At 49.1% G+C, this 144,179-nt stretch overlaps 2 protein-coding genes across 3 annotated transcripts; both read right to left on the reverse strand.

The window, feature by feature from the left end:
- Window positions 1-55,253: 55,253 nt before the first annotated feature.
- Window positions 55,254-71,140, reverse strand: LOC137436642 (apolipoprotein L4-like). 2 transcript variants are annotated; one of them, XM_068130603.2, is made up of 3 exons: window positions 70,946-71,140; window positions 57,226-57,319; window positions 55,254-56,893 (listed from the first exon to the last, which is right to left on the reverse strand). In XM_068130603.2, the coding sequence occupies exon 3, from the start codon at window positions 56,869-56,871 to the stop codon at window positions 55,897-55,899; it is 975 nt and encodes a 324-aa protein (XP_067986704.2). In that variant the 5' UTR covers window positions 56,872-56,893; window positions 57,226-57,319; window positions 70,946-71,140; the 3' UTR covers window positions 55,254-55,896. The 2 variants fall into 2 exon arrangements, with proteins under 2 accessions (XP_067986704.2, XP_067986706.2); XM_068130605.2 differs by lacking the exon at window positions 70,946-71,140 and adding an exon at window positions 70,668-70,868.
- Window positions 71,141-94,853: 23,713 nt separating this feature from the next.
- On the reverse strand, window positions 94,854-108,765 carry LOC137436643 (apolipoprotein L2-like). Its single transcript, XM_078786630.1, has 3 exons — window positions 108,566-108,765; window positions 98,824-101,074; window positions 94,854-96,051 (listed from the first exon to the last, which is right to left on the reverse strand). The coding sequence occupies exon 2, from the start codon at window positions 101,061-101,063 to the stop codon at window positions 100,044-100,046; it is 1,020 nt and encodes a 339-aa protein (XP_078642756.1). The 5' UTR covers window positions 101,064-101,074; window positions 108,566-108,765; the 3' UTR covers window positions 94,854-96,051; window positions 98,824-100,043.
- Between the last annotated feature and the right edge of the window lie 35,414 nt (window positions 108,766-144,179).

Here is a 144,179-nt window from a genome sequence, read left to right on the forward strand (position 1 = left end):
GAATTCATCTTATTACATGGTGGCAGCAAAAGGCGAACCTACGAACCCGATTGGAACCCCATCTATGGATTCTTAGCCAAGCTCATAATGGCGGAAGCACCCATCATGCCTCGCATGGATTGGACCAGCGCCAACCTCGGTGAAGCCTTCGAGCTATTCAGAAAGCGTACCCAGCTGTACTTTTCTGTGAAGGATGTAGCAGGTGACAAACAAGTCGACCACATTCTCCTGCTATCAGGTGAGGAAGGCCTGCGATGCTACAGTTCATGGGGCCTTGAGAACGCCGATGGCACAATGCCTAACGCCGTGACACCAGCGATTGTTTGGCAGCGTTTTGAAGCTGAGCTGAAATCCCAGGCAAATTACCGGGTGGCTCGTTTCTGCTTACAGCGATTTAAGCAGGACGACGATGAAACTATGGACAATTTCATCTCCAGATGTCGCCACCAAGCGAGCAAATGCAAGTTCAAGACACCCGAAGCGGACGAGCGCATAATAGAACAGCTCATTGCAGGGACACGGTATCAGGAGCTACAGAAAGAGCTCCTCGTGAAGGATGACTCACGCTGGACCAAGCCCTGGAAATAAGTCTGGCGCATGAGGCCTCTGTCACTCACATGCAGCAGTTTACCCAGACCCAACAGGCAACCAATTTTGTCTACACCATTGGGTACCACCCAAAAGAGTGCCGTTTCTGTGGAAGACAGCATCCACCCCAACCCGACACCGATGCCCAGCATGGGGCTCAACCTGTGAGATATGCGGAAAGCAAAAACCACTGGAAGGCCGTCTGTCTCGAGAGCGAGGCAAGAACAAGGCCGGCAGACAACCCGCCCAGACACCAGAGGGCACAAATCCTTCGCCCGCAAGCCCATCCACACCCTGGGGAGAGATGAAGACCCCGACGGGGACTGCGACACGTTGAGTTTCACCACCATCAAAATCCACAGCCAGACCATGGATTCCTGGCGAGAGATTTTCACTACCTGACCGAGCTGGTGTTCACTCCCTGAGAGTCAAGGTCGATACTGGGGCAGAGGGCAATACCTTTCCCCTTCTGATATACAGACTAATGTATCCCCAAAATGTCGACTCCTCTGGGCTGTGGCTACATGGCCATATTCAGGAGAAACCCCAGACAATACTAACGGCCTACAATGGCTCACAAATTCGGCAATTTGGCCCCCTTGCGGTCCCCTGCAAGAAAAGGAATACCCAGTGGGTCGATGCAGAATTCTTCATAGTCAAGGCCGTTGGCCCCACAATCCCCGGCCTGCCCAACTGTAGGGACCTTGAACTCCTCACCCTGCACTGCTCGGTGAAGGAGAACTGCACGGGTGACAAGCCAGTTAACACATTGGGCGACCTGCTGAGCATGTATCCGGACCAATTTGACAACTTTGGAAGCTTCCCAGGCCAGTATCGCATCGTGGTAGACCCCAATGTGCACCCTGTAACACATGCACCACGTCGATGCCCCATCCAGATGATAGACGAAGTAAGGTCAGAACTGGACATAATGCTGAGACAGGGCATCATACGGAAGGTCGACGAGGCTACAGACTGGGTCAGTAGCCTCACCTACATGCGGAAAGCAAACTGCAAACTTAGGTTCTGCCTGGACCCGAAGGACTTGAACCGTGCCATCAATAGGTGCCACCACCGTACTCCCACGCTTGAAGAGCTGACACACAAGTTTGCAGGCTCAATGGTTTTCTCCAAGCTGGATGCCAAAAATGGGTACTGGTCAATCAAGCTCGATCCTCCCTCCCAGTTGCTCACGACCTTCAACTCGCCATATGGCCGTTACTGCTTCCGGCGAATGCCGTTTGGACTGGTGATGTCCCAGGACGTCTTCCAAGCCAAGATGGACTAACGTCTTGAGCAATGCCCAGGTGTCATCGGCATTGCTGATGATGTTGCCATTTATGGCAAAACGGAGCAAGAACATGACCGAAACCTTCACCACCTCTTGAAAACAGCTGCCAGATTCGGCCTGCAGTTAAACAGCGACAAGTGCAGCATCAAAAAGCCACAGATTCATTTTGTTGGTCTCATCTTTGACCAACAAGGTGCCCACCCAGACCCAGGAAAAGTGGACGCAATCCAGAGCTTACCGGACCCGAAAAACCTCTGTGAACTTCGCAAGGCACTTGGTATCATTACGTACATGGGCCCCTTTATACCAAAGCTGTCTGACCTAACAGCCCCCCTTCGGGAACTGGTGAAATCAGAGCAACTAGAATGGACAGCCAGCCACAGCCAGGCTTTCCAAAAGGTCAAGGACACCATCTGCCAGGAGACCTGCCTAACCTACTTTGACCCACACAAATCCACAATACTACAGGTCGATGTCTCCACAAAAGGCCTTGGGGCTTGCCTGATGCAAGATAAGCCCATCGCCTTCGCGTCAAAGAGCCTTTCCGAGGGGGAGCAACGGTATGCCAACATTGAGCGTGAGATGCTGGCCGTCGTGTTCGGGTGCGAACGCTTCCACACTTACCTATACGGTCGGGCCTTCGTTGTCGAGAATGACCACAAGCCCCTGGAAATGAACAGCTTGAAAAACCTCACTGCTGCCCCACCCCGACTGCAACGGATGCTACTGCGGCTTCAGGGGTATGACACACGCATCAAGTACAAGGCTGGCAAAGACATGCTCCTAGCCGATGGACTGTCTCGCTTGCTGGCACCAACGCAAGCACCAACTATCCAGCTTGACGTGAAAGTGGAGCACCTCAAATTCAGCCACCAGAAGACGCAACGAGTGCAGCAAGCCACAGATGCGGATGCCCTCCTAACCACGCTCAGGAGAGTCATCATGACTGGATGGCCGGAAAGGCGCCAGGATCTGCCCAGTGAACTGAGGCCATACTGGAATTATCGCGATGAGCTGAGTGTTGAAGATGGTGTCATGTGGAAGGGGGGCCGGCTCCTTATCCCTGCCAGTTTACAACATGAAACCCTCAGGAAGCTACATGAGGGCCACCTCGGTATCCTCAAAACCCAGCTCAGGGCACGCAATTGCGTGTTCTGGCCCAAGGTGAACGAGGACATTGAAAACTGGATTGGCTCCTGCCACATCTGCCAGACCCATCAGCGTCGGCAATCCCAGGAACCAATGATCCCACACGAGATCCCGACCAGGCCATGGCAAACACTGGCAGACTTATTTCACCTGAATGGACATGACTACCTCCTGCTCGCGGATGTGTACTCCAGGTTTCCCATTGTTCGAAAACTTCCAACAGGGGCAAGGAGTAACGACGTAATTGGTATTCTGCGGCTGGTATTTTCAGAGCAGGGCATTCCAGAGACTCTCATGAGCGACAATGGAGGCCATTTTAGCAGCCGCGTTTAAAAAAAATTTTGCTGAGGACTGGAGCTTCAACCTACGTATGTCAAGCCCACACTACCCGCAATCAAACGGCTTCATAGAACGCCAAGTGCAAACCATAAAGAACACACTACACAAAACAAAGCTCTCTGGTGCTGACCCACACATGGCCCTCCTCATTTTGAGGACCACGCCCATCGACAGCCACCGGGTGGGTGGGTGGGGGTGGGGAGTGGACAGGCGGGTGAGTGAGTGGGTGGGGGTGGGGAGCGGGTGGGTGTGGGGTGCGGACAGGCGGGTGTGGGGAGCGGGTGGGCGGGGAGGGTGTGGGTGTGGGGAGCGGGCGGGCGGGTGGGGGTGGGTGTGGGGAGCGGGCGGGCAGGTGCGGGGAGCGGGTGGGTGTAGGGAGCGGATAGGCGGGTGTGGGGAGCGGGTGGGTGTAGGGTGGGGAGCGGGTGGGTGTAGGGTGGGGAGCGGGTGGGTGTGAGGAGTGGACAGGCGGGTGGGTGGGTGGGGAGCGGGTGGGTGTGGGGTGCGGACAGGCGGGCGTGGGGTGCGGACAGGCAGGCGTGTGGTGCGGACAGGCGGGTGTGGGGAGCGGGTGGGTGTAGGGTGGGGAGCGGGTGGGTGTGGGGAGTGGACAGGCGGGTGGGTGGGTGGGGAGCGGGTGGGTGTGGGGTGCGGACAGGCGGGTGTGGGGTGTGGACAGGCGGGTGTGGGGTGCGGACAGGCGGGTGTGGGGTGCGGACAGGCGGGTGTGGGTTGCGGACAGGCGGGTGTGGGGAGCGGGTGGGTGGGGCCCGGGCGGGTGGGTGGGTGGGGCACGGGTGGGTGTTGGGATCCGACAGGCGGGTGCGGGGAGTGGGTGGGTGAGTGGGTGTGGGGAGCGGGTGGATGTAGGGAGTGGGTGGGTGGGGGGAGCGGGTGGGTGGGGGGAGCGGGTGGGTGTGGGGAGCGGGCGGGTGGGTGGGGGTGGGGAGTGGGTGGGGGTTGGGAGCGGGTGGGTGGGTGGGCGGGTGAAGGGAGCGGGTGGGTGTAGGGAGCGGACAGGCGGTGTGGGGAGTGGGTGGGTGTGGGGTGCGGACAGGTGGGTGCAGGGAGTTGGTGGGTGAGTGGGTGTGGGGAGAGGTGGGTGTAGGGAGCGGGCAGGTGTGGGGAGCGGGTGGGTGGGGTGGGGAGCGGGTGGGTGGGTGGGGGTGGGGAGTGGGTGGGTGTTGGGAGCGGGCGGGTGTGTGGGGGTGGGGAGCGGGTGGGTGGGGGAGGGACGCGGGTGGGTGTGGGGATCCGACAGGCGGGTGCGGGGAGTTGGTGGATGAGTGGGTGTGGGGAGCGGGTGGGTGTAGGGAGCGGGCGGGTGTGGGGAGCGGGTGGGTGGGGGTGGGGAGTGGGCGGGTGGGTGGGGTGGGGAGCGGGTGGGTGGGTGGGGGTGGGGTGTGGGTGGGTGTTGGGAGCGGGCGGGTGTGTGGGGGTGGGGAGCGGGTGGGTGGGGGAGGGACGCGGGTGGGTGTGGGGATCCGACAGGCGGGTGCGGGGAGTTGGTGGGTGAGTGGGTGTGGGGAGCGGGTGGGTGTAGGGAGCGGGCGGGTGTGAGGAGCGGGTGGGTGGGGGTGGGGAGTGGGTGGGTGGGGGTGGGGAGTGGGTGGGGGTTGGGAGTGGGCGGGTGTTTGGGGGTGAGGAGCGGGTGGGTGTGGGGAGCGGGTGGGTGTGGGGTGCGGGGAGCGGGTGGGTGGGTGGGGAGCGGACAGGCGGGTGTGGGGAGCGGACAGGCGGGTGTGGGGAGTGGACAGGCGGGTGTGCTGGTGTGGGGAGCAGGTGGGTGGGGAGCGGGTGGGTGTGGGGAGCGGACAGGCGGGTGGGCTGGTGTGGGGAGCGGGCGGGTGGGCGGGCAGGTGGGTGTGGGGAGCGGGCGGATGGGTGGGTGTGGGGAGCGGGCGGGTGGGTGCGGGGAGCGGGCGGGTGGGTGCGGGGAGCGGGCGGGTTGGGTGTGGGGAGCGGGTGGGTGTAGGGAGCGGACAGGCGGGTGTGGGGAGCGGGTGGGTGTAGGGTGGGGAGCGGGTGGGTGTAGGGTGGGGAGCGGGTGGGTGTGGGGAGTGGACAGGCGGGTGGGTGTAGGGTGGGGAGCGGGTGGGTGTGGGGTGCGGACAGGCGGGCGTGGGGTGCGGACAGGCGGGCGTGGGGTGCGGACAGGCGGGTGTGGGGGTGCGGACAGGCGGGTGTGGGGTGCGGACAGGCGGGTGTGGGGAGCGGCTGGGTGTAGGGTGGGGAGCGGGTGGGTGTGGGGTGCGGACAGGCGGGTGTGGGGTGCGGCAGGCGGGTGTGGGTTACGGACAGGCGGGTGTGGGGCGCGGGTGGGTGGGGCCCGGGTGGGCGGGTGGGTGGGGCCCGGGTGGGTGTGTGGGTGGGGCCCGGGTGGGTGGGTGTGTGGGGCGCGGGTGGGTGTTGGGATCCGACAGGCGGGGAGTGGGTGGGTGTTGGGATCCGACAGGCGGGGAGTGGGTGGGTGAGTGGGTGTGGGGAGCGGGTGGATGTAGGGAGCGGGTGGGTGGAGGGAGCGGGTGGGTGTGGGGAGCGGGCGGGTGGGTGGGTGGGTGGGGGTGGGGAGTGGGTGGGGGTTGGGAGCGGGTGTGCAGGGAGCGGGTGGGTGTAGGGAGCGGACAGGCGGTGTGGGGAGCGGGTGGGTGTGGGGTGCGGACAGGCGGGTGCGGGGAGTTGGTGGGTGAGTGGGTGTGGGGAGCGGGTGGGTGTAGGGAGCGGGCAGGTGTGGGGAGCGGGTGGGTGGGGTGGGGAGCGGGTGGGGAGTGGGTGGGGGTTGGGAGCGGGCGGGTGTGTGGGGGTGGGGAGCGGGTGGGTGGGGGAGGGGCACGGGTGGATGTGGGGATCCGACAGGCGGGTGCGGGGAGTTGGTGGGTGAGTGGGTGTGGGGAGCGGGTGGGTGTAGGGAGCGGGCGGGTGTGGGGAGCGGGTGGGTGGGGGGTGGGGAGTGGGTGGGTGGGGGTGGGGAGTGGGTGGGGGTTGGGAGTGGGCGGGTGTGTGGGGGTGGGGAGCGGGTGGGTGTGGGGTGTGGGGAGCGGGTGGGTGTGGGGAGCGGGTGGGTGTGGGGTGCGGGGAGCGGGTGGGTGGGTGGGTGGGGAGCGGGTTGGTGGGTGGGGAGCGGACAGGCGGGTGTGGGGAGCGGACAGGCGGGTGTGCTGGTGTGGGGAGCAGGTGGGTGTGGGGAACGGACAGGCGGGTGGGCTGGTGTGGGGAGCGGGCGGGTGGGCGGGCAGGTGGGTGTGGGGAGCGGGCGGATGGGTGGGTGTGGTGAGCGGGCGGTTGCGTGGAGCGGGCGGGCGGGTGCGGGTGTGGGGAGTGGGCTTTGGGTGTGGTGAGCGGGCTTTGGGTATGGTGAGCGGGCTTTGGGTATGGTGAGCGGGTGGGTTGGGTGTGGTGAGCGGGCGGGTTGGGTGTGGGGAGCGGGCGGGTTGGGTGTGGGGAGCGGGCAGGTTGGGTGTGGGGAGCGGACAGGCGAGTGGGCGGGTGTGGGGATCAGGGGATGGTTAAATGTGCTGGATTGCTGCCTTTAAAAAAAAATACTGGTCTTGTTCGATCACCATGTGGTCATTCACCTCGTCATGGAATTATCCACCGCTGTAATTACCGGATCCCACCTTGGAACACACTGATGAATCACGCTGCCTGTGAAACACCAGGATGGCATTTTATAGCTGTATCGAGATTCGAACCCAGGCCCGACAACTCGTAAAGGTAAGGGCACGTACCTCTCGGCAAACCTGCCAGGCTGAAGGTTAAAACAAGAATGGTTGGTTGAAATTTGACTTGTGATTTTATTTCTAACTTTTATACATACAAGCGATGAATGAATGACGGACTCAAAACGACCACGACCCTTAGGCTTGGTGTGTTAGGTTGGTGATGGAGATCACCGCGGCCTTGCGGCCCATACGTCTACAGTTTGAGTTTACTTTCATAATGAACCTTAACACTGATTCGTCTCGGTCAAACACTGACTTTTATTCCAGGATTGATGTTTTGCTTGAATGGAAATTTGATCATTATTCGCTGTTCCTCCATCTTTGTTATCTCACTCGCCGCCATCTTGGTTTTTCATCAACGTGTGGAGTGTGGACTGTCTCTCAGACGGACGCGGTGTTAGCATCAGTGGACGTTAAATATCCCACGGTGTCTTTCGCGAAGAGCAGGCCACGCAAATCCTAAAACTCAATAATCACATTGGGATACAGCGGAACCGTTACTTGGTCCGATTCTCCGAGTTCTCACAGAACCAAAGCTTCGCGGGGATTCCTCAAGTTGCCGTTGTCATGGTGACGGGTAACCATTTGAACGGTCCATGGAAACGCTGCTCTCACCGTTATAGGATTCATTGTAACTCCAACGAGGGTCTGTCATGCCACTTCAGCCGGATGATCTGATGAAGGATGATTCGTCTACCCTGGCAGAGGCCGATGTTCAAGTTCACAGGCTCGGTTCGAGAATGACCTATCGAGAGGGTCTTCGGCCTCAGAAGTTCCAGGCGGTGACAACGGTGAAGCTGCATAGCGGAGAATCGGCCATCATCGGGTTCGCCAGCGAAACCAAGAGATGCAAGCAGGTGGATACGCGAACCACACTATTAATGATTGTATTGTTTCGTCTGTTACAGTATATACTGTATACAATTAAAATAGTTTTATATTTAATTATTAGAGAAGAAACAGTTGGAGAATGATAATGGCGTGTGTGTGCTATTTCATAATTAATGTAAACTAGCCGAAACCCGTGGAACATCCACGGAAGGGAGGATGTGGTGTATGGATAGATTGTACCATTATGGATGGTGAAGTGCGGTGCCATGCGCACGACTTGTCTTGCCAATAAGGGAAGCAACAACGTACGTAACCAAAAGCGTCTTTATTTGAAAGCTCAAACTATAGCACTGCCGTGCTCGGGGCTGTAAGCCCCGTGTATATCCCGAGGCCACGCCTACCCCTCGGGCGTGGCCGACACTCTCTTGGTGCGCGGAATGATGTCATCGCGCCAGCGAGCCATCGTGTCCGCCACACACGCCCCCCCAGAATTCCCGCGCACCTGAAGGGTCAGTTTGCGGGGCAAACGGATGACCCGGCCGAAGCGCCCTCTGGCGGCTGGCGGCGTCTGGGATGCCACCGGATGCCCCTGGGATGGGTGCGGGACCGGGGGGCGGCGTGCCGGCGGGGTCCGGCGGTGCCGGGGGTCCGCCCGCCGGGGGGCGGCCCCGACGCGGGGGCTGAGCCACTGGCGGGGGGTGGTCCACGTCGAGGTGGGCCGGCTTGAGGCGGTCCACGGAAACGCGGTCAGGAGTACCGCCGATGTCCAGGGTGAAGTGCTTCGCCCCGGTCTCCAGCACGCGGAAGGGCCCGTCGTACGGGGGCCGCAGCGGTGTCCGATGGGCGTCGTGTCGGACGAACACGTACTCCGCCGTGCGAAGCTCCGGGGCGACATGCGTTGGCGGGCACCCGTGGTGCGCCGTCGGCACCGGGGCGAACCTCTGGGCGGTCTCCTGCAGCACGGAGCGCTGCTGCGCCGCGGACCATGGTGCCGTGGAGTCGGGGAGGAACTCGCCCGGCACCCGCAGCGGTTGTCCGAAGACCAACTCCGCCGCGGATGCGCGCAGGTCATCCTTGGGCGCCGTCCAGAGGCCCAGCAGGACCCAGGGGAGCCTGTCGACCCAGCCGCCGTCGCGGAGGGTGGCCCGGAGCGCGGCCTTTAAGGAGCAGTGGAAACGCTCGCACAGGCCGTTGGCCTGGGGGTGATAGGCCGTGGTACGGTGCAGCTGGACACCGAGCCCCCGCGCGACCACCCCCCAGAGCTCTGAGGTGAACTGGAGGCCACGGTCGGACGAGATGTCCGAGGGGGCGCCGAACCGGGCAACCCAGGTGGCGATGAACGCCTGTGTGACGTCCGCCGCCATCGTCGCCGCCAAAGGCACGGCCTCCGGCCACCGGGTGGTGCGGTCCACCATGGTGAGGACGTGGGTGAAACCCCACGAGGGGGGCAGAGGTCCCACCAAGTCCACGTGAACGTGGTCGAACCAACGTTTGGGCACCGTAAACGGGGCCAACGGGGCCTGGGTGTGGCGGTGCACCTTCGCGCACTGGCACGCGAGGCACGTCCTGGTCCAATCGTGGACGACCTTCCGGAGGCCATGCCAGACGAACTTGTCGGCGACCAGCCTCTGGGAGGCCTTCGTGCCCGGGTGGGGCAGGCCGTGGATGGCGTCAAAAACCCGGCGCTGCTAGCCCGCGGGCACGATGGGGCGAGGCCGCCCAAGGGAGACGTCGCACAAGAGGGCCGTGCCCGCGCCGTTGAACGGCACCTCGGTGATGCGGAGGCCCGTGATGGCGGTCCGCAAGGCCTGGACGTCGGGGTCGGCGGTCTGGTTCACCGCCATCCGGGCATAGTCGATGCCGAGGTGGACCGCGTGGGCGACGGACCGGGAAAGGCAATCCGCCACCGGGTTGTCCTTCCCCGCGACGTGCCAGATGTCCGTTGTGAACTCGGACACGGCCGAGAGGTGACGCTGCTGCCGGGCCGACCACGGCTCGGCGACCTTGGCCATCGCGAAGACCAGGGGCTTGTGGTCGACGAAGGCCGTGAACGAACGGCCCTCGAGCAGATGGCGAAAGTGCCTGACCGCCAGGTGAAGCCTGAGCAACTCGCCGTCGAAGGTACTGTACCGGCGTTCGTGCGGGCGAAGCTGCCGGCTGAAAAACGCCAGCGGTTGCCAAGCTCCACGCACCCATTGCTCGTGCACCGCGCCCACCGCGTAGTCCGACGCGTCGGTGGTGAGGGCGATCGGTGCATCGGGCGCCGGGTGCGCGAGCATGGTGGCGTTAACCAAGGCGAGCTTCGCGCCCGCGAATGCCGCGTCCATCTGCTCGGTCCAAACAACGTCACCTTTGCCCGGCTTCCCCCGGAGGGCCTCGTGCAGGGGGCGCAGGAGCTGGGCGATGCGGGGCAGGAAACGGTGATAGAAGTTCACCATGCCCAGGAATTCCTGGAGCCCCCTGATCGTGCGGGGGCGCGGAAACCCCTTGACCGCCTCCACCTTTGCTGGTAAGGGGATGGCCCCGTGCCTGGTGACGCGGTGCCCCAAAAAGTCGATCTCGGCGATGCTGAACCGGCACTTGGCGGGGTTCACGATCAGGCCATGCTGGCCCAGGCGTTCGAAGAGCACACGGAGATGGCGGAGGTGCTCTTCACGGGATGCGCTTGCGACGAGGATGTCGTCCAGGTAGACATAGACGAAATCCAGGTCACGCAAGACGCTGTCCATCAGACGTTGGAACGCCTGAGCCGCATTCTTCAAACCGAAGGGCATCCGAAGGAACTCAAAGAGGCTGAATGGCATAATAACGGCCGTCTTCGGGATGTCCTCCGGCCTGACGGGGACCTGGTGGTAGCCGCGTATGAGGTCCACCCTAAAAAAGCAGGACATTTTCGCCAACCGGGCGGAAAAGTCTTGGATGTGAGGGACCGGGTAACGGTCGGGGGTGGTGGCATCGTTGATGCGGCGGTAGTCTCCGCACGGCCGCCATCCCCCGCCAGGCTTCAGCACGATGTGTAGCGGCGACGCCCAAGCACTCTTGGAGCGCCGCACGATGCCCAGCCGCTCCAGCGTAGCGAACTCCGCTCTCGCCACCGCGAGCTTCGTCGGTTCGAGGCGGCAGGCCCGGGCGAAGACCAGTGGCCCGACGGTGGGTATGTGATGTTCCACACCATGCTTTACGGCCACCGCCGAGAAGGTGGGCTGCGTGAGGGCCGGGAAACTGGCGAGGAGGCGGGTGAACTCGTCCACTGCCGGAAGCGTACAAACCAACCTCGCCGGGACCGAACCGCTCAGCAAGCCGCTTGGCGAGCCACTCGGTGAGCCGCTCAGTGAGCCGCTCAACGAGCTGCTCAGTGCGCAAGCAAGCGAGCTGAATGTTTCGGCCTGGACGAGACGTCTGTTCTTTACGTCCACCAACAACCCGTTTGCACAGAGGAAGTCCGCACCGAGCAATACCATGGGCACTCCGGCGGTTACGAACGACCACTTGAAGAGTTGCCCTCCGAACCGCAGGGAGAGGCAACGCTTCCCGAATGTGTATTTGGGTGTTCCGTTGGCTGCAAGCAACGTGGGGCCCCGGCCCACAGTTCGCTTGTCGGACGTAGAGGCAGGGATAATGCTCACCTGTGCACCTGTGTCGCATAGGAAGCGGCGCCCGGACAAGGTGTCCGTTATATAAAGAAGGCTGCCGGAAAGGCCGACACTCAAAGCCGCTATCGAGCGTCGGCCCGGGCATTTCCCGACTTGCCAAACGAGCACGGCGGGCAACACTTCTTTGCCTTGTGGCCGAACCTGGCGTGGAAATGGCACCAGGCTTGTGGCGGGTGTGGCGGAGGCCGTGGCTTTCGCGGTGGTGGTGGGCGGGACGTGGCGGCGGCCACGAGGTGTGCATCAGCCTCGGGATCCCCGAGGTGTGCAGCAGCATCAGCATCAGCCCCGGGATCCGCGACGGCCGCACCGAAACTCGCCCGCGTGTCACACGCCACGAAAAACTTGTCGGCCTCGATGGCCAGCGCGTGGGGTTCCTTTATTTTGGAACCGGCCAACGCGAGGCGTACCTGGGCCGGTAGCTGGCGTAGAAAGAGCGCCCGGAATAAAAAATCCAGTGCTTTGTCCCCCAGTAGCGACAGCATGTAGTCCATTCAGACCGATGGTCGCGTGTCGCCGAGTTCGGGAAGGTCCAGGAGACGGTCGGCCCGTTTGTCCTCTGTGAGGCCGAACGTGGCGATGAGGCGACGCTTGAGCACCTCGTACCTGTGGTCGGCCGGTGGGTTCCGCAGGACGGACACGACTCGGGCGGCTGTGCCGGGCCCAAGGGCGGCGATGACGTGGAAATAGCGCATCTCGTCCGCCGTTATGCCTCGAAGCTGGAACTGGGCCTCGGCCTGCATGAACCATACCTCGGCCTGAGCCTCCCAAAACTCAGGGAGTTTCACCGCTACCGCGTTGCTACTTGTCATGGCGCGTTCTGTTGGTCAGCGCCGGCTGAACCAGTCGGAGGTCACCAGTGAAGTGCGGTGCTATGCGCACGACTTGCCTTGCCAATAAGGGAAGCAACAACGTACGTAACCAAAAGCGTCTTTATTTGAAAGCTCAAACTATAGCACTGCCGTGCTCGGGGCTGTGAGCCTCGTGTATATCCCGAGGCCACGCCTACCCCTCGGGCATGGCCGACACCCTCTTGGTGCGCGGAATGATGTCATCGCGCCAGCGAGCCATCGTGTCCGCCACAATGGCATAGGGGATTTGCTTGTCCAAGTAAGAGTTAGGAAGAAAGATGAGAATGAAGAGTGCGTATATGAACAACGTATTTATTGCTCAGATTTTTCGAGTATGGCTGTACGTGATAAACAAAGAGCGCGGTTGGAAGAAATTATGGTAAACCCACCTGATGAGGTTAGCGTACACCGCGATCGACGACACCGGCACAAATGCATGCTCAGGATTGTCCACTCAGTGGACGGCTTGCTGTCGCCTTCGACTGTCCAATCAGCGGACAGCTTGCTTCGCCTTCACCCAGCAGACGCCAATAAGATGGCGTCGTATCGGCAGTTAATCGGATGCTTTTTGGCCCCAACGTCGGCTAATTCAGATTTTTCGAGTATGGCTGTATGTGATAAACAAAGAGCGCGGTTCGTAGATCGTAAATCCATTAGTGCCGTGGGCATCGGGTCACTGGGTGCGGCGTAAAAGGGATAACAAAGTCGAGTCCTTACGCTATTATTCATTTTAATTATTAATCAATCTCCAACTGTCATGGAGGAACATACACATACACATACTCATACACACATACACATACACATATACTCATGCAAACATACACACACATACACATATACTCATACATACAAACATAAACACACAATCATACACACAATCATACACACAATCATACACACGTTCATACACACGTTCATACACACATACATATGCACATACATATACACATACATATACACACACATACATATATACACATAAATACACATATATACACACATACACACACATACACACACATACACACACATACATACACACACATACACACACATACACACATACACATACACACATACACATACACACATACACATATACTCATACATACAAACATACACACACATACTCATACACACATTCAAACACATACATACACACTCACACAAACATACAACTCACACATACATATACACACATACACATACTCATACACACATACAAATACTCATACACACATACACACACACGTGTACACACACACACACACACACACACACTCATACACACATTCATATACACACACAATACACATGCACACACAAACACACACATATACACACACACGCACGCACACACACACACACACACACACACACACACACACACACACACACATATACCACACACACATATACCACACACACATATACCACACACACATATACCACACACACATATACCACGCACACATATACCACGCACACATATACCACGCACACATATACCATGCACACAAACACATATACACATACAAACACATACAAACACATACAAACACATACATACACACACATGCACACACATGCACACACATGCACACACATGCACACACATGCACACACATACATACACATGCACACATACACAAACATATACACACAAACAACAAAGCTATCAACAGAGATGTCCGTGTTCCTTTAGAGTTTAGATCAATCACAAGGGCTTTATTAGACGATGTACAGGGATTTGAACCTGGGATCCTATCATCATGACCTCTTTAAGTGCTTATCTATAAACAGAACAACCGGCTTTAGAAACAACAGGTGCAATATTTCCTACTCTGTTTCTTCAGTTCCCTTTGTCAATTTTCAAACCCTCAATGTCACTTCCCCTCTCTGGACGTACGCAATAAATAGATGCTATATTGTACTGATGCATGTTTCACTGTTTGTTTACACATATATCGAACTCGACCTCACCTCCTCTTCTTTCTTCACATTGTAACAGCAGCATCTTATCAACTCACCCCAAATCCACTTTTTTTTTGAAATACCGACTTTTTTCTTTCCTGGAAGTTCCAGCAGTGTCCATGTGTTTTATACTTCCCCCCACCCCAACCCCCCGCCTTCCTATGCTTCCTCCCCCCAAGCCCTCTCCCTCCCACAGATCTCCCAATGTCCCTGTTCTCTGCTTGTGTGCTTCCCTCTCTCTCCCCATTCCCTCTCTCTCCCCATGTTGTCACCTGCTCCCTTTTTTGTATGTTTTGTGTGTCCGTTTGTTTTGTTTTGTTTGTGATTTATGTTAGCTCTTCACGAGCCTCGATCTTGTATACAAAAAAAGAGAAAATTCCACGAACATGTCCTTCATGACCCCTTTGGTCTGTCTCTGCAAACCTCGAGTCATGACCTTCCTGGAGCATGACCTGCAGTTTGCACCAGCGTGCACTCTTCACTCACTGACTTCCTTTCTCTCTATTTTATTGAGCTTTCTCCATGAAATATGATTGATGATTACCCTTCTTTATTCCGCTCTGAAATGTTTCCATCACTTATCACTCATTTAGATCCAAGTAACTGTATTGTACATCTTCTTCAGGCTGACTGCTGGACCATCAATGGAGGTATTCCCAGAAAGCAAAGTGTACAGCTTCAAAAGAAATACCATGTCCAAGCTATGATCTTCTTGAAGTGTCATCACGTTTTTGTCGTGGCTTGTGCGGACTTCCATTTGTACTTCCACAATAACCTGAGGAGAGGATTTCAATTGATCAACACAATGGCGCTTCAGGACCCAGTTCTATTCATGGAATACCTGGAAGAGACCAATGAGCTAGTGACAGCAGGCACAGGGCTACCGCGTCTTTGGATCTTCACGAGAGATTTTCAACAACCTCTCCTGCCTTCACGACTTCTGCGGCCACCAGAGGGTGACTGGTGGCCTAGCCATCTTGTCCTGGGCCTACTGGCTGAGGCTACATGGCAAGCCTTGCTTTGCTTGTGGGAAGACAGTCTTGTGGTGTTTGATTGTAAAGGCAAAGCAGATGCTGAATGCTGGAGTGAAAACATTTTGATGGTAAGAAGTTGGTGTGTAGATAACTTCGTTTGTTTAACCACCTGCACTACATCTTAAGATTTGCAGGGGGGCACATAAGTTCAGACGTCTCGATCTCTTTGATACATTAACTATGGAATGCGGTTTTATTCTCAACTGTGTTACGTAGTCCCCTCGGTGAATACCTGGTCTCGGTGACCCCCGGACCGTGAGAGGAACTTCGCCAGAAAGTTGTATTATATATGCGCTTTCGCCACGCAATCCATATGAATTCCACCCAAGAGAAAACTGATGTTCAAGGATATATTTCAATGGTAATGATACCATACAATTTCAATGATACAACCACGGAGATTTTCCCCGAGCAATCAATAGCAAACAACCATCAACAATTCCCAATCCACAATCAATCCCCTATATGATTAAGATGGCCATCTTATATGTGTGTGTCCCCGTGAGTACTCACGACCCCCTTTTGGTCTCGGTCCCGCACAATGTCTCTGGGCCCCTCCTGACCAAGATGATGGTCGGCGTCGCCGCACTCGGGCGGTTGAACGAACCCTGGGTGGACGTGTTTCCACCGGGCAGGTATCGTACCCGACACCCCGGCTGCAGCCCCTCGTGGCCACGCGAAGCGGGTACGGGAAAGCCAGCCAAAAGCCCCACGCCGCTTGCAAGGCGTGTTAGGCCCCAACGGGCGACCCGTACGCGTCTTTTTAGACGGTGTCGCGAACGGTGCCAAACGCTGGGTCGGTGCACGGCCACACGACAGTTTGACGTCCACCGGGCAGGTATCCGTCCCGGTAACTCCTCTCGCCAGACGGGCTCGGGAACGCCGCTTTTCCACATGGCTCAATCAATCCCACCTTTCGTCGGAGCGGGGCGAGGAGGAGAAGAAGACCCGTCCCTTTTCTTCCTCGTGTCCCTTCCTCTTCCGTTTCCGGTCACTTCCGTTTCCGGACACTTTTCAGAAGGGCTCCTGACCCTCCAACCACAACAACCCTTAATCTACTAAACATGGATAAGCAAAGACCTGAATGGTAATTCACATACATTCACATAAATATGTAACACTCCCCCCCTTCAAGAAAGAAAGTTTGAACCCAGCGAAAACTTTCTTTGCCGGCCAATTTGGAGAAACAAACCAGATAACTCAACCCCCCCCACATTATCAGTTCCCCCTGGGCACAGTTATCACTTAAAAATAAAGCAACCAAAATTTCACCACAACCCCTCCAGATTACTCACTCTGGACTAAGCACCAGCAACGACATTGTCCCTGCCAAATCAAACTCCATCTCCTGACCCTCTGACTTTGACCGTCAGTTTCTTGTGAATGAAGGTTAAGGGGTTGATCAAAGATCCAAAGTTAAGCCACTCGATAGCACTTTTCCCGGGAGGCCAAGCCGAGTATTCACTACATGGATGCCTTTAGGAACGTGGAGTTCACGGTTAGTCCGTGCAGGAAAGTTCTCTACATGGGCGCCTTGAGGAACGTGGAGTTCACGGTTAGTCCGTGCATGAAAGTTCACTACATGGACGCCTTTAGGAACGGCGTTCACGGTTAATCCGTGTAGGAATCTTGGCTCGGCGGCTCCGCCGCATTCAGTGCTTCAACTTCTCAGAACTTCCCTAATACTTAGGGTGGGACCGCTTGTCCCTGTAGTCCCATGAATAGCGGTCTCCTTCTCGGCCACTACTTTGCCAATCCTTCCTTCGGGAGCGGCCGTAACTCAGGGAGCCTCCATAATAATATTGATTGCGGCCACCACCAAAACTACCGCCCAGTTGTCCTCTCCTGTAGACCTCTCGACGCCTACGAAATGCCTTCCCTACTGTTATGGTCCGACCCTCCAAATCCTTGCCATTCCAATTCTTCTCTGCCTCTCTGGCGTCTTTTGTGCTGGCAAACGTGACAAAGCCGAACCCCCTTGACTGTTGCGTTTCCCAGTCTCTTACCAACCGCACTTCCACCAGCGGCCCATATCTGTTGAAGACAGAGGTCAGAACTTCTTCCTCTGTTTTGAAGTTCAGTCCCCCTACAAATAACTTGGCACTTTTGTCGCCATCCCGAGCTGGTGTGGCGTTATTTTCCCTGCTGGGCTCTTTACCAACCCTCAGGTTACCATAAACTTGACCCCCGGCCAAATCATTCCCGATAACCACAGATACACCCTCTACAGGAAGCGTGGCTTGTAAACCGACGGTGACCGGTCCTGACACCAAATCGGACTCCAAATGGATGACATGAAGGGGAGCACTAACACCGCCCCCGATCCCCTGTAAACGAACACTATCCCCCGTTGCCGTCTCCTCGGACCATGGCAAAATGCCTTCAAGCATTAAAGATTGATGTGCCCCTGTGTCCCTCAATATCCTAACCGGTTTCCGGTTAGTCGAGGCTCCATCCCGTGACACAAACCCCTCTGAAATAAATGGTTGGTAACCCTTTTGATGGCGATTTCTCACAATGGCCATTGCATTTGGAGTCGTAATAGTCGGACTCCGCTCTGGGTCTTCCCTTTTCCGGAGGTAACATTGGGACATCAAGTGTCCAGTTTTATGGCAAAAAGCACAAGTAGGCCCGGGGGAGAACCTCGGGGTCGGCCTTGAGCCCCCCGAAAAATAAGTTTGTCTTGGGTCCGTAGCCCTCTGATTTCTAACAGTTGGGGTATCATAGTTGTCCCCATAATCATCTCGAGGTCGCCGCCATGTATTGTCGTTCTCCGCACCTGCTGTTCCCCACCTCCCCTGCGGAGATCTAGGCGAGGAGTTAGGTTCGTGTACCCCTATTCGGTGGGTTAAGGCATAATCATCTGCCATGGGGGCTGCGTCCCACAACTTTGGTACTTTCTTTTCCTGCAGGTACACTTTGATGTCCTCGTGGACACACTGCTGAAATTCCTCCACCAGGATCAAGTCACGCAATGTTTCGAAGTCTTTCCCGACTCCTTTTGACTCACACCACCGATCAAACATGTTTTCTTTCACTCTGGCAAACTCCACATGGGTCTCACTCTCCCTCTTCCTGGCATTCCTGAATTTTTGCCTGTAAGCTTCCGGAACCAACTCATAGGCTTTGAGGATGTGCGTCTTCAGTACCTCATAATCTGCACATTGGTCCATTGGTAGCGCCGAATAAATTTCCTGAGCTTTCCCCACCAGCACACTTTGCACGAGTATGGTCCAGGCCTCCTCCGGCCAGTTTAATTGTCGAGCCACTTTCTCAAAGTGTGGAAAAAATTTCGCGACTTCCTTTTCACTGAACGGTGGAACCAGCCTCACATGTCTGCCCACATCCCAGGTTCTCTGGTTAGGTGTCGACCCCGTCAGCAAGGGTGGTGCCTCTCCCCGTTCTCTCATTAACTCCAGCTCCTTGAATTTGATTTCTTGCTGAAGCTCCATGTCACGTTCCTTTAATTCCCTTTCCGCTTTTCTCTCCTCTGCTTCGAGGTCCCTTGCAGCTCTCCTCTCCTCTGCTTTTCTCCCTTCTAACCTTTCCTGGAGTTCTCGTTCCCCTCTCCTTTCCTCTGCTTGTTTCCTTTCTCTCCTCGCTTCTGCTTTCCTTTCTTCTTCTTTTAACCTTTCCTGGAGTTCTCGTTCCACTCTCCTTTCCTCTGCTTGTTTCTCTTCTCTCCTCGCTTCTGCTTTCCTTTCCTCTTCTGATCTTTCCTTTTCTGCTTTCCTTTCTTCTTCTGCTCTTTCCTTTTCTGCTTTCCTTTCTTCTTCTGCTCTTTCCTTTTCTGCTTTCCTTTCTTCTTCTGCTCTTTCCTTTTCTGCTTTCCTTTCTTCTTCTTTAATCCGTTCCTGGCTCCGTAATTGCAACTCCAGTTTCCGGAGCTCAACATCTTCTGGTTCTTCGGGTAGCCACTCCCCCCAGGCTAACTCGTCCCATGTTCCTAATCCCACCATAGATTGTATCACCGTGGCCTGCAACTCTGCCTTCCTCAAATTAGTTCGGACCTCCAAGTTAAAATGTTTGGCCAATTTCAAGAGGTCCGACTTTAGTAACGCTCGGAACTGTGCCTCACTCGGTGTTACCGCAAAGTTCTGTGCCACAAACGCCATGGTGACTATCGTTAACACCTGTTAACCTTCACCCAAGACTTTACCCCAATTTCCCCCAAAAATTTTCCAATTAATACTTAATTAATAAATTTTAATTAATAAAAATATTATTTTATTATGTTATACAATTTTAAATCCCGGACGTAGACCCAATTGTGAAACCGCAAATCGTAATTTGGACGAGCCCCCAATTCTGTTACGTAGTCCCCTCGGTGAATACCTGGTCTCGGTGACCCCCGGACCGTGAGAGGAACTTCGCCAGAAAGTTGTATTATATATGCGCTTTCGCCACGCAATCCATATGAATTCCACCCAAGAGAAAACTGATGTTCAAGGATATATTTCAATGGTAATGATACCATACAATTTCAATGATACAACCACGGAGATTTTCCCCGAGCAATCAATAGCAAACAACCATCAACAATTCCCAATCCACAATCAATCCCCTATATGATTAAGATGGCCATCTTATATGTGTGTGTCCCCGTGAGTACTCACGACCCCCTTTTGGTCTCGGTCCCGCACAATGTCTCTGGGCCCCTCCTGACCAAGATGATGGTCGGCGTCGCCGCACTCGGGCGGTTGAACGAACCCCGGGTGGACGTGTTTCCACCGGGCAGGTATCGTACCCGACACCCCGGCTGCAGCCCCTCGTGGCCACGCGAAGCGGGTACGGGAAAGCCAGCCAAAAGCCCCACGCCGCTTGCAAGGCGTGTTAGGCCCCAACGGGCGACCCGTACGCGTCTTTTTAGACGGTGTCGCGAACGGTGCCAAACGCTGGGTCGGTGCACGGCCACACGACAGTTTGACGTCCACCGGGCAGGTATCCGTCCCGGTAACTCCTCTCGCCAGACGGGCTCGGGAACGCCGCTTTTCCACACGGCTCAATCAATCCCACCTTTCGTCGGAGCGGGGCGAGGAGGAGAAGAAGACCCGTCCCTTTTCTTCCTCGTGTCCCTTCCTCTTCCGTTTCCGGTCACTTCCGTTTCCGGACACTTTTCAGAAGGGCTCCTGACCCTCCAACCACAACAACCCTTAATCTACTAAACATGGATAAGCAAAGACCTGAATGGTAATTCACATACATTCACAAGGCAAAGCAGATGCTGAATGCTGGAGTGAAAACATTTTGATGGTAAGAAGTTGGTGTGTAGATAACTTCGTTTGTTTAACCACCTGCACTACATCTTAAGATTTGCAGGGGGGCACATAAGTTGAGACGTCTCGATCTCTTTGATACATTAACTATGGAATGCGGTTTTATTCTCAACTGGCAAAAGTACCCGTCCCCAGTGGCAGGAAAAGCTGGCCATGGTGGTGGCGAGAATAATCACAGATGACAATCAGACAGTTGTAATTGGAAATTCAATCCATCCTGTTGCGCTTAACTTCACCAAAGTTGGCGCTATTCAAACCAACAGCAACAGCGAGGAAGTATACTCCATCATTTTTCCCAGGGGTTTCCCGGTGGCTGAAGGGGCCGCTAACCCCACTAAAACCTGGCCGGTACAAACCTTTTACCTCTGTGCCAAATTTGGTCCAAATCCATCCAGAGGTGTAGGAGTGTATAGGTAACAGACAGACAGATGGACAATTATAGTTACTTGTACACCCATTCCCTACGGGAGCAGCAGGAATGGTAATTCCTCTTTGGGGGTATATAGATAACAATAGATATCGTGTCGGGCCTCAAGAACATGGGGGGTGTGGGAGTGGGAGGGAGGTTGGAAGGAGGTTAATTTACAAAGTTTCTTGTGGAGAGCTCACCAAGTGGTTTAAGCATTAGAGCAAGCGCTCCATTCAAAACCGTTGATAAGGAGCGCTAGCTAGCTGCTTAGTAACTGAACAGTTTTGTGTTAAACAGCATTAGCAAACTGTTTCAAAATGTAATCAAACGTGTTTGTGGTTTATAATATTTTTACTTCTGGTAGGGGCCGTTGCCCCCATGAAACTTACCCTGGTAAGCTGTTTATACACGTTAACACGGTGTTTGTTCAAGGAGAAAACACCCCTTGGGGAGAGGGGATATTATTAGTATAAATATTGTTTTGTAATAACATTAATATTATTCTATTATCATTAGTGTTATTAATTATTTTTGTTATTACAAGCGGCCTTGGGAAAACGCCACCAAACACCACGTTAGCGGCACGAAGGGTAATGTTAACACTTGTGGGATATATAGATTACAGTAGATCTTCGCACAGTTCCACGAGTAAAATTTGCCTCACGGATGTCGATATTCCTCCAAATTTCTTTCAGTTTAGTGTTAAACAGCATTAGCGACTGTTTAAAAAGGTAATCATGTGTTTTTGTTGCTTATAATATTTTTACTTCTGGTAGGTGCCGGTGCTCACATGAAACACCATGATAAGCTATTTATAAGCGTTGACACAGCGTTTGTTCAAGGAGGAAACACCTCTTAGGGAGAGGGAGATATTAGTATTAATTTTGTTTTGTAATAACATTAATATTATGTTTTTGTTATGACGAGTACACCCATTTGTGAATCTGAGGTACATCAGAGCTGGAATCAAACAAAAGGCTTCACACACACAACTCACTCATATATACTGTGTATATATATATATATATGTTGTTGCAGTTCTGTGTTTTTGCAATAAAGGTTAATTTTTCCCCTCATAGTTAGTCACACTACAACACGTAGCCTCGCGATAGTTCAGTTATTTCATAGTAAATGTCCTTTTCCTGTGTTAGTTTTGCGTTGAGTAGAATAATGAGAGTTAGATCCCCTTCCAATGCTTTATACCGCCTCGATGCTTTGGGTTTTGGCGCAAATTCCCACGAGGCCGGCCTGACAAGTCGAGGCAAGCCAAAGGAAGGCCGGACAGGGACAGTGGGAGTGACCGGTAAGCATGAGCCACCAATCAGGGCTCGAAGGGAGTGGCTTAGCACTGCGTCAAAAGGTGTGGTTTGGAACATTCGATGCGGGCTAAGGACATGGCAATATAACTCTTTGCGCAAAGCCCCCACCTCTGAGGCTCTTCTGCTCCAATCGGCTCATCTGATCATGTGCTTGTCAAAGTGGACATCTCTCTGACAATTCTCAGAGAGCCTCCTCAGCGTCGACGAGTCTGGCATTTCACTCAGGCCAACTGGCACGGTCTTCAAGCAGCCATCAATCATCTGGACTGGTCTCCCATCTCTACCGCCTCTGACATCAACTCATCCTGGGAATTCTTTCAAAGTAAATTGCTCTCTCTCATGCACAGATTTATCCCATCTCGTCTTCAGTTGTCATACCCTTCCTCCCGTCCATGGTACACGGAATCTCGTGGTTAGGCTGTTGCCCTGAAACAACTTGCTTTCGTCTCCTGGAAAGCAAATCCAACGGAAGGAAATCTCATTTCCTTTCACAAAGCCCGAAACAAGTGTGTGTCCACCCTCAGGAGAGCCAGGAAACAATATCTCACCGTTCTCAAGACCGAACTCTCTTATCTGTCTCCCTCTTCCAAATCCTGGTGGCGTCTGGTCAAATCTGTTTCTGGTGTTTGTTCCCCCTCCATCCCCTTCCTCACCTCAAACGGCTTAACGGCTGACTCCGCACGTGAAAAAGCTGAATGCCTCAACTCTGTGTTTGCCTCTAAATCTTGTGTCCCAAACCCATCCCTCTCTGTACCCACCATACCCAGTCGTACCCAGCTGCTCCTGGACTCTGTGTCCTTTCCTCCTGACAAGGTGGAAAAGTTTCTGTCAACCCTCGACTCTGATTCTGCAACTGGTCCTGACGGCATCAGCCCACGGGTCCTAAAACCATGTTCTTCCGCTCTTTCACTCCCTCTTTCTGTTCTCTTCACCCTCTCTTTTGCTCAAGGCCATCTGCCATCTGCTTGGAAATCAGCCAACATCACCGCTTTGTACAAAAAAGGTACAAAAACAGATCCTAGCAACTACAGACCAATCAGCCTTCTCCCAATTATCAGCAAAGTCATGGAATCCATCATTGCTTCAGATATGAAATCTTTCCTCTTCTCCAATGGCTTGATCTCTGATCATCAATTTGGTTTCAGACCTGGTCACTCTACTCTGGACATGCTGCTTCTGCTTTCTCAACAATGGATGGAGGTCCTCAACGCCAAACAGGAAAATAGAGCTGTCTCCCTTGACATTTCACGTGCCTTCGATACGGTCTGGCACCCTGCTCTGCTCACCAAACTCTCCTCCTTTGGTATCCATGGAAATCTCCACGCATGGCTGGCGGACTTCCTCTCTGGTCGAAGTCAACGTGTGGCCCTGAATGGGTTTCTCTCATCTCCTCTTCCTGTTCAGGCTGGAGTTCCCCAAGGTAGTGTTCTGGGCCCTGTGCTTTTTCTGGTCTTCATCAATGATCTCTCTGACTCTCTTGAAAATCCTCTCTATCTCTTTGCTGACGACTCTACTCTCTGTCGCTCCATTCCTCATCCCTCAGATCGGCAGTCTGCAGCCTCCTCACTCTCTGCAGACCTGGACAAAATCACAGACTGGGCATCCAAATGGAACATGTCTTTCAACCCTGATAAATCTCACACTCTTACGATGTCTCTCTGAAAAGACCGACTGGACAACCCTCCCATCCACTTTCTGAATAATCCTCTCCAAGAAGTTCTGTCACTCAAGCTTTTGGGTCTCACTATTTGCCATGATCTTTCCTGGGAAAACCACATTTCAAATCTGGCCTCCAAAGCCAGTCGCCGACTGGGCATCCTCCGTCATGCGAAGTCCTTCCTTGGCACACCTGAGCTCCTCACCACATACAAGGCTTTCATCCGCAGCTCTATGGAATACTGCTCTCCCCTCTGGTCTGGTGCTCCTGCCTCGCACCTAGCTCGTCTTCACGCTGTTGAAACCAAAGCGTTCAGAATCATTGGAATCTCCCGCGATGAAGCTAACTCCAAGGGCCTTTCACTCACTCACCGCAGGCAGGTTGGTGGTCTTTCCGTCTTCTACCGACTCCTCTCTGGCCTTGCCCCCCCAGCTCTCTCTGGGCTCTGTCCCCCAAATATTCCTACAGGTCGCACAAGATCTGCCTGCAACCCTCTTATGGTTAAACTGCCAAAATCAAGACTTTCTGCTCACCTTCACTCCTTCATTCCTCTTTTCTCCCACCTCTGGAACAAACTCCCTCACTCTCTTCAATCCCACTCCACCCTCCAGGTCTTTAAAACAGCTGTTCACCACCATCTCTTATCCTCCCCCATCCAAAACCTTGATCTTTTCTACCCCCGCTAATTTCGGTCCCCTTGTGTTTTATACCTCTCCCCCCCCCCCCCCTTCCCACGCCTCCTCCCCCCAAGCCCTCACCCTCCCACACTTCTCCCTTCTCTCAAATGTTGTGGTTGTGTGCTTCCCCTTCTCTCCCCATCTTGTCTTCCGCTCCCTCTTTTTGTATATTTTGTTTGGCTGGTTGTTTTGTTAGTGAAATAAATGTTAGCTCTTTCACGAGCCTCGATTCAGTATACAAAAAAAAAAAAAAAAAACTCAGTTTTGAGGGAGAGGCGCTTGAACAAGTTATGAGCCGGGGTCCTCTTTTGAACAGTTCTGAGAGTGCGCGGTGTTGAATTGAGTTACAAGTTAAACGCTTGGTTGAGCTTGAGGCAGATCCTCTATTGAGTTATGAGGGTGAAAGCGCGCCATTGATTAATCGCGCTGTGAGGAACCGCCGAGCCGGGCAAGAGACGCGCATATTCACCTGCCTGCCTTTGTTCGAGATACGTGCCGCAAGAATCCCTCCCGCCTGCCTGCCTGCCTTCGTCGAGGGACGTGCTGTGACCGCGGAGGCCACGCCGGGCGAACTGTTCCTGAACAACGGAGCCGGCGCGTTCAGCGCATGAACCATCCTTCTTTCATTCCCCCTGTGAGTGTGAACAGGCCCGTGTCTGGGTAATAAGCTGAGACTGCTTCAGTGCCTGCTCTGTGTCTCTTCGACTTGTATAGCTGTAAATAAACCTGTGTTCTTCCTTCTATTTGATCGTTCCCGTCCTTTCCATCCATTGACTAAGCGTGGTACGAATAATATCGCTCTAATCGGGTTCCAATTATAAGATAACTGCACGGACCACGTGGTACGCCATCCGCTCGGACGTACTCAAATTACGCGTGGTTTGTGCGAGACTTGATCCCCGCCTCCGCGGTGGCTTAGGTACGTGCGAGAATTGTCTCGAAACCCTGTCCTGCGTCCGACAGGAAGTAGCGACTCAAGTCTCGCGGTTGCGACGACCCAAGGAGAACAAGGGGCTTAATCTCCCGTTGGTAAGGGAACGAGGGGGTCGTGCGAAACCGTAACAATATATATATATATATATATATATTTATATATATATATATGTATATATATATATATATATATATATATATATATATATATATATATATATATATATATATATATATATATATATATATATATATATAGATTTATACATACATACATAGTGTCTGGCTGGCTGTCTGTCCATCGATAGGATTGGCACCACCGGAAGTAACCCATCGTATTGTATACCATTGGAATCCTCTTGGCAGATGGAGATACAATAAAACCTTTTCAAATCTACAGGGTAGCGGGTTCAGGGTGGTGGAAGACCCCAATTCTCTCATGTAAATGTGTATCATATAGCATTATATAAAAGAAGAACTATATATAGATATAGAACTATATAGGCGTGCTGACGAGGAGGGGAGTGTTGTTGAAGCTGAAGGGAAAGGTGTATGCTGCATGTTTGAGAAGTGTTATGATTTATGGGAGCGAGACATGGATAATGAACGTAGAGCAGCAACGAAGGCTGGAAAGGGTGGAAATGCGAATGGTTCGGTGGATGTGTGAAGTATCGTTGAGAGAGAGAGGAAGACAAATGATGAATTGCGAAAGATGATGGGAATAGAGCCTGTGATTGATGCTGTGAAGAGGAACAGGTTGAGATGGTTTGGTCATGTGTTGAGGAAGGATGAAAGTGACTGGTTGAGAAGAGTGATGGAAATGAGTGTAGAAGGAAGTAGAGGACGGGGAAGACCGAGAAAGACTTGGCTAAAGTTGGTCGAAGAAGAAATGCGGGCAAGGGGGTTAACAAGGGGAGATGCAAGTTTAACAAGAACGGTTAACAAGAACCGGCCGCACAAACCCCCTCACGTTTGTGGCGATGCAGAGAAATATGTACCGCCAAGACCAAGAAAACTAAAATGTACCACCAAGATTTAGGCCGTTTGCCGAGGCAATTAAGGACTGTCCAGCCATCCGTCCAGGGCTGGTGTTCATCAGCCATGGACCTAACAATATATACAGGGTGGTCCAGAAACCCTGGGCACATTTTGAAGAGCGATACCTGCAACAAACGACTACATTTATTATTGTTCTTTGGTGCAAAACAAAACATGATTACTCATAAATGGATGTGACCACTTCAACGCGCACAGGTGTCACATGATACGCACACAACATGGTGAGGTGCATCACGTGATATGGATCAGGGTGAGCTTCGCTCACTGTGCTGCATACGTTTGTCTTTGCATTAGTTCAGTTCATTGTGAATTAGACGCCCTAATATGACGGAGGATATGGTGAGACAGAAAATTTGCGCTGTACACTTGTATTCTGTGTCTGGAAATTCGGCTGAAGTTCACAGACAACTTGTCAAAGAATGTGGCACCGACACAATTGACAGAAGAACCAATGGCAGAATAAACAAGTAGTTTGATGAAGCCGGCAGCATTCTTCCAAAACAGTCACCAGGTAGGCCTTGTACTGTTTGAACTGAGGAAAGCAGAGTGGTCATTCAACAACTCGACCGTAACACACCATTATCAACTTGTCGTTTATCAAACGTCACCAAGATAAGCCGATCATCGATTCGAAGAAAACTAACAGACCTTAATGCGAAACCATACATACCCAGATTAATTCACCAACTATCTGAGGATGATTTTGACAGGTGTGTTGAGGCATGTGAGATATTACTTGGGTTAATGGATATGGACAATAATATGCAGACAGGATCTTATGGTCAGATGACAAGTTTACTTTACCTGGTTCTGTGAATCGACATAACAGCGTGATATGGGCAGTGGACAACCCACGATTTACTGTTGAGCACAACCTCCAGTATCAAAGTAGTGTGTCCGTCTGGGCAGGCATTTATTCTGGAGGCATTGTTGGACCAATATTTTTCGACGAAAATGTGAATGCTGCAAATGACCTTCTAATGTCGGAGCAGCATGTATTTCCACTCGATGATAGCCAAATGTGGTTCATGCATGATGGTGCGCCTGCTCATTATGCTACCAGTGTACGCCACGCCCTTGATTTGAACATTGCAGACAAATGGATTGGCCATCGTGGTCCGGTTGAATGGCCGCCGCGGTCTTGTGATTTAACACCCTGTGATTTCTTCCTTTTGGGATTTCCTGAAACACAAAGTGTATGCAACAAGTAATCACACAACCCTTAGAGACTTGAAACAATTCATCCGTAATGAGACTGCTGTCTTAACGACTGAAACATGCAGAACTGTGTGTCAGAGTGTTTCTTCACGGCTACAGCTGTGCATAGACAATGACGGAAAGCAGTTTGACATTGTAACTGATCTGTTTCATGTATATTAGACTGATTAGACTGTTTAACGAGTAATCATGTTTTGTTTTGCACCAAAGAACAATGATAAACTTAGTTGTTTGTTGCAGGTATCGTTTTTCAAAATGTGCCCAGGGTTTCCTTTCTGGACCACCGTGTGTGTGTGTGTGTGTGTGTGTGTGTGTGTGTGTGTGTGTGTGTGTGTGTGTGTGTGTGTGTGTGTGTGTGTGTGTGTGTGTATATGTATACTAGCTTGGCTCGGCTCGCGCGTCGTTACAGAGGAACGGGCTTATTTTAGCTGAGGATAATGACTGTACCTGAGTGGTTGTGTTGTCATGATTTACACCAATCATAATACAAACAATTACTTTGCACAAATGTATTTGTTGTGTTTGTGATATTACATTTTTATAAGCAATTTAGGTTGAAGATTTAGGTTGAATGTTTTTTTTTTTCAAGAAAGAACCCCTCAGCACACACATAGGGGAGGGGTAGGTGCAGACTGGAAGTTTGGGACGATTACACCTCACCACCGAGTAATTTAAAACACCTCACAGCCATAAAACACGTAATAAAAACACCTCACCACCACAAAATTAAAAACACCTCACCACCACGAAATTGAAAACACCTCACAGCCATCAAACACGGAATAAAAACACCTCACAGCCATCAAACACGTAATAAAAACACCTCACAGCCACAAAACACGTAATAAAAATACCTCACCACCACTAAATTAAAAACACCTCACAGCCATAAAACACGTAATAAAAACACCTCACCACCACTAAATTAAAAACACCTCACAGCCATCAAACACGGAATAAAAACACCTCACAGCCATCAAACACGTAATAAAAACACCTCACAGCCACAAAACACGTAATAAAAATACCTCACCACCACTAAATTAAAAACACCTCACAGCCATAAAACACGTAATAAAAACACCTCACCACCACTAAATTAAAAACACCACACAGCCATAAAACACGTAATAAAAACACCTCACAGCCATAAAACACGTAATAAAAACACCTCACCACCACGAAATAAAAACACCTCACAGCCATAAAACACGGAATAAAAACACCTCACCACCACAAAATTAAAAACACCTCACAGCCTTAAAACACGTAATAAAAACACCTCACAGCCATAAAACATGTAATAAAAACACCTCACAGCCATAAAACACGTAATAAAAACAACTCACCACCACAAAATTAAAAACACCTCACAGCCATAAAACACGTAATAAAAACACCTCACAGCCATAAAACACGTAATAAAAACACCTCAGCCATAAAACACGGAATAAAAACACCTCACCACCACGAAATTAAAAACATCTCACAGCCTTTAAACACGTAATAAAAACACCTCACAGCCACGAAATTAAAAACACCTCATCACCACAAAATTGAAAACACCTCACAGCCACGAAATTGAAAACACCTCACAGCCATAAAACAGGTAATAAAAACACCTCACAGCCATAAAACAGGTAATAAAAACACCTCACAGCCACAAAATTAAAAACACCTCACAGCCATCAAACACGTAATAAAAACACCTCACAGCCATAAAACAGGTAATAAAAACACCTCACCACCACAAAATTAAAAACACCTCACAGCCATCAAACACGTAACAAAAACACCTCACAGCCATAAAACACGTAATAAAAACACCTCAGCCATAAAACACGGAATAAAAACACCTCACCACCACGAAATTAAAAACACCTCACAGCCTTTAAACACGTAATAAAAACACCTCACAGCCACGAAATTAAAAACACCTCATCACCACAAAATTGAAAACACCTCACAGCCACGAAATTGAAAACACCTCACAGCCATAAAACAGGTAATAAAAACACCTCACAGCCATAAAACAGGTAATAAAAACACCTCACAGCCACAAAATTGAAAACACCTCACCACCACGAAATTGAAAACACTTCACCACCACGAAATTGAAAACACCTCACAGCCATAAAACACGTCATTTAAAAACACCTCACCACCACGTAATTCAAAACACCTCACCACCACGTAATTCAAAACACCTCACCACCACGTAATTCAAAACACCTCACCACCACGTAATTCAAAACACCTCACCACCACGTAATTATAAATACCTCACCACCACGTAAATCAAAACACCTCACCACCATGTGATTGAGAAACACCTCACCACCAGGTGATTGAGAAACACCTCACCACCAGGTGATTGAGAAACACCTCACTACCATGTGATTTAAAAACACCTCACCACCACATAATTCAAAATACCTCACCACCAGATTCAAAACCACCACAACGTTATTAAAAACACTTCACAACCACGGAAACAAAAATTTGAGGGAGTCGTTAAGTGACAGCACAGACACTGCGCAGATGTGTAGATATATAGATAAACCAAGCGTCGATACTGAGGAACGGGCTTATTTTAGCTGAGGCTAATGACTGTATCTGAGTTGCTGTGTTGTCATAATTTCCCATAAAAATTCCCCCCCCCCCCCCCCAAAAAAAAATTGCAATTAAAAAAAAAAAAAATACCCTTCGGACATACCGACGGGAGAGATATGTGCATACCAGAAGTTTGGTACGATTTCACAAAAGTTTGAGAAAGTAGTTCAGTGACACAACACAAGACAACACAACACAACACAGGACAGGACAGACGTTGCACAAATATATATATATATAGATGACTGTACCCGAGTTGCCGTTTTGTCATGGTTTAAACCAATCATAATTCAAACAATTATTTTGCACAAATGTATTTGTAATATACGTGATATCACATTTTATAAACAATTGAAGTTGAAAAAAAAACTTCCCAAAAGAATTCCAAAGAAAAAAAATAAAATTGGAAAATTTTTCAAAAAAAATACCCTTAGGACATACCGACGAGAGAGATATGTGCATACCAGAAGTTTGGTACGATTTCACAAAAGTTTGAGAAAGTAGTTCAGTGACAAGACACAACACAACACAAGACAACACAGGACAGGACAGATGCTGCACAGATATATAGATCTATATATATATGCAAGCTGGGTCACCCAATCAACAAGATCGGGCTATTCAGACTTTAGTAAACCATCAAGAAGATTGACGTTTATTTAAAACTGTAGCAAAATTAACCCGAGAGTGCACCACAGCAATGATGGACCAAATAGCCTCATTTCCTTGTTTGGGTCAGTTTCTTGATTTTCAGACGCACAAAGATATACATAGAGTATTGGCAGGGAATTGTAGGTGGTCGAGTACCCATGACCTGACTGGGGACACCAGCACATAAACAAAATCTGGTGAAGGATCAAGGAGTGTATAATTGTGTAGAAATCAAAGAAATGTCCTAAATAAAAGAAAAGGAAAAGTGTGAATCAGAGTTCCCAAACCACAGATTGTGAATGAATTCCCAAACGAAGTTTGCGACATTGCATTTCCAAGGTTGGAGACAAGTCGTCATTGAATAAGTTTTCATTCTCCTGCTGTGAACAGACAATTTTATTTTGCCTTGTCCATTGAAATGAATAGAAAGAAAAATCGCAATTTGAAACAGCCTTATAGTTTCAAATGAATTAGCAAACTGGTGGCTTTGCACAAGGAAAGGAAAAAGTACAATGAATCACCGTTTCCTACACATGTTTAATTCATTTGTGTTTCCTCTCGCTATCGGTCCTTGAGGCTGACGTCGCTCGATCCCACATAATGACGCGTAAAAAATGAAAATAAACCGTGTAAAATTGAGGAATCAATAATATTTCTGACGAACACAACAAAATTAATCAAATGAATCTGATGTTGGTTATTGATGTGTGGGTGTTTTGCTTTCTCACACCATTATTGTTGGAATTACATCGAGAAAGCTGAGAATAGAAAGAATATATATATATATATATATACAATATACATAAGTTAACAGTGCACTTAGGGTACCAACAGTTCACCACTTATTAAGTGGATACATTATAAATATGAGCTTTTTATATTTGATGAAGTGGATTGTGTTTGCATTAGTGATTACGTGATTAGTAAGTCAATAATTAGTGATTAGAAGGAGCTCTTTATTTAAAAGTTTACAGCTATGTTAATTTTAATATAAATACTGCACAGCAAAAGTTTTTAAATAAGAGGTGAAAGCAGTACAAGTGTTTTTTTTGTTTGTTTGTTTGTTTTTTTTGCATACTGAATCGAGGCTCGTGAAAGAGCTAACATTTATTTCACAAACAAATCAACCAGACAAACAAAATATACAAAAAGAGGGAGCGGAAGACAAGATGGGGAGAGAAGGGGAAGCACACAACCACAACATTTGAGAGCAGTGTTGCCAAGCAACCAGTTTTAGTGTAAACTCCATTGTCTTGGGTCACATGACCGACCATGAGCAGAGCGAGCAAGGTCTTTATTTCTCCTAGCTGTGCTTCTTGGTTTAAAACATGGCCGTCATGGCTGCAAATTGCTGGTTTCCACCTGACTGCTGTGGTGACCCTGGCCTGCTGTTCGCTACTGCTGGTTCAATTGTGCGCACCAAGCTAAATGTGGGCAGGGGGAGCTGTGGGTGATTTATGGGCTACCAGGTAGTGAGGGTGACACCACCGCACCCTATGATGGTCCCTCTAGTTCCATGTCGACCAGGGCCGTGGTGGCTTCCAGTTCTAGCTCTAGCTTCCAGTCCAGTGTGTGCCTTCCTGGTTCTGGCCACTGTGGTTCTCCATTGTGATTTTAAATTTTATAGCCAATTGCGTGCTCCACAATTTTGCTTTGAAGCAACAGCCTCCCATACTTCAGGTCCGAATCCCACTCAACTGACACCAGTGTTGGGGTCATTCGGTTGTTGCAGTTGCCCAGTTCAAATCTGGTGAGTAGCTTCAATGTGACTTTAACGGTTGACCATTTTTGGGTCTTCCCTGCTGGATCTCACATCGAAATGCTGTAATACCATATGGATTGGAAGTCCAAATCATCCCAGCTCCCAGCCGAATAGGTGTTGCACACTGTGATTATAATTCGGCTGAACGATCCTGATGTGTGACGCTGTTCAGGTGTGCGGTATTGATCAACCATGGCCAATCAATCCTTTAATGGGTCTGATTAATCACGGAGAACCCCGGAGAACCATAAGAGCCAGAATTCATACAAAACAAATCATAGTCCCATGGGTTGGGAGAGGTTCCCCAATTGTCTCTGTCTCTGTCTGTCTCTGTCTGTCTCTGTCTGTCTCTGTCTGTGTCTGTTTGTCTCTGTCTGTCTCTCTCTGTCTCTCTCTCTCTCTGTCTCTCTCTCTCTCTCTCTCTGTCTCTGTCTCTGTCTCTGTCTCTGTCTGTCTCTCTCTGTCTATATTTATGTATGTATGTATGTATGTATGTATCGGGTACTGGAGGAAGCTGGTATTACAAGTCATAATAGAATGCCACTGACATCATAAAAGCGGGGGATTAACAAGTCTGCAAGGACGAGTTCTCTTTTTTTTCTTTTCTTTTTTTCTTGTTGTATACAAGATCGAGGCTCGTGAAAGAGCTAACATTAATCACACAAAAAGTCAAACCAACACATCAAACATATAATATGGGGAGCGGTAGACAAGATGGAGAGACAGGGGGGAGGACACAAACACAACATTTGAGAGCAGGGACATCGAGAGATCTGTGGGAGGGAGAGGGCTTTGGGGGAGGTGGGAGAGGTTTAAAACATAAGGACACTGCTAGGACTTCCAGGAAAGAAGTTGCAATTTCAAAAAAGTGGATCTGGGGTGAATTAGTGGGGGTAGAAAAGATCAAGGTTTTGGATGGGGGAAGATAAGAGATGGTGGTGAACAGCTGTTTTAAAGACCTGGAGGGTGGAGTGGGATTGAAGAGAGTGAGGGAGTTTGTTCCAGAGGTGGGAGAAAAGAGGAATGAAGGAGTGAAGGTGAGGAGAGAGCCTTGATTTTGGCAGTTTAACCATAAGAGGGTTGCAGGCAGATCTTGTGTGACCTGTAGGAATATTTGGGGGACTTTGCTAGTAAAATGTAATATAGAAGAACAGATTAATGTGAATAAAGTAATTTAACTTATCACGAGCCACTTGGCTTAATGTGTTTTCCAGAACAACCCAAAGATCTCTGAAAAGCCCTGGCTCACTTGCTTAACGGTGCATAGCAAGAAGAACTACGTGTTCACCGGTGATGTCTCCGGATTCATCAAGCTTTGGAGCCGCCACCTTGGTGAGGTGGTCTACTCCTTCTTAGCTCATGCCGGAGGCGTAGGTGCATTGGCCCTCCAGTCAGGGACTTGTTCTCGTTTACTCTCCGCTGGACGCATTAGCTCTGCTTGCATCTGGCACCTGCCGTCATGTACATTGCTTACTCAGGTGTGGTACGTTTTGGGATGTTTCCTACAGTACAGTGCCATCTGTTTGTTATAGATGCAAATATTGAGGAATTCTGGACCCCTCAAAACCCTCATGCTTTTGTATTCTCCGCACATGTCCTCTGTGTTCGCTTCTTTCTTTCCTTCCCCTCTTCCTCTGACACTCCTTTACTCTTATTTTTTTTACTTCTGCCACCAAAGGTGGATGGAGGTTATGTTTTCACCCTTGTCTGTTTGTCTGTCCGTTTGTTGGTTTGTTTGTTTGTGAACAAAATATCTCAAAAGGTTGTGGACGGATTCGGAAGAAATTTGGCAGAGATGTAGCGTATGTGACAAGGACGAAATGATTCGATTTTGGTGAAGATTCGGATTCGGATCCGGCTACCATAATTTTTTTAGGTGATTCTTCACCATTGGGAGATGGGGCCAAAAACGATACATAGCAGGATATCTCAAAAGGTTGTGGACGGATTTGGACGAAACTTGGTGGGCCGGTTGGGTGTCTGACAAGGACGATTCGATTCGATTTTGGTGAAGATCTGAATATGGATTCGGATATGAGAATTATTTGATTTTCTAAGTGATCCTTCACCATTGGGAGATAGGGCCAAAAACGATACATAGCAGGATATCTCAAAAAGTTATGGATTGATTTGGACGAAACTTGTTGGACAGCTTGTGTGTGTGACAAGGAGGAATCGATTCAATTTTGGTGAAGATCTGAATATGGATTCGGATATGAGAATTATTTAATTTTCTAAGTGATTCTTCACCATTGGGAGATAGGGCCAAAAACGATACATAGCAGGATATCTCAAAAAGTTATGGATGGATTTGGACGAAACTTGTTGGACAGGTTGTGTGTGTGACAAGGAAGAATCGATTCAATTTTGGTGAAGATCCAGATCGAGCTAGTATAATTTTTTAAAGGATTCTTCACCTTTGAGTGACATGGCCAACCAGGCAGAGGTGTGCTCTGTACTGAGTGCTGTTCTAGTTGATGACTGCATTTGTTAAAATGTAGGTCACCAAATTACTTTATAGCCATGTTATTCATTTCCTCATATAAATGTTTGTTACTGTTTCACTTATCATGCTGTTTACATATTCTTTGTACTCATAGGTACATTTGGAAGAAGCAGTCATCTCTGCAGGCTTCCTCATGCCTGTGGCCGGAATCGGGACCACTCGATTCTATTGTATTACACCGAGCACACTCTCACTATGGATATCGGAAGAGATTCTGGAACCGCTTAGCAACCTTTATTGCACAGCCAGAATCCTTCACCTCACTCCTGGATTCCACAAAGCACAGCGGTTGTTGGTCCTTGGGAATGATAAGATCCTTCGACTCTTAGTTCCTGCTTCAGGTGTGATCCTTAGTTTCTCCCAGCCACTGACCATCCTTGAGGAGGCAACGGAGCTAGCATTCAGCGAAACCAGTGATGAGGCCTTTGCTCTCATCCCTAACAAGTCTATTGTCTGCCTGGACTGTTCAAAGCACCCTTGCACATTTCTTTCCTCCATCAACGCACCCCAGGAAAATGACTCCTTCTGTTGTCTGGTAGGACTTCATTTGGAGTTGGATTTGAGCGGTTGTGATATAATTGTTGCTGGTACTAGACAAGGTGATCTGTGTATGCTGAACACGACTAACGCCCAAGTGTTGTGTCCCAAAGTACACACCGGAGGTGTTTGTTTATTGAGTTCTTTCTTCGACTATTCGTCACCTTCAGAGAGGATGTACGCTGTTCCTGACCAACCTTTTTTGGCCTCATATGGTTCGGATGGCATCCTCATACTTTGGACTGCTGAGCAAAGTAGTGACGGCATTTTGTCTCTAAAACCTGGTGCAAGTGCAATCGTTGGTAATTCAGTTCAACACATGTCTTTGGGGCCTGACCAAGCCTGGTTCATGATGGATAATGGTTCACTGTCACGTTTTGATATCAAGACGGAAACGTTAACCAATTTTACAGAGTTGGCACGTGAAGCCACCATTACAGCCTTTGAGTTCAACTACCAACAGGACCTTCTACTCACTGCCTCTGTTGATGGCCTGCTCCGCTTGAGGAGCTCCTCATTTGCTCTGTTGACCGACCTCAATGTCGTCACACCTGTTTCCACAGCTTGCTTTGCCCTCAATGGCATGGCCATTGTCATAGCTCTCGGAGACAATGTGAGTTTGGTGAAGTGTGCTGAAATTTTACCTGCCGCAAACTTTAATCAGCAATCAAAAGCTGATCCTCAAGAAGGCTCCTTTGAAGAGTCATGCACGGCCAGTTCAAATATAGCCACACCGAACCAACACTCGACTTCGGCCTCACCTTCTCCAAAATCGTCTCCATCGACGAAAGGAAAGTCAAACGCCATAATTACAACTGCCGATAGCTTTGCTTTGAAGAGTTCGGGATACCTTTCCCAAGAGTCAAGCTCATTGAAATTACATGAAAAGCAAATGATGCGGAATATTCCCTGTAAAGACGATTCAAGGTTTAATACAAGACAAAAGTGTCGCATTTCTCTCGATGGGTACATTCCCAACTCTGTCGTCCGTGCAATGTTTTGCAAAATGTTGAGACGCTTGGAAAGCAAGAAAAAAGCCACAGGATGGGTCATTGATACGCTCCTTGACAAATTCTTGTTTGATGATGTTGAAGATGTGGAGGATGAGGAGTGGACATGTGACAAACACAGGATCAAAAAGATAAAGAAAAGACAAAAACTTTCTGATCAGGACAGCAGTGAGCTCTCTGTAGGACAGGAAGTTACGATAGGAGAAGATGAAGAAGACGAAGACAAAGCCAAATACAAGGACAAAGAAGATGAAGAAGAAGACCTTGACTTTGAGCAGCTATCATCTTTTTCAGCAATAAGCGATGATGCTACACAACATCTTTTAGAAAAGATAGCAAACGCCTGGTGGTTTGGAAAGACTCTTAAGAAACTATCTCTGCAGACGGTTATCAGAAGGCTTTTGGCGCTCATGCCGAAGGCAAACAAGGAGGTCTATCTTCAAAGTGTCCGAGCACTCGATGCTATATTTAAGGTAAATACCATAAATGTATTTCCAGTGGATTTTTCACCTTTTACCTTTTGTTTATGGTACTGGTATTTATGCAGTTTCCAGTTTGAATTGAGAAGTTCTTTGAATTTTTCTCACATAGGAATATTTGGTTCCTACCTACTTGAAGGTGGAGGTTGAGTTGGTACTTATTGACGAGATGAAAAGAGAAGAATGTTGGCGGTACGAGCACAATGTTTGGTGTGTGTTGTGCTCCGTGTGTTGGTATTCTAAAACATAATTAGAGAAGAGCCCATTCCATGGATGCATAATGAACATTTTTACGATATTAAAATTAATTTGCAGAGTATACCTTTTGTGGTGGGTTCACACAATCACCTATCCATATCCACCAGTCCGAACCCTAACAACAACCCTAACCCTAACAAGTAACAACTGTCTATCCATAGTGCTTCTACATTCATTTCTAACTCAAATTCAAGCCTCTCTACTGTTTCTGCTGCTACTACCTTTTCAGGGAGACCATTCCAAACACTACTCTCTGAGCGAAAGACACCATCCTAACTCTCCTCTTCACTTCCATACTGTGTGTGACCTTGAGTCTTGTGATTGTCCTTTCTGCTGAAAAAAATATTCTGCACTTATTTTGTCTACCCCCCTTAATGACCTTAAACATCTACGAGGTATATAAAACTCTCCAAACAATCCCTTCATTTGTAATGTATAAAGTATTGTCTCTTTCAGCTGCTCTTCATAGGCGTCTAGCGAGGCCCGGAATCAGTCGAGTCACTCTTTTCTGAACCTCCTCGATGAGACCTGCGTCCTTCATCAATTGCATCATGATTTCCCCTTGCATCATGTCATCCCTATTTATTTATTTATTTATTTATTTATTTAATTTTGTATACAATATCGAGGCTCGTGAAAGAGCCAACATTAATCACACAAAAAGTCAAACCGACATAAAACACAAAATAAGGGGAGCGGTAGACAAGATGGGGAGAGAGGGGGAAGGACACAAACACAACATTTGAGAGCAGGGACATCGAGAGAAATGTGGGAGGGGGAGGGCTTGGGGGGAGGTGGGAGAGGTATACAACATATGAACACTGCAAGGACTTCCAGGAAAGAAGTTGGAATTTCCAAAAAAGTGTATCTGGGGTGAATTAGCGGGGGTAGAAATGATCAAGGTTTTGGATGGGGGAAGATAAGAGATGGTGGTGAACAGCTGTTTTAAAGACCTGGAGGGAGGAGTGGGATTGAAGGGAGTGGGGGAGTTTGTTCCAGAGGCGGGAGAAAAGGGGAATGAAAGAGTGAAGGTGAGCAGAGAGCCTAGATTTTGGCAGTTTTGACCATAAGAGGGTTGCAGGCAGATCTTGTGCGACCTGTAGGAATATTAGGGGGACAGAGCACAGAGAGAGCTGCGGGAGCAAGGCCGGAGAGGAGTCGGTAGAAGACAAAGACCACCAACCTGCCAGCGGTGAGTGAGTGAAAGGCCCTCGGAGTTAACTTCATCGCAGGAGATTCCAATGATTCTGAAAGCTTTGGTTTCAACAGTCTGAAGACGAGCTAGGTGTGAGGCAGGATCACCAGCCAGGAGGAGGGGAGAGCAGTATTCCATTGAGCTGCGGATGAAAGCCTCGTCAGTGAGGTGCTCAGGTGTGGAGCTCAGGTGTGCCAAGGAAGGACTTCGCACGACGGAGGATGCCCAGTCGGCGACTGGCTTTGGAGGCCAGCTTCGAAATGTGTTTTTCCCAAGACAGATCATGGCAGATAGTGAGACCCAAAAGCTTGAGCGACAGAACTTCTTGGAGAGGATTGTTGAGAAAGTAGATGGGAGGGTTTTCCAGTCGGTCTTTTCGGAGAGACATTGTAAGAGTGTGAGATTTGTCAGGATTGAAAGACATGTTCCACTTGTTTGACCAGTCTGTGATTTTGTCCAGGTCTGCAGAGAGTGAAGAGGCTGAAGACTGCCGATCTGAGGGATGAAGAATTGAGTGGCAGATAGTGGAGTCATCAGCAAAGAGATAGAGAGGATTTTCAAAATTTCTATTTTCATTATTCTTCCCCTTCCCTATCCTTCCCCATCTTTAGCCTGGTGTTGGCTTAGCGGTCAGGGTGCCGGCTTTGGATCCTAGGATCCTCGGTTCAAATCCCGGTCGATCGCTGAATTAACGCCAGGGGGTTGACTCAGCCTGTCATCCTTCCGAGGTCGGCAAATTGAGTACCAGCTTGCTGGGCATGAATGATCACGGTGTGTACCCCGATTTAGAATAGGTACACCATATCCCTGCGCATCGTAAGAGCGTGACCAAGGGTTGGCATCAGGAAGGGCATCCGGCCCTAAAAACATTGCCCCAAACAGGGAACCATGATTGTCATGGGGCCTGCAAGGCTAACCCCCGCTCTAGCGGGGAAAATGGCCTTAAAACGATCATTCATTCATTCATTTCAATTATTCCCCATCCTCAGCACCTTACATTTCTTTATGTTAAACTACATCTGCCAATCCTTTGCCCAATCTATTAAAGTATCTAGATTTACCTGAATCGAATCACCACCCTCGCTGATATGTGCCACCTGGTGTTTGTTCTACCTTACCTCCAAGCTTTGTGTCATCTGTAAATTTAGAAAGCTGACTCTTAACCGCACTATCCAAATTGTTGATGAAAATTATGAATAACTAGCCGAAAGCACCCGACGTTGCCCAGGTTCTTTTTGAATGAATTTACTACTATAATTCAGCTTTTACTCACGGCCGTAGAAGATTGACTACTGTAATTCAGCTCAACTTTTAATTGTGAAATGGGCTCAGCCCAGCCAAAGCGGTCTCGACCGGCCTCACCACCTAGCCTATAACCTTCCCGGGGCCTGTCCCGACATTTTAAGTTCTTTTTGAATGAATTTGCTACTATAATTCGGCTTTTACTCGTGGCCGTAGAAGATTGACTACTATAATTCAGCTCGGCTTTTAATTGCGAAATAGGCCCAGCCCGGCCGAAGCGGCCTCGACCGGCCTCGCCACCTCGCCTAAAACCTTCCCGGGGCCCGTCCCGACATTTTTGGTTCTTTTTGAATGAATTTACTACCATAATTCAGCTTTTACTTGCGGCGGTATAAGATTGACTACTATAATTCAGCTTTTACTTACGGCCGTAGAAGATTGACTACTATAATTCAGCTCAGCTTTTAATTGCGAAATGGGCCCAGCCCGGCCGAAGCGGCTTCGACCGGTCTTGCCAACTAGCCTATAACCTTCCCGGGGCCTGTCCCGATATTTTTTGTATTAGAGGTTTCCTCCTATCTTTCACCGTTCAGGAGATTAGCGCGTGCAGACAGACAGACAAACAAACAAACAAACAAACAAAAACTTTCTTTTATATATATAGATATTTGAAAAATAATGCTCCTAGTACTGACCCCATTATTACTTGCATCCTCCCAGCAAGACATCTTCCCACTCACAGCCACTCTTTGCTTCCAATCACTAATCCAGTTTCCAATCCAGTTAGCTACTTTAAATGTTTCAAAATCTAAACTATATTTAAATACTCATTTCTGTTTCAACCTAAACTGAAATGTTTATAGTTCTCCGGTTCCTCTCTGGGTCATTTCTTTAATAATGGTGCTACATTTGAAGATATAAATATTTATTTTTGTGCTGTTTAAAGCATATAGTTGGTGTGTGAAATTGTTTGCCTGAAAAGGAAGTGCAAATAAGCACAGTTGATCAGTTTGAAACGAAACGAGATAAGTATGTAGCTCAGGAAGTAAGATCAGAACATCTATAGAGGTCCAATCTATCGATAAAATGATTGTACATTGTAAATGTCCAATCACTGACCTGCGTACTGTTAATGATGTAATAAATGTCAAGATGTAATTGGAATGTCACTCAACAAGTGGCAACAAACTGAAACTCTTGTACGTACGTCTGAGAGATGTTCGAGCAGTATACAGGCCTATGGTCATTTCTTTAAAGATCTGTCTTTCTCCACACAGACGCTACGAGTGTGCCAAGTTAACACACCACATGGATATCCTATCAGACGAACTCCTGCGCATCCTTGTTCATCTTCTGATCGACAACGAAGTAGATGTGAGGGTGGCTGCACTGAACGCATTAACTCACCATACCGGAGTGACCGACAAGATGGAGCTTCTCGAGTTGCTCACTCGTCGAGGCCTGATGGCCATGCACAAGTAAGCGCAAGGTTCACATGCCCAATGCATTGGGTAAAGCACCTGCAATCAGGATTTAACATCAAATAGTCATACATCAGTAAGTATATGTACTGTATCGGACGATCAAATGCTAGTCACTCCACATGAGTGCCGTTGTGAGGTCATGTCGATATGTAATGCCACGTGGTGTTTGTTCCTCCGATACATTTCATTCGTTAACATTCGTTAGAAATCCGCTGACATGGAAACAAGTCGATGACTACCTTTTTTATCGCCTCCAGTTAATCCCAGAATTTTTATTGGGTCGGCCCAATGGAGAAGTTTGGCCCAAGAGGCCTTCGGTCCAAAGGAAGGAGCAAAACAGTCTCAAACTACATGTCATTCACCCCACACAAACTAGGAGACAGAATGCGGTGTCTTTCTCTATTTATTTATTGTCTATGTTTTGTTGGACAATACTTCAATAATACCTGTTTGCGCCATACCTAATGAATGGTGGTCATCAAACTTAGTTCAGGAGTCGCAAAAGTCAATGATTTTGATGGTTGTAGATATTTCTAATCATGGATATGAACTTCAGTTTTTCGTGCAACTTCTTAACATTTGTGCATTTCTAATGCTTGTTTATTCGATCATAAACATTTCACCGACTCACTCGACGTAGTTGGATGGACATGGCGATCCTACATGAGGTTGACTGTCGTATCAACAATCATCTGCTGCAAGAAGGCAAAGAAAGATTGGAAATGGGTCGTTTATGGCTTCGAGGTGGTGGGTCTCTATTCAGCAGTCTCGGCTCAATGGTTTGTGATGTTCCTCAGGCCGAGAGTCCAGTCGAGAGTATCGTCCCACCAGGTAAGAATATTTCAAACACATTCTGGCATATATGGTATTGTTATGTTTTTGGGGTATGAATGAAATACTGTAGTCGAGATAGAATCGTATAAATTAGCATGCTCCGAGTGTCGTAAAGAAGAAGAAGAAGAACCCACCTCGATGTATCTAAGCAGTGTCGAATGTCCGGGTAAGATCGTATATATGTCTCCATACGAGGGGTAGAGCTATGCTAATTAGGTAGGGCGTAAGGATAAACTCCAGTGTGTATTTGCCCTGTGATTTTTCCCTTCGTTATTGCATCAAAAAGGGCCGCCATAACTAAAACAAATGGACTCATTCGCTCACCACGCCGCCAGGTCCGACAAACCCAGCACATTTGCCGATCGGCACGCAAGCCCCACCTCACAGCCTTCGACATCATCCAAACATTCCCAAATGGAGATTAGACTCCGCCCCTAACGACTTGCAGCGAGGATGCACACGCCTGGCCTCGTGATTGGTGGAGGCATGATGGGATGATTGAGTGGAGCTCGGTGATTGGACAGAGAGTGACGTCATCATGAAACATTCGAGAGCTGAAGGAAAAGAGAAGCAGTCGCGCCATCTCTCTCTTCTGGTCCTGGCTTTGATAGTGGGCAGTCACATTTCCTCCGGCTTGGTCATAGGCGTGTGGTCTTTGGTTCGTGTGCACTCTTGGGAAAGGGCTCTTGAGAAACAGCGGTTCTGGACAGTCAGAACTACAAAGCACAGGATCTACGTCGGCGGTGGACTAGGTCCGCGTCGTGTTTCCTCTTGACATCGAAGAGCACCACTCCGCACCATTTTTTGCGTTTCTCATGCTGGTTTGGAGGCAACGAGCGACCGGCAAGTCTTTCCAGCTATTTGGGGACGCAAAGCTGAGTGCCGGCCGATTACCAAAGCATTATTTATTTTCTTTTACTTTCATTTTCCCCTTTTTGAAATATGAGTCTGAGTGGAGGGTCCCTATTAATTGGAGATATACAGTTCTAATTACTCGTTTATTCAGTGTGATCGGATCAAATGTTATGTGAGCCTAAAATTATTACAAGGAAACCTAAACACAAGCAGAGGCAATTAATCCAATCAAAACTGTGCCTTATCCCCAACTGAGCACTCCCACCTGCTGCAAGTTGTGCTAATTACACAACAAATCACAGACAGGAGATTTGGAAAGGGTAACTGCACACAATATTCTTTTTGAAAGATGTCGTGGGATCTTTAACGTCCACAACCATCTCATAAATGTAGATGGAACCGCTGGCTTTGCGTCCTATTCTGTTGAACGTCGTGCTCAGGAAGCAGCACCTACTTCCCACGGTGCATCCAAATGGCTCAACCCCTTAAGGGAGAGAGGTCGGATTCCTCATCTCATGACTGCACATGTTACCAAACACTCCTGTCACCCCTATCCTCAAATGATGGAGGTTTGAATGATAAGATGGAGGAGCCTGAAGGTGAAGGTGAATGCTTGCTGAAGAAAGGTTATGGTTCATCAGAAATAGTGAATGGAAAACAGACTCAAATAAAACTTTACAGGAGGGGCAGGAAAAGTGATATTGAGGACGGTGGGAGGAGGTGTGGTGGAGGGTTCTTTGGTCATGAATGTGAACATGGAACTATTGACTACTACTACAGTGCATTCAGAAAAAAGTGAAGGGGTCTGAATACTTTCTGAATGCACTGTATATCTCCAATTAATCTTGCTTTCTTTTGGGGGTTGGCCAGGGTTCTTAGAGAGGGTGCACTTGGCCCAAGTTTTTCATGAACTGATTGTCCAGGAGCTGACGCTCTACTGGAAGTGCTGATGTCAGAAATTTTCAATTTGTTTGGGGTGCCGGCAATCTCTCGCCTACTTTTGGGGAAAGACACAATGATCGTCCACCAACGACCATCGATGGCTGATTGGATTCCCGGCTTAAAGCCCATGCACACAATGACCAATTCACTCCGTGATGCAACGCCCGGTCTGCAAAGCACTGATCCGACACTTTACAGTGGGGTCTGCAGCGTGCTACCTCCATATCATCCCATTGGACCATATTGATGATTCAGAAATACGGAAGCAAATTATTTTCGAGATTCTCATGACAAGTCGTGAACTTTTGTGGCTAAGAACCAATTCTCGGCAGGTTAGCATTCTGTGGCGCGGTGCAGAGATTTCCGCCCATGAGAATCAAAGCCACTGCAGTTAGGTTAATGCAACAACGATAAATATCAGTGAAAGTAGAAAATCAATTCTCCGAGTGCCACAAGGCACACCTCAGCTCAGAAGCAGGACACAATGGGTCAAAGCACAAACAGATTACGGTGGATCAAAAGATAGAAACCTATAAGGGTGCATAAAATACACCTGTTTCCACTCAAATAATGCTTGGGGAATAGGTTAGGCACTTGTGGCAGGGCAGCTGTATGCTGTGTGAACATCACGATTTATTTTTCTCAATGTCGAAGTCTCGTCGAGAAGCTTGGACGTATATCACTTGCAGGATAAGAACATAAAAAAATAGGGACAATACCTTTGGGTGCTCACCTGGTAGAATAAAGCAGTGGACTACACCAACTGAAGGTATTTTAAACAGTATTGAAGCGCGATGCTGCGCGCGCTAATGCTTAGGCAAGGAGCAAGCGGACAACGCGGTTCATAAAAGAGTCTTTATTGAAAGTACTCAAACTGCAGCACTGAGCTGCTCCGGGCTGCGCGCCCCGTGTATCTCTTGAGGCCACGCCTCTCTCTCGGGCGTGGCCGCCGCCCACGCCTCTCTCTCGGGCGTGGCCGCCGCCCACTTGGTGCGCGGAATGATGTCACCACGCCAGTGGGCTTTCGTGTCCGCCACACGCGCCCCCCCAGAATTCCCGCGCACCTGGAGGGCCAGTTTGCGGGGCAAACGGATGACCCGGCCGAAGCACCCCCTGGCGATCGGCGGCATCCGGGGTGCAGGGATGCCAGGTGGGATGCCTCTGGCTGCCCCTGGGATGGGTGCAGGACCGGGGGGCGGCGTGGCGGCGGGGCTGGGCGGTGCCGGGGGTCTGCCCGCAGGGGGGCGGCCCCGACGCGGGGGTCGGGCCACTGGCGGTGGATGGGCCACGTCGAGGTGGGCCGGCTTGAGGCGGTCTACAGAAACGCGGTCAGGAGTACCACCGATGTCCAGGGTGAAGTGCTTCGCCCCGGTCTCCAGCACGCGGAAAGGCCCGTCGTACGGGGGCCGCAGTGGTGTCTGGTGGGCATCGTGGTGGACGAAGACGTACTCCGCCGTGCGAAGCTCCGGGGCGACGTGCGTCGGTGGGTGCCCGTGGCATGCCGTTGGCACCGGGGCGAACCTCTGGGCGGTCTCTTGCAGAGCGGAGCGCTGCTGTGCCGCGGACCATGGTGCCGTGGAGTCAGGCAGGAACTCGCCCGGCACCCGCAGCGGTTGCCCGAAGACCAACTCCGCCGCGGATGCACGCAGGTCCGCCTTGGGCGCCGTCCGGAGGCCCAGCAGGACCCAGGGGAGCCTGTCGACCCAGCCGCCGTCGCGGAGGGTGGCCCGGAGCGCGGCCTTCAATGAGCGGTGAAATCGCTCACACAGGCCGTTAGCCTGGGGGTGGTAGGCCGTGGTTCGGTGCAGCCGGACCCCGAGCCCCTGCGCAACCGCCCCCCAGAGCTCCGAGGTGAACTGGGGGCCGCGGTCGGACGAGATGTCTGAGGGGGCGCCGAACCGGGCGACCCAGGTGGCGATGAAAGCCTGCGCGACGTCTACCGCCGTCGTCGACGCCAAGGGCACGGCCTCCGGCCACCAGGTGGTGCGGTCCACCATGGTGAGGACGTGGGTGAAACTCCGCGAGGGAGGCAGAGGTCCCACCAGGTCCACGTGGACGTGGTCAAACCGGCGTTCCGGCACCGTGAACGGGGCCAACGGGGCCAGGGTGTGCCGGTGCACCTTGGCGCGCTGGCATGCGAGGCACGTCCTGGCCCAGCCGCGGACGGCCTTCCGGAGGCCATGCCAGACGAACTTGTCGGCGATCAACCTTTGGGAGGCCCTCGCGCCCGGGTGGGACAGGCCGTGGATGGCGTCAAACACCTGGCGCTGCCAGCCCGCGGGCACGATGGGGTGAGGCCGCCCGAGGGAGACGTCGCACAAGAGGGCCGCGCCCGCGCCGTCGAACGGCACCTCGGTGACGCGGAGGCCCGTGACGGCGGTCCGCAAGGCCTGGACGTCGGGGTCAGCGGCCTAGTCCGCTGCCATCCGGGCATAGTCGATGCCGAGGTGGACTGCGTGGGCGACGGCCCGGGAAAGGCAATCCGCCACCGGGTTGTCCTTCCCCGCGACGTGCCGGATGTCCGTCGTGTACTCGGACACGGCCGAGAGGTGACGCTGCTGCCGGGCCGACTACGGCTCGGTGACCTTGCCCATCACGAAGATCAGCGGCTTGTGGTCGACGAAGGCCGTGAACGCACGGCCCTCGAGCAGATGGCGGAAGTGCCTGGCCGCCAAGTGAAGCCCGAGCAACTCGCGGTCGAAGGTACTGTAACGGCGTTCGGGCGGGCGAAGCTGCCGGCTAAAGAACGCCAGCGGTTGCCAAGCTCCACGCACCCATTGCTCGTGCACCGCGCCCACCGCGTAGTCTGAGGCGTCGGTGGTGAGGGCGATCGGTGCATCGGGCGCCGGGTGCGCGAGCATGGTGGCATTAGCCAAGGCGAGCTTCGCGCCCGTGAACGCCGTGTCCATCTGCTCGGTCCAGGTAACGTCGCCTTTGCCCGGCTTACCTCGAAGAGCTTCGTGCAGGTGGCGCAGGAGCTGGGCGATACGGGGCAGGAACCGATGGTAAAAGTTCACCATGCCCAGGAACTCCTGCAGCCCTCTGATCGTGCGGGGGCGCGGAAACCCCTTCACCACCTCCACCTTGGCCGGCAGGATCACGTCGGGGTCACCATATGAAGCGCGATGCTGCGCGCGCTAATGCTTACGCAAGGAGCAAGCGGACAACGCGGTTCATAAAAGAGTCTTTATTGAAAGTACTCAAACTGCAGCACTGAGCTGCTCCGGGCTGCGCGCCCCGTGTATCTCTTGAGGCCACGCCTCTCTCTAGGGCGTGGCCGCCGCCCACTTGGTGCGCGGAATGATGTCACCACGCCAGTGGGCTTTCGTGTCCGCCACAGTATTGAAGGAGCTGGGGCTCCCACGTCGATCGGAAGAATGGACGCGACAAAAAGCTGGAATTCATCTGAGTTGCTTTAATCAAACCAAACACTCAGGCACTCTGAAAAGCCCGTTTATCGGGCAGCAATATATATACATATTATCCCAGAGCGTTTGCCCAGGAAAGGCGAGAGGGGGCGTGGCCCAGCGTCCTGGCTGCGGCCTGGCAAGTTGAGGGCGAGCCTGCCCGGGCGTCCTGGACGAGCCCGGCATGGTGATCGCTCCGCGTCCTTGATAGGTGCAAGGCGATTGTGAAAACCCAGCGGTAGCCGCTACACACGTCCCCCCAGAATCGACTTGCACCGGCAGGGTCAATTTGAGGGGGGTCCTGATGACCCGGCCGAAGCGACCCCTGGCGGGTCGTGGGAGGGGGTCCGGTGTGGTGGTGGGCGGTCGAGTGGGGGGCACCGTGGACGGGGGGCGGCCTCGCCACGGCGGAAGGGCCACCCGTGGTGGGTGGTCGACGTCCACGTGCGCCGGCTTGAGGCGGTCCACCGCAATCCGGTCCGACCTGCCGCCGATGTCGATGACGAACGACTTGTCGTCCCGTCGCAGCACCCGGAAGGGCCCGTCGTACGGCGGCCGGAGTGGCCCCCGATGTGCGTCGTGACGCACAAAAACATACTCCGCTGTGCGAAGTGCTGGGGGGACGTAGGACTGGGGGTCACCGTGGTGGGATGTTAGCACGGGGGCAAACCGTCGGGCGGCCTCCTGGAGGTCCGAGCGCTGGTGAGCTGCGGACCAGGGACTGGTAGCGTCGGGCACGAATTCGCCCGGGACGCGTAGCGCCTGGCCATAGACAAGCTCGGCGGTGGATGCCTGGAGGTCCTCCTTGGGGGCCGTGCGGAGGCCCAAAAGGACCCACGGCAGCCGGTCGGCCCAACCGCCGTCTTGAAGGCCGGCCATGAGCGCGGCCTTCATGGAGCGGTGGAATCGCTCGCACAACCCGTTTGCTTGGGGGTGGTAGGCCGTAGTACGGTGGAGCTTGACCCCCAGGTTGCGGGCGACCGCGCCCCACAGCTCGGAGGTGAACTGTGGTCCGCGGTCTGATGAGATGTCCGCCGGTGCGCCGAAGCGGGCGACCCAGGTGGCGATGAAAGCCTGCGCCACGTCGGCGGTGGTGGTGGAGACGAGGGGAACGGCCTCCGGCCACCCGGTGGTCCTGTCCACCATGGTGAGCAGGTGTGTGAACCCCCGTGACGGGGGGAGGGGGCCCACCAGATCCACGTTGACGTGGTCGAAACGTCGTTCGGGCACGGTGAAAGGTGCCAGCGGGGCCTGGGTGTGTCGGTGGACCTTGGCCCGTTGGCAGGCCGTGCAGGTGCTGGTCCAATCGCGGACGTCCCGACGAAGGCCATGCCAGACGAATCGCGCCGACACCAGCTTCTGGGAAGCTTTCCGGCCCGGGTGGGAAAGGCCGTGGAGGGAGGCGAAGATGCGGCGTTGCCAGGTGACGGGCACGATGGGGCGAGGCTGGCCTTGGGAGACGTCGCAGAGCAGGACAGTGTCCGCGAAGGGGATGTCGGCCAGGCGGAGGCCCGTGTCCGCCGCCCGGAGGACTTGCACCGTGGTGTCGGTGGTTTGGTCCGCCGCCATAAGCGCAAAGTCCACGCCCAGGTGGACCGCGTTCGCGCTGGCCCGGGAAAGACAGTCGGCCACGGCGTTGTTTTTGCCGGCGACGTGCCGGATGTCCGTGGTAAACTCCGACACGGCGGAGAGGTGGCGCTGTTGGCGGGCCGACCACGGCTCCGTGACCTTGGCCATGGCGTAAACCAACGGCTTGTGGTCGACGAACGCCGTGAAAGGTCGGCCCTCCAGGAGGTGGCGGAAATGGCGGACGGCCAGGTGTAGACCGAGGAGCTCCCGGTCAAACGTGCTGTATTTGAGCTCGTTCGGCCGGAGCTGCCGGCTGAAAAAAGCAAGTGGCTGCCAAACCCCGTTCACCCATTGCTCATGTACAGCGCCCACCGCGTAGTCGGAGGCATCCGTGGTGAGGGCGATGGGAGCGTTGAGCACCGGGTGAGCGAGCAGTGTTGCATCGGCGAGGGCCCGCTTTGAGCTTTGGAAGGCCGCATCCATTGCTGCGGACCAGGCGATGTCGTGCTTGGCCGGCTTGCCCCGGAGGGCTTCGTAGAGGGGCCGCATGAGTTGAGCAGCGCGGGGCACGAAGCGGTGATAAAAATTCACCATTCCCAGGAATTCCTGCAGGGCCTTTATGGTGCGGGGACGCGGGAACGTGGTGATGGCCTCGACCTTGGTTGGCAGCGGCACGGCCCCATTCTTGGTGATGTGGTGGCCCAAAAAATCAACGGCCGTCGTGCCGAAGTGGCATTTGGCCGGGTTGACGATGAGGCCGTGCTCGCTGAGGCGCCCGAACAGTGTTCGGAGGTGGAGGAGGTGCTCGGCCCGGGACGTGCTGGCGACGAGGATGTCGTCCAGGTAAACGAAAAGGAACGGCAGGTCACGCAGCACGCCGTCCATCAAGCGCTGGAACGCCTGAGCCGCGTTCTTGAGACCAAACGGCATCCGCAAGAATTCGAATAAGCCGAACGGCGTGATGACTGCCGTTTTAGGGACGTCGGCCGCCCTGACAGGTACCTGGTGATATCCCCGTATGAGATCAATTTTCGAAAAAATGACCCGTCCCGCCAGACGGGCGGAGAAGTCTTGGATATGCGGGATCGGGTACCTGTCGGGGGTGGTAGCGTCATTGAGACGGCGGTAGTCGCCACACGGGCGCCATCCACCCCCCGGCTTTGGCACGATGTGCAGTGGCGAGGCCCACGCGCTATCGGAGCACCGCACGATGCCGAGGTGCTCCAACACGTCGAATTCGGCCTTCGCCACGGCGAGCTTGGCTGGGTCGAGGCGGCGGGCCCTGGCGTAGACCGGCGGGCCCGTGGTTGGTATGTGGTGCTTGATCCCATGCCGTACTGCGACGGCCGAAAACGTCGGCCGCGTGAGGGCCGGGAACTCCGTGAGCAGGCGAGCAAACTCGTTCGCCGCCGGGACGGCGCATGCCAGCTCGGTCGGCGCGGAGCTGCTCAATGTGCATACCAGGGAGCTGAAGGTTTCGGCGTTGATTAAACGACGCCGTTGGACGTCCACCAGCAGTCCGTGTGCGCAGAGGAAGTCGGCGCCTAGCAGAGCCATGGGCACGTTTGCGGTTACAAACGTCCAAGCAAAGCGTTGGCCGCCGAAGCAGAGGGTGACGTTGCGCGGGCCGAAGGTGCGGATGGTCGATCCGTTGGCCGCAACCAAGGAGGGGCCGCAAACCGCGGATTGCCTGTCCTGGTCAGAGGCGGGTATGACGCTCAGTTGGGCGCCGGTGTCGCACAGGAAGCGCCGTCCGGACGCTTTATCCGTGATGAACAGTAAGTTGCCCGTGTGGCCGGCGCTCATGGCTGGTAATGAACGCCGGCCCGGCCGTTTCCCGGCCTGCCGAAGGTGCACGGGGGTCGGCATGTCCGGGCCTTCTGTCCGAACCTGGCATGATAGTAACACCACGCTTGGTCAGGTGGAGGCCCCGGTCGTCGTGCTGGAGGTGGTCGGCTCGGGGTAGCGGCCGCCAATTGCGTCGGCAGTTCGGTCATCGACCGTGCCGGGTGCTCGGGCGCCATGGGTGTTGCGTCGGACGGCGGTGGGTCCCATGTCGCCGCTGCGATGCGCTGTCCTGCGGCGGAGATCTTGTCGGCTTCTCTGGCAAGGGCCCGGGGATCTGTGATCGTCGTGCTTGCCAGGGCGAGGCGTACCGGGTTAGGCAGCTGACGGAGGAACAGCTCCCGGAACAGGAATGCCGGAGAGTGCTCGCCAAGCAGTGAAAGCATGTAGTCCATTCGCTCGGAAGGGCGCGTGTCGCCGAGCTCGGGCAGGTCGAGCAGGCGCCGTGCGCGTTCCGCCGATGGGAGGGCGAAAGCGTCGAGGAGAAGCTTCTTAATCGCGCCGTATTTGTCAGCGGCTGGCGGGCTCTCGAGGAGGCTCAGGGCGCGGGCCGCGGTGGCCGAACCGAGCGCTGCTACCACATGGTGGAAGCGGGTGTCGTCGGCCGTGATGCCTCGCAGGGCGAACAGGGAATCCGCCTGTGCGAACCAAACCGCCGCGTGAGCCTCCCAGAAGGTAGGCAGTTTAAGGGCGACTGCCGTGTCCATGTCAGTAGGTCACCAATGAAGGAGCTGGGGCTCCCACGTCGATCGGAAGAATGGACGCGACAAAAAGCTGGAATTCATCCGAGTTGCTTTAATCAAACCAAACACTCAGGCACTCTGAAAAGCCCGTTTATCGGGCAGCAATATATATACATATTATCCCGGAGCGTTTGCCCAGGAAAGGCGAGAGGGGGCGTGGCCCAGCGTCCTGGCTGCGGCCTGGCAAGTTGAGGGCGAGCCTGCCCGGGCATGCCTGCCCGGGCATGCCCGGGCGTCCCGACCGAGGCCTGGCAAGTTGAGCGTGGGCCTGCCCGGGCGTCCTGGACGAGCCCGGCATGGTGATCGCTCCGCGTCCTTGATAGGTGCAAGGCGATTGTGAAAACCCAGCAGTAGCCGCTACAGTATCACGTTATTTTAACCCAATTTCAATGGTTGCTAGAAGACAGGGCAGCATGTAAAATCATACTGAGTACTGACGTAATCATAAGACTTCAAACAAAGCAAAGCAATACCTATTTTGGGGGCAACTCCCTCCCCCTGTAAACTCCCTCAGACCCCGATTTTTCTAATGCTGTGAGCAAACATTGGTACATCACGGGTGATGAAGGTTGTGCTCAAGTTTCATCGAAATTGTGTGTGTAGTTTCAGAGAAGAAAGCAGATACCTATTTTTGAGAGGGGGTGGGGGTCAAACCTGAACCCACATTGACCCTCGTAGACCCCATCACACCTCGATTTTGATCTGATCTTAGGTGCCATGACGGCACATGGCGTGGCAGTGCAAAGGGCAGGATTTTTTTTTCTTTCGATTTTAACGGCTCTATTTTACCGGCAACTATGCAATTATCACGCACGCACGCACACACACACACACATATGTGACCGTAAAACGTTATTAGAGATGTATGACGTGCTGAAGTATCGACCGTAAAGACCATTAATTACGTGGTTCCTAATTGGCGGTCCACGGTCATTTATTGCTGACATTTAGACGGTCCCTGTTGAGAAAAAGGTTAAGAACCACTGCTTAAATGAATGGACGTTAAGCCAGGCAGGGTGATACAAATGAATACATTCCCATTGTGACAAAATTTAGATTTTCCAGAAAAATCTGTATCCGTATGAGGGGGAGGATGTTTTGGGATAAGAACACCATCCATTCAGGCCCGTGTGGTGCATGTATGGTCGACAGAACATCACAGTGACTATACAAACATCATTTTCGGCCATCCTGATCTCCCAATATTGAAAGAAATAAAGTTAGGAGGACTCCAATAGAGTAGATTATGAAGTTTCACAAACACCTGAAGGCCTTGTCTATTTTAAAGTTTGTCACTAACTTGTCTTAACTTCTGTCACTTTTCTTCATGAATGTCGTTATTACATTGCTAACAATGGTAATTGACCTTTTCTGTTCCTCTAGTTCAAAGAAAAGGTCACTGGATGTCATCTGATTCGCCCAGCAGCCAAGGTCAAGCAATGAGCTCTCTGATGAAAGGTTCACCACAATACATCGACTCCATCAGTCCAAAAGATTCATCACAATCGCGTTCAAGTTTATCAGATGAAAGTTTTTCTTTGGAATCTGAAACTCCCCTCGGAACCTCACCAAGCAAGACTCACTGGAGACATTGTCTGCATACTCTCGTAGATTTGTATGGGCCGAGAAAGTCTGGCACGGCCTTGTTTTTAGATATAAATCGGCGCTCTCACAGTCGGTCTCTGAAGACGTCTTCAGTTGCCAGACCCAAAAGTGAGCCATCTCCGGGGCAGAGGGTGGCATGGAGGATTGCATTGATGCCGAGTGACCGGACTGAGGCCTGGGGTCACATAATCAAGATGCCGTGGAGGTTGAGCTACGAAACGGTAGAACGGAGAGGCCTAAGCCACTATGGTCCAATCACTGTGGACTGGATAGCTGGATCTCCGATTCCACACGACGAAATAGCCGGATGAACCTCGGTATGGCGACAATGTGTGGAACGGCTACTTGGATTGTAAAGGCCCATCGGCATGAGGTCGTGCAAGCTTATATAAATCAATTCGAACTATAGAACCCAGATGATTTTATCCTTGTGAACACAAAGTTTGTATGCGTCACACAAACAAGTCTGATTGAAGTTTTTTTTTTCGGAAGAAGACGATGCGCGAGAAAAGTTGAAAATTTCTTCATTGTGATGTGATTTTTGTTTTTTTCAGCCGCTCCAATGGCACACCACATGGATTTGATCCCCACCACTCATATACGCCGTTTGGCTCAGGCCGAGAGCCCAATATATAATCATTATCTACAGGACATTAAAAAAAATTGACCAACTCAAAATATGAGGCAACTTCCCTTGGACTCTGACTCGAGATCCATTTTGCTCTTCATTCACTTAAAGGTTCTTGTAATATTAGTCCCCTTGTAATAACACGATGTATTTTTTTTATTTTTACATTGGCACAAAGGATCTATTTTGACCTTTTATGAGTTAACCGACGATGATGCCGTGACATAACGAGGCAAAAAGCACCACCCACATCTTATTTGAACTCTCACCCCTTCCTCTCACTCTTTGGCTCTCCACTCTTGTGGCTCTGGGAATAAAAACACGAATGGCCTATTGTGCTTTCAGTAGTAGTGTATTCGCTGTGTTTTCTACCTCATCCGCCATTCTCCTCTTGCGGTATTGTGAAACCGTACAAGGGCGAGTGTAATGGCAGACAGTTTTAACATGCCAAGCATGTGCCAACTTTGTCTTGCGCTTGGCACTTCAATGGCAGCTAAAAGAAACTGCTGTAATGCAAGAGTGTGTTTTGGTTTTCAGCACTTTGTTTTATATACAAGATCGTTTTCATGAAAGAGTGAAGTCTTCTTTTGTATTGAGCACAAGGACTGACTCTGGAAGGTGGTTTCAAAGATGGAAGAAGTGAAGAATGAAAGGGTTGGGGTGTCCAATCAGCCTGAAGTTTGGAAGTATAGTTGGGAGATGGTTCCTGGAAGAACGCGTACATCCTGGAGGAGCCGGGAAGGATCGGAGCGATGGGGAAAGCAGATCGGGAGGTAGACACAAGCAGGAGCAGTAAAAACGGAGAAGTCATCAACCTGTCTGCGATGCGAGTTTAACGGGCCTTGTGCTTCAACCTCATTGCAGGGGTTGTATTTGGCGCTCAGATAGTGGTCAATCAATAATTCAACTTGATTCACACCTGGTTCTGCTTTGGAAGAAGAAAAAAACTTATGATTCAAAGGGACAATCCAATGGGATATTCATTCACACCTCATCTCTTCCTTTTAGACTAACATTTATCCGCAGCATGTCATCGTCTCTGTGTTTTGGGCATTACCATAATTGTATAGGTCATCATTGGGTAAGCATCATGGGTTAGTTCGTGATGAACAGGTAGGAATATTTATTTTTATTTTCAGGAAAGAAGACACTCCTTGAAGAGCTTAATTGTGCAAAACGAACACAAACATGCAATTATCAGGCAAAAGCAACATACAACATTCAGAGATGTGCATAATAACTAGAAATCCATAAACAAGAAAAACGCAAATGGCACAATGTAAAACACAAGTGAATAAATCATCAGTTTTCAAACAGCAAACAAGAGCAGAGAGAAGAAAAGCGGATCAAAAGAAAGGAAAATACAGAAGTGAAACTCAGCATTACCAGGTGAAGATATTTCAAAATCAGAGACACCATAGTTCATTGTACCTTCTAAATGATGCTGAAGTTATTGCCCCCACCAAGTCGGTCTCCTTAGCTGGGATGCACAATGAGATCACTATGGAGAGTAGGAGATGATAAAGAGGAAAGGCACAGGTGGACCTGACCCCTCAACATCACACGGGGCCGAACAACGCCTACACCTACTCCTCGTCTTTCCTAAGGCACCGACTCCTCATCCTTCATAAGGACTGAAATTTTGCTATCGACAGTGAGTTTGAGCTCCTCTTGCTGTTACAATTGTTCCTCCAGCTATTACAATTGAAAAACATGCAAAAAAAAAAGAAGATCCTTCAAATGAGTGAGATTTAAAATAATTCGAAATAAGGATCTTTCTTGGAATAATCATCATTTTCTTCACTGTGTTTAGGAGGAAAGTACTTCTGATAAACCTTCTGAACCTCGGGAATGTTTGCCTCCAAATCTGTAGCCATTTTCTCCAAGTTATTTGCAGCTACAGAGGGGTTTCCGTTGTACATGTCGAGCGAGGTCTTGATCAGCACACCGATGTCCACCACCATGAGGACGCCAGAAAATGCGATTCCGGCCGTCCGAAGCCCCGTTCTCAGCGCGACACTGGCAGCCCCTTTGGTCACGCTGGTGCTTATTTCACCACTGATAGCACCGAAATACAGCGCATCCTTGGCGACGTGTCCTGCAGCTGCAGTAGGAGACAAGGAGGCTTGGGTAATGTTGACGGTGTGCTCTTTAGCATCAAGCTTAACGACCGGTGATTGAAATTCATCCAGCATTTCGATAAGAAGCGTTCCATTTTGTGCATCTTCGTCCATCATTTCCATCACCTCCTTCTTCTTTAAATGTTCCTGGACAGTCTGCACAATGGATGCCCCTCCGGCAGTCAATCCACCCGCTACCCCTGTTGCTGCTCCTGCGATGGTAAGCCCGATGGAAACTCCAAAGGTAACTGGAATGAGGGCCAGGCCAACGATGGACATTATGCCTCCAATTACACCAACTGAGCTTCCAGTTACCTTTGCGATATTGACATTTTTCTCCGTTTCCTGCAGTTGCTCGGCCATTTTGCGGATCTCGCCGATTACGCTCTTCCTGCATTTTTCCCATCGTTCAAACACTTCCTTGGGTGTTCCTTTTGGTTTCTCATCTGCAACTTCATCACCATCCATAAGGTTCAAACGACCTCCCTGTAGCTGGTCCTCGTCATAATCGTCTGACAAGAGATGTGTTTCTTCACCATCCTCTTGACCTCCTGGACTCGAGGTTTGCTGAGGTCTCAGAAAGGAAATGGTATCCTTTGTTGTCATATTTACAATCCTTCAGAGCAGTCTGTAAAATAACAAAATTGTATAAATGTTTTTTTATATAATGGTGCATAAAATTTTTAGAACTTTTGAACTTCTTAAAAAGTTTTTTTTTTAACATGAAAGAGAAGACAAAAAAGTCAATATGGAAGAAGAAAGAGGATGGACAAAATGATATATTGGCAAAGTAGTACCAAGTACCACAACTTAGGAGGAATGCAAGGATCATTTCATACAAGTTTGGTAAAAGTTTATAATTACACCAGTTTTATACAAGCTTGTTTTAGCTCAACAATAAGTTAAAAGCACCGTTTCATGGTTGCACACACCCCAGGTATCCACATATGCTTCTTATACCTGTGTGTCCAGAAGGGTGGAACTCTCCCTTACTTGATCACAGGCATTCCTCCAAACCACGACGTCACTTCTTCACACACTCATCTCGGTGTTTCTGAAAAAAGGTAGTAATGTACAGTCGGTGACACTATTGGACAACGAGTCATTTGACACTCAGTCAATCAGATGACACTATTGGACCATCATTAAGGGATGCTCCCTTTTCCAACCGGAAAAGGGAGCATCCCTTAATGTAACAGCTATTCTAGCCATGTCTTCAAAATGGTTTGAACGGTCATCGGTGATGCTCTGGAGGTACTCGCTTCCAGCTACGATCTGGTCCAGGCTGGTATTCCAACAATGACTGTCGCCTACAACTTTGGAATCTAAACTGTTTTCACTTCGACCCTTTAAGATCTGTTTAAGCAGCTTCCAGTGGATGATGACTGGAATTCACATCTTCGATACAATTTTTCAGCCACTGAATAGTAAGATCCAGACAAAAGACGATGCATAAAAGACGAGTCGGTTAATCTAATACCGAAAAATCATGAACCAGGTTTTGTAAAACAAAATCCATTTGTGTACATTGTACATCCAACATCAATACGTTTCACGTACAAAATCAAAATCACGTACAAAAATCGACCTGCCTAGCTTGTAACTTGTACAGATATCCCCTGCACTCCCATCAAATGTAGGTAGTGCTGATTGAACCGATAACCTGAAGCAGGAAACGGCCGAGGTAACGACACACCCTTGTTTATTTAAGACCGAAAGGTATTGATTTATTTACCTGGGCCATTCATTCCATTGTGACTCTCATGACATGTCTGATAAATTTTTCATTTCAAAATACCTGTTTCCGAATTCTTTCAGGGAAAGTATTATGAATTTTGGGGTAGTGATATATAGATCAGGTAGATCTGTATAGGTATCATGCTCCGACTGTCGTGAAGAAGAAGAACCATCTCGATGTACATAAGCAGGGGCTTGTCTAGCCCGGATGTCGGATTAAGTGTATATTTGTGGTCATACAAGGATGGCCTTGTGTTAAATAGAGTAAGGATTATGCTAATTCCCCTGTGTGTGAGACTTGTGATCTATCCATTGTCCCGTATGGCAACGCACACAGACACGTAGAGTAGTTAGGCCCATTAGTGCACACACTAATTAAATCCCTCCAACAATAAAACTAACCAGAACCCAGATGATGCATTTGGGCTGACAACCTCGACTTGGCAGACACACATTGCTCAGGCAGGCTGAGGCCACGCCCACCTCATGAAGGATTGGTCTAAGGGTTTGATGGGGAGATCACACCATTGGACAAGACACCACCAATAGGGAGACGAGGCAGGATGAAGCTCGTGATTGGTCAATGTAAAGGCAAGAAGTTGGCCACTGATTGGTGGAAGGAAGACACGAGGCAGGACAAAGGCCGCCGATTGGCAGAGTAAGGAAGGACTGGTGATTGGCCAGGGGAGGGGCAAGAAGCTTCCCTCGGATTGGAGGATGTGAGGGGCGAGCAAGAAGCGATGCGCTGATTGGAGGAGACGCGCCGGTGACGTCACGAGCTGACGTTAAAGGTTCGAGGAGACTGACATTTTCTCTCCCTTCTCTCCCTTCTCTCCCTTCTCTCCCTTCTCTCCCTTCTCTCCCTTCTCTCCCTTCTCTCCCTTCTTACCCTTCTTGCATTGGATCCCTTCTTGTTCTGGTTCCCTCCCGTTTGGACTGCTTTCCCTTGCGTTCTTGACCCTGGAGAGACAGTGGAGCGCTGACGATCTGCTTTCCCTGCGTTCACGTGCAGGACCTTGCGAGCGATCGCGCAGGGATGCGAGGCTTGCCGTTGCAGAGTACGCGGGCCTAGCAGCGCGTGAACAAGGGCGCGTTGAGGCCTTCCTCCCGCCAACACTGGAGCTGCGTCTGGACTGCGCTTGCAGCCTGACGATCCCTGACACTCAGCCAGTTGAGATAAGCCCACACACCACACATGACCCCTTTCTTTTCATTTATTCTTCCTTCGTCCGTGTTTTAGACGTCTGGTGTGGGAGCGCTCTATTTAGAAGATTTAATTTACCGTCTCGTTCTTGTTCTCAGGTTCCGTTAAATAAATCTATTATTTTTGTACATTCTAATTCCGTCTTGTTTGAGTTTATTTCCTGCAAGTTTTGAAGCCTGCCCGGCGAGATCGTGTCAGGTAAAAGCTTCCCGCTTCTTCTTCATCTCTCTTCCTCCCGCGCATATATAGTGAAATCCGCTATTGAATAACGCCTTCATTAACGCTCGTTTCCATCCATGATTTCCCAGTCTTCACCGAGGGGAATTACACGACAGTATTTTAACCTTGATATACATTCAGGAGACTCCAAGCGTAGAAAACAAAAAAAATGAATGATAATTTATTATAAAGTATAAAAATGAATTTACAAAGGCTGAGACTCATGACAGACACAACTTGGCATTTTCACCCTCTTGGATGAAAGTTCATATTTGTAGCCTGCCATTGCATCAATTTATTGATGTAGTCTGCCAGTGGGGAAGACAGAGAGAGGTGGGGGAGAAAGAAGGGGGTGGGGGAGAGACCGAGAGGGGTGCTGGGGGGAGAAAGAGAGAGAGGGGGGGGGTGCTGGGGGAGAGAAACAGAGATGGGTGGGGGGGGGGAGAGAGAGGGGTGGGGGAAAGAGAAGGGGGGGTCGGGGAGAGAGAGAAGGGGGTGTTGTGAGAGAGAAACAGAGAGGGGTGGGGAAGATAGAGAGGGGTGGTAATTTTACATTGAACTAATAAGGTAATTTTCTCAGTTAGGTTCTTTAATTTAACAACCAAGATAAAAATTAAATACTTACTTTTGTGAATCGCATGTCTTCAATAAGGATTAGTGTATTTACATAAATTTGTGATGACTACAGCTATAGGACTTGATCGTCTCTGGTTGGAGCAGCACTCTGTAAACTGACCAAGATTTTGCTGGTGAAGCTAACAGCTTGGCAGGGAAAATTCCATTGTGAAGAAATAGGACTGTATTAGCTAACTAATTCAGCATCACTATGATCCCTACATTCAGGGTAGGGAATCTTGGTTATTGAGGGTCAGATCTCCAAATGTTTTATATATTTATAAACTTCAGATAATACTGCCCTTCACTCGAGGGCTGCGATGACATTGCTCGTAAAATTAGTCAATTGCTAGCACTTGGAATTCTGCCTCATAATGAAAACAAACGTATTTTTCCCCAAAAACAGGACACCAAGACTAAACACTCCAGGCTTTCCTCCGTGAACCATAAAAATGTGCATTTCCAGTCTCCATTTTATTTTTGAACTACAACGACACTCTTTGACGTCACGACATCGACCGATATGCTACCGCCCACATTATTACATCATTATACCTACTTGCACCGAGTTTGATTTAAATCCATTCAGCTGTTCTAAAGTATCACATTTTTACCTGACATGACCTCTGACCTCACCAAAATCACAAAATCGTGTCACTCCTCACCTTTGATGCCAAAATATAATCAGTTCATCCTTGCATCATAATATATACTTATACAAAGTTTGGTCAAAATCCCATCACTGGTTCACAAGTTGATGCGGCAACATAATTTTTACTTAACATGACCTCTGACCTTTGACCTCTTGACCCCAAAATTTAATCAGTTCATGTTTACATCATTATACATACCTGTACCAAGTCTGATTTAAATCCCTTCAGCTGTTCTCAAGTTATCACATTTTTACCTGACATGACCTCTGACCTTTGACCTCTTGATGCCATAATCCAGTCAGTTCATCTTTGCATCATATATACTTATACCAAATTTGTTCAATATCCGATCACTTGTTGACAAGTTGGCATGACAACATAAATTTTACTTAACATGACCTCTGACCTTTGACTCCAAAATCTAATCAGTTCATCTTTGCATCATATATACTTATACCAAGTTTGTTCAAAATCCCATCACGGTTCGTTCATGAGTTGGCGTGGGAACATAATTTTTTTTACTGTGTCGTGTTCCCGGGGTGAACACCCCTAGGGACGGATAGCCAAATGAGCTTAAACTCCGAGGCGTTAATTCCAATGGCAGTGTGAATATGCACGGGGGATGAGGGCAGCGAAGCTCTTACCTGTACGGATCCCACTGGACATCTTCGACCCTGGTAATCAAATCAAACTGACACGGAATTATAATGCAAAAATACCGTATTTATTGAAAGAAATGCCGGTAACAAAAGAATGCACGGTAAACTAAAATTCCTAAGCGAGGGACCCTCCATACAGACTCGTATACAACACAAGGGGAAAAATAACTGGAAAATAATGCGTGTTTGTGTGTACTTAGCTCTGGTCCCCTTGATCGTTCCGGATTGTCACATGCCCCCACGTCCGTGCGCGGGAAAGCACACTGGTTGGCGCAAAGTCCGTGCGCGGGAACCAGGCCTTGGCACGCAGTTCACTCCTCCAACCGCCGAGCACGAAGCGAGCAGGCCGCGCCCGTCCTCGTCGTCCACTTCACACAGCATCCACGTCTCTCAGTGCACCCAGACGATGCACAGCCAGCACCGACGAGCCAAGGAAAGGACAATACGGTCGCTCGAACCGATGAAAGCCAGGGACCACGAAGACAAAATGCGCGAATGTGTCTGCCTTCCATGAACACCAGGAAGCGAGAGGGATATACAACTGCTCGTAATGGAGGCCAGCCCAGAGAGAGGGAAAATGTCGGGACCCAAGTCTTTTGTACCATGGGCTCTTACGTCATCCGACGATGTGGCGCCATGCTCCTATCAGTGAGTCCCATCTCATCGCTCTATGGTACCCTAACCAATCACTGCTCTTCAGGGAGTGGCCCACCCCTGCTTTTGTGATGGTGTTCTGTGGTATCATTGGTGGTGCTCAATGTCCTGTTCCGGCTACTTTTATTTGGAGTTTATTTTAGGTGTGAAGTGCATAGCGGGTGTGGTGTGTGTCATAAGGAGCAAGGGGAAAAGTACAGAGGCGATTTACATACAGGGAATTTACCATTAATCCCTTACTAATTAACATAACCCCAACCCTCGTCATGGGGAAAATTATACAATGACGCGACATCCAGTCTAACGGATTCCCTACTTAAGGTACATTGGGGTTCTTCTTCATCGTGACATTCAGTGCACACTATACTATACAATTCTACCTGGACTAGGGTATTGCATTGCCTACCCCACATAAACGTAACAATACTGTTGCGGATGCCGGGTTCGTCGACGTACTGTGGGGGGGTTTATGCCCCGTTTCCTTTCGAACTCCGGTTCCACCGAGGCCGCCGACCGCGAGCGACTAAACTCGTGATTGACGGATTGCTAAACAATTCCGATCGCCAACCTCCCAGCCACGCGCCGAAGAGTTTGCTGGTCAATTGATCCCAAATACCTTCAAGACACGTGACCGAAGAAACCGGGGATCGAACCCTCGCTTTCACACACCTTATGGGGTGCCGAGTGGATTTGCACGGTGTGGAAAGCGGCGTTGCCTCACGTGATTTACGGACCTGATTCAAGCCAAATTCGGTCTCGGGTGATGCTAGGCCAATGGAGAAAAGACGTACCCGAACAGGTTTGAAAGTAATAACCAAATGTACAGCCTTTTATTTTGAAGGCACAGAGAAACAGAGACGAAGATGCACCTTATTAATTCCTTACCTAATTATAACCCCACTGGCGCCTTCACACTCTCACACTCACACAGGGAATAATATGCTGGTTATTGGTACCGATGTACGTGCTGGGATTGACTCACAGGTGGCCGCGGCTGTGCGCTGCGTGCAGTTCAATCCTCGATCTGGACGTGCAGCCTGGACGAGGTATCTGGACGACGAACTTCCGCACAGGTAGATGAACTTCAGCGCAGGTTGATGAACTTCAGCGCAGGTTGATGAACTTCAGCGCAGGTTGATGAACTTCAGCGCAGGTTGGGCTAGATTCAGCGCAGGTGGGACACCAGCTTCAAGATGGGTCGCGGGAGGGGCCAACGCTTGCAGGTCCACCGGATCAGAGCGAGACATCACAAAGCACAAAGCAAGAGCACTGTGGTCGTCGATGAAGGACAAAGGCAAGAGAATCCGGGCAAAAGCACAAAGCAAGAGGAAGAGTCCAGAGATCGGCGAAGAGCGATGGGTGTCGGGCGTCGACGCAAAAAGCAAGAGAGATCTCGTGGCGCAGCAAAATCCCAAAAGCAAGAGAATGAAAATGCGCTGGACGGGGGTTTATCAGACCCGCCCACACCTCCAAAATGTTCCACAGCCTCCCATTGGCTGAGGTTGGTCGCATGCTGGCCTTCAATCCTTCCTTCTCCCAGGAAGGTTTCAGTTTTCCTTCCCCCTTTCATTTGGGGAGGTTTCACAGCCCATTGGTTGCTTGCTGGTGCAGTGTCCTGACCTGTCCTTGGTCACGTGGGCCTTTGCTTCTGGCCACGCCCTCCTGCTCATCAAAATGTCCTCCTTTGATCACACGAATGTTTGAAATCCTGCCTAACTCTCAACTCATATTTGGTCTATATTATTACACAATGGGAAAGGGCTAATCTTTACATTCAATAAGAAATAACTAACTACTGCAGGCTACCTGTTGTCGTGCAATTAACTATAGGGGATTTGCCTTTATGGCAAAACCGCAAAAATACTTATACCAAGTTTGTTCAAAATCCCATCACTGGTTCATGAGTTGGCATGCGAACATAATTTTTTTGCTGAGCATGACCTCTGACCTTTGACCTCTTGACCGCAAAATCAAATCAGTTCATCTTTGCATCATAATACATACTTGTACCAACATTGGTCAGAATCTCATTAGTGGTTCACAAGTTAGCGCAGTAACAAGATTTTTACCTAACATGACCTCTGACTTTTGGCCTTTGACCTCGTGACCCAAAAATCTAATGAGTTCATGTGTACCTCATTATACATAAGTTTGACTAAGATCCTTTCAGCCGTTCTCAAGTTATCGCCGTAATGAAAACCTATTACATGGATGGACAGATGGACAGCCCGAAAGCATAATGCCTCCGGCGACTTTGTCAGCGGAGGCATAAAAAGATAGGGGCAATACCCGTGGTGCTCACCTGGTAGAATAAACAGTATACTGCACCGACTAAGGGTATTTTAAACCAATTTCAATGGTTGCTAGAAGACAGGGCAGCATGTAGAATCATACCAACATAATCATAAGACTTAGTAATAATCATAAGACTTTAAACAAACAAAGAAAAAAATACCTATTTTGGGGGGCAACCCCCTCTCTCCAACCCCATATCTGAGACCCCAATTTTTCTAATGCCTTGAACAAACTTTGGTACTTCATTGGTGATTAAGGTTGTGGTGAAGTTTCGTCGAAATTGCGTGTGTAGTTTCTGAGAAGAAAGCAAATACCTATTTTGGGGGGCAACCCCCTCTCTCCAACCCCCTCTCTCCAACCCCATATCTAAGACCCCAATTTTTCTAATGCCTTGAACAAACTTTGGTACTTCATGGGTGATTAAGGTTGTGGTGAAGTTTCATCGAAATTGCGTGTGTAGTTTCTGAGATGAAAGCAAATACCTATTTTGGGGGGCAACCCCCCCTGTAGACACACAAAGGGGCAGATTTTTTTTAATGCCGTGAACAAACTTTGGTGCAGCACGGGTGGTGAAGGTTGTGGTAAAGTTTCATTGAAATAGTGTGTGTAGTTTCAGAGGAAAAAGCAAAATTCCTATTTTGGATGGTCAAACCTGGACCCACTTTGACCCCGGTAAACCCCCTTAGACCCCGATTTCTTTTAATGCCGTGAAGAAACGTTAGTCACAACACAACAAATATCAATTGTGCCAAATTTGGTCGCAATCCCATCAGCGGTTTCGGGGAAGAAGTTTCAAGTGTTTACGGACGGACGGACGGACTGACGGACGGACGGATGGACGGACGGACGGACGGACAACGCGCCATCGCATCAGCTCCCCTGAACTTCGTTCCAGGTGAGCGAAAAATGAGCCTGATGTGTCCTTGGTGTAGAAATTGCCCACGTTGTAAAAAAAATTAAAACAATTATTGATCACGTTTTACAATATGCAGGTAAACAGTGAACTCTTTAAATGACATTGTTCTGTACTTCAAGTTACTGTATTCATGCTTAAGCGGATGATACAAGTTGATATATTCCTTTCGAGTTTAAAAAGACCAGGTCATACCACGTGTTCTATCTTCAAAATATCCCGTCTAACCGGTTGGAGTTGTACATTAAAGCCTGTTTAGCGTTCCCCTCTGAAATATGCTCACCGTACATACTGTAGCGGCTGCTGCTGGGTTTTCACAATCGCCTTGCACCTATCAAGGACGCGGAGCGATCACCATGCCGGGCTCGTCCAGGACGCCCGGGCAGGCCCGCGCTCAACTTGCCAGGCCTCGGTCGGGACGCTGGGCCACGCCCCCTGGCGCCGGGCCTGGGCCAAACCCCTGGGTTAATCGATATATATTGCTGCCCGATAAACGGGTTTTCAGAGTGCCTGAGTGTTTGATTTCATTAAAGCAACTCGGATGAATTCTAGCTTTTTGTCGCGTCCATTCTTCCGATCGACGTGGGAGCCCCAGCTCCTTCATTGGTGACCTATCGACATGGACACGGCAGTCGCCCTTAAACTGCCTACCTTCTGGGAGGCTCACACGGCGGTTTGGTTCGCGCAGGCGGAGTCCCTGTTCGCCCTGCGAGGCGTCACGGCCGACGACACCCGCTTCCACCATGTGGTAGCTGCGCTCGGGTCGGCTACCGCGGCCCGCGCCCTGAGCCTCCTCGAAAGCCCGCCAGCCGCTGACAAATACGGCGCGATTAAGAAGCTGCTCCTCGATGCTTTCGCCCTCCCATCGGCGGAACGCGCACGGCGCCTGCTCGAACTGCCTGAGCTCGGCGACACGCGCCCTTCCGAGCGAATGGATTACATGCTTTCACTGCTCGGCGAGCACTCTCCGGCATTCCTGTTCCGGGAGCTGTTCCTCCGTCAGCTGCCTAACCCGGTACGCCTCGCCCTGGCAAGCACGACGATCACAGATCCCCGGGCCCTTGCCAGAGAAGCCGACAAGATCTCCGCCGCAGGACAGCGCATCGCAGCGGCGACATGGGACCCACCGCCGTCCGACGCAACACCCATGGCGCCCGAGCACCCGGCACGGTCGACGGCCGAACTGCCGACGCAATTGGCGGCCGCTCTACCGAGCCGACCACCTCCAGCACGACGACCGAGGCCTCCACCTGACCAAGCGTGGTGTTACTATCATGCCAGGTTCGGACAGAAGGCCCGGACATGCCGACCCCCGTGCACCTTCGGCAGGCCGGGAAACGGCCGGGCCGGCGTTCATTACCAGCCATGAGCGCCGGCCACACGGGCAACTTACTGTTCATCACGGATAAAGCGTCCGGACGGTGCTTCCTGTGCGACACCGGCGCCCAACTGAGCGTCATACCCGCCTCTGACCAGGACAGGCAATCCGCGGTTTGCGGCCCCTCCTTGGTTGCGGCCAACGGATCGACTATCCGCACCTTCGGCCCGCGCAACGTCACCCTCTGCTTCGGCGGCCAACGCTTTGCTTGGACGTTTGTAACCGCCAACGTGCCCATGGCTCTGCTAGGCGCCGACTTCCTCTGCGCACACGGACTGCTGGTGGACGTCCAACGGCGTCGTTTAATCAACGCTGAAACCTTCAGCTCCCTGGTATGCACATTGAGCAGCTCCGCGCCGACCGAGCTGGCATGCACCGTCCCGGCGGCGAACGAGTTTGCTCGCCTGCTCACGGAGTTCCCGGCCCTCACGCGGCCGACGTTTTCGGCCGTCGCAGTACGGCATGGGATCGAGCACCACATACCAACCACGGGCCCGCCGGTCTACGCCAGGGCCCGCCGCCTCGACCCAGCCAAGCTCGCCGTAGCGAAGGCCGAATTCGACGCGTTGGAGCACCTCGGCATCGTGCGGCGCTCCGATAGCGCGTGGGCCTCGCCACTGCACATCGTGCCAAAGCCGGGGGGTGGATGGCACCCGTGTGGCGACTACCGCCGTCTCAATGACGCTACCACCCCCGACAGGTACCCGATCCCGCATATCCAAGACTTCTCCGCCCGTCTGGCGGGACGGGTCATTTTTTCGAAAATTGATCTCATACGGGGATATCACCAGGTACCTGTCAGGGCGGCCGACGTCCCTAAAACGGCAGTCATCACGCCGTTCGGCTTATTCGAATTCTTGCGGATGCCGTTTGGTCTCAAGAACGCGGCTCAGGCGTTCCAGCGCTTGATGGACGGCGTGCTGCGTGACCTGCCGTTCCTTTTCGTTTACCTGGACGACATCCTCGTCGCCAGCACGTCCCGGGCCGAGCACCTCCTCCACCTCCGAACACTGTTCGGGCGCCTCAGCGAGCACGGCCTCATCGTCAACCCGGCCAAATGCCACTTCGGCACGACGGCCGTTGATTTTTTGGGCCACCACATCACCAAGAACGGGGCCGTGCCGCTGCCAACCAAGGTCGAGGCCATCACCACGTTCCCGCGTCCCCGCACCATAAAGGCCCTGCAGGAATTCCTGGGAATGGTGAATTTTTATCACCGCTTCGTGCCCCGCGCTGCTCAACTCATGCGGCCCCTCTACGAAGCCCTCCGGGGCAAGCCGGCCAAGCACGACATCGCCTGGTCCGCAGCAATGGATGCGGCCTTCCAACGCTCAAAGCGGGCCCTCGCCGACGCAACACTGCTCGCTCACCCGGTGCTCAACGCTCCCATCGCCCTCACCACGGATGCCTCCGACTACGCGGTGGGCGCCGTACATGAGCAATGGGTGAACGGGGTTTGGCAGCCACTCGCTTTTTTCAGCCGGCAGCTCCGGCCGAACGAGCTCAAATACAGCACGTTTGACCGGGAGCTCCTCGGTCTACACCTGGCCGTCCGCCATTTCCGCCACCTCCTGGAGGGCCGACCTTTCACGGCGTTCGTCGACCACAAGCCGTTGGTTTACGCCATGGCCAAGGTCACGGAGCCATGGTCAGCCCGCCAACAGCGCCACCTCTCCGCCGTGTCGGAGTTTACCACGGACATCCGGCACGTCGCCGGCAAAAACAACGCCGTGGCCGACTGTCTTTCCCGGGCCAGCGCGAACGCGGTCCACCTGGGCGTGGATTTTGCGCTTATGGCGGCGGACCAAACCACCGACACCACGGTGCAAGCCCTCCGGGCGGCGGACACGGGCCTCCGCCTGGCCGACATCCCCTGCGCGGACACTGTCCTGCTCTGCGACGTCTCCCAAGGCCAGCCTCGCCCCATCGTGCCCGTCACCTGGCAACGCCGCATCTTCGCCTCCCTCCACGGCCTTTCCCACCCGGGCCGGAAAGCTTCCCAGAAGCTGGTGTCGGCGCGTTTCGTCTGGCACGGCCTTCGTCGGGACGTCCGCGATTGGACCAGCACCTGCACGGCCTGCCAACGGGCCAAGGTCCACCGACACACCCAGGCCCCGCTGGCACCTTTCACCGTGCCCGAACGACGTTTCGACCACGTCAACGTGGATCTGGTGGGCCCCCTCCCCCCGTCACGGGGGTTCACACACCTGCTCACCATGGTGGACAGGACCACCAGGTGGCCGGAGGCCGTTCCCCTCGTCTCCACCACCACCGCCGACGTGGCGCAGGCTTTCATCGCCACCTGGGTCGCCCGCTTCGGCGCACCGGCGGACATCTCGTCAGACCGCGGACCACAGTTCACCTCCGAGCTGTGGGGCGCAGTCGCCCGCAACCTGGGGGTCAAGCTCCACCGTACTACGGCCTACCACCCCCAAGCAAACGGGTTGTGCGAGCGATTCCACCGCTCCATGAAGGCCGCGCTCATGGCCGGCCTTCAAGACGGCGGTTGGGCCGACCGGCTGCCGTGGGTCCTTTTGGGCCTTCGCACGGCCCCCAAGGAGGACCTCCAGGCATCCACCGCCGAGCTTGTCTATGGCCAGGTGCTACGCGTCCCGGGCGAATTCGTGCCCGACGCTCAGCTCACCAGCGCTCGGACCTCCAGGAGGCCGCCCGACGGTTTGCCCCCGTGCCAACATCCCACCACGGTGACCCCCAGTCCTACGTCCCCCCAGCACTCCGCACAGCGGAGTATGTTTTTGTGCGTCACAACGCACATCGGTGGCCACTCCAGCCGCCGTACGACGGGCCCTTCCGGGTGCTGCGACGGGACGACAAGTCGTTCGTCATCGACATCGGCGGCAGGTCGGACCGGATTGCAGTGGACCGCCTCAAGCCGGCGCACGTGGACGTCGACCACCCACCACGGGTGGCCCTTCCGCCGCGGCGAGGCCGCCCCCCGTCCACGGTGCCCCCCACTCGACCGCCCACCACCTCACCGGACCCCCTCCCACGACCCGCCAGGGGTCGCTTCGGCCGGGTCATCAGGACCCCCCTCAAATTGACCCTGCCGGTGCAAGTCGATTCTGGGGGGACGTGTGTAGCGGCTGCCGCTGGGTTTTCACAATCGCCTTGCACCTATCAAGGACGCGGAGCGATCACCATGCCGGGCTCGTCCAGGACGCCCGGGCAGGCCCGCGCTCAACTTGCCAGGCCTCGGTCGGGACGCCCGGGCATCCCGGGCAGGCTCGCCCTCAACTTGCCAGGCCGCAGCCAGGACGCTGGGCCACGCCCCCTGGCGCCGGGCCTGGGCAAACCCCCTGGGTTAATCGATATATATTGCTGCCCGATAAACGGGTTTTCAGAGTGCCTGAGTGTTTGATTTCATTAAAGCAACTCGGATGAATTCTAGCTTTTTGTCGCGTCCATTCTTCCGATCGACGTGGGAGCCCCAGCTCCTTCAATACAAACATTGTAAAGATAAACCATCGCATAAGCTCCCCTGAACTTCGTTCCAGGTGAGCTAATAAGGATGGGTGGAGGAGGATGTGGGTGAATGCTAGGTGAGAGGGAGGAGGTGAGAGGGACGAGCTCTGGGTGTTCGGGGCTAATTTCCTTAAGATTTGGGCCAAAATAGTGCATTCTGGGCTTGATATTGGTCCCCTAATTTAACCCGAATTATGTTGGTTTAAAATTACACTCTTCTATAATTTGATCATAATTTAATTCCCATATAAATCACACGTTACATTAGAGAAATAAGAAAAAAATATCATAGGGAAAGTGAAGGTCTTTCCCAGAGGGGCACTGCCAGCACACATGCAATGGTATTCCAGATGTTGAGAGTTGGTGGCCATGATGTCCCCAAGTACTTTCTTTCGAAGCAAAACTCAAACCCGGAGGAAATATCACAAGATGGCTCTTAAACACCATTAACCAAGGGGTAAACGTCGACAAATTAGCCTTTGTTCATCGTTTCATACCCGAATCGAACAATGTGGTCGTTTCTTACGCAGCGTGTGGAAGCACCGCTGTGCCGCTGATGCAGTGCCCCTGCTACCAGTAAGCTGGTACTCACTCATTATGTCGACCTCGGAAGGATGACAGGCTGAGTCAACCCACCTGGTGTTAATTCAACGGCTCACGGGAGGCTCAAACTCAAAGAAGAAGCAAAGTATAAGAAGGATTAGAAGAGGAAGAGGTAGAATAAGAGAAGAAGAAGAAGCAAAGCCTTCGACGCTGAGACACGACAATCAAACTATAAATATAATACCGTACTGATACTTCCGGGTGAAACGCAACTGATACATCGCAAACAGGTAATACATTTCGAAGAAAGGTGTAACACAAACTTACGAAGAAATCGGTGCCAATGTTGAATCCCGAAGTAGGTCAAAGCAGACAGGTATGAACCCGAGGAGATGGAGTTTATAGGTGAGAAAGATTGAGGGAATCTCCTCGATTCGTGACGCACGCTTCGTGACGTTTGTCAATGGGAGGGATTTCAGGACGAGGTGTCGTCGAGTTTCGTTTTACCTGAGTAATGACACTGACAGAGCAACAAATGTGAATGCTACAATCAGAACAATATGTTGTGATCTACACGTTCATTGTTTCCATGCTCTGACTGGTTGATGTCGAGATGGTGCATGGACATTTGACGCAGACTGGGTTCGATTCCCGACCTTTCTTCTTTCGAGTGGTCAGATTAGCGAGGCGCCGAACATCCATTATTAGGGTGAATCGTTCGCATTATGATACAAGCATGAAATTTGGCAGTTATGCTCTAATACTCTCTAAATCCAGTGGATCAGCCAACTCGACATTCAACATAGCAGCCATGTTTTCCAAAATGGCCGCCAAAATTGCTAGAATGTGCCATAAACTTGTAAATATTGAATTTAGGATGTGCCATAAACTTGTAAATATTGAATTTAGGATGTGCCATAAACTTGTAAATATTGAATTTAAGATGAGCCATAAACTTGTAAATATTGAATTTCGGATGTGCCATAAACTTGTAAATATTGAATTTAGGATGTGCCATAAACTTGTAAATATTGAATTTAGGATGTGCCATAAACTTGTAAATATTGAATTTAGGATGTGCAATAAACTTGTAAATATTGAATTTAGGATGTGCCATAAACTTGTAAATATTGAATTTAGGATGTGCCATAAACTTGTAAATATTGAATTTAGGATGTATGAGTATCAATACAAGATTTTTTTTCGAATCAAAAGCAAACAAAAATTGTACACCAAGTCGAGGCTCGTGTACGAGCTAACACATATAATATATAATAAAGGGAGCTGGAGACAAGAGGAGGAGGAGAGAGGGAAGAACAACACCAGTAGGGAACAGGAACATCGGGAGATCTGTGGACGAGAGAGGGCTAGGGTGGGGTACACAGGACAAAGACCACCGACGTACGTGTACCTGCAGTGAGAGAGTGAGAAGCCCTCAGAATCAGCTTTATCGTGGGAGATACCAATGATCCTAAAAGCCTTGGTTTCTACAGCGTGAAGCCGAGCTAGGCGTGAGGCAGGAGCACCAGCCCAGAGGGGAGAGCAGTATTCCATTAAACTGCGGATGAAAGCTTTGTATATGGTGAGGAGCTCAGGTGTGCCAAGGAAGGACTTCGCACGACGGAAGATGCCCAGTCGGTGACTGGCTTTGGAGGCCAGCTTGGAAATGTGGCTTTCTCAGGAAAGATCATGGCTGATAGTAAGACCCAAAAGCTTGAGTGACAGAACTTCTTTGAGAGGATTCTCAATATTTCTTCTCAATGTTCAATCAATATTCTCAATATTTGAGAAAAATATTTGAGAGGATTGCTGAGTTTGAATCACGATACGAGTGGTGCGGTCGGCCATTAGCGCAGCCAAGAAATAATGCAAAAGTAATTTGATGTCAAACTTTTAAACTGGCATGTTTCGGATGGATGTCAAACGTTTAAACTGTTATGTTTCGGATGCCAACTTTTAAACTGGCATGTTTCGGATGCCAACTTTTAAACTGGCATGTTTCGGATGGATGTCAAACGTTTAAACTGTTATGTTTCGGATGCCAACTTTTAAACTGGCATGTTTCGGATGCCAACTTTTAAACTGGCATGTTTCGGATGTCAAACTTTTAAACTGGCATGTTTCGGATGGATGTCAAACGTTTAAACTGTTATGTTTCGGATGCCAACTTTTAAACTGGCATGTTTCGGATGCCAACTTTTAAACTGGCATGTTTCGGATGTCAAACTTTTAAACTGGCACGTTTCAGATGTCAAACTTTTAAACTGGCATGTTTCGGATGGATGTCAAACGTTTAAACTGGCATGTTTCGGATGCCAACTTTTAAACTGGCATGTTTCGGATGTCAAACTTTTAACCTGGCACGTTTCAGATGTCAAACGTTTAAACTGGCATGGTTCGGATGTCAAACGTTTAAACCGGCATGTTTCGGACATCAAACCTTTAAACTGGCAAGTTTAAGATGTCAAGCTTTTAAACTGGCATGTTTCAGATGTCTAACTTTTAAACCGGCATGTTTCTGATGTCAAACGTTTAAACTGGCATGTTGTGCATATCAAATTTTTAAACTGACATGTTTCGGATGTCAAACTTTTAAACTTGTATGTTTTCGACGTCAAATGTTTAAACTGGCATGTTTGGATGTCCAACGTTTAAAATGTCATGTTTTGGATGTCAAACGTTTGAAGTGGCATGTTTGGGAAGTCAAACGCTTGAACTGGCATGTTTCGGACATCAAATCTTTAAACTGTCATGTATCAGATGTCAAACTTTTAAACTGGCGTGTTTAGATATCAAACGTTTAACCTGGCATGCTTCGGATGTCAAACGTTTAAACTGGCATGTTTTGCATGTCAATTTTTTTAACTGACATGTTTCAGATGTCAAACGTTTAAACTGGCATGATTTGCATGTCAAATTTAAAAACTGGCATGTTTTGAATGTCAACTGACACTTCAGCTGACGGCCAATTGGAGTATTGGATAGGTAAACAGGCAACTGAAATGTGGGGATGGAGGAGTACTAAGTGTTGGGATAATTATGCAGGCTCGATGGGACCAAGCCGAATGGCCTCCTCCTACATTGACGTTTATTGCATTTCCTTGTATCATCCCATGGTGGGTCCTTCGTGAAGAGTAGCCGAGATATCATCGACACAATGAATGGATTAAAACTACTTGCTCCATTTATCATCATAGGCAAAACTTGCAACATTGATTTGAAGAACATGCTGTCCGACTGCTTAGCACCAATAGCAACAAATGATGTAAGCCAGGTAAAAACTAGCAAGGCTAAACTACTGCACTGCCTAGAATGTACGCCAACCAGTTGTTGAGAAACCAATGGATAGTGTAGAGATTGTGGTTGGAATGGCTATAGGCTACAACAACTGATGCCGAAATTCAAGCCAAAAAATTTGGGTCAACTTTCAGAGGAGATTTTAAGACAGTTGGTAGACTTGGCTCATACTCATCAATCTTCCACTGTCCATTTTGTTGGGGATGGATATCCAGACGTGTCAAAAATGTGGAAAGGAAGTGCAGAGCAGCTCGTGGTTCTGAGAAGTTCAGGATTTCAAAACCTGCACATCCAATTCAGAGGAAAGAGTATCTTGCAAACAGCTCCGACAAAGAACAGTTTGTGGAATTCCTTTATGAAATTTGAAGAAAGAGCGAAATATAGCACGTGGCGAGCTGCGTTATTCTATCTCGAAGAAGTCACCGAGCTGCATTGTTCTCATGAAGAAGCAAACACTAGTATGTTTTTCCATGCCAATTACATTGCCAAATTCCGTGACAATATTATAATCATCAAAAGTGCTGATACTGATGTGTTTGTGCTTGGCATTGCACTTGCTTCCATCGTTGGCAGTTCCCAGATGTATACAGGGAAAGATGAGGATGCCCACACAATCCACCTACAAGTATCAACCAACACCTTGGAGAACTTATCTATAAAGCACTCATTGGCCTCCATCGCTTCACTGGCTGAGATTCAGTAAGTTAATTTAATGGCAAAGGCAATTAAACTCTTGGTGCAAAAACAGACATCCTGTGACATATTTGAGTCACTTGGAGAAATATTCACAGTTACGGAAGATATGGTGACCAGGCTGGAAAAGGTTTGTGTGTGAACTGTATGCACAATACACAACAAACTTCCAGACAGCCATCTGTAAGCATAACTTTTAACCATACCCTGACATTCCATTTGCAGTTGGATATGGTTGGAAGTTGACAAACAGTACCCTAGATATTGACTGCATGGATATGGAACCTGATCAACACAGCATTCTGGAACTTGCATGCTATGGGTGCGGGTGCAAGATGTCCAAATGCAAAGGTGGTAAGGCAGACGACAAATGCTGTGTGTCCTTAGGTATTCCCTGCAATGAACTGTGCACATGCAAGCAATGTGCTAATGTAACCACTGCTACTTCTGATGAAGACTTCCAGGCAGATGGTGATGAAATGGTTGAGGAAGGGGGTGCCTATGACAATGAAGAGAAGTTTAACTGAACAATCTTCCAATTAAGCATCCAAGCTTGAACAGTGATTACTTCCTCCACTACCGAAGGTGGAGGTGGGTTGTTTTTACCCCTATCTGTTTGTTTTGTCTATGAGCAGGATATCTCAGAAAGTTGTGGGCCGATTCGGACTAAATTTGGTGGGCAGGATGGGTGTGTGACAAGGAAGACTTGATTCAATTTTGGTGAAGATCCGAATCTGGATCCGGTTAGGGGAATTTAAAAAAATCATTGTGACAACTACAAGCCAACTTAATTTTGGTTCAGGTCTTGATGCAGATCCGACCTATCAGTGGGATACAAAACGTAACCTGTTCAACCTGGTGGACGTATGCTCTCTACTGATAGCGTTCTAGTTTCTCAATAATTCCTTAAATGTCTCAAGCGAAAATCTGAAGATCAGCAGTGGTTTGAGAAAATTGTAAATCTCCCCATTTTATTTGTTCATTTATTTGTTTTCATTTAATTGGTGGGAAGGAATGCTCCATTTCAAAAGGCATATCAAGGTGTTCCATTTTGTACTAACCTGGTATGACACAGCTTTTAAGAATTGTTCCTGGCAAGTTAAAAACATCATCGGGTGTACATTGTACCTCCCCCATCACGCCCACCCTGCATCACTCAATGTTTACTTTTTAATGTGACTTTGTTTTATTGAATACATGTAGTCATGGCTTGAAATTAACATTTTCATTCATACTCAAAAACAAATAAGATATTACTCTCACAACAGTGTGTTTATATCCACACGTATAAAACTTTTTATATATGTACCTACATACTTACATATGTATGTGCATACATACATACATACATACACCCTTTTATACTGTATGTATATACATGCATACATACATATATATGTACATACATACATATATGCATACATATAGGTATATAGTATATACATACGTACACACATATATATGCATACATACATACAAACAGACATATATACTGTTGCGAATATGGAATTTGGCCTCCATATCCGCTTGTAAATATTCCCCTATTTTCTCCAATACTCCCCAACTTTCCCCAATCCCCCATTCCCTAGTCCCATTGCATGTAAATAACAATCAGTAGAGCCGACCTTCCCCTTATTCCCCCATTAAATGTCGTGCCCAGGTCCACCGCACCACACGTAGACAACTTTCGGACATCTTCCTAGTTATTCTTAGTCTATGTCAGTTAAGGCCTCGTCTCCATTAATTATGACTCTTCGTTGCACCAGAATGTGATTATATGGCATCAGTAGTGAGTTTAGGACCTTTCCCATACCTCCTTCCATCTTCCCATACCTCCTTCCATCTTCTTCCCCAACCAACTATGGCTGCAGCAACGGAGGGGATGGGAGATGGCGGCGGAGCGGGGGAGGATGCGTCCTCACACCGGCTCGATTAGCGCCATTGACCACGCGCTCCACGGGGTTACCACGAAGGGGCTCCTTGTCAGCTCCTCGTCAAGGGCGGAGCCTGGTAAACCCCCCCCCGCACGCACCCAATGAGAAGCAACGTGCCGATTCCATCTGGGGCGGCGCTAACGAGCCGAGGGCGTGTCACTCCCCGCCGGATATACGCGGCCCCGTGCCGGATGTGACGAGAGATGCGCCCCGAGCTGGAGAAAGAAGGACCTGCGAGCGCTGAGAGAGAAAGGCCCGCCTGTGAAAGAACGTCCCCTCCGAGCGCTGTGAAACCTCCCGCATCTCTGGACCGGACCGGGTCGATTCTAACCTTTGAGCACAGGTGCACCTGGAGCCATCGCTACCCGCCTGTCCTTTCCATCAACCCCCGTGTGAGTCAGCCGTTGTCCCGTTTGCCTGTCGTCTGTTGGGGAATAATATAAGATTGTGTCTAAGTGCTTGTCTTTCTATGTTGTACCTCTCGTCCCTGTAATCTGACCTTCCGTAACGAATATAATCTCCTCCGGAGGTCTTGAGAACCGTATCCCTGGTGTCGTCATTTTATAACCCAGCCGGGTGTCTTCTTTTTCTTATTGAGCCAGCGTGGCGCGGCTTCGTCAACGTCGAGTATAATCGGTAACTTGTGCAGACGTGGTCATACCAAAACCGCTCGGTAAACTAACATCTAAGCCACGTCTGTAACAATTGGTGTCGAGGAGTGAGATTCGGACCCGGGACTAAATTAGTTAGGCCCAAATTTTGGGAGGGAAAATCGAGCCGGAGCGCGTACGGCGCTCGACCAAATCGATCCGGAGCGCGGTCCCGCGGTTACTGCGCTCGACGAAATTATAACGGCGAAATTTCGAATTTGTGTTACGAAACTCGAATTTTGAAAGTCGCGCCATGGCGGATCAAGACGGCTGGGGTCCGGTAGGGGAGAGTGAAGCAGGGTCGGTCCAGGACCAAATTGAGGGACATGAGGGACATGAGGAGAGCGAAACAGCGGGGGTAGCAGACGCGCGAAATGGCGCCTCGCACATAGCTACGGCGGCCGCACCCGCTGCACAAGTGGGAGGGATGGCCCAGATGCAGGTCCTCATGGAGCAATTTATGGCGCAAATGCAGGCGTCCCTCAAACTGCAGAGTAACCAATTGGGGAACCGGATGGATGCTCAGGGTGAGCGATTGGAGGGCCAAATGGGGGTAATAAGGGACGAAGCGAGGGCTCAGAGTGAGCAAATGGGGGTAATGAGGGACGAAGCGAGGGGTACCAGTGAGGGGTTAGACAATAATTTTGAGGAGTTAGACAAGAAATTTGGGAAGTTAGACAATAATTTTGAGGGGTTAGACAACGGGATAAAAGAAGTGAAAAATGGGTTAGAGGGGTTAGAAAACAGTATGGAAGGCAAATTGAGGGACATGAGGGACCAAGCGGAAAGGGAAGTTAAACAAATGGAGCAGCAGATAGAGGGGGTCAGAATGGGGGTAGAAACCAAACTGGATGCTCACAGGGAGGAAATGGAGCAGATGAGGGTGGCATCTGGGCAGGAGATGCAAGTGATGGGGGAGGAGATCAGAAGAGGAGTGAGTGAGGAGGTCGGAGGAGTGCGCGAGGAGGTGAGGCACTGTAAGGAGCACATGGAGAAGGAGGTGAGAAAGGGGACTGTAAAGTTACAGGGGGGCATAGAGGTCCTGACGCAGGAGGTGGAACAGCTGACGGAGGGACAAAAAGAACTAACGGAGCAGGTTCAAAGGAACACTGCGGTATTAGGAGGGTTAAAAGTGACACAGAAAGAACTAAAAGACGACTTGATAGCGACGAAGAGGGAATGTCAGATGGTACGTGAGGGACTGACAACGAGGTTGGACGAGGTGGTAGAGGTAATGGAGACGAAGGACCGGCAGGTGAGGATGCACCTGGAAACGGTCAAGGTAGCCTTAGAGGATGAGCTTGAGGAGACGTACCGGGGAATGAAAGAGGTGAAGCAGAAACTAGAAGAAGTGGAAGAAGGGATGAGCGAAATTAAGAAGCGACGGAGAGGGGATAAGAAAGAGATAAAAGAGGAGATAAAAGAATTGGTCCAAAGTCTGTGTTTGGATCGTGATGATGTGCTCATTAACCGGATGAGGGATTCGCAGGTGATGGAGGAGAAGCGAAGAGGAAGAGGACTCGGTGTAAGTGGTGACCAATATGGTCGTGCGTATGATGCGCCAGGTGATTTAAGAAGCTTGGGGGTCGAGATGGACCCGGGTGTTCGTGAGAGGCCGTTGGTGAGGTGTGCGACAGGTCTGGTGTGCGAAAAAGGAGGTGTGCAAGAAAGTCCGACTCTGGGGTGTGTGAGGAAAAAGTGCGTGCCAAGGAGTGAGGGTGCTGGCGAGAGTGAGTCGGTCGTAGCGTGTGTGCGAGGGAGCACATGGAAGCGGGGTGTGGTAAGTGTAACAGAGGGTGTAACGGGAGAGTGTGCGCGAGGAAGGTGTGTGACGGACAGGTGCATGGGGAAAGAGTGCGCTGTCAAAGGCAAGGAAGAATGCACACCTGTGGTGAGTGTTACAGAGGGTGTGACGGGAGAGTGTGCGCGAGAAAGGTGTGTGACGGACAGGTGCATGGGGAAAGAGTGCGCTGTCAAGAGTAAGGGTGAGTGCGCTGTCAAGAATGGAGGTGAGAGTAGTGAGAGTGACATGGAGCGTGAGTTAGTTGTGACAGGTGAGAGAGGATGTACACCTGGGATGGAAGGATGCACACCTGGAATGGTAGAGCGTGAGTGGGAATGCACGCTGGAGTTGGTGGTGAGGCACGTGGATGGGTGTGCGAATGAGGGCACACCTGTGATTGTCACAGAGGAGGTGACCGAGGAGGGGGCGCGAAGCGGTGTATTGGTGAGGTGTGCGAGCAACGAATGTGTGCCAAAGTGTTCGGTGGTCAGGTGTGTGACCAAGGCTGTGAGTGGAATGGGTGTACCTGGGTGTGTAAGGAAAGGTACGAGGAGCATGGGCACGGCTGGATGTGTGAGCAAGGAACGGGCTGCGGGGTGTAAGCATGCAGGTGAAGCATCGACGTTACACGGGTTAGAGGTTAGAGCGACTTTTAGCCGAAGCGGGCCCTCGGTGCGTGCCGGGCCTCGCTTTGAACGGCCGCGTCCAGGCTCCACTAGGTGGAGCGGGCAGCTGGATAGGAAGGGTCGTTATGGCGACCACGTTTTGTTGAGACGTGCCGGCAGGTCGAGATCGGGACATTGGATGGCTCCACGCCGAGGTGATGCGTGGGATCTCGGCCCGGGTAAGCCCCCGTCCCTGCCCCGAATGCGGGACGTATCCAGCCGCTGGCACAAAACGACCCGCATTCATTGCTCGGCTGTACGAAGCCGGGCTGTAGATGTGAATTGGCGCACCGAGAGGATGTAATAAGTAGACGGGTAATGGTGATAGTGATAGTAGTGATTTGATACGAAATTTAGAAAAGTGAATAGAATTGGCAGTAAATGGAAAATTTTTGAATTGTTGGATTTGGACGAGCGAAATTGGTAGTGAGAGACCCCCGATGTGGTGGGATGGCAAATCCACCATCCTTCCCATGTGGGGCAAATGCGCAATAGTTTATGGGGTATATGGCAGTGACAACTAGCCCGGGTGGGTTAGGTTATATTGATAGGGCCCTAGAAGATGACATTAGGTGACGTTAAGTTTAGATAGTGACTGATACCTGTAGTGGGGACGCAGGTAGATTAGTATGGATGATAATGACGTGGGAGCGCAATAGTTTAAAGGGACGACTGGGAAGCGCAAGTGTCCGAAGGGAGTAGTTAGCTGAGATGATGCCGTGTGTGTGAGGATGGAACAGGTGTGATTGCACAGGTGTGCAACTGAACAGGTGTGATTGCACAGGTGTGCAACTGGACAGGTGTGAGGAACAGTGTGTGAGTAATGAGTGTTGTGGATCAGCGCGAATGCGCTTGGGGAGAGAAGGGTGCAGGTGGCACCAGGTGTGAGAGCACAGGTGTGCAAATACAGGTGTGTGGAGAGAGTTGGAGTGAGTGGTACGGAGTGGTGTGCATGGTGCGAAGGTGTGGATGGGGGAAGAGTGGACCCCTTTCACGAGCACCCGGGGCGGGTAGTGTAAGTGTTAGGTAGAGGGTGCAGGTAAATTGTGGTTGGATATTGGCATTTGTGGTGCGGTTGCAGAATGGTGTTGTGAATGGGTGCATTAGTGTTGTGGAAATGGCTGGGCGTGTAGCCTGTTAGTGTGTGTAGTTGGTTGGGCACTCCACCACTGTGAGGATGTCGGCCAGGTGAGGCCGCAGGTGGGCTCTGGGAGCCGGTAGTTGTGAGTGGGTGCCTGAGGATCCCGGGTGTGGATCGGGCAGCCCAGTGCCAGAGAGGGCACGGAGTGGGGAGAGAGCCAGAGGGCCTTCCCCTGGTAGTTAGGTTAGGGTAAGGAGCAGGTAAGCTCGGAGGCAACTGCAGTGGTGGAGGTGTGCAGGTGGGTAGACCCGCTGGGAGAGGTACACGCCACAGCCCAGAAATTGTGCGAGGGCACCGGGAGATGAATCGGGGGAGTGAGACCCCAAATTGAAAAGCACCACAGTTTGGCCAATGGGAATTGGTTTTTAGAACCCATAGTGTAAGAGGGCCAATGGTTTGGCCGGAGAGAGACCCCGGGTAGTGTAAAGTTGTTAAAGTCATTTAGGAAATAGTTAGGATTGATGAACCTGTCGCACCATACGCAGCCACTTACCTGTGGTGATGATGATGACTCCACACCTGTGTTTTCTTTGTTTGTGTTGCAGAAATGAGAATTGCTGTTGGAATTGTGAGACGCATCACGACGTGGATGAGACATTGGGGTGATTCCATCTCTCCCTCCCTAGGAGGGACCGATGATGAATTGGTGATGGCAAATTTTGATGTTGAGTTGGAGATGGCAAATTTTGATGAGAGTTGAAAATGGCAAATTTGATTGGTTAGGAGGGAGAGAAGACGAATTTGGTATATGGGAGGAACGGGGAAGACAGTAGGGATGTTTGTTGATTTGTAAAGTAGATGTTTATGGGTAGTGTTGTGTTGTGTGGATACAGTAAGGGGTAAGGGAGGGGCCATGTAGGTTACCTGGTGGGGGGGGGGGGGGGCGTACGATAGGAACGTACCTGTCTCACCTGGTTCCCATGTGCCCCCAGTGTGCATCACCTTACATTGCGTGCACTTTTGCGCCCTTACCACCTTACTCACTTGTTTCTTCTTTTGTCTCCCACCTCCGAGGATCTGGCTTTGGGGTAGAGAGAGAGGAGAGAGAGGTGCTGGCTGCGCAGTTGTGGGCCTGCACTTTCGCTGTTTGCTGCCGGGATCGATACACCATATGGACCGCAATGTTTGTGGCCACCCACAATGGACCGCAGTTCGTTTGCGGCCAAGCACCACCCGGGGATGGACCTATGGATCAACGTGGCACCTATGCCATACAGGTGAACCACTAATAGTTAACACCACCAAGTGCACCACAAGAAGAGCAAGAGACACCTGCAGGGTTAGGGGTTGTCGAATTTATTTTTATTCCAATGAACAATGGTGACTGCACCGATGGGTGGTGGGGTGGTGCTTTTGATGCTCGGGAAGGGTGCTCTGCACGTTATTAAAGGCCGTCGGCCACAGAGCACTCGTGGGTTGGTGTATCGATGTTGGCAAGCGCGCTCTCTCTATGCATAACATCTGCATGTGTTCCTCCAAAAAACAGGTCCTGGATCGTAGTGTAAATAGCAGCGTAGTCTTGTAAATAATGCTCCCTACCGGCTGTATGTTTAGTTTGAGAATTCTTTCCGGATTCGGTTATCCTGTGGGTGTGTTTCTGTGAGGAGAAGGGTGCAACGTCGCAGGGGGACATATTTACTCATTTGTGAATATCTGTAAAACTGTCGCACTCAGGGTAGAGTTAATAGTAGAGGGAACTACATTGCGTGCCACACTAAAGTAGGTAAAAATTTATCGGGTCGGGACGCCCCGAGGGTAGAGAAGGGTGCAATGTTGCGAATATGGAATTTGGCCTCCATATCCGCTTGTAAATATTCCCCTATTTTCTCCAATACTCCCCAACTTTCCCCAATCCCCCATTCCCTAGTCCCATTGCATGTAAATAACAATCAGTAGAGCCGACCTTCCCCTTATTCCCCCATTAAATGTCGTGCCCAGGTCCACCGCACCACACGTAGACAACTTTCGGACATCTTCCTAGTTATTCTTAGTCTATGTCAGTTAAGGCCTCGTCTCCATTAATTATGACTCTTCGTTGCACCAGAATGTGATTATATGGCATCAGTAGTGAGTTTAGGACCTTTCCCATACCTCCTTCCATCTTCCCATACCTCCTTCCATCTTCTTCCCCAACCAACTATGGCTGCAGCAACGGAGGGGATGGGAGATGGCGGCGGAGCGGGGGAGGATGCGTCCTCACACCGGCTCGATTAGCGCCATTGACCACGCGCTCCACGGGGTTACCACGAAGGGGCTCCTTGTCAGCTCCTCGTCAAGGGCGGAGCCTAATAAACCCCCCCCCCGCACGCACCCAATGAGAAGCAACGTGCCGATTCCATCTGGGGCGGCGCTAACGAGCCGAGGGCGTGTCACTCCCCGCCGGATATACGCGGCCCCGCGCCGGATGTGACGAGAGATGCGCCCCGAGCTGGAGAAAGAAGGACCTGCGAGCGCTGAGAGAGAAAGGCCCGCCTGTGAAAGAACGTCCCCTCCGAGCGCTGTGAAACCTCCCGCATCTCTGGACCGGACCGGGTCGATTCTAACCTTTGAGCACAGGTGCACCTGGAGCCATCGCTACCCGCCTGTCCTTTCCATCAACCCCCGTGTGAGTCAGCCGTTGTCCCGTTTGCCTGTCGTCTGTTGGGGAATAATATAAGATTGTGTCTAAGTGCTTGTCTTTCTATGTTGTACCTCTCGTCCCTGTAATCTGACCTTCCGTAACGAATATAATCTCCTCCGGAGGTCTTGAGAACCGTATCCCTGGTGTCGTCATTTTATAACCCAGCCGGGTGTCTTCTTTTTCTTATTGAGCCAGCGTGGCGCGGCTTCGTCAACGTCGAGTATAATCGGTAACTTGTGCAGACGTGGTCATACCAAAACCGCTCGGTAAACTAACATCTAAGCCACGTCTGTAACAATACTGTTATGTCGGTTGGGTAGGCATATGTAGATTTAGGTAGATCTGCATAGATCGGTGCTTCGTCTGTCAGGATAGGGAATCTCGATGTAATAAGTTCTGTTAGCCCGAATGTCGGATTAAGTGTGTACCTGTGATCATACGAGGATGATCGGGTGATAAGTAGAATAGGGATTAGGCTAACTCCCCGGTATGTCAAACCTCTGTGATTTATCCATTGTCCTGTATGGCAATGCACTCTTATGCATTAGCTAGGCCCATTAGCACAACACTAATTAAACCCCCTTCCGCCACAAGACAATAAAACTGACCAGAAGAGCAGACAGCAGGCAACTACGCACTATGGCGCCATAGCATGCAGACATCGACCAGGCAGGCTGAGAGCCACGCCCAGAAGGACTCTTGATTGACAGGGGGAAGAGCGAGCAAAGAGCAGGTGACCGATTGGCAGGGCATGGAAGGACGTGGAATTGGTCAGGGGAAGGGCAGAAAGCGTCCCCGTGATTGGTGGAAGGAGCGACACACTGATTGGCCACCGACGGATGGCGTGACATGAAGGGCAAAAAGTGCTCGGCCAATGAGAGGACACTAACGCGATCGGAAGATTTGAAAGGTCGAGGGGTGCTGCGCTGGTTGGAGGAGAGGAGGGCTGACATCACGTGACGGTGAGTAAAACCTCTCACTCTCCGGCATTTTCTCTCTTCCCTTTGCCCTCTTGTTCTAGACTGTCCGATTGAGTTGGCCCTTCTCGTTTTGGCTTCCTTTCTGCCCCTTGCCTTCCTCCTGGACCTGTTCTTGCCTTTGGACTTTGGTGGAGAGACCAGCGCCGACGATTCTCTTCCCCTGCGTTCACATACGAACGACGATCGAGGCTTGCGGTTGGAGCGCTGACGAGCGATCGCGCGGGCGCGCCGAGGGCCGCTCCGCGCCAATGACCAGGCAGTTTCCGCCAACGCCAGCACTGCGTCAGATGAATGCGCTCGATCCCAGACCATCCTTGACGAGGACACACAATACAGACAGATAAGACGCACCACTCAGAAACAACGTTTTTCTTTTATTCACTCTTCCTCTGTGCTTGTATTTGAAGTGAGGTGTGCGGGATTCCGATTTAGGAACATTATTTATTTATCGTCACATCCATTGTTCTTGTGTTCTGTATAATAAATTGTTCTTTTTTGTACATAAATTCCGTTTTGTGTGAGTTTCATTTCCTGCAGGTTGAAGACGCTGGTGTGCGCGGACCGTGAGGTAAAAGCTCGCGGCTTCTTCTTCTTTCCTTCTTCCTCCCACGCATCTATCTATAATTCCAGTAATCTCTGTCTGTACGTTTGTACGTTTGTCTGTCTGTGACCGCTGTTTCTCGACAACCACGGGTCCGATATACTTTTTACTTGCCAGGTATATTGCTGGGGACCCGAGGATGTGCCTTTTCAAGGTTTCATATTAATCGGACAATTACTTACCGAGCTATGTCCAAAAAACGATTCAACCAATCAGAGAGCAGCGAACGATCGCGTGTGCCGGCGTTGCGAATGGACCAAACCATTCCATGTAAATAGAGGGGGGGGTTCTGTGGTCGTTGCGAATGGACGAAACCATTTCATGTAAATAGAGGGGGGGGGGGGTTGTCACTGTACTCGCAAGCCGTTCGCCGTTCGCTTTGGCGTTGCGAATGGACCAAACCATTTCATGTAAATAGAGGGGGGGGATATAATTTTAGATAGATATATAGTACGGGCATATATATAGTACGGGCATGCCCTAGTGTATAGCAAATCCGCCATTGACCCGGACGCCTCATTAAGCTCATTTCCATCCGCGATTCCCCCCGTTTTAACCGAGGGGGAGCCATGCGACAATACATGCATACAGACATATATACATATATACATACACACATACCTACATGTGTACATACATACATTTATGTACATACATACACACATACATTTGTCGTGGGTTTAATAAGCACCTGTTAAATTCGGACAGTGTACAAGAGGTTTATTATAGATAAGAATACATGCATGGTAGATGCTGGCGTGGCGTGTAGGCTATTAACACCACATCACAGTGACATCATCTTCCTCACACAGCCGGCCCCAACATCTCAGCGAGCCACAACCCGTAGTCAGCTTAATATACTTCCCTCAAAGATCAAATAACTCAAAACAAGGTCCCAAGTTCATCCCTCCCCAATTTCACAGACTGCCGCCTCGAAGAGAAATTGTACACAGTTGACAAGGCAGGCTCAGCCTCATAGGGAAAGAATGTTTTGGCAAGATCAAAAATGGGATATTGTCAACAGTTTTCTCAAAGCCAGACAACCAGCCACCAGATGAATATAGGTCACAGTGTAACACTGATGCCCCCATCAGGATATGGAATTTATGAAATCTTCTTCATATACACATATGTGTACATACATACATACACACATACGTACATATTGTACTGTCCCCGGTGGTTACGACCACCCTTATTATGGGCCTTATGAGGCCTGCCTTTTTTATAATAAAAAGGTAAAAAATCAAACAGTTAAACAGCCTTGGACGTGCACCTTGACCCCACGGCCAAGGCACACCGTCTATAAAAACTGTCCCATTGGCATACATATGCACCTCAACCCAAAGGCTGAAACACATGGTCAATCAAAACACATGCATCGCCTGACCCCAAAGGGCCAGAATGCATGGTCATACAATTGGACCCCTCCTCCATCGGAGTGAGTCCCCATGAACTCAACACCATGCCGTCCTGACAGGGCTTATTTTTCCCTCATCAGGACAACATACTGCAAATTGTTTATTTGTGACCAATCTAAGCCGCTAATAAACAGATTGAACCCCCTAACTTGACTAGGAAGCGAGGCACAGATTGAGTCTCACCCCAGCAATTGCTGCACAACCTGTTAACAACAAGTGTCGCCTGCCACGCTGACACATTGTCTCTGCCCTGCTCATCAACAATTAGGAAGATGGCAGTCGGGTATATTAAATTTCACTAAAGAAGCACACTAACCTTATGACATGACACTGACGTCATGTACATAAATTATACCAACACATCACCTCCAAACTAGGAGGCATCCGTGTCCCGATGAGCCCATAATAAGGGCGAAATCTAGATCCACATCTATGCCTTTGTCTATTTGTGACCATAGAGTTTAATCTCAGTCTGCAAAGACTTGAGTATATATATTGTTGCGGATCTCTGACGTCGGCTCTCCCCTTATCAAGAGGGGGTTAATCCCCTTGTCTTTTATCTGGCCGACGCGACCCTGGGGGTTATAACGTTCCTTCCGGTCGGTGGTAAATAGGGTTGTTGGTCGAGTTTTAGTCCTATTACCTAAGTACTACCACCGACCGTGAAGCAAGGGAATAACTCCCGCTCGAATCACGGATATCGATGGAATATTGCCGAGCGGATAGCAATCCGCGATCCGAGCTGTTAACCAAGACTAGACCAGATTCTAAGCGGTTCCTAATCGTGCCACGCTTACCCAATTGAGAAGAGACTGATACGATCGGATTGAGAGGAAACCAGGAAAATAGGAAGAACAGATTGGTTTATTAATTATGTACAAATAAGAAGAGGAAATGAAAGAATGTACAAGAAAGAAAGAAAGGAAGGAAAGGTACACAGGGCAGTCTTAAACAGTCTTATTCCCTGGACACGGGCCCGATCGCTCTCAGATTCGGTCTCAGACTCCAGACTCACATGGGGATGCAGATGGTAGGGTGGAAGGTCCGGCGATGGTGTCCAGGCTCCAGTCCGGCTCTGGTCCAGCAGACGAAACCCGGCAGGCAGCTCTCCACGTAGTGTAACACGAGCGGACAATTATAATGACAGGGGAAGGTAAGCTTGGGCTATCGGCGTACGTAATTTGTGTACCGGCGCTTTTGTACTGGCGCTACCGGTCTTACTTGCCACAAGCGCCCCCTCCCCAATGTCCTGCACGCTGCGGTTCTTGGCAATGTGTGCTGCGCGCTCGCCCAGTCAGCCCTCTCGCAAAGCGCAATTCCTTCCAATACCAATCGTTGGCTTCAGTTCTCTCGTAAAGTGCACGTCCCAGGTCAAGCGCCTCTCTCTCCCCGATGTCCTTTCTCAATGAGCGCGAGCGAGTCCTTCCAAGTCCTTTCAACCACGATAAGTCCTCTGTGCACAGTCCTGTTCAACGAGCGCCGCTGCATAAGTCCTGTTCAAGGGCTTTGTGTTCGCGCTTTTATAACCCAAGCCAGCGGACGCTCTCGAAGCCCCAAAACCACGCCTGTCAGGCGATCTCACTCCAGCCCTGGTTGGCTGGTTATGGCTTACTGGCCCCGCACTGATGGCTGGTTGACATGGCCGCACCTCCATCCTGGTGCACCGCCCCCTTTTCGGGCCTTACCTCGTGGGTTTCTGGGCTGGTTTGCGCGGAAGCCCAGCGAGGTGGCGAACGCTGCTGGCAACCTAAAGGACGAGGACGAGTACAGACTGGCTAGCGCTTAATGGCGTCGCTTGGAAGGGAGCCTGCCAAAATGAACGGAAGGGCCTACTCTTATTTGATTGACGCAACGCAGATGCAACTATTGGAAAATGGCCTTATCTAAACACAGACTATGAAATAACTGACGTCCCATGGTGACCTACGTGTTGCTTGTGGCCTATCTATGTGGTGCAACCTTTAACCTTTAATGATGTTATCTGTGTGGGTTCTCAAAACCGCAACAATATATATATATATATATATATATATATATATATATATATATATATATATATATATATATACACACATACTGTATGTGTGTGTGTAGATGTGAAACACTGGGATCAGAGTTTAGCTGGGTTGGGAATTGAACTAGACAGCTTAGAGGTGAGTGTTCATACCTCTAGGCCACCCTGTCAGCACCAAATGAAGTCTTTTTAGTGTTAGTTAAAATAAAAAAAAGAATAATAGAGGGATCGTTGAAGTTTCTTTCCATCAAATGGAAAAAAATACAGATTTTCAAAATGTCTTCCATCATTCTGAGCACACATGCGAATACGCACACAAAGTTGCTGATTACAGCATGTAGCGTTTTATGCCCAATATTGGCGAGAGCTGTAATCACAAAATCCTTCAAATCAATAACATTTTCTTTAAGGTACTTCCATATGATGTTTTTTTAAAGGGGACTGATCTGGTGACATTGGACATCATTGATATGGAGACCTGTGGGAAATTAAGGCCCTGTGTCTCAATCACTGATTGAGTTTCAATATGCTCCTCAACGATGAAGAATCTTCATTGTAAACTAAATTGAAACATTATGAACGTGCTACAAAAAGGATTATTTAGTAAATAAATAAAAATATATAAAATAGTAAATAAAAATTATTAAGTAAAAAAAAAAATTCATCCAATCTTGTATGGTTATCCTGTAATTACTCTGCGCACGCCAAGCGAAAAGTGGGACAAAGCAATTGGTTCATGACCATCCTCTCGTCTGTCCATTTTATCAGTTTATGATCATCAGTTTATGATCGAGAAGCAACTTATTTAAATTGAATATGATATTTGGAAAACGAAACAGAACATGAATAGGAAGACACATTTGCCATTTTACTGTACTTTGGCTCTGAATTCATCCCAATTGTACATGCGCAGAAAGGAGGGAGATAATATTTTTACTCTTTCTGTCTGGCAGTCAAACAAAATTGAAAATAATTACAAACAGGAAACTCACTGTTTTTAAGGCCATTATAAAGGACACAAACAACAGGGACGAAGATACGAGTAGAACTAATGTAATGTATTAGATAGGATGATGTAATATAACAATGGGAAAACTGCGGTAAAACCCAGAATTAATTTCTTTATAAGCCTTTAAACCCTTATTTAAATTGAATAAATACTTGCACACTGTTGAACACAAATCGCCTTTATAATACTTCCAAGAACCATCCTAAATGTGTTGTGTCCTGAGAACGGGGTTTTGCACTTTTCTTTGCACCTCACACTTTCCTTTTTCACACCACACACATTTCCCCCACACATGTTTTCTTCTTCTTCTTCACACTTTTATTCCCGTTTGCTTTTCTCCATGGTGGCTTCGACACGACATGGTCCCGGTGCAGCACCTTCAGCATCACAGCTAAGACAGCACCACCTCCGAACACAAATCCCTCGATATTTGAATGGAACGAGCTGTTCTGGAGCCGCGGAACATCGGGCAGGTCAAATGGGCTCCGGCACAGACCACAGACCATTGGGGCTCTGCCACACAAGGAGAGGGTGGGGGAGGACAGGACGAGGAATGAGTTTGGGCACTGGGCCGTGCTAACGTCGCTCCAACCAGAGCGATCGCAGGTTCACTGAGGGCATGCCAGAGTCCCCATTCTTTTCTTATCTTCCTCTGTGACCTCTACCCTCCTATCTTTGTCATTCCTCGTGTGTCTGGATCCAGTATTGTAGCTTATGGTCGGAGGTTGTTTGTAAGTGCTCCAAGGTGGATATGATCGCATGAGGGTAAGGGCGAATGTAAATGTGTTTCATCTGTGTTGAATTCCACGTCATTTGTGCGTTTTAATTTTCCCACCATTTTTGATCTTTGAATTTCCCCACCACTTTCTCTCACCTGATCATCTCCCCATAATTCTTCCCTTTGTTTTTTGCTGTTTCGTTTCTTTGCTTGCATGTAATAAATTCATGAATTTGTTGACACATGTCTTGACTTATCCTGTTTGTGGTTGGTCCGAGATAGCGTCCACAGTGGACAATTCATCCCAGACTCTAGTTGTAATGGTAGCAGGTCGTCCACATAATGTGCCATGTGGCATGGAATTGCTCGGCCAAGTAATTAACCACCACATAGTCATTGGCACGGGTTCACCGTCGAACACACTTAATTCACCGGCACAGTAAACTGACTCTGGGCACGAGGATCTGGTCCGAATTAATGGTTGAAGACAGCATCTGTCATCTCTTAGGGCACGCCGCCCTCTTGGAGTTATCCAGGAGAGACGTTCTTAACAATATATACATTCCTCTGCCCTTCTAACCAAATAAAGCCCCATAATCCATCCAAGAAAAGCTACACAAGGTAAGGCCTTTGCTGTTTCAAACCCTACATGGGTTCCTCGACAGCTGCAATCATTCACAAGTAGCACATACATGAGAAACCAAATACTACTCGCCCTCATCACCCGCTGGACTCGTTTCATCACTTATTGGTGAGTCATCAGTGACAGCGAAGACAGAAACAAGCACCACCAATGTTTGAAACAGCAAAGGGCTTACCTTGTGTAGCTTTATGCAGCTTTCTTTGGTTATATGGGCACAGTGGTATAGGCATTAATTATAAAGTCAGACCCACACCTGGGGATAATTTATTAGGCGAGAAAGAAAGGAAGAAACACCTAACCAAGCAACGGACTGGTATCCCCCCCATTATGACTGAGACATGATTGGCTGACTGACACACACACACACACACACACACACACACACACACACACACACACACACACACACACACACACACACACACTACTAGGGTGACAGTATACAGTCACGTGAAAAAGTAAGTACACCCCATGTAAAGTTTTGACTTTTTCAACATATTTAAACATACAGCTATTTGATCTTCATTTCAACAATATTGATAGATAAAGGTGATATAATATAACAAATATCATGAAACATTTACATTTTGTAGTCCATTGTATAATTTAAATAAACATAAATGCAAATTTCGCGTGTGGAAAAAGTAAGTACACCCTTGGCTCTAATAGGTGGTATTACCCCCTTTGGCAGAAACAACCTCAAGTAGGCGTTTCTTATAACTGTCAACCAGTCTCTGACCGAATGGGAGAAATTTTTGCCCACTCCTCCATGCAGAATTCTTTCAGCTGTGCGATGTTTGAGGGGTTTCTTGCATGCACAGCTCGTTTCAAATCCCCCCACAACATCTCGATGGGATTTAGATCCGGGCTTTGACTTGGCCATTCCAGAACCCTCCATTTCTTTATTTTCAGCCATTCCTTGGTGGATTTACTGGTATATTTAGGGTCATTGTCATGTTGCAAGGTCCACCTTCGGTTGAGCTTCAACTTTCCGACAGATGGCCTCACATTATCCTCAAGCACCCTCTGGTACAATGAAGAATTCATAGTGGATTATATGATGGTGAGCTGCCCAGGCCCTGATGCAGCAAAGCTGCCCGAAACCATAATATTTCCACCACCATGCTTTACAGTTGGTATCAGGTTCTTGTGGTCAAATGCTATCTTTGGTTTTCAGCAAACATGTCTTCTGGTACTGTGGCCAAATAGCTCTACCTTTGACTCATCTGTCCAGAGCACATTGTTCCAGAAGTGCTGGTCTTTGCCTAGGTGTTCATTGGCAAACTTTAGTCTTGCCCTGATGTTCTTTCTGGACAGCAAAGGTTTCCTCCTGGCACACCTCCCATGTAGATGAAATTTGTGCAGCCACTTTCTAATGGTAGACTCCTGCATTTTGACATCAACAGTGGCAAGAGCTACCTGTAGGTCCCGTGATGACATTCTGGGGTTCTTAGAGACTTCTTTCAGCATCTTGCGGTCTGCTCTCGGTCTGAACTTGCTGGGGCGGCCTGGCCTGAACAAGTTGGCAGTTGTTTGGAATCTTCTCCACTTGTAGATGATCTTCCGGACAGTCGAATGATTGATTTCAAATTGTTTGGCGATCTTTTTAAATCCATTCCCAGACTCGTAGGCATCTATAACCTTCTTTCTGAAGGCCTCAGAGAGCTCTTTTGATCTCGGCATGGTGACGCCGCACACTTCAACAACAAAGAGCAAACCAAACTAAATGTCTCAGGTTTAAATAAGACAGGTTCCTCCAAGATCCTCTCTTACGATGTTCTAATCATTTGCACCTGAGCTGGTGCACCTGATTCTAATTTTAGGTATTTGAAGTAGTGATAAATTTAGGTGTGTAGGGCCTACTTACTTTTTCCACATGCGAAATTTGCATTTATGTTTATTTAAATTATACAATGTACTACAAAATGTAAATGTTTCATGATATATGTTATATTATATCACCTTTATCTATCAATATTGTTGAAATGAAGATCAAATAGCTGTATGTTGAAACATGTTGAAAAAGTCAAAACTTCACATGGGGTGTACTTACTTTTTCACGTGACTGTATTATGCTCATGGTGGAGCTACTTCACACGCATGGTCCAAAAAAGCGAATACACAAGATAACACAAGACTGTTTGACGAGACATACACAGTCACTGAGCTTAGGGGAAGTGCCGTCACAACCCAGGGTACTCTGGGTGGGTACCAACGACGCCACAACAATGGCCCCGCCTTTCTCACTGCACTCAGGGGGCATTTCCTAAGAAGGAATTTCCTTCTCCTAATGGATGCCAACTTATGGGGATTGTCCATGTTCCTTTTCTTTTGAATGTTGAATATCGTGCAAGGAAGCGGCACGTCCCATTTTTAAAGTCTTTGGTACGACTCAGCTGGGGTTTGAACCACTGGCATCCCAGATGCAGAGCAGATGCTCTAGCCATTAGACCATTACATTGCACCAATGATCTTTGTCATAATGTTTTTTTGTTCTTTTTAATAAAAATTATATTAAAAAGCGTTTTTCGTTGTTCAACAGCTAAACAGCACTCAAGAGTCCAGGTCTGCTGTTCCAATTACCTTGGAAAATCCTTGCAGGGGAAAAAAGGAAGTAAAAGCAGCACACAACTACATAGACATTAGGCCATTGTAATGCTCTGTTGCCTTCTTTGTATCAAAACCTGGCACCGTGCCCATAAGATAATGAATGGCAAATTCCATTCAACCAACCTGGCTCGTTCAATTGGCTCTCTACCAATACCATAATGCAAAAATATAATGAGTTACCAAGCAGCCAGCGCACACAAACAACATGGCATCAAAGCAGTTTGTCTCCTAGCAACGGGAAATTAAAAGCTTGCCAATACGATAGAAATGTGAACAAACAAGAAACTGTTTTCATGATTTTAAAAAAACCTCCAAATGAAATTGTGCAATTCTGACTGCCACAGCACACAGCAGCCGCCTATGAAGCGAACCAGGCGACTGACGGCCTTGCACTGCCTTCAGAAAGTATTCACACCCCTTGACCTTTTTCACATTTTGTTGTGTTACGGCCTGAATTGAAAAATGGGTTAATTTCTTTGTTACTGATCTACACATAATACCCCATAATGTCAAAGTGGTATAATTTTTTTTTTTTTTTTTTACGAAATAATTAAAAATGAAAAGCTGAAATGTCTTAAGTCAATAAGTATTCAACCCCTTTGTGGTGACAATCAAAATTGAGCTCAGGTGCATCAAATTTCCTTTAATCATCCTTGAGATGGCTCTGCAACTTGATTGGAGTCCACCTGTGGCCAATTCAATTGATTGGACATGATTTAGAAAGAAACACACCTTTTTATATTTTTAGTATAAGGTCGCATAGTTGACAGTGCAGGTCAGAGCAGAAACTCTACCATGAGTGCAAGGAACTGTCCTTAGAACTTTGACATAGAGGAGGCATAGATCTGGGGAAGCGTACAAAACAATTTCTTGTTTTAAAAAAGACATATAAAACAATTTCTAGTGTTGAAAGTTCGCAAGAGCAAACTCTCTATTACTATGGGTTTGGAGGGGAAGTAGGAGGGCCCGTGGTTGGTTTGCCGCCTGAGGCCTAAGTACCCTTATTCCGTCCCTGTTGGCAGGCATGATGGGCCAAACAGCCTTCTATGTGAACATGAGGATAACCGTATTATTTCCAAAGAACTTGGACATTAACAGCAACAACAATAACTTCTGGGAGTTGAGGAAGTGAGGCAACCAACTTACATATTTTTCTGTAGTTTCAGTTCATAACTGTGTTCTCAGATCACGTGACTAGATTTCAGGAATTACCAAACACCCTAAAATAGCTCCACCATTGATATCCCTCTCCTTTATAACAAGGCCAACTTCCACCATAATGAAATGAACTGTTCCTGCCCGGTAATTGTATTCCACAATTCCCTGTTTTGCTCCGACGAAGGGTGAACGCCCAAAACGTCACCTTTTCCTTTTTTACGACAGTGGTTAGCATACTGCAATAAACAGAAAAAGAAGAAAAAAGTGGGATACAGCCTATCAGTGCATGGCCATTACAAAATGTAAACGGTTCCTTTATTTTCCACAATAAACAGAGGACAAGGAGAAAAAAAATCTTCCAAGGGAAATGAATATTTCTCAATGCAGAATTGTACAGTGCAATGCAGCCTCCACACGCAGTTAGCAAATGAGCACCCAAGTGAGCATTGCACTCACAAAGAAGAAGAAGAATAACCACAATGGCCGCTCTTCCCCTCATCTCCCCACCCAAAACCAAAAACAGAAGTGACTCAAAGAAAATCCTTATGTTCAAATAGCCGCTAGTTAGCAGCATTTGTTTATCAATAATGTTACGTTTGTGGGGGGTAGGTAAAAATATCCCATAGGAAAGGTACGATTGTATAATTGTAGCATGGACCGTGGATGCATCGGAGAAATCTCGATGTCCTTAAGTAGGAAAACTGTAGCTTAAGATTGTTTATGTGACTTTATACGAGGGGTGAAACAGTGCTAATTAGTGTAGGGATTAAGGCTAATTTTCCCCAGTATGTGATTCCCCTCTGTAATTTTCCCTTTACGTTTTGCTGACAAGGCCGGCCATTCAAACCTCCTTTAAACAACATTTACAACTGCTGACAAAAGCCAAGCAGAGCCGATCGGACTAAGCCCTGCCTCTAAAGGACCATAGGAAACAGGCCACACCCTTGAGGGACATGATTAGCCCAGAGGTTGTGGGCGGGGTAAACTGGGAGGGACGTTCGGTGATTGGCTCTCAAGAGGACGAAGAATAATGCGTCTCTCTCTCTCTCTCTCTCTCTCTCTCTGCTGATTTTTTTTGCACGAAAAAGAAAGGGCACCATCTTTTTGAATTTGGTGTGCTGGTGATTTTGGTGCGCTTTTGAAGGAGCGTGGAGCTTTTACTGCACCGGCAGCATCTCGACAGGGGTGGGCAACATTTGGGCTAACCAAGGAGCAGGGTCTGCGTTGCACTTGATAGTGGGGGTGAAGGAGGGCCGTCTTGACTGCTTGCCTCATGCCTGGGCGTTTTCGACGCGCGGTGCTGGTGCCATTTTGGGGCGCTGCAGTGCGGGAGGCATCAGACCAGACCATCGCCATCACTTTGTAAAATAACTCGTTGGGGCGAGCTAAGTGCACAAAAAGGCCATTTTATTTCATTTTATTTCGCCCTGTGTGTCCGTTTCTGTGTCTGAGTGGAGGATCCTCAAAGTAGGAGTTTCAATTAGTTTTCACCACAACTTTATTAACGCACAGGTTGTAAACCTGGTGCGTTATAGCGTTTGCCTGGGAATTTCGGGCGCTCAAAAGTGAAGCTAGTTTCTGTCACCCATTTCTGTCGCTCATTTCTGTCGCTCATTTCTGTCGCTCAGATGTGTAAACATGACGTCATCAAATCTATATTTATAGGATAGGTAATAGGAGATATATATGTTATAGGATAGGAATATAGGACCCAAATGACCCAGAGGACCCAAATGACCCAGAGGACCCAAATGACCCAGAGGACCCAAATGACCCAGAGGACCCAAATGACCCAAATGACCCAGAGGACCCAAATGACCCAGAGGACCCAAATGACCCAGAGGACCCAAATGACCCAGAGGACCCAAATGACCCAGAGGACCCAAATGACCCAGAGGACCCAAAGGACCCAAATGACCCAGAGGACCCAAATGACCCAGAGGACCCAAATGACCCAGAGGACCCAAATGACCCAAATGACCCAGAGGACCCAAATGACCCAAATGACCCAGAGGACCCAAATGACCCAGAGGACCCAGAGGACCCAAATGACCCAGAGGACCCAAATGACCCAGAGGACCCAAATGACCCAGAGGACCCAAATGACCCAGAGGACCCAAATGACCCAGAGGACCCAAATGACCCAAATGACCCAGAGGACCCAAATGACCCAGAGGACCCAAATGACCCAGAGGACCCAAAGGACCCAAATGACCCAGAGGACCCAAATGACCCAGAGGACCCAAATGACCCAGAGGACCCAAATGACCCAAATGACCCAGAGGACCCAAATGACCCAAATGACCCAGAGGACCCAAATGACCCAGAGGACCCAGAGGACCCAAATGACCCAGAGGACCCAAATGACCCAGAGGACCCAAATGACCCAGAGGACCCAAATGACCCAGAGGACCCAAATGACCCAGAGGACCCAAATGACCCAAATGACCCAGAGGACCCAAATGACCCAAATGACCCAGAGGACCCAAATGACCCAGAGGACCCAGAGGACCCAAATGACCCAGAGGACCCAAATGACCCAGAGGACCCAAATGACCCAGAGGACCCAAATGACCCAGAGGACCCAAATGACCCAGAGGACCCAAATGACCCAAATGACCCAGAGGACCCAAATGACCCAGAGGACCCAAATGACCCAGAGGACCCAAAGGACCCAAATGACCCAGAGGACCCAAATGACCCAGAGGACCCAAATGACCCAGAGGACCCAAATGACCCAAATGACCCAGAGGACCCAAATGACCCAAATGACCCAGAGGACCCAAATGACCCAGAGGACCCAGAGGACCCAAATGACCCAGAGGACCCAAATGACCCAGAGGACCCAAATGACCCAGAGGACCCAAATGACCCAGAGGACCCAAATGACCCAGAGGACCCAAATGACCCAAATGACCCAGAGGACCCAAATGACCCAGAGGACCCAAATGACCCAGAGGACCCAAATGACCCAGAGGACCCAAATGACCCAGAGGACCCAGAGGACCCAGAGGACCCAAATGACCCAGAGGACCCAAATGACCCAGAGGACCCAAATGACCCAGAGGACCCAAATGACCCAGAGGACCCAAATGACCCAGAGGACCCAAATGACCCAGAGGACCCAGAGGACCCAAATGACCCAGAGGACCCAAATGACCCAGAGGACCCAAATGACCCAGAGGACCCAAATGACCCAGAGGACCCAAATGACCCAGAGGACCCAAATGACCCAGAGGACCCAAATGACCCAGAGGACCCAAATGACCCAGAGGACCCAGAGGACCCAGAGGACCCAAATGACCCAGAGGACCCAAATGACCCAGAGGACCCAAATGACCCAGAGGACCCAAATGACCCAGAGGACCCAAATGACCCAGAGGACCCAAATGACCCAGAGGACCCAGAGGACCCAAATGACCCAGAGGACCCAAATGACCCAGAGGACCCAAATGACCCAGAGGACCCAAATGACCCAGAGGACCCAAATGACCCAGAGGACCCAAATGACCCAGAGCCAGAGGACCCAAATGACCCAGAGGACCCAAATGACCCAGAGGACCCAAATGACCCAAATGACCCAGAGGACCCAAATGACCCAGAGGACCCAAATGACCCAGAGGACCCAAATGACCCAAATGACCCAGAGGACCCAAATGACCCAGAGGACCCAAATGACCCAGAGGACCCAAATGACCCAGAGGACCCAAATGACCCAGAGGACCCAGAGGACCCAAATGACCCAGAGGACCCAAATGACCCAAATGACCCAGAGGACCCAAATGACCCAGAGGACCCAAATGACGCAGTGGACCCAAATGACCCAAATGACCCAGAGGACCCAGAGGACCCAGAGGACCCAGATGACCCAGAGGACCCAAATGACCCAAATGACCCAGAGGACCCAAATGACCCAGAGGACCCAAATGACCCAGAGGACCCAAATGACCCAGAGGACCCAAATGACCCAAATGACCCAGAGGACCCAAATGACCCAGAGGACCCAAATGACCCAGAGGACCCAAATGACCCAGAGGACCCAAATGACCCAGAGGACCCAAATGACCCAGAGGACCCAAATGACCCAGAGGACCCAAATTCTATGTATGTTTCTATGATGATGTATGTTTTGGTGAAAGTACATAATGTGAATACTAGTAGCAATTTTACAAAAACCATGGCATAATTTCAAATCTTGACCCGAGATGATAATTATGCTACATCATAATTTCCATGTGCCAACCTGGGCGGAATCCAAGTGGATTCACTTGACTTGTTCCGTTTTTGATTCGTTCTCATTAAATTCATTATTGTTGCATTTTATTTGTCATGTTCGTTTATTCGTTGTGGTTTCGGTTTAAACCCATGTTCAGATAAACGCTTCGCACTCCATCCTGCGAGTGACAAAAATACGGCTATTTTCGGCTGCTCGCCTCAAGTAAAAACTGTCTTGGCTATCTGTCATTCAGTAGTCTCGATCGCTGGTGACACGACAATAATATCAACTATTGTACTGTACTTACATTGTTATCATTTTTCAAAGACGAGTGTGGATGCGGAGTGCAGAGGCTACAGAAAATTTAAAATAAACAAACTTTTAACTATTCATTGCATTAACTAGAGGTTCATAGACCACTTAACCCCCCTAGATGTCTTGAGAAAAAGGACATGGGACTTTATTTGAATTTGGAAATGGGACCCTTAATGGAAACAGTTTATTGGAAGAAGAAGAAGGGAAAATCTTGAAGTTCCCCCTGCTCTGAGAGTGGCAAGTTTGGTCGAGATGGCATAAAATTTTGTCCAAGTTCTGCTAAACTGGAGGTTTTTGGAAGTACTAAAAGATGATTTGTGTTCTCCAGTGTTCAAATATATAATTAAATTGAGATAAAATAAAGGCTTTAAAGGCTGAAGAAAACATCCAAAACAAACCATCGAATCGGAAGTTTATCGCAGCTGATGCATCGTCTTTTACACCACTTTATTTAACACGTTAAAATTTGTTTTTCGTGCCTGTTGTTTGTGCCCTTTATGACATCTATAAAACAGCAAATTTCCTGTTTGGAATGATTTTCCGTTTTGTTTCACTGCCAGAGAGGCAGACAAAGAGACATTACTCCTCTCTAAAAAAAAAAAAAGTGCCTTACTCCTCTCTGCGGATGCACGCTCGGGACGACATTCCATCCATTTTGCTAAATTCAGACCCAAAGTACTGATAACCTGCAGGTTCGTGTTCCAATTCGTGTTCTACAGTGTTCAAATTGAAAATTCCAATTGCAATTAACTAATTACTTGATCATAGACTGACAGACAGAGAGTGTGAACCAATATTGTTTAACTCCGCTTTGTGCTTCACACGCACGCAGTAACTACTGCACTCAAGGAAATTTTTTTCAATCCTTCATCAGGCCAAAACGTGTTCTCCAGTATCGAGTGTGCATGCCAAGCGAAAAAGAAAGTGAAAACAACACCCGCCTTCTGACAATCAACGTCATTGCAATTCAAAATAAAAATCATTATTGGGATCAACGCAATCATCATGACCATTTTCTGGATAATACATCTCATACACCTTGCGAATCTCAGGAAGACTGCTCTCCATGTGATTGGCAATGTCCATCAAGTTCAGTGCAGCTTGGGACGGGTTACCCTGACTCATATCCAGCAAGGTCTTCACCAGCACACCAACATCCACTGCCATAAGGACTCCGGAGAGCGCCAATCCAGCCACTCGGATTCCAGTTGTCAATGCGACACTGGCAACCCCTTTGGCCACGCTGGCACTAATCTCGCCGCCAATGGCTCCGACATACAAGGCGTCTTTGGCCACGTGTCCGGCGGCTGTCGTACCAGACAGAAACCCTTTAGAAACGGTCATGTTTTGATCTTCCACCTGAACCTGTTCAAACACCGGTGCTTGATGTTCTTCCATCAAATCTAGTAACATTTTGCTATTTTGTGCATCTTCATCCATAATGCTCTTCACCTCCTTCTTCTTTAAATATTCCTGGACAGTCTGCACAATGGATGCCCCTCCGGCAGTCAATCCTCCCGCTACCCCTGTTGCTGCTCCTGCGATGGTAAGTCCAATGGAAACTCCAAAGGTAACTGGAATGAGGGCCAGGCCGACGATGGACAATATGCCTCCAATTACACCAACTGAACTTCCAGTTACCTTTGCGATATTGACATTTTTCTCCGTTTCCTGCAGTTGCTCGGCCATTTTGCGGATCTCGCCGGTTACAATCTTCCTGCATGTCTCCCATCGATCAAACACATCCTTGGGTGTTTCTTTCGGCTTCTCTTCAGGAACCTCCTCATTATCTATGAAGTTCAAATGAATGGCCTGAAGACCTCCATCTTCATCTTCCTCTTCCTCCAACAGATGCTGTGTTTCTTCGTCATCTTCATCAACACAATCCAAAATGGCTTCCCTCTGGACCTCATCATTCAAGGCCTTTTTGAGACGACCCAAGGAAAACGTGTTATAATTTGATGTATTGTTCGTCATCTTCCTTCAGTCTGAAAAAGAACAAAAGGCAACACTTTAAAACATAGGGGCAATACCCGTGGGCGCTCACCTGGTAGAATAAAGCAGTATATTACACTGACTAAAGGTATTTTAAAACCTATCATGGTATTTTTAACCAATTTCAATGGTTGCAAGAAGACAGAGCAGCATGTACAATCATACTAACATAATCATAAGACTTCAAGCAACAAAAAAAACAAACTATTTTGGAGGAACGCCTTAGACCCCAATTTTTAAAATGCCGACGTTGGTACATCATGGGTGACAAACGGAATGTTGTGGTCAGGTTTCATTGGAATTGTATGTGTAGTTTCTGAGAAGAAAGCAAATATCTCTTACAATGTCTCTCCGAAAAGACCGACTGAAAAACCCTCCCATCTACTTTCTCAACAATCCTCTCCTCTCCAAGAAGTTCTGTCGCTCAAGCTTTTGGGTCTCACTATCTGACATGATCTTTCTTGGTAAAACCACATTTCCAAGCTGGCCTCCAAAGCCAGTCGCCGACTGGGCATCCTCCGTCGTGCGAAGTCCTTCCTTGGCACACCTGAGCTCCTCACCACATACAAGGCTTTCATCCGCAGCTCAATGGAATACTGTTCCCCCCTCTGGGCCGGTGCTCCTGCCTCACACCTAGCTCGGCTTCACGCTGTTGAAACCAAAGCTTTCAGAATCATTGGAATCTCCTGCGATGAAGTTAACTCCGAGGGCTTTTCACTCACTCACCGCAGGCAGGTTGGTGGTCTTTCCGTCTTCTACCGACTCCTCTCCGGCCTTGCTCCCCCAGCTCTCTCTGTGCTCTGTCCCCCTAATATTCCTACAGGTCGCACAAGATCTGCCTGCAACCCTCTTATGGTTAAACTGCCAAAACCTAGGCTCTCTGCTCACCTTCACTCTTTCATTCTCCTTTTCTCCCGCCTCTGGAACAAACTCCCACACTCTCTTCAATCCCTCACCTCCCTCCAGGTCTTTAAAACAGCTGTTCACCACCATCTCTTAGCTTCCCCCATCCAAAACCTTGATCTTTTCTACCCCCACTAATTCACCCCAGAGCACTTTTTTGAAATTCCAACTTCTTTCCTGGAAGTCCTTGCAGTGTCCTTATGTTTTATACCTCTCCCACCTCCCCCCCCAAGCCCTCTCCCTCCCAGAGTTCTCTCGATGTCCCTGCTCTCAAATGTTGTGTTTGTGTCCTCCCCCCTCTCTCCCCATCTTGTCTACCGCTCCCCTTATTTTGTGTTTTATGTGTCGGTTTGTGTCGGTTTGACTTTTTGTGTGATGAATGCCAGTCGTCGACTGAACTCTTTTACTGCACCGGCAGCATCTCGACAGGGGTGGACATTTACTCTTTCACGAGCCTCGATCTTGTATACAAATATATATATGTATATATATACCTATTTGGGGGGGGGGGTGGGACAACAACCCCCCAGTAGATCCCTCAAGGCGCAATTTTCTTTTTAATTCCACGAACAAACTTTGGTACATCACAGGTAATGAAGGTTGTGGTCAAGTTTCATCGGAATTGCATGTGTGATTTCTGAAAAGAGGCAAATACCGACTTTGGGGGGCAACCCCCCTTTTGCTCACACCTCCAAAGGGCAGATTTTTTTAAATGCCGTGAACAAACTTTGGTACAACCCGGGAGGTGAAGGTTGTGGTAATGTTTCATTGAAATCGTGTGTGTAGTTTCAGAGAAGAAAGCAAATATCTATTTTGGGGGTCAAACCTGGACCCACTTTGACCCCCCGTTAACCCCCTTAGACTTCGATTTTCTTAGTGCCATGAACAAACTTCGGTACATCATGGGTGATGAAGGTTTTTGGTCAAGTTTCATCGAAATAGCGTGTGTAGTTTCAGAGGAAAAAGCAAATTCCTATTTGGGGGGGTGGGTGTCAAACGTGGACCCACTTTGACCCCCTGTAAACCCCCTTAGACCCCGACCTTTTTAATGCCGTGAAAAAACTTTAGTCACAACATAGCAAATATCATTTGTGCCAAGTTTAGTCACAATCACATCAGCGGTTTCGGAGAAGAAGTTGCAAGTGTTGACGGATGGACGGACTGACTGACTGACTGACAACGCGCCATCGCATAAGCTTCCAGGTCCTTCCTTCCAGGTGAGCTAAAAAGCAATCTCTGAAAACTTGAATATACCTCATCAAGGTTATTACAGCATGAAGGTGTCTTCCTCTTCCGTATACAGCACAAGTGTGCAGGGTAGCATCATTGGCTGACAGCACTCTGTGCCGCTGTTGCAGCGCCCTCTATAGGTTGGGGCAGGAATTCGTAATTTTTTCATGGTGCCAACAATAGCTAGCCTACTCTTCGTGAAGGACACTATGGGATTTGTGACGTCCACCATCTAATGCTGGGAGATGGGCCGCCAAGTTTAACAACCATCCGAGGGGACAGCACACGTTGATGAATCACCCTGCCTGTGAAACACCAGGTGACAGTTTACAGCTGGGTCGGGATTGCAACCCAGGCCAGATAGCTTAGAGCAAGTGTGCATACCTCCAGCTAATCCTACCAGCCCAGCATAGGATATAACTAATGGGTAAACGTCATAAAACATTTGATGTGAAAGAATGAACAGAATCGATTTTCACATTTGCTTTCATCAAGACTGAAATGCTGCTGTCCACAACTTGTACCATCATTACTTGGTTTATTTTCGAAAACATTTAATTGGATTCAATACTTTGAGCCCAGTAATGAATTTATGCCTTGAGGGCGAAGGGTTGCTTTATCGTGCATCGAACACATCACATGAGAGTTGGATTCAGTGTGGTTTGGCCTGCACCATGTGACCTATGAACACAAGATTTGTGAACATAATCTCAGAGAATATCTCAGAAAATAATACATCACGTGTTTCGCGACTCTGGAGTCTCCTTGGGAATGTTGTGTACAATGCATGAGAGCTGAAGATTGATGGTCCAGTAAAAATCGTATCATATTGCTTACATGGATTTCCCTGGTGTTGGGCTAGTGGCTAGGGTGCCGGCTTAGGATCCTAGGATCCTGGGTTCAAATCCTGGTCGATCGCTGAATTAACGCCAGGGGGGTTGACTCAGCCTGTTCATCCTTCCGAGGTCGGCTAATTGAGGACCAGTTCACTGGTAATTCCCTGTTTGTCGTTAAAGGCGGCAAAAAGGGTTGGCGTCAGGAAGGGCATCTGGCCGTAAAACATTGCTTCAAAAAGGGGACCGAAAAACAACAACAACCATGGTTCCCGAAAAAGGCCAACCCCCGCTTGCGGGGAAAAATGGCCTCTAAAGGTGGTTTTTTTTAATTTTTATTGCTTACATGGATTTCATTTATCACTTCCTTGGAGGGAAGGTTGGAAGAGATGAAAAAGGAAAATGTGAATTTCAGTCAGAGGTGCATAGTGATCGGGTCATTCCAGCTCTCACACTTGTGCTGTTAAAAGAGCAAATCTACTTCCGTTTAATCATCAAATGCATTCGTTTCTTAAACGTTATCCCTTTAAGTTGTGGACATTTTTCTTGTTGGATCCATTTCCAGTGACTAGCTTTGAGAACTGTGAAAGGCGGAGATGGTTAAAGGAGAATCACGAGCCAGATAAGAAGGCCATTCATGTAAAAGGTCAACTGTCTTCAAATATTCAAGCGAACCTCATTAACTTTCTGGGAACCATTAAAAAAAATTACACCAGAGAATTAATAGAACACCTTACACTGTGCAGTCTTGAGAAAAAGGACATGGGCGGGGTCTATGTGCGGTAAATTTGATTGGTCGTGTTGATGTAAAATGCTGTAATATTTTGTCCAAGTACTCTACTGCTAAACGGAAGGTTTTTGAAAGTGTCAATATGGGGATTTATGTTCTACATTGTTCAAGTATATAAGTCAATTGAAACAAAAGAAAAATTTTAAAGGTTGTACAAAAAAATTGAACGTTTACCGCCGTGGCTTTTACATCACCCTATCCAACAAAGTAACATGAGTTATTCATGCCTGTCGTTTGTGTCCTTTATGATGTCCTCCTGTCCTTAAAAAAACAAGCTTCCTGTTTGGAATGATTTTCAATCATTCTTTGACTACCAGACAGATAGACAGAGTTAAAAAAAAAAAAATCACCCCCGTGTCTGAAGGAAGCGATTCAGTTTGGCATTTTAAATCTATGCTATAAGAGAGCCATTTAGCATGGAATGAAGGTATTGCAAAGGGTGTTGGAGAGGAGGACAAGGAAGAAAGTGAAGATCGACGAAATGCAGTTTGGATTTATGCCAGGAAGAGGAACGAGAGACGCGCTTTTTATTGTGAGGCAGTTGCAGAAGTACATGGAGAAGAGGAAGAAGGTGTTTCTTGGGTTTGTTGATCTGGAGAAAGCATTCGATAGGGTTCCACGCGAAGTATTGACATGGGCATTGAGGAAGTTAGGAGTGGAGGAATGGTTGATCAGAGTAGGGATGGCAATGTACAAAAGAGCGCGCACAGCTGTAAGGACAGAGGACGGGAACAGTGGTGAGTTTGAGGTGAAGGTGGGAGTGCATCAGGGGTCGGTACCAAGTCCACTACTATTTGTAGCTGTGACGGAGGTGCTGGCTCGGAACGTAAAGGAGGGTTTATCCTGGGAGTTGTTGTATACAGATGATCTGGTGTTGATTGCAGAAAGTATGGATGGACTGAAGGAGAAGATGAACAAGTGGAAGGAATGAATTGAGACAAAAGGTCTGAAGGTGAATATCCGAAAAACGAAGGTGATGGCAAGTGGTAAAGCATGTGGTGAGGTGGAAAGAACTGGGTAGTGGCCGTGTGCTGTGTGTAGGAAGGGTGTCGGAGTGAATTCCATTCAATGTACAATGTGCGCTGAGTGGGTTCATCAAAAATGTAGTGGTTTGAGAGGGTCATTAACCAGTGTGGCAGCTACATTCAAATGTAAGGTGTGCACAGAGGGAGCTGCAGATGGAGGAAATATTGAGTTGGATCTTGGAGATGGCGTGAAGCTGGAAGGTGTGAAAACATTTTGATACCTAGGAGACATGCTGAATGGAGAAGGTGGATCAGACTCGGCAACGGTTGCTAGAGTGAGATGTGCATGGAAGAAGTTTCGGGAACTGAGTGGCGTGCTGATGAGGAGGGGAGTGTCGTTGAAGCTGAAGGGAAAGGTGTATGCTGCATGTGTGAGAAGTGTTATGATTTATGGGAGCGACACATGGGTAATGAACGTAGAGCAGCAACGAAGGCTGGAAAGGGTGGAAATGCGAATGGTTCGGTGGATGTGTGGAGTATCGTTGAGAGAGAGGAAGACAAATGATGAATTGCGAAAGATGATGGGAATATTGCCTGTGATTGATGCTGTGAAGAGAAACAGTTTGAGATGGTTTGGTCATGTGTTGAGGAAGGATGAAAGTGACTGGTTGAGAAGAGTGATGGAAATGAATGTAGAAGGAAGCAGAGGATGGGGAAGACCGAGAAAGACTTGGCTAAAGATGGTGGAAGAAGAAATGCGGGCAAGGGGGTTAACAAGGGGAGATGCAGACAATAGGGAAAAATGGAGAAGATTGTCATGGGGACCGCAAGGCTAACCCCCGCTCTTGCAGGGAAAATGGCCTTAAAATGCCTGTTGTTGTTTGTTGTATAAGAGAGCCATTTGTCTTTGTGTGTGTGTCACCATTTTCCTCAGAGATGGCTGAATGGATCTTTGTCAAACTTTCAGAGGTGCATCATTGAGTGTCAGGAAGGGAGTATTTTAGGCAAAAATGTTTGAAAGTTTGAAAAAAAAAAGATCGATTTTTTGGGGGGGATTTTAAAAAATCGCTCTATAGTGCCTGAGCCTTTGAAGCTATGTGAAAGGTAATATTATATGATCCCCGATTAGTGTGTGAGTATTATTATTATATTTAAAAAAAAATCCTTTGTAGGTGTAGGGAAGTGTTTTCGGCACCCACAAAAAATAGGAAAATAAGCAAATTGACGTCGGGCAACCTGGGTACTCCTGCTCGTATGAAATAGGCAAAGCCGAGAAAGGAATGAAACCCTTTAGAATTACCCTTTAGAATCCTCCAGAACCCTTTAGAATTACCCTTTAGAATCCTTCAGAAACATTTTGAATTAACCTTTGGAATTACCCCTTTACAATTACCCATTATAATTACCGTTTAGAATTACCCTTTAGATTTACTCTTTATAATTACGATTTAGAACCCATTAGAATGACCCTTTAGAATTACCCTTAATAATTACCATTTAGAATTAAACACGATAGGTTAGAAAGGTTATTCTTCATTTTTGACGGACGGATGGAAGGAAGGACATAGCCAATAATTATTTATGAGGCTTCACCGCTTAAAAATTATCCGCATATGCGCGATCGGGTCAAATTCAGAGCCGAAGCACAGTATTCCTAAACTACAGGGTCGTTTTCCGATTTATGTTCAAAATGTAACATTAAATTAAAATGAAGTTCCTCCTCAATCATGAAGTGACGTTTGTGGATAGAAGGACACAGACAAAGGGAACCAATTGCTTAACCCCGCTTTTGGCTTCACGTGTGCATGGTAAATATTTAGAATTTTTTTTTTCATCAAAACAGGAAACAGAAAGTTATTTATATGTATATATATATATATATATATATATATATATATATATATATATATATATATATACACATAAACATATACATATGTACATATACATATATATTAACGGTTAAATGGAACTCTTGACTATTGCATAATGTATTGTGTCATAATTCAAAAGTTTACACAACTATATTTCCTGAGCCATGAAATTATACAGTTGTATTATGATTATACCAGCCGAAAGCACCCGGCATTGCCCGGGTTCTTTTTGAATGAATTTACTACTATTATTCAGCTTTTACGCGCGGCCGTAGAAGATTGACTACCATAATTCAGCTCAGCTTTTAATTGCGAAATGGGCCCAGCCCAGCCGAGGCGGCCTCGACCGGCCTCGCCACCTCACCTATAACCTTCCCGGAGCCCGTCCCAACATTTTTAGTTCTTTTTGAATGAATTTACTACTATAATTCAGCTCAGCTTTTAATTGCGAAATGGGCCCGGCCCGGCCGAAGCGGCCTCGCCACCTGGCCTAAAACCTTCCGAGGGCCCGTCCCGACATTTTTAGTTCTTTTTGAATGAATTTACTACTATAATTCAGCTTTTACTCACAGCCATAGAAGATTGACTACCATAATTCAGCTCAGCTTTTAATTGCGAAATGGGCCCGGCCCGGCCGAAGCGGCCTCGTCACCTAGCCTAAAACCTTCCCGGGGCCGGTCCCGATATTTTTTGTATTAGAGGTTTCCTCCTGTCTCACCATTCACTAGATTAGCTTGCGCAGACAAAAAAAAAAAAAACTTTCTTTTATAATATAGAGAGATAATGGCTTGTGCAGTAATTTAATCATATGAGAAAGAATAATTTCAATTTGCGAAACAATAATGAAATATAATTACACATTTAGGAGAAAGATAAAACTTGAACTCACAGTTATCTTCGTGAAATTTAGAGAAAAGCTTTCGTTCTCAAATATGGAAATATAAGAGATCCAGGCAAGCAGGCGATTGAAGGGACGGTTAGAGCCCAGGAAAGGGCGTTCCTGCCTGTATGTTGTGCAGTCACATTGTGCAGCTTTCTAACCTATCAGTCCCCTTGTGACATACCGGTACATGGCTTTGCATAAACAGTACTGTACACACATTATGTATGTATATATACATTTTTTTTTTTTTTTTAACTGTGAGAAATAGCAGAAACCCCACAATACGAGCAGGGTGCCTCATTTACATTAAATAAATAATCGGGAGAAATTAAATAAGTAGTGGACGTAGCTTCAAGATGATCAATGTTTTATTTTCTGACTAGCTTTCGACCAAACAGACCTTCTTCTCAATCTTCCTCGAGTTCAACGAAAGTGTTGACACAAATCAATATAACATAATGTGTTGTTAATTTTTTAACATATAGACATGTATACTGTACATACATATATATATACAGAGACAGAGACAGAAACAGAGACAGAGAGAGAGAGAGAGACTTTTGTCCTTTTATTATAAAAGTATAAAACCAAAGTATTCCAACTCCACTTCACATACAAATCACAACCTCATTTCTAATGCATTTGCACAAAACACCCCCCCATGCCCCATAACTCTTCAAACACAAGAAGGTTCCCCATGTTTACATGATAAGCATGTTCGAGCTTTATACGTGCTGACACCATCCCGATGAAACAAAAGAGTGCATTTTCATTTTTTCCACTACCTAATCTGGCTTTTCTGGTTTTATAAATTGCAAGCTTAGCAATTCCAAGCAAAAAATTCAAAAGCAAAATCACAGAGTTTTTCCTAGTATTACATGCAAGTCCGTAAACAAAGATTGTAACAGAAAAAACAATTTTGAATTTACAAAAGATTCGGCTCAGATACAGAAACAGAGATGACAATCTCTTGCACTCAATAAACGCATGATACAAATGTTCAACATTACCACAAAAAGGACATAAATTAGACACAGCAGGGTTAAACTTCTGAACTAACACCTGTGTGGCCAGGGCGTGATGGACCAGTCTCCAATTTAGGTCTCCTGTACGTCCAACAGTAGGACTCCTGTACATTTCATCCCACTTTGGAGTGAGAAATGCTCCTGCAGGTAAAGACTCTTTCCACTTGTTCCTTAAGGGTGCTGCACAGCCCGGTAAGCACACCTCTAGACAAATTCTATACATTGCCCTTTTTCCCATGATGTGGAACACACCGGATTCTTCGCTGTTAGAGGAAAACATACCATGTTGTTCCTGGGCAGTGACTGAGAGTTCAGGGAAGGTTAAACGAAAATCTACTTCTTCATTTACCCCATTCCACCCAATGTTTAAATCTAAAAAAGTCTGGGATACAATCTTTATGACCCTACTCACTATTCTAATTGAACGCAAGCCAATTTTTCCAGAAACAGCGCTGGCAGACAACCATCGCTTCAAGGATAGCTCCATAAGATCTCGCACTTTATTAATCCCATTGTTCGTAAAATGTTCCATAAAAGCTCGGCTGGTAGATACTTCAGCGAATAGTGAGTTTTGGAACAATGGCTCATGCACAAACCTCCTGGGATCATGAGATCTCCAACCGCTGCACTCCTAGAGCTTGCCAGGCGTTCAGGAGAGACCGATGAAATGCAGGGAGCCGAGCTCTGTCGACCTGTTTCAAGTCCATAAGGAAAAGTTCCCGGTCATAGTCCATTCCACCTACTTGCCTGAGCAACGTATTCGTGAGAGGACGCCATGGCACAACCTCGCTGTACAGCAGAAGTTTTAGTGTCATTAGCCGAAAAGCCATTATTCGACTAGGGATGTGCACCAGGTTTTGACCACCTGAATTACGTGGTCTACACAGCACATCTGGCTTAAGCCAGTGGTGGCCTCCCCAGAAGAAGTCAACTAGACCCCTCTGAATGTTGGTGATCAGAGCTTGAGGAGGCTGGAGTGCTATGATCTTATGCCATACGATTGGAAGCACCAGGTTGTTTATTATCGTTACCCGAGAGAGAGAGAGAGAGAGAGAGAGAGATATATATATATATATATATATATATATATATATATATATATATATATATATATATATATATATATATATATATATATATGGACCGTCAAGAACATTGGTGAATTTGAGGAAAGGATAAGAGAGGTTAGAATCCAAGAAGATACGACAATTGTATTTTTCGATGTGGTTTCATTCTTCACCAGTATCCCAGTCAATCTGGTGGTGGTTGTCATGCATTTGAAACATTGTAATGCTTGGAAAATGGCTTGTGAGAACAGCTAATTAACACCTGAGGACATTCCTGGCTTGCTGGAGATGTCTAAATAGCTCTACCTTCATCTTCGATGGTATACACACTATCAACAAATATTTGGCACAGCTACGGGTTCACCGGTCTCTGCTGTTGTGGCTAACTTGGTAATAGAGGAACTAAAATTTATTTTTTTTTAAACCACCTTTAGAGGCCATTTTTCCCCGCAAAGTGGGGGTTGGCCTTTTTCGGGAACCGTGGTTGTTGTTGTTTTTTTGGTCCCCTTTTTGAAGCAATGTTTTACGGCCGGATGCCCTTCCTGCCGCCAACCCTTTTTGCCGCCTTTAACGACAAACAGGGAATTACCAGTGAACTGGTACTCAATTTGCCGACCTCGGTAGGATGACAGGCTGAGTCAACCCCCCTGGCGTTAATTCAGCGATCGACCGGGATTCGAACCCAGGATCCTTGGTATCCTAAGCCGGCACCCTAGCCGCTAGCCCAACACCAGGGATTAATAGAGGAACTTGAACGACAGATATTCGAATCCCATGAGAATTGGCTCCCACGATACTGGAACAGGTAAGTGGATGACACTTTAGCCATTATGCATGCAGACAAGGTAGACCCCCTACTTGGGCAAATTGGCCCGGTATTCCCCAGCATTCGTTTTACAACTGAAATGGAAGAAGAAGGCCTTTTTGGACATGGACCGTAAGCTACCTAAAGATGTCTGTCTACAGGAAACCACCCCACACCAGATCACTGGATTTTAATTCCTTTAACCCAATCTTCCCAAAAACAAAGTGTAGCACGGACCTTAGCAACTTGGGCATGGACTGCGTCATCTTCCAAAGCCGATGCAATTAAAGAAATCAGATTAATTAGAGGAGTCTTCCTCAAAATGGGTATAGCAAAGGGACACTCCCTAACCTGAAGGAACCAAAACAGACAGAAGGAGCCAGATATGCTTGGGCACTGTGTACTGCCGTACTGGGCCTTTCCGAAAGGATTGGCAAGATAGTATACAGCACATGGATTGGTGTAGCCTACAAGCCTCTACGCACCATCTGCAATGTCATTTCAAACTGAAGGACACAATATCAACTGGTGATAAATCCGGAGTAGTTTACCATTCATCACGCAGAGACTGTGACCAATTCTACATTGGTGAAACTGGAAGAAATTTGAAACAAATGCTAGATAAACATGTTAGAGCAGTTATGCTAGGAAAGATGACACAGTCAGCCTTAGCATGTCATTTCCTGCAATCTGGCTTCAAATTTGACCCTAATGGGACCTGTGTTCTAGACGAGACTTCCAACAAACGACACAGATTGATACTGGAAGATGGCATGTGAAGAGCCCAGAGGGTGGTCTAACTGGGGGGACTGTTGACATACAAACACAATATACACCTCTTATACAAATGGCAAAAACTGCATGGTACAAGCAGTTGGAAAAGGTGAGCAACAAACAACAACAACACTCGATCCCAAACACCACACACACGTGGACAACACCCAAACGGAAACTCCAACAACCACACAACTCCCACCTCATCACATCCAACCCAGAGATGAAGCCACCCATGTCTGTGCCCCAGAAACACAACAACTAAAACATGCACAGTCATAAAACACCAGATCACGTATAAGTAACAACAAAAAAGAGCAGAAAAACCCATCAATGATGCCTTTGACGCTTATTGCTTGAGGTTGGCAAAAAAAAAAAAAAACCTACTCCATCTGACCTTGATCACTGGCACGTGACTGGAAGCGGCCACATGGTGAATAAAAACCAAGTACGTGCCACGACTCCTGGTCTATTTATTGTTCTGAGGAAGCCTGCTGTGAAACGGATGAAACGTCATCTGAGACCGGGTCTCCTCTTGCTTATTTGCTCTAATTTGGTTGGAATTTGGTCTGCATGGGAGTTGGTCTGGTTGGAAGCATCTTTCTTTCTTTAAAAAGAAAGTGAGGGTCTCTCATTGAGGAAGACCGATAATAAGACCTATTTCACAAATAAAGATCATCCTGAAGCTACATCCATAACTCATTTAATTTCTTCTGGTTATAATAATAATAATGCATTTATTTTATATAGCGCTTTTCAGGAATCCCAAAGACGCTTTGACAGAGTGCAAAACATAATGCATAGCAAAACATAAAAACAATTGCAAAAAAAGAAGAATCAATAGGGAAATATTCAAAGCACAAAGGAGGGAGAAGGAGAGGAGATAGTCAGGGGTTAGATGCTGTGGGTTAAATGTTGAATGCAGTGTTGAACAGGTGGGTCTTGAGTGATGTTTTGAATGTGGTGAGTGAGGAGGAGTCTCTGATGGTGTGAGGTAGCGAGTTCCAGAGGGTGGGAGCAGCGATGGAGAAGGCCCTGTCCCCCCAGGATCTAAATTTGGTCCAGATGGGGGAGGGGGGGGGGGTCAGGAGGTTGGTACCAGCAGAGCGGAGGTTGCGGGTGGGAGTGTGTCTGGAGAGGAGGTCAGCCAGGTAGGATGGGGCCAGGTTATGGAGGGCTTTGTAGGTCAAGAGGAGGATTTTGTACTGGATTCTCTGGGAGATGGGGAGCCAGTGAAGCTTGTAAAGGACGGGGGTGATGTGGTCACGGGTCCGGGAATGGGTGAGTAGACGGGCAGCGGAGTTCTGAATGTATTGGAGTTTATTGGTGATTGTTGAGGGTGAACCATAAAGGAGGCTATTGCAGTAGTCCAGACGGGAAGTGATGAAGGCGTGGATGAGGGTTTCTGCAGCCACGGAGGAGAGGGATGGACGGAGACGGGCGATGTTTTTCAGGTGAAAGAAGGCTGTCTTTTATAGTATAAATTTATATATATAGTATATTTATAGTATATTTATATATTTTGAGAGGCTATATTTTGAGCTTTTATATATTTTATATATAATATATAAAATATACTATAATATTTATATATATAGTATATAAATATACTATATTTATAGTTTGTAGTATAAATAAATATTTATAGTATAAATATACTATAAATGAATTTACTACTATAATTCAGCTTTTACTCGCAGCCATAGAAGATTGACTACTATAATTCAGCTCAGCTTTTAATTGCGAAATGGGCCCAGCCCGGCCAATGCGGCCTCAACGGACCTCACCACCTAGCCTATAACCTTCCCGGGGCCCGTCCCGACATTTTTGGTTCTTTTTGAATGAATTTACTACTATAGCTTCTCTCTTCTCTTCTCTTCTCTCTTCTCTTCTCTCTATATTATAAAAGAAAGTTTTTGTTTGTTTGTCTGCGCAAGCTATATATATATGTTGTTGCGGATCTCGAGCTCGTCGACGTACTGAGGGGGGATTAAGCCCTGCTCCCCCTCGAGGTTCGAGTCCACGAGGCCGCTACCCACTCTACACTCGTGGGGGCGGATTGCTGAGCAATTCCAGCCGCCAAAACCGCAGCGAGCGCGTGAAAGGGTTTCCGGTCACAACCCGGGTACCTTTGATACACACACCGCCGCGAGGATGGGGGCTGGACCTCACACGAGTCATGCTGGTCTGATACGCCCGAGCGGTTTGCGTGTCGCGTAACTCGTGCTGTTAATTACTAAGAACCCAATCGAGCGGTTTTATCTCATGCAATGCGAGGCCAATGGTGAAGGGACGAAAACGGCCAAGTTGGAAACAAGCACAGGTTTATTCACAAAATGTACACTGGTGAGAGAAAAGAGACACAGAAGAGAAACTTAACAGTCCTTACGTACGTTTCCCAGACAAGGGCCCTCTGACTCGTTCGGGGAAGGGGAGGAAGAAGAAGACGCGCACAAAGCACGGCCGCTTAGTGCAGTTCGCCCCGGACGGCTCGTTGGGCGTTTCCCCTCGAGGATTTTTGCGGCAGGGACGTCGACCTCAGTCGTGCACGAACGGGAATCCACGCAGCGTGTCCCGAAGTCAGCGAGGCAAAAGCGCACGTGCAGGGAGTCCAGGCAGGGAGATCGTCGGAGTACAGGGCCAACGAGAGAGATCGTCCTGCGAGAGCATGAATCCAAAGAGAGCGAGGGCAAAAGAGAGACCAAAGCCAGGGAGAACAGGGGGGCAGCAGAGAGCGAGTTCGGGGGTCCGGGCCGGGTCTTAAATCCCCCCGGAGCCACACTAGAATGTTCCACGGGCCTCCACTGGCCACCGGGGGGTCACGTGTCATGATAGCCCCTCATCAGTCACTCCCCTTAGTTCTCATTGGCCGCCGTTGTTGGCCACTCCCCTTTAGCTCTCATTGGCCGCCATTATTGGCCACTCCGCTTTAGCTCCCGTTGGCTGTTTGCTGCTTACCAGCCACGCCCTCCGGCTCCTCCCTCGGGCCTCCTAGACCTGTCCTAGGCCCACCACATGGCATTCCAGGCTCCAAGAGGCCTACCTTACTTTACCTGCCTCAACGCATACTAACACTGGGAAGGAGACTATACTTCACATTTACTAAGAAATTTACCTCTCTCATCAGCCATGGCTCCTCAGCAAAGGACTTCTGTGACTCACTGGGACTGACACAATCTGTCAATTTCCCGACCTGGATCTCAGTCAACGGAGTCAACGGAATTCTCTTCTGGACTTGGTTATGACTAACATCCCTGAAAATGTCTGCTGCTCTTCTTCTGCTCCAATCGGCTCATCTGATCATGTGCTTGTTAAAGTGGACATCTCTCTGACCATTCTCAGGGAGCCTGCTCAGCGTCGACGAGTCTGGCATTTCACTCAGGCCAACTGGCACGGTCTTCAAGCAGCCATCAATCATCTGGACTGGTCTCCCATCTCTACCACCTCTGACATCAACTCATCCTGGGAATTCTTCCAAAGTAAATTGCTCTCTCTCATGCACAGATTTATCCCATCTCGTCTTCAGTTGTCATACCCTTCCTCCCGTCCATGGTACACGGAATCTTGTGGTGAGGCTGTTGCCCAGAAACAACTTGCCTTCGTCTCCTGGAAAGCAAATCCAACGGAAGGAAATCTCATTTCCTTTCACAAAGCCCGAAACAAGTGTGTGTCCACCCTCAGGAGAGCCAGGAAACAATATCTCTCCGTTCTCAAGACCGAACTCTCTTATCTGTCTCCCTCTTCCAAATCCTGGTGGCGTCTGGTCAAATCTGTTTCTGGTGTTTGTTCCCCCTCCATCGCCTCCCTTACCTCAAACGGCTACACAGCTGAGTCCGCACGTGAAAAAGCTGAATGCCTCAACTCTGTGTTTGCCTCCAAATCTTGTGTCCCAAACCCATCCCTCTCTGTACCCACCGTACGCAGTCATACCCAGCTGCTCCTGGACTCTGTGTCCTTTCCTCCTAACAAGGTGGAAAAGTTTCTGTCAGCCCTCGACTCTGATTCTGCAACTGGACCTGACGGCATCAGCCCACGGGTCCTAAAATCCTGTTCTTCCGCTCTTTCACTCCCTCTCTCTGTTCTCTTCACCCTCTCTTTTGCTCAAGGTCAACTGCCATCTGCTTGGAAATCAGCCAACATCACCGTTTTGCACAAAAAAGGTGCAAAAACAGATCCTAGCAACTACAGACCAATCAGCCTTCTCCCAATTATGAGCAAAGTCATGGAATCCATCATTGCTTCGGATATGAAATCTTTCCTCTTCTCCAATGGCTTGATCTCTGATCATCAATTTGGTTTCAGACCAGGCCATTCTACTCTGGACATGCTGCTTCTGCTGTCTCAACAATGGATGGAGGGCCTCAATGCCAAACAGGAAATTAGAGCTGTCTCCCTCGACATATCATGTGCCTTCGATACAGTCTGGCACCCCGCTCTGCTCACCAAACTCTCCTCCTTTGGTATCCATGGAAATCTCCACGCATGGCTGGTGGACTTCTTCTCTCGTCGTAGTGAACGTGTGGCCCTGAATGGGTTTCTCTCATCTCCTCTTCCTGTTCAGGCTGGAGTTCCCCAAGGCAGTGTTCTGGGCCCTGTGCTTTTTCTGGTCTTCATCAATGATCTCTCTGACTCTCTTGAAATTCCTCTCTATCTCTTTGCTGATGACTCCACTCTCTGCCGCTCCATTCCTCATCCCTCAGATCGGCAGTCTGCAGCCTCCTCAGTCTCTGCAGACCTGGACAAAATCACAGACTGGGCAAACAAGTGGAACATGTCTTTCAATCCTGACAAATCTCACACTCTTACGATGTCTCTCCGAAAGGACCGACTGGACAACCCTCCCATCTACTTTCTGAATAATCCTCTCCAAGAAGTTCTGTCACTCAAGCTTTTGGGTCTCACTATCTGCCATGATCTTTCCTGGGAAAACCACATTTCCAAGCTGTCCTCCAAAGCTAGTCGCCGACTGGGCATCCTCCGTCGTGCGAAGTCCTTCCTTGGCACACCTGAGCTCCTCACCACATACAAGGCTTTCATCCACAACTCAATGGAATACTGCTCTCCCCTCTGCGCTGGTGCTCCTGCCTCACACCTAGCTCGTCTTCATGCTGTTGAAACCAAAGCGTTCAGAATCATTGGAATCTCCCGCGATGACGCTATCTCCGAGGGCCTTTCACTTAATCACCGCAGGCAGGTTGGTGGTCTTTCCGTCTTCTACCGACTCCTCTCCGGCCTTGCTCCCCCAGCTCTCTCTGGGCTCTGTCCCCCAAATATTCCTACAGGTCGCACAAGATCTGCCTGCAACCCTCTTATGGTTAAACTGCCAAAATCAAGACTCTCTGCTCACCTTCACTCCTTCATTCCTCTTTTCTCCCGCCTCTGGAACAAACTCCCTCACTCTCTTCAATCCCACTCCTCCCTCCAGGTCTTTAAAACGGCTGTTCACCACCATCTCTTATCTTCCCCAATCCAAAACCTTGATCTTTTCTACCCCTGCTAATTTCACCCCAAATCCACTTTTTTGAGGTGACTTTTGTCTTCTTTCCTGGAAGTCCTTGGTGTCCTTGCGTTTTATACCTATCCTGCCTCCCCCCCCAGGCCCTCTCCCTCCCACACATCTCCCGATGTCCCTGCTCTCAAATGTTGTGTTTGTGTGCTTCCTCCCCTTCTCTCCCCATCTTGTAGACCGCTCCCCTTTTTATATAATTTGTTTGCTTGTTTGTTTGATTTGTTTGTTTGATAAATGTTTGCTCTTTCACGAGCCTCGACTCTGTATACAAAAAAAAAAAAAAAAAAAAAAAAACTGGCTAAGCGAGGCTACATGTTGTAGTGCAACTAACTAAAAGGGGAGTTGCCTCTATTCCGAAAACCACAATATATATATATATATATATATATATATATATATATATATATATATATATATATATATATATATATATATATATATATATATATATATTGTTGCGGATATGAGATTGGCCTCCATCCATATCCGCTTGTAAATATTCCCCTATTTCCCCAATACTTCCCAACTATCCCCAATCCCCCATTCCCTAGTCCCATTTTCTGTAAACAACACTCTGTAGACCCGACCTTCCCCTATTTCCCCCATTAAATGTCGCATCCAGGTCCACCGCATCTCACGTAGACAACTATAGGACATCTTGCTAGTTATTCTTAGTCTATGTCAGTTAAGGACTCGTTTCCATTAATTCTGACTCTTCGTTGCACCAGAATGTGATTGTATGGCACCGTTAGGAAGTTTAGGACCTCCCAATACCTCCCCGCAGCTCTTCCTCATGGTACAACAACAACAACAACAACAACAGCGGCGGCGGCGCGGGGAGTGTGCGTCCTCACTCCGGCTTGGTTGGTAGGGGGTGTTGAAAGGGCACCAAGCCTTTCCAACGAGCCGCCATCGAGCATGTGCTCGACGGGGTTACCACGTAGGGGCTCGCTGTCAGCTTCTCGTCAAGGGCGGAGCCCGGTAACCCCCCGCACCCAATAGAAGCGGCGGACCGATCCCATCTGGGGCGGAGCTAACGAGCCGAGGGCGTGTCACTCCCCGCTGAGCATGCGCAGGAAGAGGGAGGTGACGTCAGATGCGCGCTGGACTTGAAGCAAGAGAGACGCCACCTCCGAGCGCTGCAATACCTCCCCGCATCTCTGGACTGGACCGTGCTTGATTCTGCCCCTGAGCCAAGGTGCACCTTGTGCTATCGACTGCCTGTCCTTCCCTGCCATCAATCCCTGTGTAAGTCAGTCTTGTTCCGTTTGTCTGTGGTCTCTCTGGGATAGATAAGATTGTGTCTAAGTGCCTATCTCTTCTGTGCTTTACCTCTTACCTTGTAATATACCCCTTTTCTCCACCACCAATTATATCCTCCTCCGGAGGTCTTGAGAACTGTACCCCTTGTGTCGTTTCATTTATCCCAGCCGTTGTGTCCTTTCCTTCATTGATTTAGCATAGCGCGATTTGGTCAACGTCGGGTGGAATCGGGTAAACTGTGCGAACACGGCGGCCATTCCGCTCGGCCCATCATAACATCTTAATCCGCGTGTCCGTAACAATTGGTGTCGGGAAGTGGGATTGGACCCGAAGCGCGCTTCACGCGCTCGAAATTATTAACGGCGAAATTTGATTTTGTTTTACAAAAATAAAAACCTGAATTTTGAAAGTCGCGCTATGGCAGATCAAGACGGCTGGGTTCCGGTAGAGGAGAGTGAGGCAGGGTCGATCCAGGACCAAATTGATGGACATGAGGAGAGCGAAGCAGTGAGGGCGGCAGGTTCGCAAAATGGCGTCCTCGCGCACGAGGTTGCGGGCGCGCAAAATGGCGCCTCGCACATAGCTACGGCGGCCGCACCCGCTGCACAAGTGGGAGGGATGGCCCAAATGCAGGCCCTCATGGAGCAATTTATGGCGCAAATGCAGGCGTCCCTCAAACTGCAGAGTGAGCAATTGGGGGTAATGGGGAACCGGATGGATGCTCAGGGTGAGCGATTGGAGGGCCAAATGGGGGTAATGGGGTCCAATAGCAAGAAATTGAGGGAGGACATGGGGTCCAATAGCGAGAAATTGAGGGAGGACATGGGGTCCAATAGCGAGAAATTGAGGGAGGACATGGGGTCCAATAGCGAGAAATTGAGGGAGGACATGGGGGCCAATAGCCAACGGTTAGAACAAAGGATGGGGGCCCAGATCGGAGGGTTAGGGAGTAGAATAGAGGGATTAGACAATAGATTAGGGGAAATACAGGAGGGGTTAATGGGGGTAGAAAACAGAATGGCCGTTCAGGAGAATCAAATGGAAGGGATGAAAAAGGGGTTAGAGGGGTTAGAAAACAGTATGGAAGGCAAATTGAGGGACATGAGGGACCAAGCGGAAAGGGAAGTTAAACAAATGGGGCAGCAGATAGAGGGGGTCAGAATGGGGGTAGAAACTAAATTGGATGCTCACAGGGAGGAAATGGAGCAGATGAGGGTGGCATCTGGGCAGGAGATGCAAGTGATGGGAGAAGAGATCAGAAGAGGTGTGAGTGAGGAGGTCGGAGGAGTGCGCGAGGAGGTGAGGCACTGTAAGGAGCGCATGGAGAAGGAGGTGAGAAAGGGGACTGTAAAATTGCAAGGTGGTATAGAGGAGTTGACGCTGGGAGTAGAACAACTGACAGTGGGACAAAAGGAGTTGGGGGACCAGGTAAAGAAGAACACAGCGGTAATAGGGGGTTTTAAATCGACACAGAAGGAGATGAAAAAGGACGTAGGGGTAATTAAAAAAGAGTGTCAGACGGTACATGAGGACCTGACGAGGAAAATGAACAAGGTGGTAGAGGTGATGGAGGTTAAAGAGCGGGAGGTGCGGGAGCACATAGAAAAAAATAAGGTGGAGTTAGAGGAAGAACTTAAGGGGGCGCACGAGGAGATGAAGGAGGTGAAGCAGAAATTAGAAGAAGTGGAAGAAGGGGTGAGCGAAATTAAGAAGCGACGGAGAGAGTATAAGAAAGAGATAAAGGAGGAAGTAAAAGAATTGGTCCAAAGTCTGTGTTCGGATCGTGATGATGTGCTCATTAACCGGATGAGGGATTCGCAGGTGATGGAGGAGAAGCGAAGAGAAAGAGGACCCGGTGTAAGTGGTGACCAATATGGTCGTGCGTATGATGCGCCAGGTGATTTAAGAAGCTTGGGGGTCGAGATGGACCCGGGTGTTCGTGAGAGGCCGTTGGTGAAGTGTGCGACAGGTCTGGTGTGCGAAAAAGGAGGTGTGCGAGAAAGTCCGACTCTGGGGTGTGTGAGGAAAAAGTGCGTGCCAAGGAGTGAGCGTGCTGTCGAGAGTGAGTCGGTCGTAGCGCGTGTGCGAGGGAGCACATGGAAGCGCGTAGTGAGGAGTGTTACGGAGGGTGTAAAGGGAGAATACACGCCTGTGGTGAGTGTTACAGAGGATGTAACGGGAGAGGGTGTGCGAGAAAGGTGTGTGACGGACAGGTGCATGGGGAAAGAGTGCGCTGTCAAAAGTAAGGAAGAGTGTACACCTGTGGTGAGTGTTACAGGGGGTGTAACGGGAAAGTGTGCGCGAGAAAGGTGTGTAACGGACGGGTGCATGAGGAAAGAGTGCGCTGTCAAGAGTGGAGGTGAGAGTAGTAAGAGTGACACGGAGCGTGAGTTGGTTGTGACAGGTGAGAAAGGAAGCACACCTGGAATGGTAGAGCGTGTGTGGGAATGCACGCTGGAATTGGTAGTGAGGCACGTGGTTGGGTGTGCGAGTGAGGGCACACCTGTGATTGTCACAGAGGAGGTGACCGAGGAAGGGGCGCAAAGAGGTGTGTTGGTGAGGTGTGCGACCAACGAATGTGTGCCAAGGTGTTCGGTGGTCAGGTGTGTGACCAAGTCTGTGAGCGGAATGAGTGTACCGAGGTGTGTGAGGAAAGGTACGAGGAGCATGGGAACAGCTGGAGGTATGAGCAAGAAAGGGGTAGCGTATGCGTATAAGCATGCAGGTGAGGCATCGACGGTAACCGGGTTAGCGGTTAGAGCAACTTATAGCCGAATCGGGCCCTCGGTGCGTGCCGGGCTTCGCGTGCCGCGAGAACCAGCGGGGATCCGAGCCACGGCGGGTTCGAAAGGACCGCCGTACGCGATCCACGCTGGGCCTCGCTTTGAACGGCCGCGTCCGTGCTCCACGAGGCGGAGCGGGCAGCCCGATAGGAAGGGTCGTCATGGCGACCACCTTTTGTTGAGGCATTCCGGCAGGTCGAGATCGGGCCATGGGATGGCTCCGTGCCGAGATGGTGCGTAGGACCTCGGCCCGGGTAAACCTCCTTCCCTGCACCGAATGCGGGACGTATCCAGCCGCTGGCACCAAACAACCCGCATTCATGGCTTGGCTGTACGAAGCCGAGCTTTAGAAGTAAATTGGCGCACCGAGAGGCCTTAGTAAGTAGACTGTAATGATGAGGTTAGTGTTTTGGACCCAAAATTAGAGAAAAACAAAATTTGATGATTGGCAAAGGATTGGCAGTAATGATTGGCAGATGATGGGTAGTGATTGGCAAAAAATTTTTGTTGAAATTTGATGTACAAAATTGGTAGTGGGAGATGCCCGATGTGGTGGGATGGCAACTCTGTCATCCCTCACAAACGTGGGGCAAATGCGCTATAGCTTATGGGGTGTATGGCAGTGAAAACTAGCCCGGGTGGGTTAGGATATTGTGTGTAGGGATCTAGCGAGGATGACATTAGGTAACGTTAAGGTTAGATAGTGACTGATACCTGTAGAGGGGACGCAGGTAGATTAGTATGGATGATAATGACGAGGGAGCGCAATAGTTTAAAGGGACGACTGGGAAGCGCAAGTTTCAGAGGGGAGTAGTTAGATGAGATGATGCTGTGTGAGAACTGGACAGGTGTGTGGAGCAGTGAGGGAGTAGTGAGTGTTGTGGATCAGCGCGAATGCGCTTGGGGGAGAGAAGGGTGCAGGTGGCACCAGGTGTGAGTGCACAGGTGTGCACCAACAGGTGAATGGAATAAATGGTTGTGTGAAATACATGGAGTGTGGAGTACATGGAGTATTGGAATGAGTGGTGTGGAGAGAGTTGGAGTAAGTGGTACGGAGTGGTGTGCATGGTGCGAAGGTGTGGATGGGGGAAGAGTGGACCCCTTTCACGAGTACCCGGGGCGGGTAGTGTAAGTGTTAGGTAGAGGGTATAGGTAAATTGTGGTTGGATATTGGCATTTGTGGTGCGGTTGCAGAATGGTATTGTGGATGGGTGCATTAGTGTTGTGGAAATGGCTGGGCGTGTAGCCTGTTAGTGTGTGTAGTTGGTTTGGGCACTCCACCACTGTGAGGATGTCGGCCAGGTGAGGCCGCAGGTGGGCTCTGGGAGCCGTTAGTGTCAGTGGGTGCCTGAGGATCCCGGGTGTGGATCGGGCAGCCCGTGCCAGAGAGGGCACTGAGGGGGTGAGAGTGCGAGAGGGCCTTCCCCAGTTAGTTAGGTTAGGGTGAGGAGCTAGGTAAGCTCGGGTGGCAACTGCAGTGGTGGAGGTGTGCAGGTGGGTAGACCTGCTGGGAGAGCTACACGTCACAGCCCAGAAATTGTGCGAGGGCACCGGGAGATGAATCGGGGGAGTGAGACCCCAAATTGAGAAGCACCACAGTTTGGTCAATGGGAATTGGTTTTTAGAACCCATAGTGTAAGTTGGCCAATGGATTGGCAGGGAAAGACCCCGGGTAATGTAAAGTTGTTAAAGTCATTTAGGAAATAGTTAGGATTGATGAACCTGTCGCACCATACGCAGCCACTTACCTGAGGTGATGATGATGACTCCACACCTGTGTTCCTTTGTTCTGTGTTGCAGGAAATGAGAATTGCTGTTGGTTTTTTTTGAGACGCATCACGACGTGGATGAGACATTGGGGTGATTCCATCTCTCCCTCCTTAGGAAGGACTGATGATGAATTGGGGATGGCAAATTTTGATGTTGAGTTGGAGATGGCAAATTTTGATGAGAGTTGGAAATGGCAAATTTGATTGGTTAGGAGGGAGAGAAGACGAATTTGGTTTATGGGAGGAACGGGGAAGACAGTAGGGACGTTTGTTGATGTGTAAAGTAGATGTTTATGGGTAGTGTTGTGTTTTGTGGATACAGTAAGGGGTAAGGGAGGGGCAATGTAGGTTACCTGGTGGGGGGGGGGGGGCGTACGGTAGGAACGTACCTGTCTCACCTGGTTCCCATGTGCCCCTAGTGTGCATTACCTGGTATTGCGTGCACTTTTGCGCCCTTACCACCTTACTCACTTGTTTTCTTTTGTCTCCCACCTCCGAGGATCTGGCTTTGGGGCAGAGAGAGAGGAGAGAGAGGTGCTGGCTCTGCAGTTGTGGGCCTGTACTTTCGCTGCTTGCTGCCTGGATCGATACACCATATGGACCGCAATTTTTGTGGCCGCCCACCATGGACCGCAGTTCTTTTGCGGGCAAGCACCACCCGTGGATGGACCTCTGGGTCAACGTGGCACCTATGCCATACAGGTGAACCACTTATAGTTGGCCCCCCTGACGGCCACAATTTAGAAATGGACGCGGTTGGCGCCTTTCTTTATTTCTAAGGAAGCCAGAAGGCCAAGTGCTCCATGAAGGCAAGACCAGCGGCAGAACATCGGCCGGCTGCGACACCACCGGTGACTATGAACACTTTATTGGTGCACCGGATGGTGCTGACTGTGTGTATGGGGTGGTGCTTTTGGTGCTTGGATGGGGTGCTCTGCACATTATTAAAGGCCGTAGGGCCACAGGGCACTCGTGGGTTGGTGTATCGATGCTGGCATGCGTGCTCTCTCTCTATGCATAACATCTGCATGTGTTCCTCAAAGAACAGGTCCTGGATCGTAGTGTAAATATCAGTGTAGTCTTGTGTAAATAATGCCGGCTACCGGCTGTATGTTTAGTTTGAGGATTCTTTCCGCGATTCGGTTATCCTGTGGGTGTGTTTCTGTTAGGAGAAGGGTGCAACGTCGCAGGGGGACATATTTACTCATTTGTGAACATCTGTAAAACTGTCGCACTCAGGGTTGAGTTAATAGTAAAGGGAACTACATCTGAGTGCCACACTAACGTAGGTAAAAATTTATCGGGTCGGGACGCCCCGAGGTAGAGAAGGGTGCAATGTTGCGGATATGAGATTGGCCTCCATCCATATCCGCTTGTAAATATTCCCCTATTTCCCCAATACTTCCCAACTATCCCCAATCCCCCATTCCCTAGTCCCATTTTCTGTAAACAACACTCTGTAGACCCGACCTTCCCCTATTTCCCCCATTAAATGTCGCATCCAGGTCCACCGCATCTCACGTAGACAACTATAGGACATCTTGCTAGTTATTCTTAGTCTATGTCAGTTAAGGACTCGTTTCCATTAATTCTGACTCTTCGTTGCACCAGAATGTGATTGTATGGCACCGTTAGGAAGTTTAGGACCTCCCAATACCTCCCCGCAGCTCTTCCTCATGGTACAACAACAACAACAACAAGAACAACAACAACAGCGGCGGCGGCGCGGGGAGTGTGCGTCCTCACTCCGGCTTGGTTGGTAGGGGGTGTTGAAAGGGCACCAAGCCTTTCCAACGAGCCGCCATCGAGCATGTGCTCGACGGGGTTACCACGTAGGGGCTCGCTGTCAGCTCCTCGTCAAGGGCGGAGCCCGGTAACCCCCCGCACCCAATAGAAGCGGCGGACCGATCCCATCTGGGGCGGAGCTAACGAGCCGAGGGCGTGTCACTCCCCGCTGAGCATGCGCAGGAAGAGGGAGGTGACGTCAGATGCGCGCTGGACTTGAAGCAAGAGAGACGCCACCTCCGAGCGCTGCAATACCTCCCCGCATCTCTGGACTGGACCGTGCTTGATTCTGCCCCTGAGCCAAGGTGCACCTTGTGCTATCGACTGCCTGTCCTTCCCTGCCATCAATCCCTGTGTAAGTCAGTCTTGTTCCGTTTGTCTGTGGTCTCTCTGGGATAGATAAGATTGTGTCTAAGTGCCTATCTCTTCTGTGCTTTACCTCTTACCTTGTAATCTACCCCTTTTCTCCACCACCAATTATATCCTCCTCCGGAGGTCTTGAGAACTGTACCCCTTGTGTCGTTTCATTTATCCCAGCCGTTGTGTCCTTTCCTTCATTGATTTAGCATAGCGCGATTTGGTCAACGTCGGGTGGAATCGGGTAAACTGTGCGAACACGGCGGCCATTCCGCTCGGCCCATCATAACATCTTAATCCGCGTGTCCGTAACAATTGGTGTCGGGAAGTGGGATTGGACCCGAAGCGCGCTTCACGCGCTCGAAATTATTAACGGCGAAATTTGATTTTGTTTTACAAAAATAAAAACCTGAATTTTGAAAGTCGCGCTATGGCAGATCAAGACGGCTGGGTTCCGGTAGAGGAGAGTGAGGCAGGGTCGATCCAGGACCAAATTGATGGACATGAGGAGAGCGAAGCAGTGAGGGCGGCAGGTTCGCAAAATGGCGTCCTCGCGCACGAGGTTGCGGGCGCGCAAAATGGCGCCTCGCACATAGCTACGGCGGCCGCACCCGCTGCACAAGTGGGAGGGATGGCCCAAATGCAGGCCCTCATGGAGCAATTTATGGCGCAAATGCAGGCGTCCCTCAAACTGCAGAGTGAGCAATTGGGGGTAATGGGGAACCGGATGGATGCTCAGGGTGAGCGATTGGAGGGCCAAATGGGGGTAATGGGGTCCAATAGCAAGAAATTGAGGGAGGACATGGGGTCCAATAGCGAGAAATTGAGGGAGGACATGGGGTCCAATAGCGAGAAATTGAGGGAGGACATGGGGTCCAATAGCGAGAAATTGAGGGAGGACATGGGGGCCAATAGCCAACGGTTAGAACAAAGGATGGGGGCCCAGATCGGAGGGTTAGGGAGTAGAATAGAGGGATTAGACAATAGATTAGGGGAAATACAGGAGGGGTTAATGGGGGTAGAAAACAGAATGGCCGTTCAGGAGAATCAAATGGAAGGGATGAAAAAGGGGTTAGAGGGGTTAGAAAACAGTATGGAAGGCAAATTGAGGGACATGAGGGACCAAGCGGAAAGGGAAGTTAAACAAATGGGGCAGCAGATAGAGGGGGTCAGAATGGGGGTAGAAACTAAATTGGATGCTCACAGGGAGGAAATGGAGCAGATGAGGGTGGCATCTGGGCAGGAGATGCAAGTGATGGGAGAAGAGATCAGAAGAGGTGTGAGTGAGGAGGTCGGAGGAGTGCGCGAGGAGGTGAGGCACTGTAAGGAGCGCATGGAGAAGGAGGTGAGAAAGGGGACTGTAAAATTGCAAGGTGGTATAGAGGAGTTGACGCTGGGAGTAGAACAACTGACAGTGGGACAAAAGGAGTTGGGGGACCAGGTAAAGAAGAACACAGCGGTAATAGAGGGTTTTAAATCGACACAGAAGGAGATGAAAAAGGACGTAGGGGTAATTAAAAAAGAGTGTCAGACGGTACATGAGGACCTGACGAGGAAAATGAACAAGGTGGTAGAGGTGATGGAGGTTAAAGAGCGGGAGGTGCGGGAGCACATAGAAAAAAATAAGGTGGAGTTAGAGGAAGAACTTAAGGGGGCGCACGAGGAGATGAAGGAGGTGAAGCAGAAATTAGAAGAAGTGGAAGAAGGGGTGAGCGAAATTAAGAAGCGACGGAGAGAGGATAAGAAAGAGATAAAGGAGGAAGTAAAAGAATTGGTCCAAAGTCTGTGTTCGGATCGTGATGATGTGCTCATTAACCGGATGAGGGATTCGCAGGTGATGGAGGAGAAGCGAAGAGAAAGAGGACCCGGTGTAAGTGGTGACCAATATGGTCGTGCGTATGATGCGCCAGGTGATTTAAGAAGCTTGGGGGTCGAGATGGACCCAGGTGTTCGTGAGAGGCCATTGGTGAAGTGTGCGACAGGTCTGGTGTGCGAAAAAGGAGGTGTGCGAGAAAGTCCGACTCTGGGGTGTGTGAGGAAAAAGTGCGTGCCAAGGAGTGAGCGTGCTGTCGAGAGTGAGTCGGTCGTAGCGCGTGAGCGAGGGAGCACATGGAAGCGCGTAGTGAGGAGTGTTACGGAGGGTGTAAAGGGAGAATACACGCCTGTGGTGAGTGTTACAGAGGATGTAACGGGAAAGTGTGCGCGAGAAAGGTGTGTAACGGACGGGTGCATGAGGAAAGAGTGCGCTGTCAAGAGTGGAGGTGAGAGTAGTAAGAGTGACACGGAGCGTGAGTTGGTTGTGACAGGTGAGAAAGGAAGCACACCTGGAATGGTAGAGCGTGTGTGGGAATGCACGCTGGAATTGGTAGTGAGGCACGTGGTTGGGTGTGCGAGTGAGGGCACACCTGTGATTGTCACAGAGGAGGTGACCGAGGAAGGGGCGCAAAGAGGTGTGTTGGTGAGGTGTGCGACCAACGAATGTGTGCCAAGGTGTTCGGTGGTCAGGTGTGTGACCAAGTCTGTGAGCGGAATGAGTGTACCGAGGTGTGTGAGGAAAGGTACGAGGAGCATGGGAACAGCTGGAGGTATGAGTAAGAAAGGGGTAGCGTATGCGTATAAGCATGCAGGTGAGGCATCGACGGTAACCGGGTTAGTGGTTAGAGCAACTTATAGCCGAATCGGGCCCTCGGTGCATGCCGGGCTTCGCGTGCCGCGAGAACCAGCGGGGATCCGAGCCACGGCGGGTTCGAAAGGACCGCCGTACGCGATCCACGCTGGGCCTCGCTTTGAACGGCCGCGTCCGTGCTCCACGAGGCGGAGCGGGCAGCCCGATAGGAAGGGTCGTCATGGCGACCACCTTTTGTTGAGGCATTCCGGCAGGTCGAGATCGGGCCATGGGATGGCTCCGTGCCGAGATGGTGCGTGGGACCTCGGCCCGGGTAAACCTCCTTCCCTGCACCGAATGCGGGACGTATCCAGCCGCTGGCACCAAACAACCCGCATTCATGGCTTGGCTGTACGAAGCCGAGCTTTAGAAGTAAATTGGCGCACCGAGAGGCCTTAGTAAGTAGACTGTAATGATGAGGTTAGTGTTTTGGACCCAAAATTAGAGAAAAACAAAATTTGATGATTGGCAAAGGATTGGCAGTAATGATTGGCAGATGATGGGTAGTGATTGGCAAATTTTTGATTTGTTGAAATTTGATGTACAAAATTGGTAGTGGGAGATGCCCGATGTGGTGGGATGGCAACTCTGTCATCCCTCACAAACGTGGGGCAAATGCGCTATAGCTTATGGGGTGTATGGCAGTGAAAACTAGCCCGGGTGGGTTAGGATATTGTGTGTAGGGATCTAGCGAGGATGACATTAGGTAACGTTAAGGTTAGATAGTGACTGATACCTGTAGAGGGGACGCAGGTAGATTAGTATGGATGATAATGACGAGGGAGCGCAATAGTTTAAAGGGACGACTGGGAAGCGCAAGTTTCAGAGGGGAGTAGTTAGATGAGATGATGCTGTGTGAGAACTGGACAGGTGTGTGGAGCAGTGAGGGAGTAGTGAGTGTTGTGGATCAGCGCGAATGCGCTTGGGGGAGAGAAGGGTGCAGGTGGCACGAGGTGTGAGTGCACAGGTGTGCACCAACAGGTGAATGGAATAAATGGTTGTGTGAAATACATGGAGTGTGGAGTACATGGAGTATTGGAATGAGTGGTGTGGAGAGAGTTGGAGTAAGTGGTACGGAGTGGTGTGCATGGTGCGAAGGTGTGGATGGGGGAAGAGTGGACCCCTTTCACGAGTACCCGGGGCGGGTAGTGTAAGTGTTAGGTAGCGGGTATAGGTAAATTGTGGTTGGATATTGGCATTTGTGGTGCGGTTGCAGAATGGTATTGTGGATGGGTGCATTAGTGTTGTGGAAATGGCTGGGCGTGTAGCCTGTTAGTGTGTGTAGTTGGTTTGGGCACTCCACCACTGTGAGGATGTCGGCCAGGTGAGGCCGCAGGTGGGCTCTGGGAGCCGTTAGTGTCAGTGGGTGCCTGAGGATCCCGGGTGTGGATCGGGCAGCCCGTGCCAGAGAGGGCACTGAGGGGGTGAGAGTGCGAGAGGGCCTTCCCCAGTTAGTTAGGTTAGGGTGAGGAGCTAGGTAAGCTCGGGTGGCAACTGCAGTGGTGGAGGTGTGCAGGTGGGTAGACCTGCTGGGAGAGCTACACGTCACAGCCCAGAAATTGTGCGAGGGCACCGGGAGATGAATCGGGGGAGTGAGACCCCAAATTGAGAAGCACCACAGTTTGGTCAATGGGAATTGGTTTTTAGAACCCATAGTGTAAGTTGGCCAATGGATTGGCAGGGAAAGACCCCGGGTAATGTAAAGTTGTTAAAGTCATTTAGGAAATAGTTAGGATTGATGAACCTGTCGCACCATACGCAGCCACTTACCTGAGGTGATGATGATGACTCCACACCTGTGTTCCTTTGTTCTGTGTTGCAGGAAATGAGAATTGCTGTTGGTTTTTTTTGAGACGCATCACGACGTGGATGAGACATTGGGGTGATTCCATCTCTCCCTCCTTAGGAAGGACTGATGATGAATTGGGGATGGCAAATTTTGATGTTGAGTTGGAGATGGCAAATTTTGATGAGAGTTGGAAATGGCAAATTTGATTGGTTAGGAGGGAGAGAAGACGAATTTGGTTTATGGGAGGAACGGGGAAGACAGTAGGGACGTTTGTTGATGTGTAAAGTAGATGTTTATGGGTAGTGTTGTGTTTTGTGGATACAGTAAGGGGTAAGGGAGGGGCAATGTAGGTTACCTGGTGGGGGGGGGGGGGCGTACGGTAGGAACGTACCTGTCTCACCTGGTTCCCATGTGCCCCTAGTGTGCATTACCTGGTATTGCGTGCACTTTTGCGCCCTTACCACCTTACTCACTTGTTTTCTTTTGTCTCCCACCTCCGAGGATCTGGCTTTGGGGCAGAGAGAGAGGAGAGAGAGGTGCTGGCTCTGCAGTTGTGGGCCTGTACTTTCGCTGCTTGCTGCCTGGATCGATACACCATATGGACCGCAATTTTTGTGGCCGCCCACCATGGACCGCAGTTCTTTTGCGGGCAAGCACCACCCGTGGATGGACCTCTGGGTCAACGTGGCACCTATGCCATACAGGTGAACCACTTATAGTTGGCCCCCCTGACGGCCACAATTTAGAAATGGACGCGGTTGGCGCCTTTCTTTATTTCTAAGGAAGCCAGAAGGCCAAGTGCTCCATGAAGGCAAGACCAGCGGCAGAACATCGGCCGGCTGCGACACCACCGGTGACTATGAACACTTTATTGGTGCACCGGATGGTGCTGACTGTGTGTATGGGGTGGTGCTTTTGGTGCTTGGATGGGGTGCTCTGCACATTATTAAAGGCCGTAGGGCCACAGGGCACTCGTGGGTTGGTGTATCGATGCTGGCATGCGTGCTCTCTCTCTATGCATAACATCTGCATGTGTTCCTCAAAGAACAGGTCCTGGATCGTAGTGTAAATATCAGTGTAGTCTTGTGTAAATAATGCCGGCTACCGGCTGTATGTTTAGTTTGAGGATTCTTTCCGCGATTCGGTTATCCTGTGGGTGTGTTTCTGTTAGGAGAAGGGTGCAACGTCGCAGGGGGACATATTTACTCATTTGTGAACATCTGTAAAACTGTCGCACTCAGGGTTGAGTTAATAGTAGAGGGAACTACATCTGAGTGCCACACTAACGTAGGTAAAAATTTATCGGGTCGGGACGCCCCGAGGTAGAGAAGGGTGCAATGTTGCGGATATGAGATTGGCCTCCATCCATATCCGCTTGTAAATATTCCCCTATTTCCCCAATACTTCCCAACTATCCCCAATCCCCCATTCCCTAGTCCCATTTTCTGTAAACAACACTCTGTAGACCCGACCTTCCCCTATTTCCCCCATTAAATGTCGCATCCAGGTCCACCGCATCTCACGTAGACAACTATAGGACATCTTGCTAGTTATTCTTAGTCTATGTCAGTTAAGGACTCGTTTCCATTAATTCTGACTCTTCGTTGCACCAGAATGTGATTGTATGGCACCGTTAGGAAGTTTAGGACCTCCCAATACCTCCCCGCAGCTCTTCCTCATGGTACAACAACAACAACAACAACAACAACAACAGCGGCGGCGGCGCGGGGAGTGTGCGTCCTCACTCCGGCTTGGTTGGTAGGGGGTGTTGAAAGGGCACCAAGCCTTTCCAACGAGCCGCCATCGAGCATGTGCTCGACGGGGTTACCACGTAGGGGCTCGCTGTCAGCTCCTCGTCAAGGGCGGAGCCCGGTAACCCCCCGCACCCAATAGAAGCGGCGGACCGATCCCATCTGGGGCGGAGCTAACGAGCTGAGGGCGTGTCACTCCCCGCTGAGCATGCGCAGGAAGAGGGAGGTGACGTCAGATGCGCGCTGGACTTGAAGCAAGAGAGACACCACCTCCGAGCGCTGCAATACCTCCCCGCATCTCTGGACTGGACCATGCTTGATTCTGCCCCTGAGCCAAGGTGCACCTTGTGCTATCGACTGCCTGTCCTTCCCTGCCATCAATCCCTGTGTAAGTCAGTCTTGTTCCGTTTGTCTGTGGTCTCTCTGGGATAGATAAGATTGTGTCTAAGTGCCTATCTCTTCTGTGCTTTACCTCTTACCTTGTAATCTACCCCTTTTCTCCACCACCAATTATATCCTCCTCCGGAGGTCTTGAGAACTGTACCCCTTGTGTCGTTTCATTTATCCCAGCCGTTGTGTCCTTTCCTTCATTGATTTAGCATAGCGCGATTTGGTCAACGTCGGGTGGAATCGGGTAAACTGTGCGAACACGGCGGCCATTCCGCTCGGCCCATCATAACATCTTAATCCGCGTGTCCGTAACAATATATATATATATATATCTATCTATAATTCCAGTAATCTCTGTGTGTATGTGTGTGTGTCTGTGTGTGTGTTTGTCTGTGACCGCTGTTTCTCGACAACCACGGGTCCGATATACTTGAAACTTGCCAGGTATATTGCTGGGGACCCGAGGATGTGCCTTTTCAAGGTTTGAAATTAATCGGACAAGTGGTTCCCAAGGTATGGTCACCGTACTCGCAAGCCGTTCGCTTTGGCTTTGCGAATGGACCAAACCATTTCATGTAAATAGAGGGGGGGGGGTTCTACCGTACTCGCAAGCCGTTCGCTTTGGCTTTGCGAATGGACCAAACCATTTCATGTAAATAGAGGGGGGGGGGTTCTGTGGTCGTTACTGCCACGTGGTTTCAAAGTTTTTTTTTGTTGTTGTTGTTTGCACGCATGTTTTTTTGCACCCACGTACGGGCACGCCCTAGTATCTATAATGCAAGCAATCTCTGTGTGTCTGTGTGTCTGTCTGTGACCACTGTTTCTCGACAACCACTGGTCCGATCTAAGTGAAACTTGCCAGTTATATTGCTGGGGACCTGAGGATGTGCCTTTCCAAGGTTTGCTATTAATCGGACAAGTGGTTACCAAGTTATGGCCATTTATTTAGCAAACACATACGTTTTGTACGTGAACGAAGGAACAGCGAAGGACGAGAGCGACGGAATGGCGAAGGACGAGGGCGAAGACCGAAGGAAGGATGAAAGTTTTAATTTTTGTTTTTGCACGTACGGTCAAGTTACAGCGAAGGAACCGCGTGTGTGTTTGTTGTTCTCTTCTCTTTGTGCTTTTCCTTGCGATGAAATTGCAAAATGGCAAAATATGTTGGCGCTAATTGAAGAATTGGCCATTAAAACTAATTTGCGATTAATCGTAATTGCGATATGCGAACCTCCAGACAGTGAGGCCTTATTTTTGGTATGTACGTCAACGTATGTATGTCCACGTACTTACCTCCCCGCACGTACGGGCACGCACTAGTATATATATATATATATTGTTTCGGTGTTGAGGGGTGCAGTGTTGCGGTTTTGAGAACCCACACAGGTAACATCATTAAAGGTTAAAGGTTGCACCCCATAGTTTGGCCACATGCAACACGTAGGTCACCTTAGAACGTTAGTTATTTCTTAGTATATGTGAGATAAGGCCATTTCCAATAGTTATCATTTGCGTTGTGTAAAACAAATAAGAGTAGGCCCCGTTCAGTCTGCAGCCCTCCCTCCAATCGGCTCCATTGCACACCATCCTGTCTGCACCCCATTGCCCCTCGCGCTGGGCCGGTAGCGTTAGCTGCCAGTTGCTCGCTCAAACCAGCCCAAATGCCACGAGGTAAGGCCCGAAAAGGGGGCGGAGTGCAAGGGTGGGGGTGTGGCCACATCAGGCAGCCATCAAGGGCGGAGCAGGTAAGACCCCATCAACCAACCAGGGCTGAGGCGCCATCGCCTGACAGGGTGTGGCTGGACATTCCAGAGCGTTCACTGGGCATGGCAATAAAACCCTTCGCGCAAGGCCCCCACCTCAGTTATGAGCCGGGGTCCTCTGTTGAACGAGTGATGAGAAGGGAGAGGCGCTTGTCAAGTCCGCGACCTGTGATATAATCCTGTTATTGACTTCTTGCTGCGAGAGACAATCAGTCACATGGTTCTTTTAACAAAGAAATCACCGAAGCGTGAAAGAAACTCACCAGATTGATATACCGAGTTCAGAAAGTAAACCCAATTAAAGAAAAAATATATATTCCATATTAAATGCCAAGTCTGTATATATACAGGTGGCGTGACAAAATGTACAGACAGGTACATTTGACGATTGGCTTCACAATCGGGTATATAAGGGATGTTGCGTTCTGTATTAGTGGAAAACAACTGCTGCACGTCTACAAAAGTTATTGCCGCTTCCCCTGGAGATGGTCCGTCAACTCGACAATGCTGTTTGTCATTTAGTGGTGGCTTTACGAAATTCTGGCATGAAACAGCGTGCTATTCCTCGGCAGTATGGCATCACTCACGGTCAGGTGTCAAAGATCCTGAAACGAAATGCTCAGAGGGGTGTCCCTACTCCAATACCGAGGTCAGGATGTCCCCGCAGAACCACAAGGAGGGATGATCGCCAGCTGCACCGGTTAGTCCGCAATGGCCGTACCAAGTCAGCTAATCGGCTTAGGGCTGAGTGGCAGCAACTGACAAATGTGCCTGTATCCAGAAGGCTAGTCAACAAACGACTGGTTCAAGCAGGCTATCGTGCCAGGCGTCCCCTGAGAAAGCCACGTCTGACCAGACAACACCGCCAGCGCCGATTGCAGTGGGCCAGAGAGCACAGTCAATGGCAGCCAGGACACTGGAATCACGTGATCTTCAGTGACGAGTCTAGATTTCTGGTCTATCGTCAATAGGGCCGCGTCCGAGTGCGCAGACAAGTGCATGAAGCCTACAACGAAGATTGTATAGTGCCAAGAGTCCAAGCTGGAGGTGGTGGGGTGACCATTTGGGCTGCTTTTCATGCAGGGGGCAAAACTGACCTGGCTGTTCTGAATGGAAACCTGAACCAGTTCAAGCACAGGGCCATTCTGGAAGAAGCATTGCTTCCATTTGTTCTTGCAGCCTTTCGAGGAAACTTTGTCTTCCAAAATGACAATGCACGGCCTCATCATGCTCGCATGATCCAACACTTTCTTGCTGACCATGGTGTAGAGCATATGGAGTGGCCTGCCATGTAAACGGATATGAATCCGTTGGAGAACTTGTGGGCAGAATTAATGCGTCAAATCGACAACTTGGACCAGCAGCCCACCACTGTGCGTGAATTGCAGCAGAGTATTGTAACTACATGGGCAAGCGATTCCTGTCCAAACCTTGGCAAATCTCGGGAACAGCATGCCTCAACGTGTACGTGCTCTCCTGAATGCTGGTGGGGGTTACACGAAGTACTGATCTGTAATTTTACTGTCCGTAATCCCAGTCGTAATTTAACTTTTTTTTTTGTTAAAAATTTTTTTTGCCTAATGTGCAAAATAAAGAGATACTTCTGGAAAACGTACAGAAGTTTAACACAGTACTGTCCGTGAATTGAGTTCGATATCAGTTTACATCACTTTCAAGGATCAATTTATTTGCTTCGAAATGTCAAATGTGGTTTTTGTTTCTTTTAAAGGTCACATTAACAAAATCTAGAATAATTTCAACATAATTCCAATGAACTTTTGGTTCTAAGTCATCTTGAAAAGTAAGTTCACCCCCACAAAAAAAATATTCCATATTAAATGCCAAGTCTGTATATATATATATATATATATATATATATATATATATATATATATATATATATATATATATATATATATATATATATATATATACACACATATATATATATATATATATATATATATATATATATATATATATATATATATATATATATTATATATATATATATATATATATATATATATATATATATATATATATATATATATATATATATATAATATATATATGTCGGTGAGAGTTTGTTACTGTACAAACTCTGTTATAAATGTAGTGTGAACTGTTATTCGTAGTTAATAAAAAAGGTTTTTGCTCCGCCAATATATACTTCAAATGAAAAATGCTTGCTTCTCCTCTCGTGACAAACGGATCTGTTGTAAACCTCTTGTTCTTTGAAGCCGTCTTACGAGCCGCGGCCAGGGAATGCTGGCAATGTATGAAACTATAAACTCTACATGTAGGATGTTTAAATCTTGTATACCCAGACCCTTTCCTGATAGACTGCTATAATCATTTAATTATATTTCGTATGATAGAAATGCTTGATTGATGAACGGAATGCTTAACTTTCCTGCCCTGGATTGCGTCTAAATGAGAATGCTCGCCGAAAGCATAGACAAAGTCTGGAACTCTTCAAACGGCCTCCGACACATAAATGATCCCACTGGGACCAGGAATGCAGACTCTCTCGCGTGAATTACAGCTTTTGCCGACCTGAGCTCTGAAGACACATCTGGTCCGGAGATAACAGCGCGTGCTTCACTCCCCCGAGGCAACAGGACGGATGTCGGTGGGGGATCTGGCCCAGTAAAAGGACGTCGGTGGGGGCACGATTGCCCATTATCCTTTGTCCTCGCAAACTTCAGCGGAGATTCTCTGATTAGTGAACCTCTATATAAACGGACTCTGAATTGGTGTTTCTCTAGGAAGGCTGATGTGGCACTCTGTCCATTTTGTGCTGTAGAATCGGCCTTTTCTCCCAGCTGTGTACTTGGTGTTTAATAAACGTTTGTCATTCTCATCTGGTGGTGGAAGCCTATTTCTCCCTCCTGACATTAAATGGTGCCGTGACTCTGATGCAGCAGTGAGAGGAGGAGAGGAGCGGACTCTGAACGACGGAGGGAGGTCGCCTTGTGGCCGGCCGGCACACTGATTTTCTTTAAGGTGAGCATTTTTATATCAAAGGGTTATTTCTCCAAATTTGAACCTCTCTCCCTCGGGCAGGCTCTGTCCGCTCCCTTCGTCATCTGCCCTGCCTGCACTTCGAACGAAAATTGTAAGTAAAGGCTGTTTTGGGCTTCAGAGTGACAAGCGATTGTTAATCCACCAGGATAACATTAATAATAGGTCTTAAAGAGGGTAACGCTAAGGATAACGTTACAGTTAGCAAGGAGAGGGGGAAAAGTGAGGTCGGACAGCCATAGGCTGCACCGGTGACCGAGAACTTTCCAGTAAGGAACAGCCCAGAGACAAGATGAGGTATGCCATTGCATGCCAGGGAAAGAAGGGCTGTGGCTAACATGGAGGAAGGACGGAAGTGGTTTTTGAAATATTGGAATTGAATTGCATTGAAATTGTATTGCAGGAATTTGCAGGAGCTGCAGGAATTGCAGGAGCTGTATTGCAGGAAATTGAAGCTTCAGAGCCAAAAGAAACAAGCAGACAAAGTTCAGGATAAAACAATTAGGGAGGTAGTTAAGCAAGCAAATCAGCGGCTGATGCCGCTGGTCCAGGATCCGGACCAAGACCCCACGGTAGGGGAGGTAGTTACCATGCCCCTTTACCCCCAAGACCTGAGCTCTGTCCCGGGGCTCCAGGCAACACAACACCCCCCCTGCTCCATTCTTTTCACCCCAACCCACCCTGTCCACCCCGTCCCAAAACCCCCCTTTTTTCTTTGAATGAAGTGGACGTGGTATGATTCGAAATCCGTTGCATAGGGAGACATGGGAGTTTCAGTTGGAGGTGTATGGTTGGAGTCGATCCGGCATTTGCGCGACGTCTGACAAACTCACTGGTATATGAATGAATGAATATAAATATATATGGGGATATTAATACTTGTATGGAAGCACGAAAGTGTATCAAAAACGGCATGACGTCATCACGTTGAATTGCTTGCGTCAGCTTGAATGGCGATCTCATATTTGAATTTAAATCGAGTTTTTGTCATTAACGTGTGTATTTGTGTTCATTGTCATTGTGTGGTGTCAGGAGTCAGGAGTGATATTGAATGCAGATGTGTGTCCTTAACGTGTGTATTTGGCCAACTTATCTGTCTGCATGAAATATGCAAAGCAGATGGGTTTCGGTGTGAAGTTTTGCGGGTTGGCGGCTTGACGTGCGGGAATCCAGGCCGGGAATGTCGATTTAGCGTCTATCCGAGGGTCCTGGTGATGTTCTTAATTGAGTCCGGATTTTCATTTGTTTGGGAGCAGTTGGGAGCGATTTGATATAAAATGGCATTTGCAAGACATGACGTTGAAAGCACGGGGCCTGGCATTCTGATGTGAGTCCTGTCAGGAGAGCACTCGGATGAACGTTGATATGAAGCGGTTTCTTGGGGATGGTTACAAGATGGGCTGCCTTTGCCTTTCCAGCGGCAGTCGGGCAGCAATTTGGAATTTGTTGAGTTAAATTCAGAATACGGAATTTGCTCAGAGTGCCGGCGATAACCTGCCTACTCAAAAAGGATGTGCCCCACACGAAGGGAGGACCGTGAATGGTTGACAAGGGTTCCTTGAATTGCCTGCAGGAATTATGCGATTAACGATTATATTGTGTATCGGCGAATTGTATTGTATGAGTATATTGTATGAGTATATCCCTGAGGCTGATGTGACCATGGGACTCAATGAGTCGTGTAATGAGAGAGATTACAGTTTTGCTGGTGTGAAATTATGTCATGGTGTGAAATGCGGTCAGAGGTGCGAAATACACACCTTTGATCTGGAGGGAGAGCGGAGGTTGTGGTTCCATTGCTGTGTCTGTCTGTGGAGTTATATTTCTGAGGCATGGATTTCAAGGAGGAGGTACCTTTCGGAGGACCACCAGCTGTTCCATGGAGGTAATGTGTGAAATATAGCATAAGCTATAGGTCATGGAAATATGGCAGTGTAAGCTCGCCGAGGAAGAGTTACCTGTAGTAGGGGACGTAACAGATTGGTGGATTATAATGACGGGGGAGCGCAATAGTATAAGGGGCGACTGGGAAGCGCAAGTCTCAGAAGGGAGTAGTCAGCTTCGATGATGCAGTGTGTGGGAAGGAGGTGATGGAGCAGTGTATGAGTGAGTAATTGGACACAATGAGCTGCTTGGCGAGCCATTGAGGTGGATTGGATGTTTTATCGTTGTTGTCTTGGGAGTTCAGTTGACATTGGCCGCACATGTTTCGGAGTGCTCTAATCGGCACAGGGAATGACAATTGTAAGGACAATTGCTTCATTGAGTGAGTTACATGTTTTGTTTTGTGGATCGGGGGACAAGCTAGTTTGATGGGACCCTGGGGTCTTCTGTGTGTCTATGTGTTTGTCTGTCTGTTACACTGGACTCTTGGATGGGTTTTCATGAGACGAATTTCAGACATAACAACAGTGAGAATCTATTTTGAGCGAATCACAGTGGGTGAGAAAAAACATGGTGTGTGAGCAGACACCAGAATTGACCAGAATTGGAATTGGAATTGACCAGACAGTAAGACATATGAGAACTATTTTATTTTCAATAAATAGACCAGGTTATTTATTATTTGTTTATTTGCGAAAATAAATAAATAACAGGGGGAGGTTAATGGTGGCTTGTTGATGGTAACTCAAGTTGAAACACTAGCTGAAATAATTTAAACATAGATATTGGGATATTGGGATATGTGGCAACTATTGGGCTAGAGACGGAAACAGGTGTAGGAAACAGGTGATTGGGATGCTAGGGGAGAATTAGAGAAAATTGGATCGAATTTAAAATCGAATATTGGATAAAATTGGATCCACTTGAAAGAAGTGGATTAGGAAATTGGTGACCAGGTGTTCCAGGTGTTCGTGGAGCACTTCACCCGCAAGAACGCCCGGGAAAAGGCGGACGGGACCATTCCAGGTATTGCCGACTACACCAACCGCTGTCTTTTGCGAGGGCAAGACCTCCTGGATCCACGCTACACACTGTAAGTTGGCTACCCAAGCACCAGACACGACACCACAGTAAGGATGTTTTTAGTAAGGATGTTTTTAGTTACAGGTGTAGTGCTACTGATAGCGGCAGCATCTATTGGTAGCAAGGTGAGGTGGGTATCGAGGGAAAATGAGTGGGCGAGGCTGAGACAAAACCTCACCGTGACATGGGGACAGAAGATAAACGTACCATGTTGTCTAATACCACCAAAGGACCCCCCGTGGATTTATATAATGTGGAGGGCTGTAAGGACAAATCCAAATGGAACGAAGTCAACACAAGTTGCCCTCTCTCGTCAGAGGCAAGTAAAACGGGGAGGAAAGTTTGGACCGACAGCAAGTTCTGCCAGAGCAGGATTCGAATGGGGAAAAGGCTCGAACACTTTAACCACGCACGCTTTACTAGAAAGAAATACCAACCTGATATTGATATGTGAAGTTACGACCATACAATTATTGACTCCCCGGCCACCATGCGCCACACACATAGTGACACCACGGGCCCCAATAGTGGTAAGGAAGAGGGCAGAGGGAAACACGTACTGGAAAGTCACCCGCGAGATGGCCAAGGTACAGAACCGGTCGCGCTGTTGGATGTGTATGCATTTCCCCCATACTAGCACCACAGGAATAGATATGGTAGTACTGCCCCTGTCCCTACGAGATATGTGCTCGGGACCCTTACGCACTCCATGTCTGACCACAACCTTGGAGCCGGCAGGCCCAAAACACCCAGCGGCGTGTTCCCGTGGTTTCCAATATACCCCACCCATTAGTCAAGCCCTGTTAGATAAACGACCAGAACCGGTCTGGGTGACGGAGCAAAGGGGTCGGTTATGCCTCATAGGAAAAGGCCATGTCCAGATGGGAACTTCGGAATGCACCCACACCCTGCCGTCTGATGCCCTGCCATCCGGCACGAAAGAGCAGCAAAGGGGAGGAACCCTTAGAATAATGGTGAATGACCAGGCCCAGCATAATGTAACGAGCCTGACGGTGTATTGGGGAGCACCAAACTCCACCCTTCCCAAAATTAGTAAATGTATGGCTTCGGCTCTTATCGCACCTCATGGAGTAATGTTTGTTTGCGGTAACAAGGCATACCCATATTTGCCTGAAAATTGGGGAGGGACTTGCTATTTAGGATCCATTTTTCCCAAGGTAAACCTGGTAGACATTTTAACGAAACAGGGTACACCCACAAGAGGGAAAACCGGGGCCTCTCCCTTTGGAACCCAGATGGGACAGTAAAATTGGACGGGCGTTGGTGGCAGGTTCTGCTAGGAGCATTTTTCCCCAGGCGGGAGTCACTATGAGTAGTTGGCGTATAGATAGCCTGGCATTAGTGATGGAACGAATCGGAAACGAAACCCGAATCGCAAAACTAAAAATAGAAGACGAATTAGTGCACATGCGCACAATGGTAATGCAGAATCGGGTAGCGTTGGACATGCTCCTGGCAGAGAAAGGAGGGGTATGCGGGATAGTAGAGGGAAAATGTTGCACATACATACCTGATCCATCCGAAGGAGTGTCAGCCGCAATAGTGAGATTAAGGAAAACTAGCCACGCTCTAACGATCGATCGGATTGCGCGTGAGAACTCTTATAAATTTAGCTGGCTCACTGACTGGTTCCGGGGATGGACAGGCACCATAGTGAAGTGGCTATTGACCGCATTGGCAGTGATAATCGGGGTGGTAATCTGGGGGGCACTAATGAAATCTTTAGTCCTCCTCTGTGTGAGAAGTACTTTACAGGATGGAAAACGAAGAAACCGCCGACGACGACCATGGTCTTGACTACAGAGGCCGTCGACCTGAACGAACCCTTCGACGAGGCAGATGTGACCGGCGCTTCAGAAGACTGTGCTGATTTGTTTGATGATTGTGATGATTTTGTTGTAAACCCCTTGTCAGAAGACTGTGTTGATTTTTTTGATGACTGCGATAATTTTGTTGCAAACCCCTTGCGAGAACTGGCTAATGCCTCTTATGTATTACAAGCTCACAGCTGTACACCTCCGTCCGATCCAACTATGGATCTGATTGCGACGCTGGGTCTGGCAGTCAAGGGACCCGACATGGATATCCTGGACCCGCAAGCTGATCATGCGTCCATGGAAGACTTTGACGTAAAGGAAGTCTCTCTCTTTACTTCGAATGTTTCGGATTTTAACGCTCTGTACCCTGACCAGGAACACGTGACACAAGATACTGACAATATTATGTATTCCCCAGAACAGCAGCATGTGCGAGGTCTCATGCGCATGATCGTTGATTAACTTCGGAGATCTGCAAGGACCGTGTCTGCAAAAGGTGGGGGGAGCCAGTTCCGCAGGGGAGGTGATGAGCCCTCTGGCGGAGCACATCCTCCTCCGACCAGACGCCTTCGTTGTGGATCCGAAACGTTAATGGACCTTCATGTTCTGAAACCTCAGGTTCCAAGCACGCACAACACGACACGTCCCTCAAGTGCACGGGCGAGGCGCTATGGGCGCGTGGTATGCCCTTGGGAGACACCCACATTACACAATCCTCTTTCAATAAAGCGATGAGGCACGTTGTCTCTTGAGATACTTTGTCTCGACGAGACAAGAGGAAGGTTAATGTCGGTGAGAGTTTGTTACTGCACAAACTCTGTTATAAATGTAGTGTGAACTGTTATTCGTAGTTAATAAAAAAGGTTTTTGCTTCGCCAATATATACTTCAAATGAAAAATGCTTGCTTCTCCTCTCGTGACAAACGGATCTGTTGTAAACCTCTTGTTCTTTGAAGCCGTCTTACGAGCCGCGGCCAGGGAATGCTGGCAATGTGTGAAACTATAAACTCGACACGTAGAATGTTTAAATCTTGTATACCGAGACCTTTTCCTGATAGACTGCTATAATCATTTAATTATATTTCGTATGATAGAAATGCTTGATTGATGAACGGAATGCTTAACTTTCCTGCCCTGGATTGCGTCTAAATGAGAATGCTCGCCGAAAGCATAGACAAAGTCTGGAACTCTTCAAACGGCCTCCGACACATAAATGATCCCACTGGGACGAGGAATGCAGACTCTCTCGCGTGAATTACAGCTTTTGCCGACCTGAGCTCTGAAGACACATCTGGTCTGGAGATAACAGCGCGTGCTTCACTCCCCCGAGGCAACAGGACGGATGTCGGTGGGGGACCTGGCCCAGTAAAAGGACGTCGGTGGGGGCACGACTGCCCATTATCCTTTGTCCTCGCAAACCTCAGCGGAGATTCTCTGATTATATATATATATATACAATATACATACTGGCTTGGCTCGGCTCGCTCCACTTGCCTCACAGAGCGTCGTTATTGAGGAACGGGCTTATTTTAGCTGAGGATAATGACTGCACCTGAGTTGCTGTGTTGTCATGATTTACACCAATCATAATACAAACAATTATTTTGCACAAATGTATTTGTTGTGTTTGTGATATTACATTTTTAAAGGCAATTTAGGTTGAAGATTTAGGTTGAATGTTTTTTTTTCAAGAAAGAACCTCTCAGCACATACATAGGGGAGGGTAGGTGCAGACTGGAAGTTTGGGACGATTACACTTCACCACCATGAAATTAAAAACACCTCACCACCACGAAATTAAAAACACCTCACCACCACGAAATTTAAATCACCTCACAGCCATAAAACACATCATAAAAACACCTCACAGCCACGAAATTAAAAACACCTCACCACCACGAAATTAAAAACACCTCACAGCCATAAAACACATAATAAAAACACCTCACAGCCACAAAATTAAAAACACCTCACCACCACGAAATTGAAAACACCTCACAGCCACGAAATTGAAAACACTTCACAGCTATAAAACACGTAATATAAACACCTCACAGCCACAAAATTGAAAACACCTCACCACCACGAAATTGAAAACACTTCACCACCACGAAATTGAAAACACCTCACAGCCATAAAACACGTAATAAAAACACCTCACAGCCACGAAATTGAAAACACTTCACCACCACGAAATTGAAAACACCTCACAGTCACGAAATTGAAAACACCTCACAGCCATACAACACGTAATAAAAACACCTCACAGCCACAAAATTGAAAACACCTCACC

Source organism: Myxine glutinosa, chromosome 11 (genome assembly GCF_964187855.1).
Source record: "Myxine glutinosa chromosome 11, kmMyxGlut1.1, whole genome shotgun sequence".
Classification (NCBI taxonomy): domain Eukaryota; kingdom Metazoa; phylum Chordata; class Myxini; order Myxiniformes; family Myxinidae; genus Myxine; species Myxine glutinosa.

Excerpts from the sequence above, each read along its gene's own strand:
- LOC137436643 (XM_078786630.1), bottom strand. The coding sequence starts at position 101,063 with ATGACGAACAATACATCAAATTATAACACGTTTTCCTTGGGTCGTCTC.
- LOC137436642 (XM_068130603.2), bottom strand. The coding sequence starts at position 56,871 with ATGACAACAAAGGATACCATTTCCTTTCTGAGACCTCAGCAAACCTCG.